General features: G+C 36.4%; 1 protein-coding gene across 2 annotated transcripts; it reads left to right on the plus strand.

Moving 5' to 3' along the window:
- The first annotated feature begins 1,582 nt into the window (after nucleotides 1-1,582).
- TDRD15 (tudor domain containing 15) lies at nucleotides 1,583-118,717 on the plus strand. 2 transcript variants are annotated; one of them, XM_082745617.1, is made up of 4 exons: nucleotides 1,583-1,690; nucleotides 12,506-18,710; nucleotides 22,550-22,662; nucleotides 118,649-118,717. In XM_082745617.1, exons 2-3 carry the CDS (start codon nucleotides 12,509-12,511, stop codon nucleotides 22,606-22,608), a joined length of 6,261 nt encoding a protein of 2,086 aa, XP_082601743.1. In that variant the 5' UTR covers nucleotides 1,583-1,690; nucleotides 12,506-12,508; the 3' UTR covers nucleotides 22,609-22,662; nucleotides 118,649-118,717. The 2 variants fall into 2 exon arrangements, with proteins under 2 accessions (XP_082601743.1, XP_082601742.1); XM_082745616.1 differs by lacking the exon at nucleotides 118,649-118,717 and adding an exon at nucleotides 36,735-38,651.
- The last annotated feature ends 25,462 nt before the right edge of the window (nucleotides 118,718-144,179 follow it).

The following is a 144,179-nucleotide window of genomic DNA, read 5'->3' on the forward strand; positions in this document are numbered from 1 at the left end:
CCCCGAACCCCCCCCCCTTCAAATGGCTCAGTAATATCCACATCTTATTTATCCATTCATCAATGGACACTAAGGCTCCTTTCACATCTCAGCTATTTAAATAATGCTGCTATAAACATAAGGGTACATGTATCTCTTCGAATTGGGGTTTTTGTATTCTTTAGGTAAATACCCCAGTAGTGCTTTAACTTTTGAGGAACCTCCATATTGTTTGCCAGAGTGGCTGCACCAGTTTACATTCCCACCAGCAGTGCAAGATCGTTTCTTTTTCTTCACATCCTTGGCAACACCTGTTGTTTCTTGTGTTGTTGATTTTAGCCATTCTGACAGGTTTGAAGTGATAACCTCATTGTAGTTTTGACTTACATTTTCCTGATACGAGGGATGATGAGCTGCTTTTCACGTGTCTGTTGGCCAGATGTATGGCTTTGGAGAAATGATAGACACAAAAAGATTTTAAAATAATATGTTTGTGGGGAGCTGGGGCGGCTCAGTGGGTTAAAGTGTCTGCCTTTGGCTCAGGTCATGATCCCAGGGTCCTAGGATCTAGCCCTGCATTGGGCTCTCTTCTCAGCAGGGAGTCTGCTCCCTAGCTGCTACCCCACCCCCACTGCCTCTCTGTTTACTTGTGATCTCTGCCTGCCAAATAAATAAATAAAATCTTAAAAAAATAAAATAATATGCTTGTATTATTAAGACACATTAGTAAATTAGAAAACCTAGGGAAATGGGTAAATTGATAGAAAAAATAAAATTACAAAATTCATTCAAGGGATTGAAAACTTGACTAGATCTGCATGAAAGAAATTATAAGGAAGTCAAAGATTTTGTCTTCCTCCAAAAACCTGTATCTAGATGACTTTACAGCTCAGTTCCTATTCTTTCAAGGAACTGTTAATTATTGTTTAATAGAAAGTGCTACAGAATATAGAAAAATAGCGACAGTTGTGCAACTCATTTTATGCAGCTAGAATAATTTTCTAAATTAAGGCTTTCTTTTTTCTTTTGAAATAATTTCAAATTCGCAGAAAAGGTACAAGAGGAGTAGAAAGAACACGTCACCGCCAATAATTTGAAAGTATATTGCTGACATCATACCCAACACCCCTAATACTTTAGTGTTTATTTACTACAAGCAAGGACTTTTCCCTGCATAACCCCAATACATTTATTAAGATCAGGAAATTAACATCATAAGTTACTAGTATCTAACCGGAGATCCAATTCAAGTCTCTCCAAAACAGAAAAACAGAAGTAAATGCAATAATATATCTAAGTATGTAATTTAACAGGTGCTCAATAACTGACCATTACTTTTACTAATCTGGAAATTCATTAGGGGTTCCTGGGTTTCTATCTTGGGCGGCCACACGGTGGGTAAAGTCCGTCAGCTTGTACTTGTGGAGCTTGGAGCTCAGATTGGGCTTTGCCCCCCCCCCCCCCCCCCCCCCCCCCGGGGCCCCACGCAGCCTCCGCCCTCGCCCCAGGGCAGGAGGAACTGTGCCCACCTGTGAACCTCCTACTCCCCGCGAAGGCGCGGAGCTCTGCGCATGCACCCTGGGGCATAAAAGGCGGGGGTTGGGGGGTGGGGTGGAGGAGGCGAGGAACCAGGTCTTAAGTTTGCTGCCATCTTGAGCGCTGGTTCTCTTCTAAAAGCTTCGGGAAGAACGGCCTGGCCTAGCGCTTCTCCGTAAGTGTGTCTTTTCTGTCAGCCTGCTCTGGGCTGTATTGTTTTCTGTCCCTCACTCCCCCCACCTTTGTCCCTTGAGCCGTCGTGGCTTCGGTCCCAGAGGAGTGGGCACCAGCCTTCTGCCCCCTGTGGGGGCATGCGCGCAGCCCGGCCGTCCTCTCTGCCCGCTAACGGCGTCGCGGGTGCCAGTAGTCCTGCCCCCGGGAGCGTCGTTCTCCGGGAGCGTCAGGCTCAGGGTCGCCTGTGGGAAGGCTGAGACTATGGCCGGCTGTTGTACGGGTGGAGCTGGAAAGACCCAGACGACGCCAGCGCTCTTCTGAGGAAACTGATTTTTGTGGAGTCTCGTCACTGTTGTGATACTTGAACACACTTTCAGAAGTAACTTTTTGCCTTTCACAATTCTGAAGAAATGCAAACGCTTTGCGGCGTGTCCCCTAACCTGAAAGGCCAGGTTAATCCCTCGTCGGTGCTTCCACGCGGCCCTCCTGGCCGCCGTCAGCCGTGTGCCTACAGCCACACGTTCATGGACGCGTGGGGGGGGGGGGGGTCCTGGTAGTTTTCTCCACGCCTTACCGGGACCCCTTACATGCCCCCCTACGCGACAGGGTTCCTGAGACCTATTCATCAGAACCAAGGAAAGTAGATTCATTGTTTTTGATGTGGTGGTGGTGGTGGTTGTTTTTTGTTTTGCTTGTTTTTGTGATTGAAAAATAAAAGAGGCCTTCTGTAACCTGCCCCACCATCAGCATATGTTTAGGTAGTGTGCTGGGTGTCTTCTATAGCTTTACTGAACTATAATTGAGGAAAAACGAATTGCAGGTAAAGTGTGCCATTCGATGACATTTGAAACCTAACACAGAAATCACCGTAATCAAGATAATAAACCTACCCTGTCACACCCGAAAGTTTGTTGTGGCCCTTCCCAGGCAACACTGATCCACTCTCTGTTCACTGTAGATGAGTGTGCATTTTCTAGAATTTCATATAAATGAAACACAGTATACATTCCCCTAGCTTTCACTCCGTAATTATTTTGGGATTCATCTGTGTTGTGTGTGTCAATATGTTGTCCCTTTTGTTGTGTGTGTGTGTGTGTGTGTGTGTACACAGAATGCATCTTTTTAACAATTTACATTAGCCAACATCTAGCACATCATTAGTTTCATATGTAGAGTACTTTGTCCCTTTTTTCTTGCTGATCACTTTCTATTTATGACCTACAATCATCATGTGGTTCCAACTCCATAAGAGACAAACTGTTGTGACTCAGATTTGAGTATTTTGTAGACTTTTTCTCAGGAGTGAGTGAAGCAAGCTTGATATTTCAAGGAAAAATGTCAGTATTTATTAATGACAAAATTCACACTTTAAAGCCAAAATTAAAAGTTGGAAAACTTGTGCCTATCACTGCAGGCTTTAGAGCTTCCCAATACTTAAGTTGTCTGAGGTTGGTTGTGATATTTGATTTTTGAGATGTTCGGGTAATGCAGCAGGTCGGTTTTAAGGAAGTTCTGCATAATTCTGAACCAATATTTTCAAGCAGATCAATGTAGTACCTTTAAAATCGCTCAGATTTAAAAATTCCATTCAAAGCTCAAGATGAAGGGATTTTAAGGTCCGAATACAAAAAATTCACATATAGGGCTTAGTATTTCCATATTGTAAATAATGTCTAAGAAACCACCTCTCATTGAGTTTTTATAACTATCAAAGAGTATCTTCAGTTCTATGAAAAAGCTCTTAAAATGCTACTCTTCTCTAATTATATGTGTGTGGCCAGATTTTATTCAGATACTTTACCCCAAAAAAGCCTATCGCAACACATTGTAGGGGCAGCTCAGAGAATCCAGCTATTTTCTATTAAGCAGACATTGGGATTTGCAAAAATTGTAAAACCATGTTCCTCTTCTCACTATTTTTTTGGTTTTGAAAAATATCTTTCATGAAAATACTTAATGAATTATGATTTTAAAATATTTAAAAAATGTTTTTCTAATATGGCAAACATTGACAGAAGCTACATAAACAGTCTTTGGTGTCTGTCATGGCTTGGGCTGCTCTGACAAAATGACTTACACTGAATGGCCCATAATCAACAAATTTATTTCACAAAATCCTGCGTGGTGTGCAGTCCAAGATCAACGTGTTAGCAGATCTGGTGAGCGCCTGCTTCCTGTCTTATAGATCATGGATGTCTGTGTTCTCTTGGTATCCATGTATGGCAGAGTAGAAGTTCTCTTGTGATTCCTGTGTGGGTACTAATCACATTGCCGAGGGCTCCATCCTCATGTTCTCATTTAATCCTCAAGAACCTCCTGAATCCCCACCTTCTAATACCACCACATTGGGAGATTGTTTCAATGTATGACTTTGGAGGGGCACAAAAATAGCCCATAACAAGGTCCTCATTAATTTTTTCAGAGCATAAGGGTCCTAAGACCAGATATTTAAGAACCACTGGTTTAATGGAATTTTTTTTTTTTTTTTTTTTTTTTTGGTGTTGGAGCAAGAGAGGTTGGGGAGGGGTCCAGAGACTACTAAATTAGGAGAAGGTTGCAGTTTAAATTGAATGGTCAGGGAATGCTTCAGCTAAACAGAAACCTCTGACAAAAACTTGAAGGCTGTAAGGAAGCAAACTGTACTTGAAGGGCAGTAGGCCCCAAACCCAGATCCAAAACCCAGATGTTCAAGGAATAGAAAGCACTGTAGCTGTGCCATAATGAGGATAGTAGGAATAAGGTAACAGAAAAATGTGTGTGTGGTGGTGGTGGGAGTCCTAGTGGTGATAGTTAGATCCTGTAGGACTTCCTAAACCACTGTAATGGCTTTAGTTTTCACTCTGAGTAATTAGGAGCTACTGATGTTTTTGTAGTGTATGCTGTGTCTATTTTTAAAAAGGTCCTAATGGTTAGAATAGTCATGGAATGGTGGGGTTAAGGATAGAAGCAGGAAGACAAGAGTCTCATGTTATAGAAGACAGAGGAAGGTGGTTTGGGTCGGGATGTATCAGCAGAGATGGAAGAAAGCATCAGAATTTTTATGTGCTGAGGATAAACCCAGTAGGATTTCCTGGTGGATGGTGTGTAGGATACAAAAAAGTGGAGTCAGGTATGATTGAAGATACTTGGCCTGAGCAAATCTTGTATGTGGTAGATCATACTGATTTTAATTTTGTTCTAGTTTCATTTCTTTTCCCTATATATTTTATTTCTTATCAGCGTAACAGAATTCATTGTTTATGCACCACACCCAGTGCTCCATGCAATATGTGCTCTCCATAATACCCACCACCTGGTTCCCCCATCCTCCCACCCCTCCTTCAAAACCCTCAGATTGTTTTCCAGAGTCCATAGTCTTTTCCTGTATTTTTAATACATTAACTTTTTGTAGCTGCTTCCATCTCTTGAAAGCTTTCTTTAGCAAAAATATTTCCTCTTTAAATCATAAACAATGAATTCTGGAATACTGAAAAGAAATTAAAAAAATAAAAATTAAAAAAAAATCTTTTAGATAGTTAAAAAAATTAGTTCTTTTATCTGCCCGGTATTTATTTTTGTTTTCAGCAAAGTAGTATTTCTTAGTCTTCATCTATTGACATTTTGGTCTGGATGAAAGAACAAAAGTTTTTGTTGGGATGGGCAGACTTTTCTGTACACTCTGTGATATTTAGCAACATCTCTGGCCTCTACCTGCTGTGTGCCAGTAGCTACTCTTGCCACCCACTCTGGCCCAGTTATGACAAGCAAATATATTTGTAGACATTGCCAGATGTTCCCGATGGGACAAGAAGGCCCTTGGATAAGCAATGTTAAATGGAAGCTCTGGGTTTAAAATATGCAGATTAAAAAATAAACCATTGTATTTCTGCTGAATTGGTGTTTTTAAAGACCTGAATCTAGAAATCAACTGAATAGAGAAGAAAGGAGAAGGCAAACCAGGGCACCCACAGATGCTTAATTTAATCAGTCTTTTGGAACATGGTAACCTTGCCAGAGTATCTACTAGTCAGCTTTATAAGAACTATGTTAGATTTTGGAAAAAGAATTCATAAATGGATTCTATTCTGTAAGGTGCTTTCCCCATTTTTGTTCATAGGTCCATTTTGGATTTGTATCTTCCGCTTTTAGTGCTTGTCCAGAATTATGTGGCTTAGTTGAAAGAGCAGTATGAAACAGTGGGAGTAAGTACATAGAGAACTGGACTATTCAAGCTCTTTAATCTTTTATCTTCAGTTCTTTGGTCTAAAAAGTAACAGTCTTATTGTGGACATAAGTTAAACTAATGTACTGAAAGCCTCTTTAAAAACAGTAGTGTTGGGGTGCCTGGGTGGCTCAGTGGGTTAAAGCCTCTGCCTTCAGCTCAGGTCATGATCCCAGGGTCCTGGGATGGAGCCCCGCATCGGGCTCTCTGCTCAGCAGGGAGCCTGCTTCCTCTTCCTCTCTCTCTCTGCCTGCCTCTCTGCTTACTTGTGACCTCTGTCTGTCAAATAAATAAAAAATCTTAAAAAATAAAAATAGTAGTATTATAAGAAGCTATTCATATAAGGAAGGACATTTACACTTCTATGAGAGAACTTAAAACTTTAAAATTTAAAGTCACATATATGGATCAACTACATTTCTATTGTATCCCACTGGTCTAGACCTACTAGATGTGAACTCATGGACAGTTGCCAAAAAGGTAAGAGGGACATATGTTCTATGTATATTCTATAGAATCAGGAATTTTAGTGTGGGAAGGGCTTTCCGTATCTATTAGAGTGGCCATAGTTGAATGCTAACCTTAGGAAAGCTGTGATGCTGTGAATTTTTATTTAAATTTAATTCAGAAGATTGAAATTTTGATTTGAATTTAATTTTAAGACTTTTAAAAAATTGAAATAGGATAAATTTAAAAGAAGAGATAAGCACTAATTATTGTCCTCAGATTTATTGATTATTAAGTTGTGGTTTTATCTTTATTTGAATCAGTATTTGATCATATAAAATTATGGAACTATTACATATGTCTGAGCCTAATTTTCTTACTACTACTACTGTACTATCCAACACAGTAATATGAAAAATTGTATGTTGAAGACTGTGTTAATCAGAATAGTCTTATATTCTCTTTTACTCATTTTATAATAAAATTCTATCAACTTATGAAATTATTAGAATACCACCTTGAATCCAATTTATAGAAGTTTTATGTTTTCTATTTTTGTATCTTCTATTAGGTTAAGAAGGATTTTTGCTGCTATTGTTGAGAAAAAAAGTTTAAGAAACTCTAGTTCAACCATCTCATTTTACAAATTTAGAATCTGATTCTAAGAAACCATTCCCCAAATCTCATACAATTGAATCTCCAGTAAAACTCCTTTCCTGATCTTAATCTTGTGTATGCAAAGTGTTTCCATGAATATGATAATATCTAAAGAATAGAATATTGAATAAAAGTTGTTTGATCTAGAATATCTTGATTTTAAATTAGGTCTTTAAATGTCCATTGTATAAAACCACTGTTTAAGAACATGTTTGGATTTTTGTTTTAATTTTTTCTAGTTAACATAGAGTGTAATATTGGTTTCAGCAGTAGAATTTAGTGATTCATCACTTACACATTATACTCCGTGCTCAACACAACCATGCCCATCACTCATTTAACCCATTCCCCTGCCTACCTCCCCTACAGAAACTCTGTTTCTTTTCTTTTCTTTCTTTCTTTTTTTTTTAAATTTCTTTTCATCGTAACAGAATTCATTGTTTTTGCACCATACCCAGTGCTCCATGCAATACATGCCCTCCTTAATACCCATCACCTGGCTTCCCCAACCTCCCAACCCCTGTCCCTTCAAAACCCTCAGGTTGTTTTTGAGTCCATAGTCTCTCATGGTTCACCTCCCCTTCCAATTTTCCTCAACTCCCTTCTCCTTTCCATCTTCCTATGTCCTCCATGGTATTTGTTATGCTCCACAAATAAGTGAAACCATATGTTAATTGATCCTCCCTGCTTGACTTATTTCACTCCGCATAATCTCTTCCAGTCCTGTCCATGTTGCTACAAAAGTTGGGTATTCATCCTTTCTGATGGAGGCATAATACTCCATAGTGTATATGGACCACATCTTCCTTATCCATTCGTCCATTGAAGGGCATCTTGGTTCTTTCCACAGTTTGGCCGTGGCCATTGCTGCTATAAACATTGGGGTACAGATGGCTCTTCTTTTCACTACATCTGTATCTTCAGGGTAATACCCAGTAGTGCAATTGCAGTTTGTTTTCTATAATTAAATTCTCTTATGGTTTGTCTCCCTCTTTGTTTTTCTTATTTTTCCCTCCCTTCTCCTATGTTCCTCTTTTTGTTTCTTAAATTTCACATGAGTGAAATCATATGGTATCTGTCTTTCTGACATTTCACTTAGCATTATGTATGTTTTTTAAAATGGTAAGATTTCATTCTTTTTGATGGCTGAGTAACAGTCCATTGTGTATATATACATACAAAATCACCTCTTTATCCATGTATGAGTTGATGGACATCTGGGGCTCTTTGCACACTTTGGCTATTGTTGATAAGGCTGCTATAAACATTGGGGTGCATGTGTCCCTTTGAATCGGTATTTTTGTATCCTTGAGATAAATACCTAGTAGTCCAATTGCTGGGTCATGGGGTAGCTCTATTTTAACTATTTGAGGAATTTCCATACTGTTTCCTAGAGTGGCTATACCAGTTTGCATTCCCACCAACATCTTAAGAGGGTTCCCTTTTCTCCGCATCCTTGCCAACATCTGTTGTTTCTTGTGTTGTTAATTTTAGCCATTCTGACAGGTGTGAAGTAGTATCTTATTGTGGTTTTGATTTCTATTTCCCTGATGAGTGATGTTGAACATCTTCTCATGTACCTGCTAGCCATCTGTAGGTCTCTGGGAAAAATGTCTATTCATGTCTTTTGCCTGTTTCTTAAATTATCTGTTTTTTGGGGGGTTTTGTTTGATAAATTCTTTATAGATTTTGAATACTAACACTTTATCAAGTATGTCCTTTGCAAATGTCTCCTACCATTCTCTAGGTTGCCTTTTAGTTTTGTTGTTTCCTTACTGTACAGAAGCCCTTTATCTTGAAGTCCCAACAGTTTATTTTTTTTTCTGTTTTCCTTGCCTCAGGCGATGTGTATAGTAAGATGTTGCTATGACTGTTCATGTCAGAGATTGCTGCCTGTGTTCTCCAGGATTTGATCATTTCCTCTCTCACATTTAAGTCTTCCATTTTTGTGTGTAGTGTATTAAGGTGGTCTGGTTTCATTCTTCTATGTGCTGCCATTCAGTTTTCCTGATACCATTTGTTGAAGAGACTGTCTTTTCTATTAGATATTATTTCTTGATTTGTTGAAGATTATTTGAACATGTTTGCTCTTAAATGCCCTAATCTCCACCCCCCACCAATTCTCTCTGAATTGTTACAGTTTGAGCTTCAAAAATACAAGGGTAAGAACTTTATCCATGGCATTGGGAACTTCCTTCATGATCCTATAAAGAATTGAAGAGGCAGGGGAAGGAAGCTGATTGACACCCACAGAATAGGTCATTCTGTCTGCCGATCAAGAATCTTTTCCAGGGCCCGGCTAGGCTCCATCAGTTGGGCATTCGGCTCTTGATTTGGCTCAGGTCATGATATCAGTGTTGTGAGTTTGAGCTCAGCATGGAGATTTGAGATTCTCTCTTCCTCTTCCTCTGCTTCTCCCTTCCTCAAAAAAAAAAAAAAAAAAAAAAAAAAAAAAAAAAAAAAAAATAGAAACAAACAAAAAACCCCCAAAACTTAGTGGGGACCTTTGGTGGTCATCATACAGGACTTACAGACTTATGTGTTGATTCTTAAGGGCTCATTCCCCATTACTCTTTACTCTTCAATTTATTTTTAGTAAATCCCACAGTCTTTCCCCATCAGAATTACTAATCATCATAAAAAAAAAAAAAAGAATTACTAATCATCCTGCAGCACAAGCTATTGTCCATTAATGGAATAGATTCTTAACACCAATAATTTCTTCCAGCAAAGTAGATGTACTGTGCTGTCAACTGTGACTATTGCATTTTGTTTCTCAGGCAAGGCTCTCCTGTACTTCAGCAATATATTTCTAGATGTTACTGGCATTAGGTGAGAGCATATGTAAACCAGGCTCAGACTTTTTTTTTCTCCCTCCTGCTGTGAAATGCCATATGAGGCCATCTGTATTGTTTGAAGGGAGGGTTAGCAGTGTGGAGGAATAGGCTCCTGGTAGTTGGAACATGCCATTCAATTTCTCTGTGTTTTCGTGGGGCTAATATTATATATACCCCTTCATTTAATGAAGAAGTCCTTCTGGCTACATTTGCTTTTTATACCTAGAGTGGTGTGGTGAAAGGCTTAGGTATTTTTCTTTTCGTATTTTACTCAAGGGAATTGTGACCTGACCCTTTGAGTGAATGCAAGGAGGAATGTTCTTGTGTTCTTTATAGCACAGGATGTTTTCTTTACTATTTTTTTTTTTTTAAGATTTTATTTTTATTTATTTATTTGAGAGAATGAGAGAAAGAGCACTAGAGGGGAAAGGTCAGAGGGAGAAGCAGAAGCCCGCGGAGCAGGACAGACCCTGGGTCCCAGAATCATGACCTGAGCTGAAGGCTGTAGTTTAACCACTGAAGTGCCCCAGAGGATCCTTTGAGTACCTGGTCTTCCCTTTATAAGGAATATACACTGGAATATAAGGAATATAAGGTCTGTACACTGACTCAAGTCTGGGAATTGGAAAAGGACTGTCACTTTAACAGTGGCTTAAGGTCTTTCCTGTCCTGAAGTGTTTTGGTTTGTTCAATGACAGTCTTTAGTGTATAGTCTGATGATTTTTTTAGACTCCAGGATCAAATAGATATAGGCTATAATCAGTAGATCAGACCATGATAATTATCATCAAATTAATTATCTAGGAAGAAATAAAAACCATAGTTAGTACCCAGTACCCAGATGTCCCTAAATCTTAACTCTTTGCCTAGCTTTCCTGTGGCTAGTTTCAGCTTTGTTGAAAAGGCTTGAGTTTAAGTCTTAGAAAGGGCTTCTGTTCTGTTTATCTCTGAGAGAACATTTATAATTTCATAAGATTTTATAATCTCATCCTCCATGTTTCTTTCATCTTCTCTTTTTATCTTCTGAGTTTTGGGCTATTCTCTCAATTTCCTTCTCTTTCATTTATCTTCATTTTGTGTTTTTTTTCCTGACGGAATTTTATATTTCTTATGTGTATTTTTTCCTAATCTCTGTTGCTGCATCTTAATGGCCACAGAGTCATATAAAAACGTGGTGTTCTTTTTTGACCTTTTGAAAACACAAGTCAGACTTGGGAGGAACAATTATTTGCTCTTTCATTCAATGTATTTATTCTTTAGGGGAGCATTTCCTTCATTTTTCACATGGTTTTCTCTCTTGTTCTCTTTTTTTTTTTTTTTTTTTAAGGTCCAGTATTTTTCTCATCATAGAACAAAATTTATAGTTGTGTTAATTCCAGGTCAAGTAGGAGTTGAGCTGTGTCCTATCACAACAAATGTTGGTTCTTGCCTGAATTTGGGGAATATTTTATATTTGAATATTGGTTTTACTACTTTTAGAATTCCAACAATCTAGAGAAAATTAGGTGGAGCCATTGTTTGAGTAGAAAGCTTTGCACAGATGCTAAAGATCTCTTCTCCCTCTACACTTTATGTGGCCAGCCATGCCAGTCCACAAAGCCTGGATGTACCTAACCTTAGGGTCTTTCCATGCCTGGCTTTTCTTAATGGTGTCCAGGATTTAGCCTCTTGCCCTCAAAGAAGAATCTAGAGTTGTGTAATGATGCTGATAGGGTCCAAATGTTATTGATTGACAAAGTGGGGAGTGAAAAAATTATGTCTCCTGTGTGTTCACCGTCTGCCCTTGCTCCTAGCATTCACCCCTTTGAGTTCTGGGTTGTTAGAAGTCTGCATGAAGTAAAGTAGTTCCTCTCTCACAGCAGTAGGAGGATGTTTCCAGTAGACTTTATTTGGTCTCCTTCTATTATACCACATATGCCCAATATCCAGTAGAAACTTGGAAATTTCTAAAAACTAGAGATTGCTCTCTACTTTTTTCCAGTGATTATATATACTCTCTATTTTTCCTGTTCTCTTGGTTATTTCAGTTGAATTTTTTGAAAGCAGAAGGCAGTGAAGTTGCATACATTTTTGTCTAGTTCAGTGTAATTTATTTAACCAGTGTGTTCAATTTTAGAAAAACAAGCATGTAACTTTTAAATGTTTTATTTAATTGTTTTTTTAAGAATGAGAGAGGGAGAGAACATGCATGCACAAGAGGTGGGGGCAGAGAGAATCTTAAGCAGGTTCCACTCCTAGCTTGGAGCCTAACGCAGAGCTCTGCCTCATGACCCTTAGATCATGATCTGAGCCAAAAATGAAGTCTTTTTTTTTTTTTTTTTTTTTCAAAGAATTTATTTATTTGACAGGAAGAGACCACAAATAGGCAGAGAGACAGGGATAGAGAGGCAGAAGCAGGTTTCCTGCTGAGCAGAGTCTGATGTGGGGCTTGATCCCAGGACCCTGAGATCATGACCTGAGCTGAAGGCAGAGGCTCAACACACTGAGCCACCCAGGCACCTCCAAAATCAAGTCTTACACTTAACCAGCTGAGCCACCCAGGTATCCCCAGGCATATAAGGATTTTAAGGATAATGTTTAAATACCAAGTAAGACTTAATTCAGATTTATAGAAGGCTTATTTAATTTTGACAGTGGTCTGTCTAAAAGCTAATTCATACTTATTTGCTTTTAGAAAATGGATTCTACACCTTTGTTACCGACGTCTTTAAACATGAATCTGACAATATCACATGTAGAATGTCTTCCCAAGGACATTCTGGTGAAATTTCAAGGCAGAAATCATATCGAATGTGAGTTTGACTACCACATATTACAGAGAGAAATGCAGCATATTCCAAAAGTAAAAAATAATGTGGACATTGATGAATTTTGTTTGGTTGAAGAAAGAGTATCTGGAGAATGGCAGAGAGGAAGAGTCATGGAAAAGAAAAATGAACTCTATACAGTATTCCTCATAGATCATGGAGAAGAACTAAGAGTTGATGGTACACAGGTTGCTTCAGCCTGTGGCAACTTATTTGAGCTACCACCAAGGGTAATAGTTGGTATTTTCGCCAACATACTACCAAATGGGGAAAGATGGCCTCCTAAGGCTTTGAATTATTTCAAGTCATTAGTAGGACTACAAGTGAAAGGTTGTGTACAAGCTGTTTTGCCTCTTCAAACGATTCTTCTTGAAGTGCCAAAAATTATATCCCAGGTTCTTGAATTACAATTAGGCAGACTTATTGATGGGGATTCATTTCGCCTTATTGTGGAAATGTTAAAAGAATTCTCACAGGAAATGCCAGATTTAATAAAACATAAAAGACCTGACTTATCATTAAGTAATAATGATGCTTCACTTGATATTCAACACATTCTGGCCAATTTGCAGCCATCTTTGCCAGTAGGCAGGGTTGAAAGTATAAAGGTGTCCTCTGCATTGAGCCCAAGTAAATTTTATTGTCAACTAATTAAATGGATTCCAGAGTTAGAAAACTTAACAGTGTGTATGACTTTGCATTATGATACTGTCAGTCAAGAAAGTAGTCCCACATGTGATAACTTTGGACTACTTTGTGTTGCCAAAAGGAGAAATGGACAGTGGCATAGAGGAATTCTTCAGCAGCTCTTGCCCAATAATCAAGTGAAAATTTGGTTCATGGATTATGGCAGTAGTGAGGCTATACCCTCAATCCATGTGAAGAAACTTAAACAGGATTTTATTTTAGTACCGTTGTTTTCGTTTCCATGTTCTCTGACCTATTTACACAGTCCAGATAGAGATGCCAGAAAATCTCAACTGACTGTTTTTAAACAAGCTTTGTTAGGACAAATAGTATATGCACACATTGATTGTTTCAATAAGGATGAACATTTGTATTATGTAACACTACAAACTCAGGAGTCTACAATTAATTCTAAGTGTCTGCTGAAGACCGTAGGCACACAAGTACTCTGTCCAGTGTCTGAATCAAAGATCTCTAAGGAGGCTAGTGCTTCTGATGTAAACAGTGTGGTTGACTCTTTTACTGGAAATACAGAACCATCAATAAGCTCTTCAAATAAAAACACTTTGAAAATAAGTTTTCCTATTAAAACTGTAAATATGGAGATAGAGACTGCCTATATAGCTTTTGTAGCCTATGTATTAAACCCATCAAATTTCTGGGTACGCACTAATGAACATCAGAATGAACTTCAAGATCTAATGAAAAATATAAACAAATCTTATGATTCGTGTGAAAATGATGAACTGATTCTAAGAAATCCAGAACCTGGGTTATTTTGTTGTGCTAGATACAGCAGAGACCGACATTTTTATAGAGCTGTCATCACTGAAATTAATGGTTACAAGATTAATGTTTATTTTTTAGATTATGGAAATACTGATTCCATACCATTTTTTGATGTAAAAATTTTGCTTCCAGAGTTTTGTGAGTTGCCTGCCTTAGCTATGTGCTGTTCACTTGCACATATATTTCCTATTGAAGACTTATGGGTGAAGGCAGCAATTGACTATTTTAAAAAAATAGTCTTGAACAAAGCAATTTTGCTTCAAGTTACAGCAAAAAAAGATGACAAGTACATTGTAAATATTCAGAGTATGGAAGCCTCAGAAAATAATGATGTTGTCTCTCTTATGTTACAAGCTGGATATGCAGAATATTGGGAAGTAGAACCAGAATATTGTCCCAAATCTGAAAGTGAATATTCAGTATTAAATTTAGAACCTAAAAGCAAAGTTAAAGTCCTATCTGCCCTTCTTGAAAGAGCCAAACCTAAAAAGTACCATTCAAATAAGCTTAAAGAAAGGACCTTATCTTTGTTAAAATCCCCAGCTGTTAATTTCTCAGATTTAAAAAATCCTTTAACCTTGTCTGTGGGACCGGAGTTGCTACGACCTTATAAAGAATATATGTTTAAACCAGGAACAGTGCTCGAAGTCAAGTGTTCTTCTTATTATGGCCCAGGTGACTTTTCCTGCCAGCTTCAATGTAAGTTAGAGGACCTAAAATTGTTAATGGAACAAATTCAGAATTACTACAGCGTTCATTCTGATCCTTATCAAATTGGGCAGATTGCTTGTGTTGCTAAGTATTCCAAAGATGGGAAGTGGTATAGAGCTGCTATTTTGACTCAAGTATCAAGAAAAGAATTTGACGTGGTATTTGTTGATTATGGTTACCAAGAAAGGGTTTTAGTTAAAGATATTTGTGCCATTAACCCACGTTTCCTTTTTTTAGAAGGCCAAGCCTTCAGATGTAGTCTTAACCATTTAGTTGAACCCATCAGTTGTAAATTCAGTTGGACAAGAGAAGCATGCAGAGACTTTGGGAATTTTATTTCTTCATCTAGAGGATTATTGACTTGTGTCATTTATGCCCTAGTTCTTATATATCCAAACTGTTTATGTAACTTAGTGGATTTACAATCTCCACTTACTAGTGCAAAAGAATTTCTTATTAATCATGGCTCAGCACAGTATAATACATTATCAAGGCCATTTCCATCTTCAGTTAGTCTTTACAGTTACTATTATTCTTCCTTTAACATAAAAATTGGAAGTGAGGAAGAAATATACATTTCTCACATCTATAGTCCTAAAAAGTTTTATTGCCAACTCAGTAGAAATAATAAAGACCTAGAGATGATAGAAACAAAAATCACAGAGATTAGTAACCTCAAAAATTATCCAAAATACGATCCTAGTAAAATGAGACTGTGCCTATCTAAGTATGTAGAAGATGGTCTCTCTTATCGAGCTTTAGCAACGCCAACAGACTCACTAACTGACTTTCTGGTCTATTTTGTAGACTTCGGAAATAAGCAGTTAGTAGAAGAAAGTACATTGAGGGCTATCTCAGATCAGTTTCCAGAGTTGCTGTTTACACCTATGCAAGCTATTAAGTGTTTTTTGTCAGATTTTAGAGATGTAGATATTCCAGTAGAAATCTGTAGCTGGTTTGAAGATAATTTCTTGGGAAAACCATTAAGGGCAATAATATTGACCAGGGAGTCAGATGGCCAGCTTGGTGTAGAATTATATGATGGATGTCAACATATAAATCAGGAAATTAAAATGTTGCTTCATGCTTATGGAAAAAAACTCTGTGACCAAGCACACTCTGTGGAAAAGGGTCCTAAAATAAGTGAGAATAAGCGACTTGCTGTTTCTTTGAAAGGCAAAATAGAAAAAAACTATCACCATAATGTCATAAATAAAACTAAGCTAGTAACATACTCTGAAAGTAAAATAGATCAGTTAACAAATCCGGGAAGTACATATGCCAAGCTTTTGAAACCATCAGTTTGTTATAAAATTGAGCCTGCCTCAAAAAACAAAGTGAGATCTTTGAGTGATGGACTAAAAAATAAAGGTGTAAAAAGTATCTCTGGATTTGATGAAAATGATGTGGGCTGCAAATCAACAAGGGTTATATCGCAGTCTTTTATCCAAGAACTAAACCAAGCAGCTTCTCAAAACCTATCTACTCTTACTAGACCACAGATCAAAGATCTTCCTCAACCCCAGATTTACTTGAATGCGAAAGTTAAAGGATATGTTTCTAATATCAGTAATCCAGCAAGCTTCCATATCCAGCTTGCGGAGAATGAAAATGCAATCCTCAGACTTGCAGATGCTCTAAATGAAAAAAGATTGAATATAGTGAAAGAGAGAAAGTCCACGAAGCCTATGGTGGGAGACCTGGTAGTTGCAGAATACTCTGGTGACCATGCCATTTACAGAGCCGTTATTAAGAAAATTTTGCCAGGAAATTCTTTTGAAGTGGAGTTTATTGACTATGGTAACACTGCGGTAATAAGCACATCCAAAATTTATGAATTTCAGAGGGAATTCTTAACCGTTCCTCAGCTAGGAATCCATTCTTTTCTCAGTGGGGTCAAGTGGCATGAGCCTGATGAAATATGGGACAGTAAAACTGTGGATTATTTCATGTCGAGAGTGAGTAACAAAACCGTTTCTTGTGAATTTCTGAAGCAGCATGAGCAGAAATGGGAGGTCAATATCATCTGTGATGGAACATGTGTCATTAATGAACTAATGAAATGGACAGCCTGTTCAAAACTACAGAAGACTGTACTGCAGCTGCCTACAGCTGTCTCTCAAAAGGTGAGCTCTGGGGAGGAGAACAAAAGGAAAAAAGGAAAGTCAAAGGAGTGCGAAGGTTCTGGGACTCTTCAACCATCTTGCCAACGGCTGGTTAAGATTCCTTTTGAAGAGTTAAGACCTGGACAACTTGAAAAGTCTGAGATACTTTATGTCTCAAAAAGTGGGACATTTTATGTGAAATTATCCAAAAATAAAAAAATATTATCAGATTTAACAGTATTCATCAATAAAGAAGTAAAAAACCCCTCTTTATCGGTGGAAAATATTGAAAAAGGTTTAGAGTGCTTGGCAAAATCTAAAAAAACCTTGAAATGGTATAGATCAGAAGTAGCAAAGAAGTGTGTTGATAAAGTGCTTGTTTTTTTAGTAGATCGTGGTAGGTATGAAATAGTACCTTTAGGGAATATCCGGCTGCTCAGTAAGGAGATTAGAAATATTCCAAGACAAGTTGTGCCTTGTAAGTGGATTTGGTTTGAAAATTTTAGAAACCGGTCATTTGAGTCCATTGTGTCTTTATTTGCTCATTTGGAAATAAGTATTCTTTTCTTGAAATACTTAAACTCTGTGTGGAAAGTCGACATTTTGGTAGATGGCCTGCTACTTCTAGAATACTTAAATACAGTTCATGCTGAAAACAAACTTAAATCTTCAGAAGCTATTTTTAATGTGACTCCTGTGTCGTCCTGTACAATGAGATCATATACTTGGGCCCAACTCCAAAACGGAAAGCGGTATTCAGGTATTGCCACTGCGGTTTGTGATCCATCAGATTTCTGTGTTCAGTTAGAAGATTTCTTTGACACAATGAAATCGCTCTTTGTGCTGCTTTCTGATCTACCAGAAAACTTGCAAACAGTGCCTCAAGAGTGCATAACTCCTGGTGCTAGTTGTTTGTTCAAATACGATTTGGAAGATCAGTGGAATAGAGTAGAAATCTCTGAAGTCTCTAGTCAGTCCCTATTACTTGTGTTGATCGACTATGGATTTTCTGTTTGCATACCTTATTCAGATACAAAAAATCTGAAAGTTGTTCCTGTTGAACTTCTGGATATACCAAGGTTAAGTTATCCTTGTATCTTATATGGTATCTTACCTGCTAAAGAACAACACTGGGATGAAGATGTGAAAAGTTTCTTTCAAAACTTCCTAAGCAAACCAGGCTTAGTTTTTCAGTTTAGGAAGCATAATTTTGAAACAAAACTGAAAGTAGATGTCCTTCATGAGAAAAATAACTTGGCAGATTTGTTAGTTGCATCTGGTCTTGCTGTATATTCTGAAGATTCAGATCCTCTTAATGATGGAGGTACTACTACTGGACCTACTAAAGTCCAATATCAGTTACAGAGTAAGCCTGTTCTCCCACTGTTAGATGAAAATTGTTACAAAAGAGAAAATATAAGTTGTACATGCACTGAGAAACAAAAGCTGAAAGAGAAAACTGTAAAGAGGAAAGAGGTCTGTAAGAACCTCTTAAGGAAAAGCCATATCAGTAAAAGATTATATTCCAAAAACGTAGCTCTGAGGAAGAAGGCTGACTTTGGAAAACATAATCCCCAAAGTACTGCTATGTTTGATACGTGTTCAGCAGCTTCATTTTGGGAACTGCCTAATGGTTTAAAGACCAACACCAACTGCATCGAAAACATTTTTGAAAAAGTACCAACTGAAGAAACACAGGAAAAGAACACAGTGGATTTGAGAATAGCAGTAAAAGCATTGCACGCTAATGAAAAAATAGTATCAGAGGAATACTTAAATGGTAAGTAGCTATTTTAAAAAAGATATCCTTTTTTGTAGATTCCATTTTTGATTCTTTAAAAGCTTATTATATGTCAATTATCCAAATTGAAAATATCATACTGCAAGGAAACTTACTAGAAAATCTGAATAAATGGATAAACTGGGACTGATCACTTAATTATAGAATGGTATGTGACTAGTTCTTTTTTGAATGGTGGTGACCTTTGAGATTGTAATGAAAGTGGAGAGCATTTTTAACCATATATGCATGCACACATACGTGACATTTTTGAAGTTTAAATTTAATTAGCCAGCATATAGTACATCATTAGTCTCCAATGTAGTGTTCAACAACTTATCAATTGCATATAACATGACATTCTACAGATAATTTCAAGGGTTTCACAAAACTAAAGCCCCATAGAGCTCAGGTTAATAAATCTTGCTGTTAGTGAGCTCCTGGGCTCATTCTGAAGATCAAGGCCTCTTATCAGGGGAAATGTATCTTCAGGTTTTTCAAATATGCCTTTAGCATATTGATAATGTAGTTAAACTTATGGAATAAACTGGAACTTATTTCCTCTTAAAATTTTTAGATGTCAAACTGATTCTATAATAAAATTTTAGTATGTTATGGCTAGGGTATTGTCTGATTTTGCTTATGCACATCATATTTCATTTTCTGTGGGGATTAGTTACTGAGGATTTTGTAGCCTCTAAATGTTCCCTGTTTAATGAATCTGTTATTCATGTTATAACTCTATTATAGCATGTTACATTCTTTTAATCAGTGTGGAGAGATTTGTTTTTATTGATATATTTAGAAAGAATATTTGAATTCATATTTAGGTGTTCTATAGTGAATTGATAAATGCTTTAAAGTTGGCTCTCTTTTTTGAGTATTTTGTATTGGATTAGCAGTTATGGTAGAGTGCTTACTATGTTATGTATTAAAATTTTTGTACATATTACCTCATTTAAAGCTTACCAAACTGTGAAGTAAGTTGATTTTTTATGTTTGAATGGAGTCAGATAACTAGTACCCATTTCTTTGCCTGAATTCTAAATCACTTTAGAGAGGGACAAGGAGAGAAACAACTGGCGAGCAAAATATCAATATTGTTTTCTTTTTAATAAATGTGGTAAGTGTGGGTTTGTATCAATGGTAAAATGGGCTTACCAACACTGAATCAATAATTTAGACTTATCTGCACAGGCACAGAGGAGAACTTATCTATATGGAGGAGTCTACCCATGTAAAAACTATGGCTTGAGGCACTTCTCTCCAAAAAGGGAGGGAGAAGGAACAGGCTAAACTAATATAGGAATTGGTCCTTCTAAGTGGACCAATCAGATTGGTCCCACTCCTGGTGTAAGTAAGGGAGGAAACAAACCAGAGGAGAGTTAGGCTAGGAGAGTGCCTCAACTGTGAATACTTCTACATGGAAGGCTACCTCAGGAATGGGAAGAATGACCCCCCTGGATTATCAGCATTTTATGGAGGAGGCTCAGGAAAAATAAATTTTCCTTTGGATATAAAGACAGAATCTCAGCTCCTTATTTACTAGCAACTGTGTCCCCAACTCCAAAAAGTTTTTTGTTAATCATACTGCCTTTTGCAAAAAAGTGATATCATTTGAGGAATTTCAATAAGCTTTTGTCCCTCAGCCCATGCATCTTAGTGCTTACATAATTTCTTTTACTACTTCACATGTGTATGCTTCTACCTCCATGTTTTTCTTATCAAATTTTCTAAGACTCCACTGTGAGCCCCTATCTCCATCCACCTCCTGTATGCCTAGCACACAGTGAATCAGTGAGTGAGTTAAGTGGAAGTAGCTGTTACAAAAGTAGTCCAAACGTCAAATTACAGTTGTCTAAAAAATAGAACCTGAAGTTTCATTTAGGGGAAAATCGTAACTTTGAGACAAATAGAAGAAACATGGTTATGTGGACTAAGAACTTACTAATGCACTTGCTATTCTCCATTTTAAAACAAAATGAGAAAACGTCAGATGGTCTCATCGCCTTGAGTACTGTCCATGCTCCTAACATCTGTTACTACTCGTCCAAAGGCCTCACTGTAGGAGTCACTGCTGTTTACTGTCTGCTCTGAGTCTGGGGCAAAATAATCTTTTTTTTTTCTTCTGGGTTAAAGTTACCAATATTTGATACTACCTTGCCTGTTGAAGAATCTAGAAAAGTGGATCTAATGGTTGTACTTTTTCACTCAAGGCTTTGCACTGACATTAAGAAAGGAAGCTTTAAAAAAAAACTCTGATGCCTGGGCCTCGCTGTTAGAGAGATTTTTTAAATTGGTCATGCTGTGGTCTCACTATCAGGATTTTAAAGCTCCCCAGGTGATTCTAATGTATAGCCAAGGTCAAGAACCCCTATTCCGAAGAAGACTGTGGACAACTTCCTGAATTATTTTTGTGAGAGAAAACACTAATTCTGGACTCTGAAAACTCATAGAATCTATCCTTCCGGTGTTTGGAGTCCAAACTATACACCATGAGTCACAGTAATTCTGTACTAAACTTAGAGTGTCATTGAGTTAGAAATGGCCTTGAAGTATAATCCATTTATTTTGTCCTGGTATTGTTTTAATTATAGAAGTTTCTGCCACTTACATTTAGAAAATGGGCTTAACTTTCCCATAGTTTCAGCCTACTGTAACATATCAATATTAAAATAGTCAACTAATTGTTTTTATTTGCAGACTTTTTTCAAAATAAGTTATTAGTCCATTTCTGGGATGTTCTTGCTGTCGTTGCTTGCTCACTTGCTTTTTTCCTGGATGTCCTTGAATAGATAATTATGGAAATCAGAGAATGTAATAACCCTTTTAAAAAACGCAAAAATGTCTAGTTACTCTCTGGTAATGAGGCAGTGTTTGATGCTGATATGTGCTACTTTCCTACAGTTGTTTATTTAACTGGAGGACACCTTTGAAAGAAGTCTGGAATGGCAGCCCAGTTTTGAGGAGAGAATTGTCTGACCTTTTACATTTGAGATGGTATAGCTAGATATCTAAAGGGGAATGGCTGACAGGCATATAGACTGAATTCTGAAAATACAAGATTTGTAAGTGATACATACTTAAGAATCACTTACATTGGATCTAGCATGGTATTTAAAAGTATGGGCAGTGAGACACCCTCCTTGAGTTTGCATTCGTGGTTCATTCCTTAACTGTGAAACTGGAGGTAGGCTTTTTAACATATCTTTCTTCAGTTAGTTTCTTCATCTGTAATACACAGCTAATAATGAATGCCACTTGCTGCTTGTGAGGGCTATGTAAGTTAAAACATGTAAAGTCTGTTAGTATCTGGTATAAAATACATGCTCACTAATTTTAGAAATAGCCATCTTAATAGAGCTACAATTGTTTTTCAAATCTTTTGTGAAATAGTAACTTGAAAAAGTGCTGATGCTTCTCTGCGTGAAATTGCAATATTTAGGACAGTGTGTATGTATATATGAATATGCATATTTGCAGTATAGTGGCTTGATTAATGGTTAGATCTGTTTGGAAGATAGGATTTCTGATTGAGAGAATTATAGTTCTTAATAAAGATTAGAATAAGCTATATGTATTTTTTCCAAAATGGATATATATTAGTAATAAAATATTTTTATTTATATGTATAATTATGTATATATATGAGTATGTAATTTATATGCCATATTTCATTTGTTCTTTGCCTTTTTAAATTGTGACTTTAGAAATTAGTTAAAAATTCTGTTTATAGTAGGAATTTTCAAAATAGTCTTGACTATTAATGAAATGCTTAATGAAATACTTGGAAAAATCCTTTATGAAATACTAATTATTCTCTTTTGCTTGTTTTTCAGTGCAGGGAGATGAAAGCTCAGATCCTTTATGCATCAGTTTGGCAACAAATAATATGTAGGATACCCAGTAATTACTGTTTTGTTTTAGATGCTCCAAATATATAATAAAAGTGGTAAGCATATGACAATTTCTAATATTTAAAGTATCTGAAAGGCATCTAGATTGTTTAGCTTATTTTCCCAGCAGACAGTGATTAGAATGTTACAGAAATCTTAAGTGACCAGGAATTAGGATGACTTGTTTTCAGAAAGGTTATTTAGGAAATGGGGTTCACTCCTAAAGCATTTTAAATACTTGATAAACCATTCTTTGCTTATATTTTCAGTCATTAGCTATTTCACCATTATTTACATCTTTCAGGTGTCTTTCCTGACTAAAGCCTTTGTTTCTGTCATCACTTTTAGAGTCTTCATTGCAGTCCTGGATAATCTATAGTTAACCCTACACAACCATATTCCCAGGAGAATATAGGTGCTTATAGTAGAATATGGAAGAGAAGTCCAACTTCATCCCATTCTTCCTCTTCTTTAGCTCACGCAATGAGATTTTTCTTTCACTTTATTTGGCAGTTGTATCTATTTTTTTTTTTAAAGATTTTATTTATTTATCAGAGAGAGAGGGGGAGAGAGCGAGCACAGGCAGACAGAATGGCAGGCAGAGGCAGAGGGAGAAGCAGGCTCCCTGCTGAGCAAGGAGCCCGATGTGGGACTCGATCCCAGGACGCTGGGATCATGACCTGAGCCGAAGGCAGCTGCTTAACCAACTGAGCCACCCAGGCGTCCCAGTTGTATCTGTTTTTAATTTGGCTTTATATTTTTGGTGGTTTGTTATAGATTCTTGTGATCTTCAAGAACACTACTGTTTAGTTGGTGGGAGGGTGGGGGTAGGGAGATATCTTGCCAGTGCAGTTACCTATGAATTAGAATTTGTTACAAGTAAATATTTACTGTGCAAATTCAGAGTATTTTGTTGTAAAGATTGAACCATAAAATCATACAATTGCACTTAAAGTCAATGTATGCCAAATCGTTTTGAAGAACTAGGGATTTGGTGATTTAGAGAATATTTGAGAAAACTTAGGAATATTTTAAGCTACTTGGGGACAAATTTATCATTGGTACATATATATTAGTGTATTGATATTGTAATTTTTTTTTTGAGGTTAGGAAGTAATTTCCAGAATAGGAATGGGAGTTTAAATCTGATATCTTGAAGTTTATTCAAGGCAGGGAGACTCTATATTTTTACATTACAAATTAATCTGTGGTATGTGATTTTAGAGCAAGTAATTTATAATCTTTATAATCTAATTTCTTGGAATCCTTTGGTGTTACTTTCCCCTAAACCTCACCAGATCTTAGAGATTATTTTGTACAATTTAAAAAAGGGCTTTTATTGGAAAAATAATTTGCTTCAACTTCTGTAACTATTGTATCACTGGGCTGCTTTTGTTGTTTGGTTTTGATACCATAAAATATGATAAAGGTAGTGATTTGGTTAATTAGATGAATTTGAATGCCAAAATAAGATAAAGTAGTAATGGATGTTTTGGTACCAGTTTTATCAGGAAGAGCCTCATATCCCTTCAGTTTTTCAGATTTAACTTCATGTATGTCTTCAGGTATAGTATTTTACGTTTGTCTATTTCAAAAATTCACAAATTTATTGTAGCATTTAAAATTACGTTTTTTATAATTCGGTAATTCCTACTTGATTTTTTTTTTAACTTCAACAGAAGCCCAATATAGAAAGTAGTTGAAGGTAACATTAAAATTAAGTTTCCTTTAAGATATAAATGATGAATTTAAAGTGGTTTTCTTTTTATACTTGAAGGCACGTTTCCCACCCCATTAGCTAGTTTAATATACTGTAAAATTACAACATGGAGGATGAATTAGTAATTCAGAGTACTTTCAGATAAAAACAAAATAGCGTATTCATCTTAGGATTTATGTTTTCGTAAGATTAAGTTTTACTGTATTTCACAGATAAGTCAATATTAAGGGCATTTTTCCTAGTCTAAAACATGTGTATTAGTTTGTTAGTAGAATCTTGTTTTATGTTAGCAACAGACTGTTGGTTCAAAATTTGGGAAGCAATATCACATTTAAGTTTTTAGCTGAAAATATTTCAAATTGATGATTGTTTAGCTTTACTTTTTAAAATAACTTATTTTGCTTTATTCGTATAAATTAAAAATATTTTGAACTCTCATAAAATGGTTTATGAGAATGGAAAAAGTATTCCTTAGGAATGGATTTTTTAAAAATATTCACATATGCATTATTCAAAACTATATTGATATAGAATAAAAACATTCATAAAAAAAGACAAATTTATTCATTTGTCTTTTCCTGGCATGATCACTTTGGTTCTAAATTCTTCTATATAAGATGCTGAGTTGGTTAAATTTATGTCTGATTTTTAAAAAATTTAAAAATCTGTATTAATATAACTCTCTGACTTGTTTATGAGTATTTAACTCTAATATCACTTAAAGAGTCTTACAGTTGTGTACACCTAAGGGAAATTATTTTTGTTTTGTAATGGGGTATTTTGTGTAAAAAATATTTCAAATTAAAATATTTAAAGTCTGAATGTGTCTGTATGAATGTGTTTTAAAAGGGTACTATAGCATTAACAGAATCCTACCTTGTGCATATTGTGATGAAAAATTGAATTCACTTTAACATTTCCTGTGACCAAAGTCTTTACTCAGACACTTAGTACATTTTTTTCTCTTTAAAAGTACTTCTCAAAAGTTTTTATTTTTTTCATGTTTCATTTTTAAAGGAATGTTGGATATTTAAGTTAGATCTTTTTACTTGGCCTATACCTTTTTGTGTTTTTTTTTTCTTCAAATTTTTATTAAATTCCAGTTAGTTAACTTATAGTGAAGTATTGGTTTCAGGAGTAGTCTTTAGTGACTGATCACTTATGTATAAATGCCAGTGCTCATCACAAGTGTCCTCCTTAATACTCATCACTCATTTAACCCCCACCCCCTCCTCACCTTTTTTCCCCCCATTTCTCATTTTCATGTGTTTTGTTTTGTTCCTCATATGAGTGAAATCATATGGTGTTTGTCTTTCTCAGACTTAATTTGCTTAGCAATACATTCTGGCTTCATCCATGTTTTTGCAAATAACAAGATTTCATTCTTTTTGATGGCTGAGTAAGAGTCCATTACACAGGGGCACCTGGGTCGTTCAGTGGGTTAAAACCTCTGCCTTCGGCTCAGATCATGACCCCAGGGTCCTGGGATCGAGCCCCACATCGGACTCTCTGCTTAGCAGGGAGCCTACTTCCTCCTCTCTTTCTGTCTCTCTCTCTCTCTCTCTGCCTGCCTCTCTGCCTACTTGTGATCTCTGTCAAATAAATAAATAAAATCTTAAAGTCCATTTTACACACACACACACACACACACACACAACCACCTCTTTATCCATCTTTATTCATCAATTAATGGACATTTGGGCTCTCTCCATAGTTTGACTATTGTTAATAATGTTGCTATAAACACTGGGGTGCAGGTACCCCTTCAAATCTGTAATTTTGTTTCCTTTGGGTAAATACCTAGTAGTATAATTGGTGGGTTATAGGGTAGTTCTATTTTTAACTTGTTGAGGAACCTCTATACTGTTTTCCAGAGTGGCTGCAACAGTTTGCATTCCCACCAACTGGGTTAGAGGGTTGCTCTTTCTCTGCATCCTTGTCAACATCTGTTTTCTGTGTTAATTTAACTATCCTGACAGGTGTGAGGTGGTATATCATTGTGGTTTTGATTTGTATTTCCCTAATGATTGATGATGAGCATTGTTTCATGTGTCTGTTAGCCATCTGAAAGTCTTATCTGATCTGTCCCTTGCAAATAAATGTCTTCTCCCATTTTGTTGGTTGCCTTTTAATTTTGCTGTTTCCTTCACTGTACAGAAGTTTTTATCTTAAGTCCCTATAGTTCTTTTGTTTTTGTTTCCTTTGCTTCTGGCGACATGTCTAGTAAGAATTTGCTGCGGCTAATGTCAAAGATTGCTGACTATGTTCTTTTAGGATTTTGATGGTTTCCTCTTGCATTTAGGTCTTTCATCCATTTTGAATTTTTGTGTATAGTGTAAGAAAGTGGTCCAGTTTCATTCTGTGTGCTGCTGTCCAGTTTTCCCAACACCATTTGAAGAGATTGTAATACCTCAGAGCAATGGACAGATCATCTGAGCAGAAAATCCAATAAGGAAAGACTGGTTTTGAATAACACATTGAACTAAATGGACTTAACAGATATACTCAGAACATTTCATCCTAAAGTACCAGAATACAGATTCTTTTTGTGTGCACATGGAACATTTTCCAGAATTGATCACATACTGAGTCACATATCAGATCTCAACAAACTACAAAAAGATGGAGATCGTACCATGCATATTTTCAGACCACAAAGCTATGAAACTTGAAGTCAACCACAAGAAAAAATTTGGAAAGATCACAAATACATGGAGGTCAGAGAACATCCTACTAAAAAAATGAATGGGTTAATTACGAGATCAAAGAAATTAAAAATGAATGGAACAAATGAAAAGGAAACACAGCAGTTCAGAACTTTGGGACTTGCAGCAAAGGCGGTCCTAAGAGGAAAGTATATAGCAATATAGGCCTATCTCAGGAAGCAAGAAAGTCTCAAATATACAACCTAACCTTACATCTAAAGGAGCTAAGAAAGGAACAGTAAATTAAAGCCAGCAGAAGAGAAATAATAAAGGTTAAAACAGAAATAAATGATATAGAAACCAAAAACAGTAAAATCAATGAAACTAGGAGCTGATTCTTTGAAAGAATAAAATTGATAAGCCCCTAGCCAGACTTCTCAAAAAGAGAAAGGACCCAAATAAAATAATGAAAGAGGAGAGATCACAACCAACATCACAAATATAAACAATTAGAATATTATGAAAAATTATATGCCAACAAATTGAGCAATCTGGAAAAATGGATAAATTCCTAGAAACCTATAAACTACCAAAATTGAAAGAGAAAATCTGAAAAGACCCATAGCCAGCAAAGAAATTGAATGAGTAATCAAAAACCTTCCAACAAAAGTCCATGGCTGGACGACTTTCCAGGGGAATTCTACCAAACATTTAAAGAAGAGTTAATGCCTGTTCTTTCCAAACTGTTCTAAGAAATAGAAATGGAATGAAAACTTCCAAAACTCATTATATGAGTTGAGCATTACCTTGATTTTTTTATTTGGCTGGTAGTTTGGATGTAATTTTCAACATTTCAGAGGTTTCCAACAACATTTTTTTTTTTCTACACTTCTATAATTTTTCTTAGGCTATATTAGGATAGCCATAGTAAATTTAAGATTCTAATAACTATTCCCCTTTGGCTAGGATACATTAAATTTTTTAAAAAATTAATTTGACAGAGAGCGAGAAAGGGAACACAAGCAAGGGGAGTGGGAGAGGGAGAAGCAGTCTTTCCGCTGAGCAGGGAACCCAGTGTGGGGCTCAGTCCCTAGACCCCTGGGATCATGATCTGAGCCGAAGGTAGATGCTTAATGACTGAGCCACCCAGGTGCCCCAGGATACATTAAAATCTTAGCATGAACTCAATGTAATAGTTTTAATGTATTTTCTTAGTTTACTCATAATTTTTTATTAATCATGGAATAATCAGTTGACTAAAGTTATTTTATCATAATGCTTTTCCATAACATTTCTGTCTTGATGTTCTTGAACATAGATATCTCTGAATGTCATCTGAGTACTAAATCATCATCTTTATAATCCAGTCACAGTTTCTTATATGGTGGATTCATTCATCAAACATTTTGGAAATCTTTGTATTCAATATAGGAGTTAGAAAAATGAGTCAAATTGTGGTTCTTAAGATATTCACAGTGGTGGGAACAAGGTAATTATAAGTGGTACATGGCATGTAATAAGGGTGTATAATAGGGGCTTTAGGACCACAGAGGACAGTGAGCCTAACTTCCCTGGGATTGAGGAACCAGTTGAAAAAGACTTAAAAAAAAAAAAAAAATGCGACTTCTGAGCCTGATTCTTGATAGATGTGTGGTATAATTTGTCAGGGAATTTAGGCAAACCTACAAGGAAGGAAATTACAGACCACATAGTACAGCCAAGCAAAACTGACTCAGTACAAACCAGTTTTGATTGCCAAGGCCCAAGGGGAGTTGGGGATAGGAAGAGACTGCTTATGGCCATGGAATTTCTCTTTGGGGCTCTGAAAATGTTCTGAAACTAAATGGTGATAGTGGTTTGTGCAACTGCGTTAATATACTACAATCCATTGATCTGTATACTTGAAAAATGAATTTTATGCCAAGTGAATATTTCAGTGAAGATTCTTAAAAATTGCATGTATGGAGCTTATATATATAGCTTATGAATTCAATAAGCTATTCTTGAAGACTAGAGAAGAATGGAGAAGTGTAATGAAATTCTGATATCTAGTTTGTAAGGATCTCAAAATTAAAGGGAATAAAAATCTCAAACCTCAAGGTTCAAAGAATAGATGAAAAGGAGAGCCCTAGGAAGGGGGAAAGTAACATCCTTAGCCAAGATCATTCTGTGCATGTCATTATTAGCTATTGGTGTGTAATTCATTTTTAAACCTTTTTAAAAGTATAGACATAAAAGTATAAAAAACATATCTGTAGCTAGAGGCTTTATTTCTGGTTGAACCACCCATGTAACTGCTACTCAGTTCAAAATGGAACATTACCAAAACTCCAGAAGCTCTTTTCCCATTCTCACAAATACTTATACCCTCCTCCAATGGATCTACTATCTTGACTTTCGTGGTACTATCTTCCTTTCTGGGTCTTTAAAAATAGTTTTACCACCTAATTTTGCCAACAACCAAGAAAAAATGTGTTATTTTTAAATGATTCTTCATGGAACTGATAGTAAGTTTTTAATACTGGTTTCTTTTTGCACAGTTTTAAAATACAGGATTTATCCATTTTTGTGTGTGTATGTAGTTGTGGTTCATTCATTTCTGAATGCTTTATCAAACATCTGTTTATTCATCCCACCCTTGAAAACTGGAAAAATGTCATCAATTGTAAAAAAAAAAATGATCTGAATACTGTGAATTTCAAAAATATATATGTGCATTTCTGTTGGATATGTGCTGGGCTCTATTGCTAGAATTGAGTCATTGGCTGTTCACTAGTGTGGCAGAGAATAGAGGAGCTAGGATACCTACTGGGTGAATAAGTCCTTTTACCTGGTTGCTGAGTGTATTTTTGTGTATATGCGTTTTCCAAATGCATATGATTAGCCTTGGCATGAATCACCAAGATTCACATGGCCATTACTACTGGCTAATCCAAATTCCTCTTCTACAGGCTTTCTTATCTTTGTTTTGCAGATTTGTTCCTTTTGAGCCCCAACCAACCAACCAACTTATATATATGATTTTTGAGTGTTAAAACACTGTTGCATTTCTGGGATGCCCCATTTAGGCATGTTATGTACTCTTTCTAATGTCTTGCTAGACTTGGTGCTAGCATTTTTTTTTTCATTTTTTTTTAAATTAATTTTTTATTTTTTATAAACATTTTTAAAGGAATTTTGTTTGAGGGATACTGGTCTATGGTTTTGTTCCAGATGTCTTCTCTGGACTTGGTATTAGGGTAATAGAATGAGTTGGGAAATTTCTCCTCTGAGAAATCTTTTTTTTTTTTTTTTAAAGATTTTTATTTATTTATTTGATAGAGAGAGATCACATGTAGGCAGAGAGGCAGGCAGAGAGAGAGAGAGGGAAGCAGGCTCCCCGCTAAGTAGAGAGCCCAATGTGGGGCTCGATCCCAGGACCATGAGATCATGACCTGAGCGGAAGGCAGAGGCTTAAACCACTGAGCCACCCAGGTGCCCCTCTGAGAAATCTTATGGAGGTTTGTATTTCTGACTCATCTTCAGAGAAATTTCGGTTTTTCCCATTTTTCCATTTCATTACTTCTGCTATGACTTTTATTTCCTTTTACTCTGTACTTTATTTCCTTCTTCTAGCTTCTTGAGGTGAACTATTTTAGATCTTTCTTTTTTGCAATGGAAGTGCTTAATGTTATAAACTGTTAAGCATTCTTCACTGGCATCCCATATATTTTGAAATGTTCTCATTTAGTTTATTTTAATATCCTTTTAGCTAACTTGGATCTGATAACAATAAATTTTCTCAGCTTTTGTTTTTTTTGTGTGAATATCTTTTGTCATTACTTTAAAACTAACTTCAGACATGTTTTTGTATCCTATGATAAACTTGGAGTGTACAGCTCTGTGTTTGGCAGTTGTAACAAGTTGAGTGACTATCTCCATAAATAATTTTTGCAATATCTTATTATTCAGTATCATTCCTGCAATTCAGTATGCATTCCTTCTGGGTACTTAATGCATTTTGAATTTACTTTTCTGCATGGTGTAAGAAAATGATCCAGTTACATTCTTTTGCATATAGCTCTTCAGTTTCCCAACACCATTTGTTGAAAAGACCATCTTTATCCCACTGCATATTCTTGCTGCCTTTATTATAGATTAATTGGCTATTTAAGCATAGGTCTATTTATGGGATCTCTATACTGCTTCATTGTTTTGTGTGTCTATTTTTGTGTCAGTACCATATTGTTCTGATTACTATAGTTTCATAGTATATGTTGAAATCTGGGATTATGATATCTCCAGCTTTGTAGTTCTTTCCAAAGCTTTCTTTGGCTATTTGGGTTCTTTTGTAGTCCCATACAAATTTTAGGATCATTTTTTCCAATAGATATTTTGATAGGGATTACTGTAAATCTGTAGATTGCTTTAGGTAGTATGGACATTTTAACCATTTTGGCTCTTCGAATCCATAACCATGGAACATATGTCCATTTATTCGTGTCCTCCTCAATTACTTTCATCAGCATTTTATGGTTCTTATAGGTATTTCACCTCCTTGGTTTATTTCTAGGTATTATTTTTGGTGCAGTTATAAATGGGGTTATTTCCCTGTTCTCCTTTATTATTAGTGTATAGAAATTCAATAGATTTCGGTATTAGTTTTGTATCCTGTGACATGACTTAATTCACTTATTCTAGTTTTTTTTCCTAGAGTCTTTAGGTTTTTAAAATACATATTATCATATAATCTGCAAATAGTAAAAGTTTTACTTCTTTGTTACCGGCTTGGATGCCTTCTATTTCTCTTGTCTGATTGTTGTAATGAGGACTTTTAGTATTGTGTTGAAATAAAAGTGGTGACAGTGGACATCCTTGTCTTTTTCCAGATCTTAGAGGAAAAGTTCCCGTGTTTTCACCATTGAATATGATGCTAGCTGTGCATTTTTCAAATGAGGCCTTTATTATGTTGAGGTGTGTTCTTTTTTTTAAATTAGCCAACATATAGTACATCATTAGTTCCAGATGTACTGTTCAATTCTTAATCAGTTGCATATAACACCCAGTGCTTATCACATCACCCAATTATCCCATCCCCCCACCTGTCTTCCCTCCAGCAACCCTGTTTCCTTCTACTTTGTTGACGATTTTTATCAGAGTGGAAGATGTACATTATCAAATGCTTTTTTTTGAACCTTTTGAAATGTTTGTTTTCTTGTTAATATATTTTATCATGTTGATTGATTTATATATATTGGACTGCCCTTGCACCCCTGGAATAAATACCAGTTGATTGTGGTGAGTAATTTTTTTTAAATGTATTTTTGGATTTGGTTTGTTAATATTTTGTTGAGGATTTTTGTATCTGTTTATCAGAGATGCTGGCCTGTAGTTGTTGTTGTGGTGTGTGTGTGTGTGTGTGTGTTTGTTTTGTAGTGTCTTTGTCTGGTTTTGGTATCAGGGTAATGCTGCCCTAATAGAAATGAATGGATACTATTCTTTAAATCATTTGAATGTTTGGTAGAATTTACTTGTGAAGTCATCTGGTCCTGGATTTTGTTGGGAGATTTTTTTTGACTATTGATTCTATTTCATTTCTAGTAACTGGTTTGTTCAGATTTACTATTTATTACTAATTCAGTTTGGGAAGATTATGCTTCTAAGAGTCCATTTCTTCTCAGTTGGTATAATATTATTTTGTATTTCTTTGGTGTAGATAGTTATTTCTCCATTTCTGATTTTGAGTCCTTCGTTTTCCCTTCAGTCTGGCTAAAGAATTATCAATTTTGTTTATATTCTCAAAGGACCAGTTCTTGGTTCTTTATCCATTTTTATTCTTGCCATCCTAGTGGATGTGAAAAGTTATCTTTTGGTTTTAATTTGCATTTAATTAATGATATTGAGAATGTCTTCATGTGCTTATTAGCCATTTGTATATCTTTGAATAAGTTTTCAAAAATTTTCACCATTAAAATTTTTTTTATCTCTATTGTGGAGTAGTAATGTGTATTCTGGATACAAGGCCTTATCCTGTATAGGTTTACAAGTATTTTATGTCATTTTTGAGAGTTGTCTGCTTGGCTTTGATGTCCATTTGAAGGACAGATATTTTTAATATTGATGGAGTCCAGTGATATCCATATTTTTGTTTCTTTTACATTTTCTTTTGGTGTCTTACATAAGAAATTACTACCTACTTCAAGATGATGAATGCTTATAAAAGTTTTTTCCAAAGTTTTAGAATCCTAGTTCTTATTTAGGTATTTGATCTATTTTAAGTTAATTTTCATATGGAATGAGGTGGGACCTAACTTCATTTTTATTTATTTATTTTTTTTCAGGTGGATTTCCAGTTTTTACATCACCATTTATCTAAAAAGACTCATTGTCCACTGAGTTGTTGTGGAAACTTTGTCAAAATCACTTGACCCAAATGATTTATTTGTGGACTCTTAATTATCTTCCATTGATGAATAGGATTAGCCTTTTGCCTGTACTTCACCATTTTGATTACTATAGCTTTGGAATATTTTTGAAATCAATGTGAAAATTCTCATTTTTTTTTTCCAAAATGGTTTTGGGTCTGTTACATTTCCATAAGAATGTGGCGGGGGTCACCTTTTAAATTTCTGCAAAAAAGCCTGCTAGATTTTATGGCAGTTGGTTGAATCTGTAGATTAATTTGGTAAGAGTTGCTATTTTAACAACACTGAATTTTCCAATCCATGAACGGGAATGATCTGTTTGTTGATCTTTAATTTCCCTCCTCCATGTTTGTAATTTTTAATGTACAGGTCTTGAAGAACTTATTCTATTTATAAATATTTTCATTCTTTGTTGCTATTATGAAAGATATTTATTTCATTCTCTAATTGATTTTTCCATCTATTGGAATTAGAATACAGTTGATTTTTTGAAGTTTGACCTTGTGTTTTGTAACCTTTCTGTACTTATCCATTCATTATAATTTGTATATGTGTTTCTTTGGATTTGCTGCATGCAGAATATACTATGCAAAAAAATTTAAGTCTTCCCTTTATTAGGATCCTGGTTTTTTTTTTTTTCCTTGCCAAATTGCAGTATTTAGAATCTCCAATATAACGGAAAGAAATGGTGGGAGCAAGTATCCATGTCTTGTTGCCTGTATTAGGGGAAAGGCCTGTCTTATACCTAAGTATGATGTTTGTGGTTGTGTGTTAACATTTAAACAGGTTGGAATTTTTTTCTAGTCTAAATTTGAGAGTTCATCATTAATGGATGCCTACTTTAATTCTCTTGGTTATGTATCACTTTTACCGGTTTCTTTCCCTATTTTTTTATTACATAGAAGACAATGTAGATATATGTTATAGTTATTTTGGGTTATAGTTCCTTTTTAAGATTATAAATTTTTGTTCTGGTAGGTGTTTAAGTTACAGATGGATCACTTGGCTTTTACTCATCTAGTATAAGGGAAGATGTATTTTTAATTTTGTTTTCATGCTTTAATCTTGATCTTTCTGTAGATCACTTTTCTGGAGTCTCAGCTAAGAGTCCAGCTTGTTTTCCAGGGTGCTTATATTCTGGTTTGGCCTAAACTGCAAATTCTCTCAAGCACCCTGTTATGTCTGGAAACTCCTCCCAGGTTTCAACCTCTTACCACAGCTACACTAACTATAAAGAGTCTTGCCCTATAAATTTGCAACTTAGAAGTTGGCTAAGGATGAGTGGAATTAATATGCAAGCTTTTGGTGTTCATTCTCTGTGGATCTAACTGTGACACCTAAATCCCAGCTGCCTTGGATCTTGATTTCTGCATCCTTAATCCAGTAAAACTACTGTTCTGTGCTTGGTCTCCCTTCCTGTGCTGTGGTTCAGGAATCTGGATGAATATAGGGATTTTTCCATGTATATCTCCTTTCTTAAGGATTACAGCCTTTCATGAGTGCTGTCCAGTGCTTTCAAAAGTTCTATATATTCACTAGGTTTTATGTCCTGTTGCTTGTTAATAGGACAACTTTAATATCCATCTCATAGCCAAGACAAGAATTCCCTAGTGTTTCATTAACTTACACCATTGAGTAAGGAAGAACTTGGAAGTCATACAATCACTTGGATTTGGGGCATATTCTCTGACCTCTTTGTTTTAATTTCTACTCTTCCTCCATTATAAGCTGGATCAAGCACTGCAGCCACTATATATAACTCTTCTTTACTTATTTGTTCAGTTGATGAGGAACCCAAGTGGCTTTTTCCCCATGTTACCTTTTTTTTTTTTTTAAAGATTTTATTTATTTATTTGACAGAGATCACAAGTAGGCAGAGAGACAGGTAGAGAGAGAGGGGTAAGTAGGCTCCCCGCTGAGCAGAGAGCCCGACTCAATCTGGGGATCTCATGACCCTGAGATCATGACCTGAGCTGAAGGCAGAGGCTTAACCCACTGAGCCACCCAGGAGACCATGAGAAGATAGCAAAAACGCATGTGTTGGGGCACCTGGGTGGCTCAGTGAGTTAAGCCTCTTCCTTTGGCTCAGGTCATGATCTCGGGGTCCTGGGAAAGAGCCCCACATTGGGCTCTCTGCTCCGCAGGGAGCCTCCTCCCCTGGCCCCTGCCTGCCTCTCTGCATACTTGTGATCTCTTTCTGTCAAATAAATAAAATCTTTAAAAAAAAATGCATGTGTTGAAAGCATTATTTCTCCCTCCTGTCATTATGCATATTGCCAGTAGCACTTTGGTATTCGTTTATTTCTTGATAAACTGGGATAGAGGATTTTAGTTTTCATAAATGGCTACAACACCATCAGTATTTTATCCTGTTCCTTTTTTAAGGTGTGCTGCTTGACTTGTATGATTAGGTTGTACAAGGTTGTGTACCTCTAACTTGTTCATTAAAATAGTCCTGTTTAATTTTGAGTTGCCATGCAAGTAGTCCAGTGACCTTGAAGGTTGCCATGCTCTAGGAAACTCAAGCTACATGGAAAAGTTCCGTTTGGGGTCTTTTCTTGATAGTTCCGGTGTATTACCACTTGCATATCCCTATTTAAGGTCCAGACATTATGGAACAGATTTAAGCCAACCTGCTGTGTTTTGTTTCAATTTCTGCCTCATAGAATCTGTGATGTAATATTATTTTATCCCTGGGTTTTAGGAAGAAGTTGTTGTATAGAAATAATAACTGGACTTGTTAATTTTAGCTCTTCTGACTGGTGTAAAGTGGTATATCACTGTGGTTTTGATTTGTATTTCCCTGATGATGAGTGACATTTAGCACTTTTTCATGTGTCTATTGGCCATTTGATGTCTTCTTTGTAGAAATGTCTGTTCATGTCTTCTACCCATTTATTGATCTGTACCCCTGAAGCAAATAATACATTATATGTTAATAAAAAAAGAAATAATAACTGAAACAAAATTTGGTACCAGATATGAGATGCTGTTATAACTTTTGGACTGAATCATGGGCAGAAACTGGAAGGTCCTTGAGAGGAAACCTGACAGGCCTCAAGGAGGCTGTCAGTGAAGGCCTTAAGCTAAGGAAAATGTTGAAAGCTGGAAGAAAGAAGACTGGAGATCTTTGTTATATATAATAAAAGAATATCTAGCAAAATTGCTACTGCCACAATATGCAAAAAATGAAATTGTACCTAATGAATTGAGGATTTAGTCTGCAGGGATTTCCAAGCAATTACTGTATGCCTCCTGATTCTTTGTTTTGAATGAGAGTGCCTATAGAAGTTACTCTATGCTTGTCCCACAGTGGTGTGTTGGATGTGTGTGGGCTAACATGGCATTTTGTTTTGTAGGTCTTCAGATCAAGAGGAACTGTACTTGAACGACTACTGGGGAGCCTAATCTACACTTGGACCTGACTTAGATGATGAGGTCTGAGACTGTTTGGTACCATCATGGATTGAGACTTTGGAGATCTTTCGGGGAAGGGTATAGTGAATCCTGCATATGGGAATGATGTGAATTGGGGCCAAAGGGCATACTGTGTTATACTTTATTACCCAGAGATTACTACAGTAATATTTAAGTTTTTATCTGCTGTGACTTTGCTATTCCCCCTCAAGAAAAGGAGTATAATTACCATTCCTTTGGGAGTGGGTAGGTTTGAGTGCTTTGACCAAAGTGTAGAGTAGAAATCATTCCATGTGATCTTACAAGGCTAGTTCACAAGCAGTGATATAGCTTTCATCTTATTTTCTGTAACACTTGTACCTGGTGCCTTGGACCGTCATGCAAGAAATCCAGGTACTGCATCCAGGAAGCCCAGGCCACATGGGGAGGCCATGTATAAGGACTCCCGTCAATAGTTCCAGACTCTAGCCATTTGAGTTTTCCTTGCTGAAGCCATGGGTGTTGATTGTACAGAAACAAGCCAACTCCACATATTCATCATATGCAAATTCCTAAGCTACAGGACCCATAAACTTAATAAAGTAGTTCTATACTAAGCCTTGAGGTAGTAAGTGGAATGGCTGGATAACTTCTAAACGACTTTAAAGAATCATTAGAACTTTTGGTGTATAGTAAGAGTAAAAAGGCCTGCTACTGAGTAAAGTACGAGTTTCAGTGAAAAAGTGTGACATGTTTTATCTGCCTAATGGCTTGCTTATTTATTTATTTGGTTTTGGGACACTAAGTTTTGTGGCCATATGCACTCTTGAGAGTTGTTGACATGCCACTATAAAAACCAATACATTAGTTTGTACTAGTTTATTTGTAAACATTCCATTTACTTTACATTTTGTTCTACTTGATTAAAACTCAAATGTTTTCTTCAGTTTGCTTCCATATTTTACACATAGTAGATGTAAGATAAATACATACTAATTGAATATTTTGTCAGCTCTCAGAGGGCATTATTCTTGAGTTTTTTTTTTTAATGACTTCTAGATGATTTAGGAAATAGGTAATTATATATATGTGTTAAATTAAGGGTTAAAGTCTGTCTTAGGGAACTTCATTCATGGTCTGCATATATAATTTGAATATTTTTATGAGGTAAAGATTATAGACAAGCTTTTCTAGCAATTAAGAAAATGTTCCTATAATTTTTGGAGGGTTTTACTGCCATCTACTGGCAGTCATTTCTATAGTTTAAATTCCTTCAAGCTTTATTTCTACTCGTTTTCCTGGCACCGTCTTCTCTTAATTTTTTAAGACTTTTTTTTTAAGGAAGAAGATATTTCAGGTGCCTAAAGAGAGGCTATCATTTTTTTTTTTTTTTGAAGAAACCTGATGTTCTACATATGCCTCCTATATAATTTAACAGAAGTGAATAAACATGACCATGTTATTCATTCTTAACTGCAGTTTTTCCTGCACTCTTTCCATCACTTGCTTGGGTTCCCCTTCCTTTTACCATTCATAGAATTTTTTAACCTCTGCCCTGAGGTACATCATAATAGTCTACATTTTCTTCATGTGCATAGAATTCAGTGAATGAATGGATATAATTATGTGAACATAAATACAATGATATGCTTTTGTTATGTTTTAGAAAAAAGATCACATATTTTTTCTGCATTTTGCTTTTCTCACTTAGCATATCAGAAATCTAAGAAGTAACGTAGTTCTATTCTAAATGTATGCATGATTTTAAAAAGAAGTTGTATTTTAATTTTGTTTTTAACAATTTCTCTTGATAGACATTTATTTTTGCATTTTTTGCCACCTTGAATATGATTGCAATAAATATCTGCATGTATATCCCTCTCTAGGTGTAATTTTGTTTCTCTGAGATAGCTTTTTAGTAGCGAAATTACTGGGAGAAAGAATATATTTTTAATTTGAATAGATGTTACCCTGTTGCTTTTAAAAACAGCTGAAATGTCAGTGTATGAGAATACCTTTTTCTTACACTACCGTTAATACATTTTATAGAATTTTAAACATTTTTACCTGTATGAGAGATTAAAATGATTATTTTAATTTCTTAATTAGCGAATTTGAACAATTTTACATGTTTGTTGACACTGAATTTATTCTATGAAACTTCTAATTTTATGTTTGCACTTTTTATATTGTAAGAAGATAACTCCTTTTGTTTATCATCCCAATGAACAAATCTTTTTGTACAAAAGATAACAAAGTTTTTAACTCTTTATACAACTGAACAGGTCTATCTTTGTTTTAAACAGAGTTTCCTGCATGTAATGAAGAAAGTCTCACTCACCCATATGGGTTGTACCTTCCAGGTCCCTTTCCTCCCCACCCCTCCCTTTTTTTTTAGATTTTGCAGAATTTTTATTGTCTGAATTTTAAGTTTAAATTTTAACCCATCTGGAATTTAATTACGCTTTTCAGAACTGAAAGATCCCATATACCCAGTGAAGTACTGTATCAAATAATTATCAAAATAGATCCATGTAATCAGCAGCCAGTCACTCAGAATAATTCTAGTCTCAATTACTAAAACTGCGTTATCCTAGATATTACTGTCCTGATATCTATGGTAATTGCCTTCCTGCTTTTCTTCCTATTATTGTCTTCTAAACTGGATCTCTAAACATTATAGTTTAGTTTGTTGCTCATTGGCCTTAATATAAATTCATATAATATGTATTTTTATATCCAATATCTTCTATTTAACATTTTGTTGGTGAGTTTTATCTACATAGTGGTGTGTAGCAGTTCATTTTCCTTGTTGTATGGTATTTCATTGAATGAATGTGATTATTCTACTGTTGACAGATATTTGGATTTTTTTCAATGAATGGCAATAGAGAATATAGCTATGAATATTCTTGTGCATTGCTTTTGAGGCTTTTGTGCATACATTTCAGTTGGATGTACATTTCAGAGAGAAATTGCCTCATAAGTCATGTAGATTTCCAACTTCAGTAGGTCAGTAATTACTGCCCAGAAGTTTTCCAAAATGATTACACTAGTTTACACTTCCGCCAGTAAGAATTCTAACATTCTACATCTTCACCAATACTTATCATTGTCTTTTTTAATTTTACTCTTTTTTATGGGTAGATACTGGTATCTCACTGTAGTTTTATTTATTTAGGTTAGTCTCTATGTAGTACATCATTAGCTTTTGATATAGTGTTCCATGATTCATTGTCTGCATATAAGACCCAGTGCTCCATGCAATCTGTGCCCTCATTAATACCGATTAACAGGCTCACCCATCCCCCATACCTCTCCCTTCTAAAACCCTCAATATGTTTCCTGGAGTCCATAGTCTCTCATGCTTTGTTTCCCACTCTGATTTCTCCCCCTTCATTTTCTCCTTCCTTCTCCTAATATCCTCCATGCTGTTCCTTTTGTTCCACAAATAAGTGAAACCATATGATAATTGACTTTCTCTTTTTGACTTATATCACTTAGCATAATCTCCAGTCCCATCCATGTTGGTGCAAAACTTGGTTATTCATCCTTTCTGTATTGTACATATGGACCACATCTTTATCCATTCATCTGTTGAAGGCTCTTTCCACAGTTTGGCTATTGTGGACATTGCTACTATGAACATTGGGCTGCATATGGCCCTTCTTTTCACTACGTCTGTATCTTTGGGGTAAATACCCAGTAGTGCAGTTGCTGGGTCATAAAGTAGCTCTATTTTTAACTTTTTGAGGAACCTCCACATTGTTTTCCAAAGTGGCTACACCAACTTGCATTCCATTCTTACACCAACAGTGTAAGAAGGTTCCTCTTTGTCTGCAACTCCTCCAACTTTGTTGTTTCTTGCCTCATCGATTTTTGCCATTCTAATTGGTATAATGTAAGGTGGTATCTCAATGTGGTTTTTTTTTTTTTTTTTAAGATTTTATTTATTTATTTGAGAGAGAGACAGTGAGAGAGAGCATGAGCAAGGAGAAGGTCAGAGAGTGAAGCAGACTCCCCATGGAGCTGGGAGCCTGATGTGGGACTCGATCCCGGGACTCCGGGATCATGACCTGAGCCGAAGGCAGTCGTCCAACCAACTGAGCCACCCAGGCATCCCTCAATGTGGTTTTGATTTGAATCTCCCTGATGGCTAGTGATGAACATTTTTTTCATGTGTCTGTTAGCCATTTGTATGTCTTTAGAGAGGTGTCTGCTCATGTCTTTTGCCCACTCTTTGACTTATTTGTTCTTTTGAGTGTTGAATTTGAGAAGTTCTTTATAGATCTTTATAGCCCTTTGTCTGTAGTGTCATTTGTGAATATCTTCTCATATTTTGTGGATTGCCTCTTCGTTTTGTTGACTGTTTCCTTTGCTGTGCGAAGCTTTTTATTTCGAAGAAGTCCCAAAAGTTCATTTTCACTTTTGTTTCCCTTGCCTTTGGAGGGAAGTGTCTTGACAGAAGTTGCTGTGGCTGATGTTGAAGAGGTTACTGCCTATGTTCTCCTCTAGGATTTTGATGGATTCCTGTCTTACATTGAGGTCTTTCATCCATTTACCTTTGTGTATGATGTAAGAGAATGGTTGAGTTTCATTCTTTTGTATATAGCTGTCCAATTTTCCCAGTACCGTTTATTGAAGAGACTGTCTCAACTTTAGTAATCAGTCCCTTCACTGGAGTTTTAATTTGCCTTTCTGATTACTAAAGTTGAATTACTTTCATATGGTCACTAGTCACTAAGTTAAAAATTGCTTTTGGCCACTTTCCTCTTAGGTAGATATTTTTTTACTGATTTGTAGGAATTCTTTACATATTTTGAATCAGGCTCTTTGTTTTCCACTTAGTGCTCTTTAAAAAATTTTTTTATGACAGTATATTATTTTTGGTTAACAGAAACTCTTAATTCTACATTTATCTTCCTTTATGTTTAGTGCTTTTTGTCATGTTGAAGAAATTAAACATACTCAAATTCTGTTTCCTAGAGAATTTTATTAAGTTCAATTTACAAGTCACTTAAAAATTTTTACATAAGTGATAAGAAATGGATCAGTATTCACTTTTTACATATAGATATTCATTTGACCACATAGCACTTACTGAAAAAGGCTCTATATGCTCTGCTGAACTGATAAATCAAGAGTTTATTATCCTGGGTAGGCTTCTGGACTCTTGTGTTCTTTCATGGACAATAAAGTCAATACCTTGCTGTCTTAATTACTGTAGCTTTACACTAAGTCTTGATACCTGGCCGGTATTCACTAGCTTCTTAAAGATTCCTTAGCATTTCTTTACTTTTACATTTCCATAAACCCTTTAATGCTATCCTTTTAACTTTCTGCAAAAATACACTCTTGGGATTTTCATTGTGATTTCATTCAATCTGTAGATCATTTAGAGAACATTTACAGCTTCATAATATTGAATCTTCAAGGTGCCTGGGTGGCTCAGTGGGTTAAGCCTTTGCCTTCAGCTCAGGTCATGATCTCAGGGTCCTGGGATCGAGCCCTGCATCAGGCTCTCTGCTTAGCAGGGAGCCTGCTTCCCCCTCTCTCTCTGCCTGCCTCTCTGCCTACTTGTGATTTCTCTCTCTCTCTCTCTGTTAAATGAGTAAATAAAATCTTAAAAATATTGAATCTTCAAGTCTCTGAATATGGTGTGTTCTTACATTTAAATTCTTCAAAATCCTTTAAAATTCTTCTAAAATACTTTGTAACTTTCATAATAAGAATCTTCTACATCTTTAAATAGGCGTGTTTCTCGGTATTTGATATTTTGGATATTGGTATAATTTTTAAGATTTTTATTTCCTTTAACTTATGTCTGTTGATCTTGTATCTAGTGATCTTGCTAAATTTATTTCTGATGAAGTTTTTGAAGAGTTTTTTCTTTTTCATCCTTATATCTAAAATTTTTTCTTTACTGTGTTTGATGACTATGCAGTGTGGAATGGAAGTACTTGTTGTGAGCATCCTGATGTCATTCCCAATTTTAGAAAAAGGCTTTTAATATTTCACCATTAAGTATGATGTGTGCGAAGTGCTTTTTATATTCTTTAATAGATCAAGGACGTTTTTATTTCTAGTTTAAAATTTTTAGTATGACTGGTATTGAATTTTATCTGGTTGCTTCTAGTGATATGATCTCAAAACTTTTTCTCATTTTGTTTCCTTTAAAAATATTTGATCAACCTTACATTGATGGATTAAATTCTCCTTGCTCATGTTGAGTTCATATTTGCTTTTCTGTTTCAGATTTTTGCTTTCATAATCATTGATTTATCTGTGCTTTTTTTCTTTAGAGGTTTTGATGTAAAGGTTATGCTGTTATCTTTAATTGAATGGAAAATATTTATTTGTATTCTCTGGAAGACTTTATGTAAGACTTGTGTTACGCTTTCTTTCCATGTTTTGAAAAATTCACTGGTGAAACTGTTTGGATCTATTGATTTCTTTCTAGGAAAATTTTAAAACCAAGATCTCATTCTTTTTTTTTTTTTTTTTTTTTAAAGATTTATTTATTTATTTGACAGAGAGAGATTACAAGTAGGCAGAGAGGCAGGCAGAGAGAGAGAGAGGAGGAAGCAGGCTCCCTGCTGAGCAGAGAGCCCGATGCGGGACTTGATCCCAGGATCCTGAGATCATGACCTGAGCTGAAGGCAAAGGCTTAACCTTACACTGAGCCACCCAGGCGCCCCCCAAGATCTCATTCTTAAAGGATCAAACTTTCTATCTTTTTTTATTGTATCAGATTTGATATATTTTGTCCATATTTGTGAATTTCCAAATTTATTAACATTAATTCATAATTTATTAATCTTTAAATGTTTGCAAGATCTGTAGTGATATCTTTTAAAATATTTTCCTATATTGACTATCTTTCTGATTGGGATTGAGTGGGAGGAAGACTACTGGGGTAAACTTTCATTCTTGTGTATCGGGGTCCATACTGTTAACATGACTTATCGCTGATGATGAAAACTTATTCATTTGACTGAGGTAGTATTAATTAGTTTTCTTCTGGGTAAAGGTATTCTTCCTCTCTCTGGCATATATATACTCTTCAGGAAAGAGTCAGTTTGTGCATCCTATATTTAATGGGTGGTAAGTTATGCCCTACCTCTTGGAGGAGGGAGTTTCTACATAAATTAGTTGAGATATTTGTTCTCCCACATTTGAATATTTGCTCATTTCTTTTTATTAGTATGGATCCATGGATATTTATTTCATACTTTTGGTTATTTCCTGATACCATGTGTTTTCTTACTCGAATGGCCTCAGCTTTGGCCATTGAGCACTCTTTCAGTTGCCTCCTGTGTTCCTTTGTCATGGTCCCATTGTTTTGTTCTTAAGAATTCTTTTTCTTCTTTTTGGTGCTATGAGATACTCTAGGCAGTTCTTATATATTCCCTACCCGAGTCCCAGCATCAGCAATTTCTTCAAAGAGCTCTGGTTTCTATTAGTTGAGAATGTTGTATTGGATGCCAAATTTGGGGGTTTGGATGAGTACATTTATCTTTATTTTCTTAATTCTGTTCTTTAATTTCTTTGGGTTTAACTTGCTGTCCTTTTTATAACTTCCTAAGATCTATTTTCAGTACCATTGTTTAAAATGTTTTCTAATATCCATTTCCATTTCTCTTTTGAACAATGGATTAGAAATATATTATTTCATTTCTAAATATTTAGGCATTTTTCAAGTTACTTTTTACTTTTTTCCTACCCTAATTCAATAGTGGTCAGACAACATAATTGAATGATTTATAGTTTAAGTTTAAGACTTATTTTATGAACTACATATAATCATTTTGTTTGTCTTGTATGTAGAGCTGAAAAGACTACTTATGATTGTCAGGTCATTTTTAATTGTGCTATTTGGAAGTTTTACATCCCTACCTACTTTGTTCAGATTTTATGTTGGGCGGATATATTATAGTCTCTCATCTTGAGAGGGGATTTGTCTATTTCCCTCAAGCTACACTTTTTTTTTTTTATTGGAATATAGTTGACCCATAATGTTATGTTTGTTTTAGGTGTATGACATAGTGATTTGACAACTCTATATATTATACTGTGAGGACTACCAGTGTAACTACCACGTGTTACATACAATGCTGTTATGATACCTTTGATTATACTCCTTTCAACTTTGTGACTCATTCCATAACTGGATTTTTGTGCCTCCCACTCTCCTTCACCAATTTGCCCATCCCCCAAACCTCCTTTCCTCTGGCAACTGCCAGTACATTCTATTTATGGATCTATCTCTTTTTTTCTTTGTTTTTGTTTTCTTTTTTAAATTCCACATATCATTGAAATTATATGGTATGTGTGTCTTATTTTGACTTATTTCACTTGGCATGATACCCTCTGGTTTTATCCACAGTATGTCAAATGGCAAGATCTCTCTTTTTATGGATGAGCATCATCAATAATATTTATAAAGTATATATAATATATATACACAAACTACATTTTCTTCATTCATCTATGGATGGACACTTTGGTCACTCCCATATCTTGGCTGTTGTAAATTATGCAATAAACATGTACTGTAGATATCTTTTTGAATTAATGTTTTCATTTTTATGGGAAAAACTCAGTAGTGGAATTACAGGATCATATGCTATTTCTATTTCAGTTTTTTTTTTTTTTTTTTTTGAGGAACTTCTATCTTGTTTTCCATAGGAGCTGCACCAATTTTATTTCCTATCAGTGGTGCACAAAGGTCCCTTTTTCTCCACATCCTCACCAACACTTGTTATTATTTTTTTCATGGACATTCTGATTGGTATAATTTGATAACTCATTGTGGTTTTGATTTGGATTTCCTTAATGATTAATGACATTCAGTGTCTTTTCATATGTCTGTGGCCATCTGTATGTCTTTGGAGAAATATCTTTTCAGGTCCTCCACCCTTTCAAAAATTGGATTATTTGGGTATTTTTGGCATTGAGTTGTATAAATTCTTTATATATTTTGGATATTAACCCCCTATTAAATACACCATTAGCAAATTTCTTCCATTACATAATTTGCCTTTTCATTTTATTGATTTCCTTTACTCTGCAAAAGCTTCTTATTTTGGTGTAGTCCTAATAGTTTTGCTTTTCTCTTGCTTGAGGAGATAAATCCAGAAAAATATTGCTAAGGCTAATATTAAAGAGATTATTGCTTATATTTTCCTTGAGGAGTTTTATGGTTTCAGGCCTCACATCTAGGTCTTATAGTCTATTTTGAGTTTATTTTTCTGTATGACATAAGATAGTGGTCTTTTATTCTTTTGTATGTAGCTCCCCAGTTTTCCCAGTACTAGTGATTGAAGAGATGATCTTTTAGCCATTGTATATTATTGCCTCCTTCATTGTAGATTAAAGATTTTTTATTTATTTATTTGAGAGAGAGACAGTGAGAGAGAGAGCATGAGAGGTGAGAAGGTCAGAGGGAGAAGCAGACTCCCCATGGAGCTGGGAGCCTGATGTGGGACTCCATCCTGGGACTCTGGGACCGTAACCTGAGCCGAAGGCGGTTGCTTAACCAACTGAGCCACCCAGGCGCCCCTCCTTCATTGTAGATTAAATGATCATATAGTCATGGGTTTATTTCTGGGCTCACTATTCTGTTGCATTGATCTATGTGTCTGTTGTGCCAATACCATATTGTTCTGATTATTGTAGCTTTAATAGTATATGTTGGGATACCTCCAGCTTTGTTATTTCTGAAAAAAGCTTTGGTTACTTGGGTTCTTTTGTGGTTTAATGCAAATTTTATGTGAAAAATATTGCTGGTATTTTGCAAGGGATTGCATTGATTCTATAGATTGCTTTAGAGTATTGTAATATTCTTACAATTCATGAACATGATATGTCTTCCTATTTGTGTCTTTGATTTCATTCATTAACGTTTTATAGTTTTTGGAGTACAGGTCCTGCACCTCTTTGGCTAAGTTTATTCTGAAATATATTATTTTTGGATATATATTGCAAATGCATTGTTTGGGGATTTTAAATAGGTTTGTTTTCTTTCTCTTCCTGCTATTTCATTGTAGTATAGAGAAGTGCAGCTGATTTTTGCATATTTTATATCCTGCAACTTTAATAAACTCAGTGTAATAATTTTTTTCAGTGGAGTCTTTAAGGTTTTCAGTATATAGTATGTCATCTTCAAATAGTGATAGTTTTACTTCTTCCTTAAGTTTGGTTGCTTTTTTTTTTTCTGTCAGATCGCTATGGCTAGGATTTCTAGTACTCTATTGAATAAAAGTGGTGAGAGTGGATATTATCTTCAAGAGCTGTCAGTTTATCATTGATGTTAAGTGTGGGTTTGTCATGTATTGCCTTTATTATGCTAATAATAAACCCACTTTGTCAGTCATAAAATGTTGAATTTTGTCAGATGCTTTTTCTGCATCTATTGCAATGGCTATACATAGTGTTCATTTTGTGGATGTGATATATCATTTTGATTTATGAATATTGAACCATTCTTGTATCCCTCCAGTATATCCCACTTGATTGTGGTGAATGAATCATCTTTTCAATGTATTGTTGGATATGGTTTGCTCATATGTTGTTGAGGATTTTTACATTTATGTAAAATGTAAATCCCAATACAGGAATATTGGTCTGTTTTCTTTTTGTAGTCTTTTTTTTTTTGTTATCAGGGTAATGCTGGCCTTGTTGAATGTATTTGGAAGCTTTCCTCTTTTTTTTCTGAATAATTTGAGGGGAATAGGTATTAACTCTTTGATGTTTGATAAAAATTCACCTGTGAATCTTAAGTAATCATACAACATACTCACTTGACTGGAAGAAAGAAAGAATGAATTTAGCACTTTAACAAAACGATGGAAAACATAAAAACCAATCAGATTAGAAGATTAGAAGACTACAGTAACTGAAATGAAATACAGAAGAAATCAACAGTAGATTAAAGGATGCAGAAGAATGAATCAGCAATTTGGAAGACAGGGTAATAATCATAAAGTACCCAAGGTGGACAGCATAAAAAAGAATGAAAAATATAATTGGTTAAGGGATTGCTTGGGCAACATCAAGCAAACAAACATTTGCATTATATGGGTCCCTGAAAGATAAGAGAAAGGGGCAGAAAACCCATTTGAAGAAAGAATAGCTAAAAAAAATTTTCTAACCTGGGGAAGGAAACAGACATCTAGGTTCAGGAGCACAGAGTTCCAAATAAGAGGAACCCAAGAAGGTCTACACCATGACACATTATAATTAAAATACTAACTATTGAAGATAATTTTAAAAGCAACAAGAGAAAAGAAAGCAGTAATATACAAGTGAAAGCCCATAAGGCTAATCCCTGATTTTTTTTTTTTTTAGCACGAAGGCCAGAAGGGAGTGGCATGATGAATTCATAGAACTGAAAGGCTATAGTATATGCTGGCTAACTGAACATAATAAAAAAGAATGGAAATAGAGAAAAAAACAGATAAAAGAACTGAAAGAAAAAAACCTACAACCAAGAATATACTCTATGTGGCAAAGTTACTCAATTGATGGAGAGTTTTCTAGACAAACATAAGTTAATGGAGTTCATCACTACTAAATGGGCCTACAAGAACCTAAAGGGACTTCTTTAAGTGGAAAAGAAAGACCATAAGTATAAGAAAATTATGAAAGGAAAAACTTTTGTGGATAAAAGCATACAGTAAGGGTAGAACAATCACTTATGAAATAACATAAAGGTTAAAAGACAAAAATAGTAAAACCAACTACATCTAAAAAAATTAAGGGGATTCACAAAATAAGATCTAAAATATGACAGCCCAAAGTTACTATTATGTGTATTGAAGATAGGTCATTAAGCACATATACATTTGAACTGTCCTGTCTACCTGGTAGTTTTACCCTTTTGTCATTATAAAAGACTCCTTTTCCCACTAATAGTGTTCCTAGCTTTAATGCTAACTTTGATAATAATATAGCTACCCCAGCTTTTGGCTTTTGTTTAGTGTTTGGAGGATTTTCCGTGTACTTTTCCTCTCCTTTTAGTCTCAAACTTCCTTTGGCCTTCTCCTTACTGTGTGTGTGTCATATGCAGTTTGCAGTTATTTTCTTTCAGTCTGAGTATATAAAAGGGAGTACTTCCTGACATTTATGTAATTAGGGATATTATTTGGTGTATATATACTGTCTTGCCATTTGTTTTTGTTTTTTTTTTTGTCCTACCTGTTCTTTTTTTTCCCTCATTTTCTTTTGAATCTTCAGTTTGTTACATTTTTCTGTTAATTTTAGTTATATTTTGTTTCACAGTTTCTTAAATGGTTACCCAGGGTTTATCACACGAATCCTTGATTTAGTAGAGTCTAAGTTAAATTATTTTTCTACTTCATATACATTGATACTGTTACAGGATTATGGGGTTCTTAGCCCTCATGGAGTTGAAGGGTGAAGTGAAGTGAAAGTTTATTTAGTGAAGGTGAGAGTGGAAAGGAAAGAAGCAGCTCTCTAGAGTGAGAGATGTCCCAAATGGGTTGCCACTGAGGGCTTTTAGTGGCAGTCTTTTATTGAAAACTGACTGGGAAGCTTGTTGCCTTGAGATTCTTGTGCCATCTTGGTTTCAGCTCGAACTATTGATAACATTTTTAATGACTTAATTCCTTGAGGTCTGGTCATTTTCTGTGATATGCTATAGCTGCCAAAGAAAAATACTCCCGACCATCCAAGGCCAGGTGGTCTGTCCCCTTATCTCTGCTTCACTCTGTCTTAGTGCCTCAGCCTGCCAAGATTAGTCTGAGGCTAGTCAGGGCCCCTCTACCTCTCCCTGCCTATATTTAGTATGGTGTTGAAACACCTTAACTCCATTTACTTTTGCCTTTTGTGTTACTGTTTTCATTTTAAAATGTTTGTTTGAAATGTTTTTCTGGCCTTTGGCTCTGCAAGTTTTACTGCTTTGGTTGCTCTGATAGCTTCAGACAAATGTATCTATATTATCTTATTCAGGTTTTCTAGATTTCCTTGGCATGACACTTGGTTGAAATCAATCTGGAATGCCAAATTTATTTTTACCTGTGGTAAAAGAGATAAAATTTTAGTTGTTTTTGCCAGGAAAGTTCATTAAATAACCCATCATTTTCCTATAGAATTCAACTACAATCATCATGGTAAATTCTTATCTGGTATCTGTTTTATGATTTTTATCTTCTGTTCTGCTAATATACTTATTGCTATACAAATATTTCTTTTTCATGGCTTTACAATGTTTTGATTTCAAGTAAGGCAAGTCCCTTGTCCCCCATGTTATTCTTCCTTATACTTCTGTCAAATATTTACTCATCCATGTAAACTTGAAGATAATTTTGTTTATTTTAAGAAAAACCTTTTGGTGATTTAATGAAAATTATGAAATACAGATTATAATTGTGAGAACTGAATATTTTTATGATACTTTTTCCATGAACATGGAAGCTGTTGTAGATTTTCTTAGCATGGTAGTTGGACCAAAACAATCTAGACTGCTACTTTTCATTTTGTTTTGAATTCTGTCTTTAAGTTAGTTATTAACCTAATGTTTGTGTAGGTCCCATAGCTTGTTGAATTGTTTTAACTATTGAAATGCACTTTTCGCTGGATTACAAAGAATATGATGGTTTTTAAAAAGTTTGTGTTATCAGTTTATGAAATTATTTCATTGCCAATTTTCTAGTTATAAAATATCACCAGATTTATAATATATTCTTTATTTCATTTTCTTACAGAATGTGTTAAAATTTCTAAGAAAATGAATAATATTGACTATGAACACCATTCTATTTACCAATTTAAACTGTATTTCGTTCTAACAATGTTTGCTGTTTATAAGTAGTTTTTATTTACATTTCATTTTTTTCAACTTCCATTTTACTTAGCATTTTTATATGAAATGTGCTGACTAGTTTTAAATACGTTTTTAGCATCTATTGTTTCAATCATGCATTTTCCCTCTTTTAATTTGTTGATATCATTTTATTGATTTCCTGAGTTTGAATTCTTTATGTACGTGAAGTTCTGCTTGGTTAGATTAAATAAAACTCAGCTGTGATCTCCTATCATCCCTCCTTTTCTTTATTTTTTATTTTTTTTCAAGATTTTTATTTTTTATTTTTACTTTTAAATATAATTTTATTTTTTCAATGTTCCAAGATTCATTGTTTATGCACCATACCCAGTGCTTTTAAAGTTGTCAAATGAGTGTTTACAACATTTATATATACTTTAAATATTATATAATAAAATATCACTGTCATAAGACCAAGAAATAGAACACTAATATATTGCAGAAGCTTCCTAGAAGCCTTGCTGTCTAAACAAATCATAATTCTAAGTTTTGTGTTTATCATTAATTGTAAAAAAAAAAAAATTACCACCCACACTGACCACTCTAAACAATACATTTAAAAAATTTTGTCCTGTTCACCTTATAAAATGGAGCCCTACTTTGTGAATTTTTCTGACTTGGTCATTATTGGGTTTGGGGGCTTTATCCACTTTAATACATTTGATAGCTCATTCATTTTCATTGATGTATGCTGTCATATCACAGTTTTTCTGTTCTGTTTGTGCATTTGTGGTAGTTCTGGTTTTGATGTTCTACAAATGATGCCATAACACATTTTTATGTATGTGTCTGCACATATGCAAAAGTGTCTAAGGTGTATTCTTAGGTGTATTCTTAGGCTGCCAAGCCATCAGGTATGACTATGTTCAATTTTATTAATTACTGCCAGACTATTTTAGTAGTTTTCAGAATTATACTAGCAGTTTATGAAAGTTGCTTTATATCCTCACCAACACTTAATACTTTGGTATTTAATGTTTACTAATTTCGGTGCAAAATGAATCTTAATTTGTTCTGAAATTTTAAAATTAAAGGCCTTCTACAAAATAATTTTCTTCAACTCTTTCCAGATGTCCTAATTTACCATATTTGGCCCATTTTTGAGTTTGTATATGTATGTATGTATATGTATATAACATACAAGGTGTGTACATAAACATAGATCTAAAATTAACTGTTTAAGACTAAGTTGCGTAAGTTATTCCATAAACACTTGGTATATTTCCTGTAAACAAGGACACTGCATAAAATCAATTATAATCCTACAGTTCAATCCATAGACCCCCCTCCCCGTTCACATTTACCAATTATTCTAGTGGTGTCCTTTATAATTTCTCTTTTCTTGAATTAAATCTAAGTGGTGTGTTCCCCTTGGTAGTCATGTTTCTTAGTCTCCTTCAATCTGGAGCAGTTTCTCAATTTTCTTGACATATATGACTTTGATATTTTTGAAGAATACAGGCCAAGTTTTTGTAGAATGACTATCAGTTTTGGTTTGATGTTTTCTAATGATTAGATTCTGGTATGTGTTTTGGCATTTAGTCCATAAGATTGATACTCTGTACTTCTATCAGGATGCCCACAATATTAGTTTGTCCCCTTACTGATGTTGACTTCTTTTTTAAGATTTATTTTTTTAGAGCATGCATGCATGGGGGGAGGAGCATAGGGAGAGAATCTTTAGACTCCTCACTGAGCATGGAGCCCTGTGCAGGCCACCTTCCCTACCCATGAGATCATGACCTGAGCTGAAACCAGAAGTTGCTGGTTAACCAACTGAGGCAACCAGGTGCCCCAGTTGATGTCAGCTTCAGTTTGTCAGTTTCTGTCATTTTCCTAAGAAGGTGTCGCCCAGATTTATTTGTAGATTTTATGTTTGATTAATGAGTGATCATAACTACTTTGTGAGTTGTATAAATACCTTATCCATCAATAATTTACCTAATTTTGACATTGTTGATAATTCTTTAATCAAATATTACCATGATTGCCAGATGATTTTCTAATTCCATCATTCCACATATTTATTATTAACATTCATTCATGTACTCAAATCAGATTTCTATTTTTTTATAAGCTACAATCCATTACTACCATTATGCATTCAATCCTAAATTGTCACAGAAATGGTCAGTGTGGACTCCTTTGAGCTGATTTCTCTATTTTAATATGTCCCCGTGATTCTTTGAACCCTTCTTTACTTTAGGGTGCCTCAACTTTGGAATCAGCTATTTCTTCAAGGAGCCTTACTATCTTTTAGTGAATAATTATTATAATCTGAGATCTAGATTTTGGTGTTTCATTTGTACTGTCTGTCTTCTACACCCTCTCAGATGGTAGTTATATTTATATTCGTATATATACTTACATACTTACATATGTATATATGTCTATATATACATTTATATCTATTTCTACATATGCTATCTCTATATAATAAAAGTCACAAGTTTTGGGTGCCTGGGTGGCTCAGTGAGTTAAAGCCGCTGACTTTGGCTCTGGTCATGATCCCAGGGTCCTGTGATCGAGTCCCACATTGGGCTCTCTGCTCAGCAGGAAGCCTGCTTCCTCCTCTCTCTCTGCCTGCTTCTCTGCCCATTTGTGATCTTTCTGTCAAATAAATAAAATCTTAAAAAAAAAAAAAAGCCACAAGTTTTCACTGAACTTTAATTCTGTCTTTTCCCGTTTTCACATTTGTAATGAGAAACCTGCCTCCCATACCCTCAATATATTTACATAATTGTTCAGTCCCATTTTAAGTAGCCAGACCCTTGACCAGAAGGTCATGTTTACCACCCCCCGTCATTCTGATATGGTGTCCACAAGACCTAACTCTCCATCTTCTCACCATGACTGTGTTCTCAGTGTTTTAATGGACATTTCTTAGATGACAAATTAGTTACACCTTTGGCTTATTGGACATTTATGCTACTGTTTTGTAAAATCCTTATTCCTTTATTTTTCCCTTTTCTAATTGGGTTATTGTCTTGTTCATATTGACTTTGGTTACTAATACTTCTCATTTATTTATTGATTTATATATTTTATTTATTTATAGGTTTTACTTATTTATAGATTTTACTTATTTATTTGACAGAATGATCACAAATAGGCAGAGAGGCAGGCAGAGAGAAGGGGAAGCAGGCTCCTGCTGAGCCGAAAGCCCCATGTAGGGCTCAATCCCAGGACCCTGAGGTCATGACCTTAGCAGAAGGCAGAGGCTTATCTTCTAGATTCATTGGTGATCTTAAATCTGTAGGTTGGTGTCACTCATAAATCTGGAATATTCTCACCATTCGCTCTTCCAGTATTTTCTCTGCTCCTCCTTTGGGATATTTTAGATAAAAGTTAGATATTTTCATTCTAGACCCTTCTTGTCTTAAACTGCCTTCTGTATTTTTAACTTTGTGTATTTTTTCTGGGTAATCTCTATCAACTACTTTTGTTCATCAGGTTTTTTTGTTTTTTGTTTTGGTTTTCAAATTTGAAACTAAGCCATTCAGGTTTTTCTCCTATTTGAGAAGTATTTGACTGCTGTATTACTACAAAGGCAGTCTAGTGTTTTTTCCTGAAAGCTTTATTATACTGCCTTTTACATTTAGATTGGAAATGAAGTTTTTAGAGGTAGGGGTCAAGATGTGTAGAGAGCCCTGATGCGGGGCTTGATCCTAGGACCCTAGGACACCTTTGACCTGAACCAAAGACAGAGGCTTTAACCCACTGAGCCAACCAGGTGCCCCGCCAGTGTATACTTTTATATGATTATGTGTATATGATTTTTCCTGTACCTTCACATTCTCATCAATACTTGATATCCTCCAAGTTTGATTTTGTTACATTGATGGTATAGTAGTGATATGGTACTTTTTTTTTAGTCCTGTTTTTACTACTTTTGAGCATATTTAAAAATTCTTGTTAGTCCATACACATCTTTTTCTTACTTTACTGCTGGACTTACCCCCCCCCCCCCAACCCCACCTTATTGATTTGGATGAGTTCCTCATAGGTTCTGGATCAGAAATATCCATTAGAACTTCCTGTGATTATGGGAATTTTATTCTGGTATTTCCACTACAGGGACCACTACTGAGCTACTGAGCCACAGTAAACAGTAACTACTGCCTACTGTGATGGAGGGATTGACTTTTAAATTTTAATTAGCCACATGTAGATGGTGGCTCATGCATTGGATTAGTGCAGGCATAGATAACACTTCTTTGTCATTTTGGGACACTACAAATATCTTCTGCTTGATGGTGTCCTCTGTTGTACAAAAATGATTTATGTAACAAATACATTTTCTTTATGGTTTATGCTTTGGAATTTTGATCATACATTTCCCCTTTAGTCCTTTAGTTGGGATTCTGTAGTGTATAACAAGATGAATGGAATTGTAGGTTTATGGAGCATGGGTACACTTAATTTCAGAACACATTACCAAATTGCCCTCCCAGTTTGCATCAGTTTATACCCTTAAGATGTAAGAAGGGTCCTTTTTCCCTGTATCCTTGCTAGTTCCTGTTGGGATTTCTTAAGTTTTGCTTATAAATGTGCTCTGGCTTCCCTCTTTTTTATAGAAAGTTATGGGTATTTGCAGAGATAGCTCAAAGTCATCAAAAATACTTGCAACTTGATCCTTATATTCCACTTTAGATAGATTTTTGTCAGGAAACTGAAGTAGCTTGGACCTTTTGGGCAGACACAAAAGAAACAGAAGTTTTACTTGGGGATTTCGGATCAGTAAGCTTTCATGTAAATATTTCTGTACTCCTTGTATCAGAAATGCAATACAAAAATGGACTGTCTTATTGCTAAATCTTTGTCCTCTAGACTAAACCATTGTGGTAAGTTTCCTTAATCCCAAGATAGATATTATTTTCTCTTTTATAAAACCTCCCTCCTCCCTTATGTTCTGAATATCACCCTCGACCAGAGGAAGAGACTCAATTCCTTAAAAAGGTTATTTTTTAAAAAGTTGACTTTTTATTCAGCAAACATCTATTGATTGAAGCCCTAACCTATCCCATTCCAGATAGTTCTAAGAAAGCAATATAATTTATTGATCTAATTATGCTTATGAAGGATAGAGACTATCCTCTCAATCTAATAAAGTGTCACCTCAAACTTTAATACTTAATATAGGGCTCAACATATAGTGAACATTCATCAGAAATATGCATTGACATAGACATATACCATGCAGCAGGAATTTTACTAATCACAACCTATGTCCTCAGCAAACTTGATCTACTCTATTTCCAAAGGAGAAATCCTCACACAGCATGCTTAGATTTTCAGTGTATGGAGTATAGCCATTTTATCATGCGTTTACTGGTAATGTTTAATCTGTATGTGAAAGTGTACATTATGAGCATGGAAGCAGCCAGCCAGAACAACAAATGTAGCTTGAGTCCAGAAATTTCAGTCTCATGATGTTAAAATACACTTATTGGGAATGTTTTTACTTGACTATATTACATAATTGGGATATTCATATGATTTAATATTTGTAATAGTTTTCCTAAATGTGAAATGAAATTACTAAATGTGATTAGCTTTTTAAAAAAGTGACATTGCGGGGCACCTGGGTGGCTCAGTGGGTTAAGCCGCTGCCTTCGGCTCAGGTCATGATCTCAGGGTCCTGGGATCGAGCCCCACATCGGGCTCTCTGCTCAGCAGGGAGCCTGCTTCCTCCTCTCTCTCTGCCTACTTGTGATCTCTGTCAAATAAATAAATAAAATCTTTTTTAAAAAAAAGTGACATTGCTTTTTTCCCCACTAATTTAGCTTTCTCTGGTCATGTCATCACCATTGTTGTTCTGGCTTTTGTCACTTTATATATGTAGTTCTGCTTATTGTCACTGATCCTTTCCCTACTATCCTGCTCAGTTTCACAGATTGCTTGTTTCCTGTTTTTTTTTTTTAATACTTTATCTTGCCTGTTTACTAGAACTAAAAGCTCTGTGCAGTGACTGAAACTTTTATTTTCTTTGTACATCATGTTGTCTGGGATATTATATTATGATCAGCACATGGGAGGGGCTTTGAAACTAATCAACTAAAATTTACCTACATGTTCTAAATTATTCTGCAATCAACTTCACGTTTCAACTCATTTTGGTAGGTGGTACTGAGTGAGCCGTTTGTATTTTCCCATTGATTAACAACACAAGTTACAAAATGCTCAGGGTTTATATCTCCATTTCTTTCATTTCCCTTGAACTACAGACCCACATACCCTACTGCACTTCTGAAATTTTCAACTGGATACCTAATAGCCAGTTCAGACTTAGTATGTCTAAAATTCTTGTATTTCTTCCCAAACCCCATGGTCCCCAAAGTTCTTCATCTTAGTAATTGACTTTTGTTCACCTACTTATCGTGACGAAAAAGCCTTAGTGTTATGCTTGATTGTTCTTCCACTATCTCCCAAACCTCCCTGTGAGCCCTGCCTCTAAAATCATCCCTCTCTTCACCCTCTGCACTGCTACCGTTAGAGCCCGAGCCACCACTATGTCTAATGTGGATTACTGCAACAGACTTCCAACTAGTCTCCCTGCTGCCAGTTTGGCTATCTCCCCACTTATGCCTGGTCCATTCTTCATTTAGCTGGTGGAATGAGCCTATTAAAATCCAAACATGATTCGTTCCAAAATCTTCAGTGGCTTTCTTCTGCATTTAGAATAAAACTTAAAGCCCTTGAGTGGCCTCTAAGGCCATGCAAGATCTGGCCACTTGTTACCTCTCTTATTTTATCTTCTTCCACTTTTCCCATCACTCACTATTCTCTAGCCTCACTGACTCACTTAATGATCTCGAAACATGTTTCTACCTCAGGCCCTTTGTGCATACTGTTCTGTAACCTAAAATACTTTTCCTTAGGAATGTATAAATTTTTCACTTTTTTCCCGTCTTATTCTAATACTGCCTTACAGAAGCCAATCTTGATCTTTCTCTATAAAGTAATATGTCCTCAATTCTATAACTTCTTATTCTTACTCTATTTTCCCTTATAACATTGATGACAAACTGATGTTATCATGTATATTTATTTGTTCATGTTCATCTCTCCACATGAGAATGGTAAGCTCTTTGAAGAGAAGAAATTTGCTTATCTTGTTCCCTATAGCTCCTATACTTAGGGGAATGTTGACATATAATATGTGCCCAATAAATATTTGCTGAATAAGGAATAAATGCATTTCTGATTACAATAACATTTTGCAACTCTCTGCTCAATTCAGAGCATACCTACATTTGTTTTTCTTGCATGAGAGTTGGCTCAATTTTTATGGTAACTAGACTTTATTTTGTAAGTATGCCTTTAATTTGTGCATTATCAAACTTATAATCTTCTGAATTAATAATTAAATGAGTTTTTCCATTCTTTTTAGGGTAATTTTGTCTTTTATCTTTTGTATTTCCCTGTCAGGAAGATAGACCAAAAAATAATGAGGTCCTTTGGAATTTAAAAATAGAAAATTTTGGCCACCAGGTGGAGACCCAGTACTAACTTTTTATGATAGACTATCTGAGAAACAATCATGAAAATAAAAATTGCTGAAACCAAATGCTTTAATTTTTTCCTTCTACTCTGTATTTTTCTAATTTTTACTCTTTAGAGATATTAGCAATATTGAGGAAGGTTTGGTGTGGTTAGCAAGTTGTAGTAAAAAGGTCCTAGATTATGATTTATTTAAATATTAAAGATCCATACAAAGATCAGGGTACTTGGCTGATTCTTTGGAAAAGGCCAGTTGGGAAACCAGAGTGTTGGAGAAAGTGAAAATGTGAGTAACGCTGAGTGATAAAATTTTAGGTGTCAAGGGATTTGTATTTGTGGGGAAAAAGGGCTGGCTAGGGAAGAGTTTAAAAGAAAAAACAGATGCCTGGGTGGCTCATTCAGTTAAGGGTCTAGTTCTTGATCTTAGTTCAGGTCTTAATCTCCTGGTGATGAGTTCAAGCCCTACTTAAAAAAACAAACAAACAAACAAACAAACAAACAAACAAAAAAACGGGGTGGGGGAAGAGTGGTAAAGCCGGTGTAACTAAAGTGTGCTTTCCAGGACAGCAGAATAGAGAGGCAATGAAGGTCGCAAAAGTAGGCGGCCTCCATACATTTGTCAGCAGCGAGATCTTCTGAGAAATTTTGACCAGGCAGGTTGGGATGTGTTTGTTCTTTCTTAAATGAATGAAGAAGTTGGAGAATTTTATTACTTTCTCTCTCATTTTTGGTACCATTTTTACCTAGAGCCACACAGTTTGGAGACTACATGTACCACATATGAAATACCTAAAGCAATGGAAAGGTTTTCCAGGGTATTTCTTAGTGAATATGATTTCCTCATATTTGAAAGGAAGATCCCAGAATGGAAATTTGAAATAATTTTTCTGTTTTCCTCACTAGATTTTATTTAGCTTGCTTCTAGAGGTGCTGCTTCCCATTCTCTTCACCGCATCAGAAAACGAACAACAACAAAAATCCCAACAAAAACAAAAAACAAAACCAACAAACAACCTTAAATCTTTTTATGATAATGGTAGGAGAAGAAAAATATTTCATGGCCTATGTGCTGTTTGACCTGAACTTTAGAGGAAAAATTTGCTTTGTGTTTGCAGTCACCTCATGGAGAGGTTGATGAACTCTGCTATAGTTTGCCATTTGCAGGGAGGGAGAGAAATCACCTTCTAACTGATCTTCATTCTCTCTTCTGTCCCATTGGCCTTTTACAATCTTGTCAATCTAATGTGCCTAAAACAAAGATGACCTGCCCATATCTGTCAAAGACTGCATTCAGTGCAGGGTCAAGTCCAGACTCTTGAGCATGGCAAGGTCCTCTGCAGCCTGACCCAGCCTGATGCTGGACTCCATGGTTCAGCTTAAGTGTAACTTGAGAAGCCTTCCTTCATTGAACAAAAGTAACATAGCTCCCTCTTTTGTGCTCCTATGTTTTGTTTGTGCTATTATATTATCACTTGTATTTAATTTTATTGATTTAGATCTTCCATAGATTTAGAGTTACTGGATGTCTGGAATCCTGTCTTATTTCTTAGTATCTTCAGCACTAAAATGAGGGCAGTTAGTAAATTAGTGAATTTGTCATTTACTCTATTTTGCTTCTGCAGAAACATGTGGAATCATTTATGTCCTGCCATGGCATATTGAGGACTTCAGATAACTAATCTTATTTTTTGAATTCTTGCCTTTTAATGTTTAAAACAAGAATATCCTGTTGTGCAAAAGGACAAACCAAAGAGGGTGTTATCATTTTAACCTCTTACCTAGTCACTTTTATATTACACCATGGATAATAGTTAATGGAATTTCACTTTTGAAAGCTACACACAACTTAGACATCAGTAAAGTCCTTTCATGACTTTGTAGGATTAACCAAAATGAAGAATTCCTGTATGCACCTTCTCCCCGCAAAATTACTTACACCAACACATAAAATAGTGTACATATTAAATATAGGGTGACTTTCTTAGTGAACCCAATATTGAAGAGTGCTTCAGGATTCATTTATCAAGATTTATTGAGTACATACTGTTCGTCAGGTACTATCCCAGGTTCTGGAGAATACAAAATGGTCAACTCTTTAACACTTACGGAGTTTACTACCTTATGAGGAGGACAGACAGTAAGAAGTAAACAATGAACAGTATGCTTGTGGATAATGGTGATTGTTATTAGGAAAATCCAATAGAGCAATAGTTTATAGACTAGCCAGAAGGTCAGGTTGCATTTCAACTTTTTTTCTCATTTAAAAGGTTATTTGAACAGTGGTGATAGTTTAGATTACAGTGACAGTGGTTAATATCAGAAAAGAGTCTATTTAGAACATCTTTCAGAGGTTGAGCCACCAAGTCTTGGCTGGATTGGTTGTGAGAGGTAAAGAAGAATCCAGGGTGATTTAAAGTTTTTTCATTTGCTGGAGGATCTACAGCCTTTAGAAAACTAATCTGATTTTGATTTTTTTCCCACTCAAAATTATGAAGATGTAGAGACTGTTAACTGGGAGGACATTCCTAGAGAAACAGTGAAAAGGAGCAGAAGACACAAAATACTCTTCAGTCCTAAATATTCTTGTTTACTCTTCAAGACAATTTTCTTTCTCTTACGTAGGCAGTATTGTATTTTTGTGGAATTATGAAATAATGCTGTAAATTTCAGCATCTTAACCCTAATAACTATTGCCATATAAACCTGAAAATGAACTGAGTGACTAATAAGAGGATATAGCTGTGAGTATGCTGGGTATTTTCGTTTTTTCTCTTCAAACTTATTCACTATTCTTGAGCCTGCTCTTTCCCAGAGGCTGACCTTTATAGACTGCATCAAGAGGCTATTTTGCCCTCTGGCTTTTGTTTAGGTGTGATCAATGGGATGCACTGGCAGGAGATTAGAAGGTGGGAAGAAAGTGAGATTGGCGTGCTTACCTTCCTCCCTCGTTATTATCTTGCCAGGAGTTGGTTGTGTTCCTCTCCTGAGGGCCACAGTTACTCTCTCTCCGTTCCAGTATCCACTCTGTCTCCTTTCTGCTTCACACACAGGCAGGCTCTTGTTGCTGGTTCAAGGATACTGCACCATCCCTTGATGATTTCCTTAACCCTTTAAAAACTTTCTTTAAAAAATCTTCTTAGAACCTTTTTACCACTTGCTTCCTTCTAGGATGCTAACTGAAGCCTAGTGTCCTTATTTGAAGGCCACAGAGCCTGACACTGGCTGAAATTAAACAACTAAGACAAATGGGATGTGGAGAAAGGGGAACCCTCTTACACTGTTGGTGGGAATACAAGTTTGTGCAGCCACTTTGGAAAATAGTGTGGAGATTCCTTAAAAATTAAAAGTAGAGCTACCCTAGGACCCTGCAATTACACTACTGTGTATTTACTCCAAAGATACAGATGTAGTCAAAAGAAGGGCCATCTGTACCCCAATGTTCATAGCAACAATGCCACAGTCACCAAACTGGGGGAAAGAACCAAGATGCCTTTCAGCAGATGAATAGATAAGAAAGATGTGGTCTATATATACTATGGAGTATTATGCCTCCATCAGAAAGGATGAATACCCAACTTTTGTAGCAACATGGACAAGACTGGAAGAGATTATGCTGAGTGAAATAAGTCAAGCAGAGAGAGTCAATTATCATATGGTTTCGCTTATTTGTGGAGCATAAGGAATAACATGGAGGACATGGGGAGATGGAGAGGAGAAGGGAGTTGGGGGAAATTGGAGGGGGAGATAAACCATGAGAGACTGGGCTCTGAGAAACAATCTGAGGGTCATGGAGGGGTGGGGGGTGGGAGGTTGGGTGAGCCTGGTAGTGGGTATTATGGAAGGCACACATTGCCTGGAGCACTGGGTATGGTGCATAAACAGTGAATTCTGGAACACTGAAAAGAAATTAAAAAAATAAAAATTTAAAAAGGGTAGTACATATCTAATAGTTATCCAAAATCCTTTTGCCTGATCTGCCGCATGAGAGAATGTCCATTGTTGCTCTTGTCCCCATGTAGCCTTTGATGAAATTGTTGCTGCAGCCCTTATTTCCTATTGATGCTATTTTTGCATCAGGAACAGAACCTTATAATCAATGACAAATGGCCACTCCTGCCATTCATATCAACCCCAAATCTCTTATTGTTCTCTGATTGGTCAAAAATACTTTTATGCCTCTTCTGTTTATGTGCTTTTTTACAATACTCATGTCTAATCCTCAAACTACTTCTTTCAGAGACTGATCATCTAGTGGACATTTTAAATTCTTCCCTGGTGGGGTTTTTACATTTCCATTGTTCTCTGCAAGGCTACTTGATTAGTAATGCTGCAGCAGTCTGATATTCCTTAGTTAGCTGGTCTCTGGGAACTTCCCTCTAGACCATCGGTAAGAGGGAGGTGGCAGTGCAGTGTGCCAGGTGTGTTGCCTCTGGAATCCAGAGAAGCCCTCCACGCAGTGTACTTGTTTCTTGGCAGTAGAGATGAAAAGTGTGGATATTTGCATTTAGGTTTCTAGGATATCCTAACATGCCTTAGATCACTGGAGTCCCAAATCTTCTCTGAAGTATCAGGCCTCTATGTTTTCAAGTTTTTCTCTGATTCATTACTACATATGTCTTATCAAGATAACTAGTATATCTGATGTTTCCTGCTTTTTATGTTCCATCAATCTCATTGTTAGTATGATACACTAACATCATGCTCTGTGCAACAGGAAACCATCAAGGTCTATATAGCTTACATTGTTTTATAGAACCCAAGATTTGCCGTACCCTGAAGCAAAACAGTGAAAGTTACTTCCGTCATCATTAAGTGAGAACAAACTGATTAGAGTACAGTCTATTGGACAGTAGAGAAAGAATTTCAGAGCAGTAGCTGCATACCAGGCAATGAGTTGGTTGATAACTTTAATGAGAGACCACAACTGGAACAGCAAATTCAATTGGAAAAATCACTTGATTATGCTGTCCTCCTTTAAGACCTGTCTTGGAGTTATATGGAGATGTGTTAGAAATCCCTACTTGAGCCACTTTGAGGAATTTGGTGGTGGTGCTAATCTAATTCTCCAGAGCTATCTGGTGTTTCTATTAATGTACTAATTAGATAGAAGATGACACTTGAGGTGTCTACTTGGTCCTTCCTACTATAAAAGACTTCTTCATAAGAGCTAATGCAAGGGTTCTTTTGTTTCCTAGTGTATCTATTCCAACTGTATATTAAAGTCCGGGGAAAGGACCATAGGATAAGTCCATTGTTACACTGATCTGCCTGTAAAACTGACTTATGTCTGAATTTGATTTATCTTTAATTAATTGACCACAGAGGCTTTCTAAACTCATAGGATTCAACATTAACTCAAAGCCACTGTGCAACAGTCCCCAAAGATCTAGATATTTCCCTACCCCCAGTGCCCCCTTGGAGAAAATTAAGAATTATGGAATGTATAACCCCTTCATTCAAGTGACTTGGGATGTGTGGAGTAACTCAAAGTATTCTGTGAAGGGCTGTTACTCTATTTTGATGGCTCATGTTAGTTCACCAGATTTAGAGGTTTTTGAGTTATACAAATCATGTAGAATCTTAGAAGGCTGCTCATTCATCTTAGTTCTCTCATTAATTATCTGATACCAAAGGTCACTACTACTCAACATCCTGACTACCACTCTAACAATAACTGTGTCCTCTTTTGAGAGGTTAAATGCAGCTTCTAAACTTACACCATCCTGAGAGCTGATCATTCCTATTGAAATCCTGACACCTGTGTCATGTGTAAGCATCCTCCAGCAGCCTTTTTCTACAGAGAAGATACTGACACTTCTCATTGATACTGGCATTTCCCTTAATCCATATATTTCTAAATTCCTGAGCTGAGTATCTTCTAGATTATCTTGGGGGATGTAGGAGATCATTCATCATGAATGAACTCCAGCATTACTGCCTCTGCAAGTTTTTGGATTCCTTCCTGTATATTATATCAAGAATTTTCTGATATGTCAACTTCATTTAAAGTAGTCACAGGGATGCCTGAGTGGGTCCAGTCCTTAAACATCTGCCTTCGGCTCAGGTCATGATCCCAGGGTCCTGGGACTGAGCCCTGCATTGGGTTCCCTGCTCTTTGAGAAGCCTGCTTCTCTCTCTCCAATTCCCCCTGCTTTTGTTACCGCTCATTGTCTCTCTCTGTCAAGTAAGTAAGTTAAAAAACAAAAACAAAACCAAAAAAACACACATTGAGAGCAGCAGGGGTCTTTGTTTTTTTGAGAGTAGAGGGAGCTCTACCAGTATAATAGCTGAAAACCATCTATAAATAGAGAATACCCAGAGTACTGGAAAATAGTGTTGGTAGGGTCTGGAGGGTTCCATACTGGACAAAGTTTGAGTATTCCACAGCCCAAACTGATAGTCTCTGCTTCTGCCTGTCACTCTTTCATTAGGGTATGTGAAATTGTAAAGGCATAACTATTTCAGCAAGGCAAATGGAACTGTTTTAATGACGACTATTTAAAAAAAATCACTGGATTTCGATGAAATCTGAGGTTCCTTCTTGGTTTTTATTAAAATGATTATAAAAATCAAACTATTTTAGTTGATCTGCTACTCAATTTTTGACTTTCTATATCATGGACATTTCTTTGAGTCAGTGAATGCAGTGGAAGAGTTTGGCTCGAAGAGAATAGGTAAGCAGTTTGTTTTGACAGAAGGAAGGCTATTCTTCCACACCCTGAAATCTAACCTATTCTTTGGTCCACTTCTGAATTTTTTTCCCGCCATTTCTGCAACCATACTATCTTTTGTTAAGTATTGTAGACTTAGGTGTTTTCTTTTTTAATGACTGGCAGTATAAATCTTATTTTTTATGGAAAATTTTTATGCCTATTCTTACCTATTTCTCCTTCCAGGTTAAATTTAAAATTTCATTAATTTTCAAAAATTGTAATCCCAATATTAATTTTAGAAATTTACATGAAAGTAGTTTTTATTTTTCCTCTTTTGTAGCCATTGGATAGAAAGACTTGAGTTTATATTCCAAACTCATAACATATTATCACTGATACATACCTTATCTTGTTTGACTTCGTGTCCCCCCCTTCATTTTTATTGCTGCATTCCTTTCTCTTGATAGGTAACTATCCTAATATGTTTGAAATATGTCCTCATATATATATATTTTTATATTTCTAGTGACTTTGTGTGTGTGTGTGTGTTTAATTTACAAAAATACTGTGATGTAGAAATCTTTTTTTCTTTCATGGCAATACTGTTGGGACTATCCGTGTCACTATATGTCATTTAATTTGTCATATTTAATGGAAGAACATTTAGTTTTTACTATGGAATACTATATTTTCTTATACATCTACTGCTTTTACTCCTCTGTTTCCCTGATAGTGGGCACTCAGCCTTCATTCTTCTATCTAAAATACACTGCAGTAAATATCCATGTAATTCTCTCTTCATGGAATTTCTGTGAGCAAGGATTTATCTGTGATGCATAGTCAGACATGGACTTGTTCAGTCATAGGGTAGATAGACACTGCCAGATTGTTTTGGGGTAACAGCTATTAGCAGTACATGAGGTTTCTACTTTTAATAGTATTGTCAACACTTGGTATTTGCCTCCTTTGAAATTTCTATAGATTTAGTTGTATAAATTGCTATCTCATTATTAGAATGCGCATTTCTCTGTTTACTAGTGAGTTTAAGCATCTCTTCATTAGCCATTCCAGCTTTCTTTTTCCTTGGAATTATCTATTATTCTTCAACCATCTACAAATGTTCCTATTTTCCCCTTCTTAATCTCGATGTATAAATATTTCCTAAATATTCTGATACTAATCCATTGTTGGTGTTAGTTGTCATCTTCTCCCAGTTAATGTTGTCTATAGTGTTCTCTGTTGAATAAGGTCTAATCTATCATTATTTCTTAGTAGTATGATTTGTGCTTTTTCAATCTTATTTAAAAAGTCTTTGTTGTAAAAACAAAGTCTTTGTTGTATAGAGTTTTATTAACATTTCCTCTATTATAATTTTTAGATTTTACTTTTATTTTGCTCTTCACATTTTGATCTTTGACCCATTTGAAATTCACCTTTGGTTATGCTGTAAGGAACTTTTTCTTTATATTTTATTTCCTTTGATTTTTGTACTTTTTTGTGATGATACCCATTTATACTCCCATTAACCTTTTATCCTGCCCCATGGCCAATTTTTGGCATATTTTTTTTAACATATTCTGGTCCATTCCCTAGATGATATATGATGATTTGTTGTAGTTGAACATTTTTCCTATGTTCATTGAGAAATTAAGTTTTTGAGTATGTGTGATTCATTTTTCCGCATCTTTGTTAAAATTTTATCTACCCAATGAGTCCTATTTTAACTCTCCTGTACTATTTTTAGTTTTTCCATCGTGCTTATCACATTCTGATATATAAATTACTATATTTATTGTTTATTGTCCATCTCTCATGGACATCTCTGTAGAGGTCAGTTCTGTAGGGCAAGGATTGTTGTCTGTTTTGTATATTGATGTACCTAGAACACTGCACAGCAAATAGTAGGTATTTCTTACACGCTGCCCTCCCTGCCCCTACCTCCACTTCTGCCTCCCCCATCTTCATATACTGAAGTCATGAGTATATCAGAATGTGACTGTATTTGAAGAGAGGTTCTTTAGTAATGAAATTAGAGTAAGGTTATTAGGGTGGGCCTGAATCTAGTGTCCTTATAAGAAGGAGGGAATTTGGACACAGATGTAAACAAGGGGAGGTCTGTGTGAAGACATGGGGGAAGATAGCCCTCAACAAGTCAGTGAGAGAGGCCTCAGAAGAAATCAGATCTGCTATAAAACATCTAGCCTTTAGAATTGTGAGAAAATAAATTTCTGTTATGACACCCAGTCTGCAGTATTTTGTTATGGCAGCCCTAGCAAATGAATACAGTGCTTAATATATATTTGTTGAGTTGAATTATGTATTTTTCCCTTGGAATGTTTGCCTTCTGTTTTTTAGGAGCTCTTTTTTTAAGAATTTTATTATTTTTGTCAGAGCGAGCACACAAGGAGGGAGAGCAGCAGGCAGGCAGGCAGAAGGAGAGAAGCAGTCTCCCTGCTCAGCAGACTTGATCCCAGGATCCTGGGATCATTACCTGAGTCAAAGGCAGACACTTAACAGACTGAGCCACCCAGGCATCCCTAAGAGCTCTTAATATTGTAAGAAAATTTATTTTCTCATGTTGAAAATTTGCTTTTCTACTTAATTGCACTTTAGCTTTGTTTACACTTGATTACCTTTTAACTTTGTTTAAGTGAGGTTATAAATTTGTTATACAGAAAATTTTAAGATCAAATCAGTCATTGCTTTATTATATAATAGTCAAATCAATCACTGCTTTATATATTTGGGGCTATTTCTGGGATTTTTATCATGTTCATTTCCAATATCTGTTTGTTCTGGTGCTAGCATTCATACTTTCTATTGTAAATTTATAGTATGTTTTAACATCGGTCTCCATTATTTGTTATAGATGTAATGTTTGAAAATTTCATGAGTATACTAAGATTTAATAATATGATTTTTGCTGCAGGTCTTCATAAAAATGGATTTGTCTTAATTCTTTTAGATTGGTCATTTTCTTTCAATCTACAAAATTCTCTCATATGGCTGCCTTTTTTTGTTTAATTACTGTTCATCCTGTTATTGATGATTGTATTTGTGGTGGGGGGAAGTGTATAGCTGTTCAGTGTTGGAAGTTAAGGAATTTCTTATGTGAGAAAGGAAAGATTAGAATTTAATTTAGATTAGAGGTCTAACTGCTTTTATTTATTTTGTGTGTGTGTGTGTGTGTGTGTGTGTGTGTGTGTGTGTGTGTTTTGAGGATTTGAAGCATGTGTAGGATTTTTTATTATTGTGTTATGTTAGTAACCATACAGTGCATCATCACTTTTTCCTGTAGTGTTCCATGATTTATTTTTTACATATAACATCCAGTGCTCCATGCAATATGTACCCTCCTTAATACCCATCACCAGGCTAACCTCCCCTTCTCCCCTTTCAACTCCTTCCCTTCTAAAACTCTCCATTTGTTTCCCGGAGTCCATAGTCTCTTATGGTTTGTCTCCGACTCTGATATTTATAGAACTTCAGGAATAGCATGGAGGACATTAGGAGAAGGGAAAAATGAAGGGGGACATCTTGGAGTGAGAGACCTAACTGCTTTTAAACGTGTGGAGAAAGAGTAGGCAGCAGCCTCTTGGCAATAATCTCACCCATTATTCTGATGGGTATCTTTTCAGTGTTTTTGTTATATTTTAAGATTTATTTGGAGGTAGGGGAGAGAAGGAGCATGAGGGGGATGCATGAGCTGGAGGGGCAGAGGGATCTTAAGCAGATTCCACGCTGAGTGCAGAGCTAGACTTGAGGTTCAGTCTCATGACCTTGAGTTCATGAGCTGAGCTGAAACCGAGAGTCAGATGCTTAACTGACTGTACCACTTGGGTGCCCTGTTTTTATTTTGTGGCCCAACTGATTAGACACTTGCAGAGACTATTGTGAGGCAAGGGAATGGCCTAGTGGGCAGACCCTGACAATGGGTGTCTCCTTAGATTTTGTGCCCTAGAAGCTTCTCTTGCCTCACTCTGGGCTCTTCTAAAGCTCGGCTGAGTGTGCATATCAAGGTTCACCCTTCTATCTGTAGGGATAGGTGTCTTCCCTTAGAGCTACTGGCAGGATTTGCTCCCCGTTCATTACCTTGTGGTCCACTCTCCTCTACAGTCGCTGCCACCCCAGGGTTTAGAATGGGTAGTGGAGATTCTGCTTGAGGTATCAGGACTACCTACTTTAAAGTTAGGAAGGTCCTTCGCATACAGTAATTTAGAATTTGCTTTTTCCTCATTCTGGTCATATCTTGTGGTATGTTTTAGAAATTTCTGACATGTGGATTTATTCCCTCTCCTACTTCAGGAATGAAATGGGGCATAGTCTCTTTACATTTAGTCATTTCAGTTTCAAAGAAGAGTTAAATGTAATTATTTCATGATCTTGAAGGCTATGGTTAATACTTTGATATATTTTCTTATCTTTTTTCAAATATACATAACTGAAGTCAAAATTCTGTACAACTTCATGTTCTTATTTTTTTTTTTTAAAGATTTTATTTATTTGAGAGAGTGAGAGAGAGAGAGAGTACACCAGCTGAGGGGGGGCAGAGAAGCAGACACCCCACTGAGCAGGTAGCCTCTATCCACTCTATCCCAGGACTCTGGGATCATGACCTGAGCCGAAGGCAGATGCTTAACTGACTGAGCCACTAGGCACGTTAGATACCAAATCTTGGTAAATATATTTTTAGTGGCTGCATAATACTGTTAAAAAGATATATTTAATTTTCTCCACCATTTGAACTTCTGATTGGTCTTACACAGGAGATCTTGGAGGCTTACTGACCATTTAGTTTGCTACAAGTGAGTATCTACTCTAGGCAACACTGTATTTTATGACCCTGGTGACAGAGTGGGGAGATGTGTAAGTGGCAGTTTTGATTATAAATTATAATGAAATGCATAAAAATGCTTTTTGGAATATTGAGAGGGACTAATTTGGCCTTGGTATTTGGGGGTATGGTTTCACTGCTGAGTGCCAGTTGAAAGGCCTTAAGGACTCAGTAGAATTTTCATAGTTAAAAAAAATTCCAGTGAATTTTTATTCAGTGAATAAAAGCATAGAAAGGAGAAAAGATGGAATTCAATGCTAACCTGTTTATCTCTGCTTATTTCAATTTACTAATAAGACTAGATATATCCTGGGGGCACCTGGGTGGCTCAGTGGGTTAAAGCCTCTGCCTTCGGCTCAGGTCATGATCCCAGGGTCCTGGGATCGAGCCCCACATCGGGCTCTCTGCTCATCAGGGAGCCTGCTTCCTCCTCTCTCTCTGCCTGCCTCTAAAACCTACTTGTGATCTCTGCCTGTCAAATAAATAAATAAAATCTTAAAAAAAAAAAAAAAGAATTCTTTAAAAAAAAAAAAAAAGACTAGATATATCCTAAGAAATAATTAATTATATCCCCTTTTGACCCTATTGCTGCTAATAAAATTTAGTCAATTATGTTGTTTATATATTAGGTTTACATATTTCCTCTTCTCTCCTTTCTCTGGTGGCAGCTGTGAAAACTAAAAGGTTTAGGCAACTGGTTGGATAGGTGTTACTTGTTCTTCTGTATTCTGCACTTAAATTCATTTGTCTTCTAAGAAATTTTTTTGGGAAAAGACAATAGCCATCCGCAAGGTTTTATGTGAATTGGATGATTTCTCAAGAAATTGTGTTTTTAGCTAGTGTGAGAACTAAAATATAAAGTGGAAAAAAAATCACTTTTGACTTTCTGTCCTGACTTGTGTACAGTTCCCTTAATATTGAGAAGATTTGAGAACTGCTGAGAGTGAAGAATTCTGAGAACAAAGGACTTATATATATTTTAAGCTTTGAGTGGACATTTTATATATTTTCAATGTTCCCAGCATATATATTAGGGGTGGAAATCACCAACTCTGGAAACAAGGAGGCCTTTTATCAAATTAGTAAAAGGGCAGTGAGATTTGTTAAGGCCGAGATGTAACAGTTAGATAATATGTCAAGTCAGTGGAAAGCACTAATTAACAGCGAGAGATTAAAGTCTCTTGAAATCACTTAAAGCTCTGAAGATTTGTTGAAGTAAATCAGAACAATGCCCCATGTCTCAGCGATATCAACACCTGAGGAATGAACATCATATGCTGCTGCTTTCTGCTTTTTGAGTGTTTCCATGACTGTCCTCAGTACTGAGTGGCTGTAGTTAGCCGACTGAGGTGGATTAAGAGCTTTGCACCTTTAATAGCAAAACCTCCAATTACCCAATGGGGGAAGATACCACAGATGCAGACAATAAAACGGAGATCTGATTCGACTTAATCAAGCCACCAATCTTTCAAAGCTACCTAATAATTCTGATCTGTACCCAAGACAAGACTTTATCGGCAGTCATCTTTTAATATGAAGATTAGTAAATTAGGTAACTGTGACTGTCTTTTCCTTTTCTTACTTTAGAAGAAAGATGCTCTTCAGAGTTAGATATAAGTACATTGCACCTTAGATGAATTCTGGTCACTTTCTAGTAGACCAAGTGATTAAGAGCACTTTTCCTGTACTCAGAAAATATAAGGCTATTGAAAATCACACTCTGAAATTAATGTGCGGGTAATACAAATGTTAGGTGGTCTTTGGTTTGGAGCCTTGTAATTCAGAAGATATTGTGTCAGGAAATTTTAGGATAAAAAGTATAGAATGGCAGTCAACTTGAGAGATACAGGGAGAAATTGGTATTTTTTGAAAGGAAATTTTGGATAAAATGTAAATATACCAAATTTTTATTTTTGGAATATAAGTTTAAAAATTTGTGTGAATTTGTGGACACAAATATTCTACGATAAAACAGGGTTTATAAAATTACCATTTTTTCTATGTATGGAGATGTGAAGTTCTATAGGCCTATAGATGACAGAAATATTTATATAAGCATAATTAATATGATATACAAATATATTAATATAATATATAAAGCAAATTATTAATATAAATATAGAATAAAAATATTTCATATTTCTAACTTGGGGAAATGTTTTACAAACCTGTTAAAAAATGTATGAAACCCAAATATTTTTCATGATCTTTACCTAATAGAGCTTTTTAAAGGCAATGATTCCATTTTTAGTAAAACATACCCAAGAACTTAAACAAAAAATCTTGAAAGCAAAATCTTGGATATGGAGGTATAGTTAGGATTAGATGGTTCCTAATTTTATCCCTAAGATTATTTTCCTTGGCGCACTTCTATTGGGTACTGTCACCATAGTTGTTAAAAAAGGGTCTATCTCCCGGCTGCATCAAGGCTTTTGAGGCCCTAAATACTAAAAATATAGCACAGGCAATGTACACAGAGGGTTTTAGGTCATTACTAAAAATTAAGAGAGTAAAGGTAACCTAATTTTATTTTTCTCATGACCATTTCAGTGCTCTTTATATACACATGTATGTATATGGATATATACATGTACTATATATGTGTACTATATATACATGTACTATATGTGTGTGTGTGTGTGTGTATACACACACACACATACATACCAGTAACATAAAATGTATTTAAAATATTTTTATGCTCTTGTTTTCATGTGCTCAATCACTGGCTGGCTGCCTTATAGTAACTTAGGCATAGGTTTTTTTTTTTTTTTTCCACATTTTTACCTCTAATTTTCTCAGAGACATATGGCCAGCATCACACTGATAGCTTTTAAGCTGAAATCAGCCTACCGTACATCTATATGATATACACACAGACACATAAGCATATGCACACATAGTAGTATAACTTCAATGTATGTATAGTTTATTAGGACCCCCAGTGTTTTAAAAAACAATTTAACTACTCTAACAACAATATACTGGGGATAGTGTGGAGGAAGATACCTCCACACTATCCTCACTGTTACTTTCCTACTTTGGAAACATGAGGATTTTACTTGAAATGTCCACCTTGTTTCCTTGTCTAAATCACCATTAACAAGTGAAATTTGCTACCTGTATAAATAGACTACACTTGTCTCAAATATCATGACTCTATAAAAAGATCTTGTTCTCAGAGCATTTTCCTCAGGGACTCAGACTTGATTCATTCTACAGATATTTTGGTGTGTCTGCTGATGCAAATCATTCCATAAATATTTATGCAAGATCTGTGTTTGGGACACAAATGAATAACATCATTCCTGACCTCAAGACGTTTATTTCTGATAGGGGAGATGAGAAAATTAGTTATCTGTAATAAAAGGTGTGTGAGAGTAAGTTCTGCATTGATGTCCATTTAATATTTAAGGGGTAGGACAGACTAGGATTTAGTATCACAAATGTATTTTAATTTTAGTTCAGACCAACAAAGACATTTTGGTTTTTTTTCATCCTTGTACTCCATGGGCATGGAGGTGAATTTATTTCCAGAAAGAACATTGTCACTTTGTCATTAAGAGACAAGGCAATTAGACAGACTTTAAAATTCTTCTGTGTACTTTGTCTTACAGGAAGTTACCTTGCTCTTCCCACTCAAATAATGAAAGCAAACAAACAAAGGAAAACACCTGCTTATTTCATCTCTAATTGTATTTTCTTTCTTCCTGGACCCCAAGGGCCAGATTTAGTTAACAGCTGTGCACCGTGTATGCCCAGAATGTGTAGAAATTTGTGCTGTGGATCTGCAGAGCACACTTTTTTCTCCCCCCATGGAATGGTCAGATTGAGTTTAGTTTACTTTTTCTGTTTTTGTGTGAGTATGCATGATGGGAAATAATATGCACACATGTACACATTAAAATTATCTTTCAAGGCTTAGTAGAAATACTATCACAGCCATCTCTTAATATTTGGAAGATTCAAAGATGTGTGAAGAATTGCCCTCCTTATGCCTTCCTTTTCATATGGAGGGGAAGAGGTCTAGCTGTTTACATACTGGTTAATCTGCAGACTTTAACTAGGGAATCATATGCTATGGAGTTTTTGTGATAATATCAGGGATATGGAATCTTCATCTTTTCAAGCAGGGCATTGCTGAGGAAGATAGAGCTATGGAGGGATCACAATTTAAATAGTCTTATTTCCTGAGTATTCTAGGTTCTGTATTCTAGGTTCCTGAGTATTCTAGGTTCTGTATTCTAGGTTCCTGAGTATTCTAGGTTCTAGGGTAAATCTAGTATTTAGGTATTCCTCAAAGGGTTTAAAAACATTATCAGCTTTGCTATTATAAATCCTCTTGTTTCATATGGAGATACAGAGCTCTGATTAGTCTACTAAATGTGCAATAAAAGAGAAACATGACCTTCCTGAAGATTCTGTGGTCACCTCATTCTTCTTTGTGATTTTTCCTTGGTGGTGGAGGCTCCCAGGTGTGTTCATGGGCCACAGCACTTCTTTTAGGTTCTGGGTGAGTTCACTTATTTTAAGTGTGCCTTATTTCAAGATAGCCTATATTCTTTTAGAACAATGCTTCCACATCAAGTAAGTTGAAGAACAAATGAAAGCCCAAGAAATTGTCTGTCTGATTTGTCAAAATCCTGATGTTATGATGGTGAAAAAAAAACCGGGTTTGGTGTTGGGAAAACTGGACAGCTATATGTAGAAGAATGAAACTCGACCATTCTCTTACACCATACACAAAGATAAACTCAAAATGGATAAAAGACCTCAACGTGAGATAGGAATCCATCAGAATCCTAGAGGAGAGCATAGGCAGTAATCTCTTCAATATCAGCCACAGCAACTTCTTTCAAGATATGTCTCCAAAGGCAAAGGAAACAAAAGCAAAAATAAACTTTTGGGACTTCATCAAAATCAAAAGCTTCTGCACAGCAAAGGAAACTGTCAAGAAAACAAAGAGGCAACCCATGGAATGGGAGAAAATATTTGCAGGTGACAGTACAGACAAAAGGTTGATATCCAGGATCTATAAAGAACTCCTCAAACTCAACATACACAAAACAGACAATCATATCAAAAAATGGGCAGAAGATATGAACAGACACTTCTCCAATGAAGACATACAAATGACTATCAGACACATGAAAAAATGTTCATCATCACTAGCCATCAGGGAGATTAAAATTAAAACCACATTGAGATATCACCTTACACCAGATGGAATGGCCAAAATTAGCAAGACAGGAGACAACATGTGTTGGAGGGGATGTGGAGAAAGGGGAACCCTCCTACACTGTTGGTGGGAATGCAAGTTGGTGCAGCCACTTTGGAGAACAGTGTGGAGAGACATCAAGAAATTAAAAATAGATAACAGTATTCATTATTTTTGCACCCACCCAGTGCTCCATGCAATCCGTGTCCTCTCTAATACCCACCACCTGGTTCCCCCAACCTCCCATCCCCCGCCACTTCAAACCCCTCAGATTGTTTTTCAGAGTCAATAGTCTCTCATGGTTCACCTTCCCTTTCAATTTCCCCCAACTCCCTTCTCCTCTCTAACTCAATATAGGTATTGTTATACCCTATTACCCTGCCATTGCACTACTGGGTGTTTATCCCAAAGATACAGATGTAGTGAAAAGAAGGGCCATCTGTACCCCAATGTTTATAGCAGCAATGGCCACGGTAGCCAAGTGTGGAAAGAACCAGATGCCCTTCAACGGATGAATGGATAAGGAAGATGTGGTCCATATACACTATGGAGTATTATGCCTCCATCAGAAAGGACGATTACCCAACTTTTGTAGCAACATGCACAGGACTGGAAGAGATTATGCTGAGTGAAATCAGTCAAGCAGAGAGAGTCAATTATCATATGGTTTCACTTATTTGTGGAGCATAACAAATAGCATGGCGGACATGGGGAGTTAGAGAGGAAAAGGGAGTTGGGGGAAATTGAAAGGGGAGGTGAACCATGAGAGACTATGGACTCTGAAAAACAATCTGAGGGGTTTGAAGTGGCGGGGGAATGTGAGGTTGGGGTACCAGGTGGTGGGTATTAGAGAGGGCACGGATTGCATGGAGCACTGGGTGTGGTGCAAAAATAATGAATACTGTTATGCTGAAAATATATTTAAAAAATCTTCAATAAAAAAAAAGCCAGTTTCGGGGCGCCTGGGTGGCTCAGTGGGTTAAGCCACTGCCTTTGGCTCGGGTCATGATCTCAGGGTCCTGGGATCGAGTCCCGCATCGGGCTCTGTGCTCAGCAGGGAGCCTGCTTCCTCCTCTCTCTCTCTGCCTGCCTCTGCCTACTTGTGATCTCTCTCTGTAGAATAAATGAATAAAATCTTAAAAAAAAAAAGCCAGGTTTGATGACAAGAGGCAAAAATAAATGTCTGAATTGGTTAGCATTGTCCTTTTAAAATTATCTTTATAACTTCATAAATGGGTTTAGCTCATCCTTCTGATAATTCAGACCCATGATGCCATATGGATTCATGTTTTATCAAGAAAGGACTTAATGGTTTTGAAATTAGCCAGAAGATAGTGATTTGGTCTACAGTAATATCATAAAAGGTTTTACTCTTAGTTTTGGTTATTTGTTCCTTTGACATTAGGTAGTTTTGGGGGGGCCTTTTTTCAAGATTCATTTTTGAGCTTCTTCATTGTACCTGGTGTTTCATGACTGTCAACACTAGTGGTTGCTGCAGCTTGTGTATCTCCTTCTGGACTCTCAGCAGAAGCAAACCAACCAATGAGCAAAATACCAGTATTACCTTATGTCCTGCTGTTGATCTTCCCAGCCTGGCCAGGCACAGTCCATTAGATATTGCCTGGATCTCATGATAAATGTTGGAAATTATTTTCATAAATGGTCATGAGACTGAAAAAAAAAAACAGGGCACAAATTCTGTAGATATTTTCCTTACATAAGTTATACAAAAATAAAAGTTGTAAATGTGAAGCCTAGTGGCTTCATTATTCAGACATTTCTAAACTTAATATTAAGTAAATGGATTTGAATTTTATGTGAGTGTGGCCTACAGAACAAATTTGGTAATGAAGATTAAGATGAGTAGTATTTTATACGTGAATCATTGGTATACCCCCTTCTGTTTCTTCCCTACCCATAAAATCCCCCCAGGCATGAACTGTTCAGGAAACTATTCTCTTCACTGCCCATGGTAGCCAAAATGTTGGGCTGTCCTCTGGGCTATGCCTCTGCGATTTAGAAGATTTCATATCCTTGATGAAATAGAATTAGTAATGATGTGTCTAGAGGAATCCTATGCCCAGGGATGGTATTACTTGCTCATGTCCCTATTTACACATAGGTGCTATCATGTTGTGGTGTTTTCGCAGAGACCAATGATTGTTAGCACATGTCATTCTTAACCTCTTTTCTGTGACAGCTTTACTACACAGTCAGAGGAAAAAAATGACCCCAATAAATTGGCATTGATTTAGATTACATTTACTATTATTTCCATGTTATCATGTTAATGCCTTCAAATACCAGAACATTTGTTAGCAAAATAGATGTTTACACATCTTACCAGTTTTGCCTTTTGCCTCAACCTTTTTCTAGGTGCTGACATGTCACTATTGTCAGAAGATTAAGAGCAATTCTGCACAACTTAGTATTTGCTGGAGGAGTGTCTTTTGATAAAAAATAATTATGTAGAATTTTTTCTTTTGTCAAATTAAGTGATCAGCCTCTTTACTGGGATACATTTTCATAGTTGTGGGAAAATGAACGTGCTGAGTTCACACCTCAGATTCTCTTGAAAAACAAATAATTATAAAAAGCAAGTTGTACTGAGTACTTCAAAATTTCTTTTTTGGTTCATAGTTTTATGGCTAATATAAAATTTAAAGTTCAGATTTTACCATTCAAACATTTGATTTTCCTGTTTGTTTTTCTTATTGAGTGGGTAGGTTGAGTTGGGGGAGAGTAAAAATATACCCATCTAAGAAGAAATTCTGGATAAAGAATATTGTCAACTCTGAATCTCTCACCCAGCTTAGGGCTTAGAGGTTTCAGTATTTATAGTTTATTTCAGTGGTATATTGTTTAGTAAATACATGATATATCTCTCTCTGCATGAAAAGAAAACATCTTGTAAAGTCTGTGCTGTTTTGTCAGACTATTTGTGGCAGAAGCTCATGATATGTCTAGAGAAGGAAAAAAGTTCTATTAGTCTTTGCTTAATTATGAATATATTTTGACAGTTTGAATGTTGCTAGTTCCCATTAAAGAATTTCATGACTTAAAAAAGATTTATTGTTTAAATAATTGGAAAACAGATTGATATTTTTTGTTTTGACTAATAAAATAAAGAAAAAATAGTCATGACTCAACTTGAGAAACAAAACTCCACCCTAATATATAATTTTCTTCCTCTTAATATAACCATATTTCCAATTTTAGTGATTAACATTCCAGTACTTGTCTGTATAGTTATACTACATTGTATCTGATCCAAAAATACACTATTTAAGTCTTCATTTTTTAGTTTTTATATAAATGACTTTTTTTTTTACTGAATAGTGTATTATAGGAGTTCATCCATTTTGATGCATGCAGCTATACTTAATTCATTTCCCAATATTGATAATTTGTGTTGCTGTCTAGATGATTTTCAACTTTATTGATCTTTTCAAATAATTGACTTTCTGCTTCTTTAATTTTTCTCCATTGTTTTTCTGTTTTTAAATTTATTGATTTTTGCTCTTTATTATTTCCTTTTGTCTGCTTGCTTTTGCTTTTATTTTCTAGTTTTCAGTGTAACGGTTCAGGTAACTGATGTGAAACCCTTTTTTTAAAAAAAAAAATTATTTTTTATAAATATGTAATATATTTTTATCCCCAGGGGTACAGGTCTGTGAATTGCCAGGTTTACACACTTCACAGCACTCACCATAGCACATACCCTCCCCAATGTCCATAACCCCACCCCTCTTCTCCCAACCCCCCTCCCCGCAAGATGGGATTGGGAGGGAGACAAACCATAAGTGACTCATGAAACCCTTTTTTATATGAGTATGTAATGCTATGTGTTATCCTCTAAGCCTTGATTTATGTAAGAGTATTTTCTGATTTTCCTTGTCATTTCCTATTTGATCCCTGGTTATGTGGAAATATATTTTTAATTATCACATATTTGGAATTTTTCTAGATATTGTTCTATTGTTGATTAATAATTTCTTTGTGGCCAGAAAACACACTTGAATGATTAAAAAAATTTTTTTTAACTTACTTATTTGGCAGACAGAGATCACAAGTGGGCAGAGACAGGCAGAGAGAGAAGGGAAGCAGGCTCCCCGCCAAGCAGAGAGCCTGATGCAGGACTCATTCCCAGGACCCTGGAATCATGACCTGAGCCAAACGCAGAGGTTTTAACCCCCTGAGCCACCCAGGCGCCCAGATGATTTATATTTTTAAAATACTTATTATGTTCTGTCTTGGTCAGTGTACCATGTGTACTTAAAGAGAATATGTATTCCATTTTTTAAAAGATTTTGTTGATTTATTTGACAGAGAGAGAGCAAGAGAAGGAACAGAAGCAGGGGTATGGGAGAGGGAGAAATAGGCTTCCCACTGATCAGGGAGCCAATGCAGGGTTTGATCCTAGGACCCTGGGATCATGACCTGAGCCAAAGGCAGACACTTAACGATTGAGCAACCCAGGTGCCCCGTGTATTCTATTATTAATGGGTAGAATGTGCTCTAAAGGACACTAGATTAGGCCTTTGTATTCCTTTTTTCTTTTAATGCTCTTCTATATTCTTTTTTTTAAAATATATTTTTTAATTTTTTATAAACATATATTTTTATCCCCAGGGGTACAGGTCTGTGAATCACCAGGATTACACACTTCACAGCACTCACCAAAGCACATACCCTCCCCAATGTCCATAATCCCACCCCCTTCTCCCAAACCCCCTCCCCCCAGCAACCCTCAGTTTGTTTTGTGAGATTAAGAGTCACTTATGGTTTGTCTCCCTCCCAATCCCATCTTGTTTCATTGATTCTTATCCTACCCACTTAAGCCCCCATGTTGCATCACCACTTCCTCATATCAGGGAGATCATATGATAGTTGTCTTTCTCTGCTTGACTTATTTCGCTAAGCATGATACGCTCTAGTTCCATCCATAGTGTTGCAAATGGCAAGATTTCATTTCTTTTGATGGCTGCATAGTATTCCATTGTGTATATATACCACATCTTCTTGAATCCATTCATCTGTTGATGGACATCTAGGTTCTTTCCATAGTTTGGCTATTGTGGACATTGCTGCTATAAACATTCGGGTGCACGTGCCCCTTTGGATCACTACGTTTGTATCTTTAGGGTAAATACCCAATAGTGCAATTGCTGGGTCATAGGGCAGTTCTATTTTCAACATTTTGAGGAACCTCCATGCTGTTTTCCAGAGTGGCTGCACCAGATTGCATTCCCACCAACAGTGTAGGAGGGTTCCCCTTTCTCCGCATCCTTGCCAGCATCTGTCGTTTCCTGACTTGTGATTTTAGCCATTCTGACTGGTGTGAGGTGATATCGCATTGTGGTTTTGATTTGTATTTCCCTGATGCCGAGTGATATGGAGCACTTTTTCATGTGTCTGTTGGCCATCTGGATGTCTTCTTTGCAGAAATGTCTGTTCATGTCCTCTGCCCATTTCTTGATTGGATTATTTGTTCTTTGGGTGTTGAGTTTGCTAAGTTCTTTATAGATTCTGGACACTAGTCCTTTATCTGATATGTCGTTTGCAAATATCTTCTCCAATTCTGTCAGTTGTCTTTTGATTTTGTTAATTGTTTCCTTTGCTGTGCAAAAGCTTTTGATCTTGATGAAATCCCAATAGTTCATTTTTGCTCTTGCTTCCCTTGCCTTTGGCATTGTTCCTAGGAAGATGTTGCTGCGGCTGAGGTCGAAGAGGTTGCTGCCTGTGTTCTCCTCAAGGATTTTGATGGATTCCTTTCGCACATTGAGGTCCTTCATCCATTTTGAGTCTATTTTTGTGTGTGGTGTAAGGAAATGGTCCAATTTCATTTTTCTGCATGTGGCTGTCCAATTTTCCCAGCACCATTTATTGAAGAGACTGTCTTTTTTCCATTGGACATTCTTTCCTGCTTTGTTGAAGATTAGTTGACTGTAGAGTTGAGGGTCTATTTCTGGGCTCTCTATTCTGTTCCACTGATCTATGTTTCTGTTTTTGTGCCAGTACCATGCTGTCTAGATGATGACAGCTTTGTAATAGAGCTTGAAGTTCAGAATTGTGATGCCACCAATGTTGGCTTTCTTTTTCAATATCCCTTTGGCTATTCGAGGTCTTTTCTGGTTCCATATAAATTTTAGAATGATTTGTTCCAATTCTTTGAAAAAGATGGATGGTACTTTGATAGGAATTGCATTAAATGTGTAGATTGCTTTAGGTAGCATAGACATTTTCACAATATTTATTCTTCCAGGGGCATGGAACATTTTTCCATTTATTTGTGTCTTCCTCAATTTCTTTCATGAGTACTTTATAGTTTTCTGAGTATAGATTCTGTGCCTCTTTGGTTAGGTTTATTCCTAGGTATCTATGGTTTTGGGTGCAATCGTAAATGGGATTGACTCCTTAATTTCTCTTTCTTCTGTCTTGCTGTTGGTGTAGAGAAATGCAACTGATTTCTGTGCATTGATTTTATATCCTGACACTTTACTGAATTCCTGTATAAGTTCTAGCAGTTTTGGAGTGGAGTCTTTTGGGTTTTCCACATATAGTATCGTATCATCTGCGAAGAGTGATAATTTGACTTCTTCTTTGCCGATTTGGATGCCTTTAATTTCCTTTTGTTGTCTGATTGCTGAGGCTAGGACCTCTAGTACTATGTTGAATAGCAGTGGTGATAATGGACATCCCTGCCGTGTTCCTGACCTTAGCGGAAAAGCTTTCAGTTTTTCTCCATTGAGAATGATATTTGCGGTGGGTTTTTCATAGATGGCTTTGATGATATTGAGGTATGTGCCCTCTATCCCTACACTTTGAAGAGTTTTGATCAGGAAGGGATGCTGTACTTTGTCAAATGCTTTTTCAGCATCTATTGAGAGTATCATATGGTTCTTGTTCTTTCTTTTCTTGATGTGTTGTATCACATTGACTGATTTGCGGATGTTGAACCAACCTTGCAGCCCTGGAATAAATCCCACTTGGTCGTGGTGAATAATCCTTTTAATGTACTGTTGAATCCTATTGGCTAGTATTTTGTTGAGTATTTTCGCATCTGTGTTCATCACGGATATTGGTCTATAGCTCTCTTTTTTGATGGGATCCTTGTCTGGTTTTGGGATCAAGGTGATGCTGGCCTCATAAAATGAGTTTGGAAGTTTTCCTTCCATTTCTATTTTTTGGAACAGTTTCAGGAGAATAGGAATTAGTTCTTCTTTAAATGTTTGGTAGAATTCCCCCGGGAAGCCGTCTGGCCCTGGGCTTTTGTTTGTTTGGAGATTTTTAATGACTGTTTCAATCTCCTTACTGGTTATGGGTCTGTTCAGGCTTTCTACTTCTTCCTGGTTCAGTTGTGGTAGTTTATATGTTTCTGGGAATGCATCCATTTCTTCCAGATTGTCAAATTTGTTGGCATAGAGTTGCTCATAGTATGTTCTTATAATAGTTTGTATTTCTTTGGTGTTAGTTGTGATCTCTCCTCTTTCATTCATGATTTTATTTATTTTGGTCCTTTCTCTTTTCTTTTTGATAAGTCTGGCCAGGGGTTTATCAATTTTATTAATTCTTTCAAAGAACCAGCTCCTAGTTTCGTTGATTTGCTCTATTGTTTTTTTGGTTACTATTTCATTGATTTCTGCTCTGATCTTTATGATTTCTCTTCTCCTGCTGGGCTTAGGGTTTTTTTCTTGTTCTTCCTCCAGCTCCTTTGGGTGTAGGGTTAGGTTGTGTACCTGAGACCTTTCTTGTTTCTTGAGAAATGCTTGTACCGCTATATATTTTCCTCTCAGGACTGCCTTTGTGTGTCCCACAGATTTTGAACCGTTGTATTTTCATTATCATTTGTTTCCGTGATTTTTTTCAATTCTTCTTTAATTTCCCGGTTGACCCATTCATTCTTTAGAAGGATGCTGTTTAGTCTCCATGTATTTGGGTTCTTTCCAAACTTCCTTTTGTGGTTGAATTCTAGCTTTAGAGCATTGTGGTCTGAAAATATGCAGGGAATGATCTCAATCTTTTGATACCGGTTGAGTCCTGATTTAGGACCGAGAATGTGATCTATTCTGGAGAATGTTCCATGTGCACTAGAGAAGAATGTGTATTCTGTTGCTTTGGGATGAAATGTTCTGAATATATCTGTGATGTCCATCTGGTCCAGTGTGTCGTTTAAGGCCTTTATTTCCTTGCTGATCTTTTGCTTGGATGATCTGTCCATTTCAGTGAGGGGAGTGTTAAAGTCCCCTACTATTATTGTATTATTGTTGATGTGTTTCTTTGATTTTGTTATTAATTGGTTTATATAGTTGGCTGCTCCCACGTTGGGGACATAGATATTTAAAAATGTTAAATCATCTTGTTGGACAGACCCTTTGAGAATGATATAGTGTCCTTCCTCATCTCTTATTATAGTCTTTGGCTTAAAATCTAATTGATCTGATATAAGGATTGCCACTCCTGCTTTCTTCTGATGTCCATTAGCATGGTAAATTCTTTTCCACCCCCTCACTTTAAATCTGGAGGTGTCTTCGGGCTTAAAATGAGTTTCTTGGAGGCAACATATAGATGGGTTTTGTTTTTTTTATCCATTCTGATACCCTGTGTCTTTTGACAGGGGCATTTAGCCCATTCACATTCAGGGTAACTATTGAGAGATATGAATTTAGTGCCATTGTATTGCCTGTAAGGCGACTGTTACTGTATATGGTCTCTGTTCCTTTCTGATCTACCACTTGTAGGCTCTCTCTTTGCTTAGAGGACCCCTTTCAATATTTCCTGTAGAGCTGGTTTGGTGTTTGCAAATTCTTTCAGTTTTTGTTTGTCCTGGAAGCTTTTAATTTCTCCTTCTATTTTCAATGATAGCCTAGCTGGATATAGTATTCTTGGCTGCATGTTTTTCTCGTTTAGTGCTCTGAAAATACCATGCCAGCTCCTTCTGGCCTGCCAGGTCTCTGTGGATAAGTCAGCTGCCAATCTAATATTTTTACCATTTTATGTTACAGACTTCTTTTCCCGGGCTGCTTTCAGGATTTTCTCTTTGTCACTGAGACTTGTAAATTTTACTATTAGGTGATGGGGTGTGGGCCTATTCTTATTGATTTTGAGGGGTGTTCTCTGAACCTCCTGAATTTTGATGCTCGCTCCCTTTGCCATATTGGGGAAATTGTCCCCAATAATTCTCTCCAGTATATCTTCTGCTCCCCTCTCTCTTTCTTCTTCTTCTGGAATCCCAATTATTCTAATGTTGTTTCGTCTTATGGTGTCACTTATCTCTCAAATTCTCCCCTCGTGGTCCAGTAGCTGTGTGTCCCTCTTTTGCTCAGCTTCTTTATTCTCTGTCATTTCGTCTGCTATATCACTAATTCTTTCTTTTGCCTCATTTATCCTAGCAGTGAGAGCCTCCATTTTTGATTGCACCTCATTAATAGCTTTTTTGATTTCAACTTGGTTAGATTTTAGTTCTTTTATTTCTCCAGAAAGGGCTTTTATATCTCTCGAGAGGGTTTCTCTAATATCTTCCATGCCTTTTTCGAGCCCGGCTAGAACCTTGAGAATTGTCATTCTGAACTCTAGATCTGACATATTACCAATGTCTGTATTGATTAGGTCCCTAGCCTTCAGTACTGCCTCTTGTTCTTTTTTTTTGTGGTGAATTTTTCCGTCTTGTCATTTTGTCCAGATAAGAGTATATGAAGGAGCAAGGAAAATACTAAAAGGGTGGCAACAACCCCATGAAAATATGCTTTAACCAAATTAGAAGAGATCCCAAATCGTGAGGGGGTAGAAAGGGGATAAAAAGAGGTTCAAAAAGGAAGAAAGAAAAAAAAAAGAAAAAAGAAAAGAAAGGAATTAAAAAAAAGAAAACAAATAAGAAAAATATAAAAAAGAAAAAATATATATATTAGATAAACTAGTTAAAAAACGTTAAAAAAGAAAAAGGTAAAAGTTAAAAAAAATTTACCAGAAGGCAAGAAAAAAAGCAAAAAATGAAAAAGAAAAAAATTAAATTAACTGCAAGACTAAAAAATAATCACAGGGAAAAAGCCATGAGTTCCGTGCTTTGCTTTCTTCTCCTCTGGAATTTTGCTGCTCTCCTTGGTATTGAAACTGCACTCCTTGGTAGGTGAACTTGGTCTCGGCTGGATTTCTTGTTGATCTTCTGGGGGAGGGGCCTGTTGTAGTGATTCTCAAGTGTCTTTGTCCCAGGCGGAATTGTACCGTCGTTATCAGGGGCCAGGGTGAGTAATCTGCTCGGGTTTGCTTTCAGGAGCTTTTGTTCCCTGAGCGCTTTCCGTAGAGTTCCGGAGGATAGGAATACAAATGGCGGCCTCCCGGAGGAGCCGAGAGCCCAGGGCCCCACTCCTCTTACTTCCGCTGCCTGACCTCCGGCCGCGCTCCAAGCTCACCGAGCCTGCGAGCTGTGAGCATACTGTCAGCTCTGTCTCTGTAGCTGGCTTTCCTGTTCCAATACCCGCAAGCTCTGCGACACTAAGACACCCCAGATCCTTCTGTGACCCTGCGGGACCTGAGGCCACGCTGACCCCGCGTGGGCTTCGCCCCGGTTTAGCCTCTGGAGCGATGTCCCTCAGCGGAACAGATTTTTAAAAGTAATGATTTTGTGCGCTGTTGCTCCGCCTCTTGCCGGGAGCTGGCCCCTCTCCCCGGGGGTCTATCTTCCCGTCTCTTTGGATTCACTTCGCCGCTGGTCCTACCTTTCAGAAAGTGGTTGTTTTTCTGTTTCCAGAATTGCTGTTCTTCTTCTCTTCGATCTGCCGATGGATTTTCAGGTGTTTGCAATCTTTAGATAAGCTATCCAGCTCATCTCCGGCTAGCTGAAGTAGTCTCAGCCTGCTACTTCTCCCCCATCTTGACTCCTCCCTGCTCTTCTATATTCTTAACTGAAGTTTTATTCCCTATCTTTATTATTAGAACTGTTGAAGTTTCTAGCTATGTTGTGAATGTTTTAATTTTAGTTCTTTTTTTGCTTTATGTGTTTCGAAGCTCTGTTCTTAGGTACATACATAAATAAGGATTGTTACATCCTCTTGATGAATTATCCTCATTAACATAGTATGATCTCTCTCATAAACCTGGTAGTATTCATTTATAGGAGATCTACTTGGTCTTCCAAAAGTGACTCCTTTCTTTTTTTTTTTTTTTTTTAATTTTTATTTTTTATAAACATATATTTTTATCCCCAGGGGTACAGGTCTGTGAATCACCAGGTTTACACACTTCACAGCACTCACCAAAGCACATACCCTCCCCAATGTCCATAATCCCACCCTCTTCTCCCAAACCCCCTCCCCCCAGCAACCCTCAGTTTGTTTTGTGAGAGAGAAGATATTTGCAAACGACATATCAGATAAAGGACTAGTGTCCAGAATCTATAAAGAACTTAGCAAACTCAACACCCAAAGGACTCCTTTCTTTTGATTGGCATTTCCTGGCATATCTTTTACCATCCTTTTATTTTTCATTTCTGGTAGGCAAAATAGTTTGATTTTGATTTTTTTCCCTCCAATCTTTCAATCTATGTATTTTAATTGATTGTTTAAACCATCAATTCTTAATGTATTTTTAATATAGCAGAATTTAAAAACTACCATTTTGCTAATTTTCCACCTATTTTTCTCCCTTTTTTTCTTCTCTGTTCTCTTGGATTAATTCAGTATTTACTAAGAATACAATTACTCCCAGTATTCGCTGTGTTTAATTCTATCTCTTTTTGTTTTGTTTTGTTTTGTTGTTGTTGTTGTTGGATCCTCTAGGATTTGAAATACAAATTTTCACATTCTATTAACTTTTCTGTATTTCTCTTTTACGTAGTATTTTTATTAAAAGAACTGGATTATATCAGATATATTTTTCTTATATATCGATTTAATTATATTGTGTTTCCTTTTCGTTAAGAAACAATTAATTTGATAGATTTTGTAAACCTGAACTCTCATTATAATGTATGTATTCTTTTGCAACTTGCTTCATACATTCATCATTTTGTTTCTGAGGTTTGACTGATACATGAAGATATGATTTATTTATTTCACCTACTCTGTGGTATGCATCATGTGAGTAAACTAGTTTATGTATCTGATTTCTCTACTTCTGAACAATGAGTTCTTATTTTTTCTATTATAAAAAGTGCTGCAATGAATATTTTTGTATGTGTCTCATTACTTGTTTACTAGAAGTGCAAATAGTGGGCAGCTTCATTCTATAAATGTCAACTAAGACAAGTTGGTTGACCATGTTGTTCAGGTATTCCAAATGCTACTGATTTTCTGTCTATAACCCTAAATGTTTATGTTTAATAAGAGAGCTTCATAACAAAACAAAAAACTGACAACTAGAAAGGAGGTATAAATCCCAAATTATAATCGGATATTTTAGTATCCCAATATTAGTTAGGAAATAGAAAACTTGAGAATACAGTCAAGCAATTTGACCTAGCTGATATTTATAGAATCCTTCATACAGTAACAGTAGAATATATGTTCTTCTTGAGTGCATGTGGGATATTTATTAAGACAGACTATATTCTGGACCATAAAACAAACTTCATATAAGAATTAAAGTCACACTAAATTTATTTTCCAACTACAATGAAACTAAATTAGTAATGAATAATACAAAGACATCTGGAAAAATCCTCAAAAAACTTAGCAATATAATTCATAGCTCTAAAAGGAAATTATATGAAATATTTAAAAATATTTTTACTTAAATGAAAACAAACATACAATGTATCAAAATCTGTGGGCTGCAGCTAAAGCAGTTCTTAGAGGGAAATCTGTAACATTAAATATTTCTATTATAAAAGAGTAAAAATCTCAAGTCAGTGTTTTAAGACCTACCTTAAGAAAAAAGAGCAAATATAACCTAAGCAAGGTAGAAGAAAATAAGATAAAAAAATAAATTGGAATCTAGAAAAACAATAAAGTCAATAAAAATAAATACATGTCTTTGGAAAGACCAAATATAAAAGAGTGATGAAGAAAAAAAAAAAAAAGGACTAAAAGGAACACCAGTGTAGATCTTTCAAATACTGAAAAAGACAATAAGGGAATATTATAAACAGTTTTATGCTTATACATTTGACCATATTGATGAATTTGACAGATTCCTTCAAAGACACAAACTACAGAAATGCTTTCAAGAAGAAATAATCTAAATAGTTATCTATTAAAGAAAATTAACTCATAGTTAAAAACATTGTAATAATGAAAACTCAACACCTAATTTCACTGGCGAATTCTTCTGAACACTAAAGCTGAAAAAATGTCAATTCTACATAAATACCTCCTACAGAAAATGAAAATGAAGTGCTTCCTCAGTTTTTCAGAGGCGACCATTACCCTGATGCTAAAACCAGACAAAGACTTTACAGAATAATAACTGTAGACCAGTATCTCTCATGTACATGTTTGAAATTATCATTAAAATGTGTACTGTCATTTTAGCAAGTATCTGCTGCCATTCTCCCAAAATATGTACTGTCATCCTAGTAAGTATTTGAGGATGCAAATTTACACAAGAGAATTTTTAGCATCACGCATGTTAAATTTGTTTTGCTCTATTTAAAGCTTGTCTCAGATTTTGACATTTGGACTTTCAATTAAAGTCAGACCTTTTGTTGAGTTTGAGTTGATTAACCTTTTGCAGTAGATAACTTTCCTTTAAATAGTGCCAAGAGATTCTCTGAGAAAAGACTCCAATGAATACTTATTTATAGCCTAATATTGCAATATTGCAACTAAGCAGTCTCTTGAGTGTGTATAATTTTGTTATGTTAGTCACCGTACATCATTGTTTTTTGATGTAGTGTTCCATGATTCATTGTTTGTGTATAACACCCAGTACTCAGTGCAATATGTGCCCTCCTTAATACCCATCACCAGGCTCACCCATCCCCCCCTTCTAAAATCTGTTTGTTTCCTGGTGTCCATAGTCTCTCATGGTTTGTCTCTCCCTCTTATTACTCATCCTTCATTTTCCCCTTTCTTCTCCTTATGTCCTCCATGCTATTCCTTATGTTCTACAAATAAGTGAAAACATAGGATAATTGACTTTCTCTGCTTGACTTATTTCATTAGCATCATTTCCTCCAGTCCCATCCAGGCTGAAGCAAAAGTTGAGTATTCATCCTTTCTGATGGCTGAGTAATATTGCATAGTACATATGCACCACATCTTCTTTATCCATTTGTCTGCTGAAGGGCATCTCAGCTCTTTCCACAGTTTGGCTATTGTGAACCATGCTGCTATGAACATTGGGGTTGAAATGGCCTTTATTTTCACTACATCTGTATCTTTGGGGTAAATACCCAGTAGTAATTGCTGGATCATGGGGGTAGCTCTAGTTTTAAATTTTTGAGGAATCTCCTCACTATTTTCCGAAGTGGCTGTACCAACTTGCATTCCCACCAAGAGTGTAAGAAGGTTGCCCTTTCTCTACAATGTCTCCAATATTTGTTGCTTCCTGCCTTGTCAATTTTTGCCATTTTAACTGGTGTAAGGTGATATCTCAATGTGGTTTTGATTTGAATTTCCCTGATGGCTAATAATGAACATTTTTTCATGTGTCTGTTAGCCATTTGTATGTCTTCTTTTGAGAAGTATCTGTTCGTGTCTTCTGTTCATTTTTTGACTGCCCATATTTTGACTTATTTGTTTTTTGGGTGTTGAGTTTGGGAAGTTCTTTATAGAACTTAGATATCAGCCCTTTGTCTGTATTTGCAGAGATATTTGCAAATATCTTTTCCCATTCTGTGAGTTGCCTCTTTGTTTTGTTGACCATTTCCTTTGCTGTGCAGAAGTTTTTATCTTGATGAATTCCCAAAAGTTCATTTTTACTTTTGTTTCCCTTACCTTTGGAGTCATGTCTTAAAAGAATTTGCTGTGGCTGATGTTGAAGAGGTTACTGCCTATGTTCTCCTCTAGGATTTTGATGGATTTCTGTCTCACATGGAGGTATTTCATCCACTTAGAGTTTAATTTTGTGTATGGCATAAGAGAATGGTCAAGGGACACCTGGGTGGCTCTGTCATTAAGTGTCTGCCTTTGGCTCAGGTCATGCATGATCCCAGGGTCCTGAGATTGAGTCCTGCATTGGGCTTCCTGCTCAGTGGGAAGCCTGCTCCTCCCTCTCCCACTCCCATTGTTTGTCTTCCCTTTCTCACTGTGTCTCTGTCAAATAAAATAAATAAAATAAAATAAATTACTTAAACCAAATGGTCGTGTTTCATTCTTCTGTATATAGCTGTCCAATTTCCCCAGCACCATTTATTGAATAGACTGTCTTTTTTCCATTGGATATTTTTCATGCTTTGTCAAAGATTATTTGACCATAGAGTTGAGGGTACATATCTGGACTCTGTTTGATTCCTTTGGTCTATGTGTCTGTTTTTGTGCCAGGATCATCCTGTCTTGATGATCACAACTTTGTAAGATAGCTTAAAATCAGGCAACATGATGCATCCAGCTTTGTTTTTCTTTTCCGACATTTCCTTGGTGACTTGGGCTCTTTTCTGATGCCATACAAATTTTAAGATTGTTTGTTCCATCTCTTTGAAAAATAACGGTGGAATTTTGATTGGGGTGGCATTGAAAGTATAGATTGCTCTAGGTAGTAAGGACATTTTAACAATGTTTTTTTCTTCCAATCCATGAGCATGAAATGTTTTTTCCATTTTTTTGTGTGTCTTCTTCAATTTCTTTCATGAGTGTTCTGTAGTTCCTCAAGTATAGATCTTTTACCTCTTTGGTTAGGTTTATTTCAAGATATCTTACGGTTTTGGGTGCTATTGTAAATGAAATCAAATCTCCAATTTCCCTTTCTACAGTTTCATTTTTAGTGTATAAGAAATCAACAGATTTCTGTGCATTGATTTTGTATCCTGCCACATTACTGAATTGCTGTATGAGTTCCAATAATTTGGAGGTGGTCTTTTGGATTTTCCACATAAAGTACCATGTCATCTGTGAAGAGAGTTTGACTTCTTCTTTGCCAATTCGAATTTTTTTTTTTAAATTTCTTTTTGTTGTCTGATTGCTCTTGCTAGGAATTCTAGTACTATGTTGAATGATAGTGGTGAGTATGGGCATCCTCGTCATGTTCCTGATCTCTGTGGGAAGGCTCTCAGTTTTTCCCTACTAAGAATGATATTCACTGTGGGTTTTTCATAGATGGATTTTATGAAGTTGAGGAATGTTATCTCTAGCCCTATACTCTGAAGATTTTTGTCAAATGCATTTTTCTGCATCAATTGAGAGGACCATGTCGTTCTTCTGTTTTCTTTTACTGATTTGTTCTATCACATTGATTGATTTGCAAATGTTGAACCACCCTTGCATCTCATGGATAAATCCCACCTGGACATGGTGAATAATCTTTTTAATGTAGCGTTGGATCCTATTAGCTAGAATCTTGTTGAGAATATTGGCTTCCATATTCATCAGGGATATTGGTCTAAAATTCTCCTTTTTGATGGAGTCTTTGCCTGGTTTGGAGACCAAGGTAATGCTGAATTCCTAGAAAGAGTCTGGAAGTTTCACTTCTGTTTCTATTTTTTGAAACAGCTTCAGGAGAGCAGGTATTATTTCTTCTTTGAATGTTTGGTAGAATTCCCCAGGAATCCATCACATCCTGGACTCTTGTTTTTTGGGAGGTTTTTGATCACTGCCTCAATCTTGTTACTATTTATTAATCTATTCAAGTTGTCAATTTCTTCCTGTTTCAGTCTTGGAAGTTTATACGCTTCCAGGAATGCATCTATTTCTTCTAGGTAGCTCAACTTATTGGCATATAGCTGTTGTTAATACTTTCTGATGATTGTTTCTATTTTCTTGGTATTAGTCATGATCGTTCCACATTCATTCATAATTTTATTAATTTGGTCCTTTCTCTTTTCTTTTGGAAATGAAAAGAGTCTTTTCTGGCCAGTGGTTTATTGATCTTATTAATTCTTTCAAAGAACCAGCTTCTAGTTTCATTGATGTGTTCTAGTGTATCTCTGGTTTCTAACTCATTGATCTCTGCTCTAATCTCAATTATTTCCCTTCTCTTCTGTGGGTAGACTTAATTTGTTGTTGATGCTCCAGTTCTTTAAGGTAGAAAGGAGTTTGTGTATCCAGGATTTTTAAAATTTTATTTTATTTTATATTTTATTTGTTTATTTATTTATTTATAATTTTTAATTTCTTTTTCTTTTTTCTTTTTTTTAAATTTATTTTCAGCATAACAGTATTCATTATTTTTGCACCACACCCAGTGCACCATGCAATCCGTGCCCTCTCTAATACCCACCACCTGGTTCCCCCAACCTCCCACCCCCTGCCACTTCAAACCCCTCAGATTGTTTTTCAGAGTCCATAGTCTCTCATGGTTCACCTCCCCTTTCAATTTCCCCCAACTCCCTTCTCCTCTCTAACTCCCCTGTCCTCCGTGCTATTTGTTAAGCTCCACAAATAAGTGAAACCATATGATACTTGACTCTCTCTGCTTGACTTATTTCACTCAGCATAATCTCTTCCAGTTATTTTGTTTTATTTTATTTTTTGTGTGAGGTTTGGATGGCTATGCATTTCCCCCTTAGGACAGCCTTTGCTGTATCTCGTAGGTTTTGGACCAATGTGTCTTTGTTCTCATTGGTTTCTGTGAATTGTTTAAATTCTTTGATTTCCTAGTTGATCCAAACATTCTTCATCAGGATGGTCTTTTAGCTCCCAAGTGTTTGAATTTCTTCCACACTTTTTTCTTGTGATTGAATTCCAGTTTCAAAGCATTGTGGTCTGAGAATATGCAGGGAATAATAACAGTCTTTTGGTATCGGTTGAGACCTGGTTTGTGATCCAGTATGTGGTCTATTCTGGAGAATGTTCCATGTGCCCTCGAGAAGATTGAGTATTCTATTGTTTTAGGGTGGAGTGTTTGGTATAAATGTATGATTTCTATCTGCTCCAGTGTGTAATTCAAAGCTCCTGTTTCCTTTTTAGTTTTCTTTTTTTTTTTTTAAAGATTTATTTATTTATTTGACAGACAGAGATCACAAGTAGGCAGAGAGGCAGACAGAGAGATAGGAGAAAGCAGGCTCCCTGCTGAGCAGAGAGCCCGATGTGGGGCTCGATCCCAGGACCCCGGGATCATGACCTGAGCCGAAAGCAGAGGCTTTAACCCACTGAGCCACCCAGGTGCCCCCCTTTTTAGTTTTCTGCTTAGATGATCGGTCTATTGGTGAGAGTGGAGTGTTCAGGTCTCCTACTATTATTGTATTTTTTATTAATATGTCTTTATTTTGGTTAAGAGTTGGCTTATGTAGTTGGCGGCTCCCATATTGGGGGCATAGATATTTATAATTGTTAGGTCTTCTTGTTGAGTAGACACTTTAAGGATGATATAGTGTCCTTCTGTATCTCTAACTACAGTCTTTAGCTTAAAATATAATTTGTCTAATATGAGAATTGCTACTCCACTTTTTTTGAGGTCCATTGGCATAAAAGGTAACTCTCCATCCCTTCACTTTCAGTCTGGATGTATCTTTATATTCTAAATAAATCTTTTTTACACAGTAGATGGAAAGGTCTTGTCATTTTATCCAATCTGAAACCCTGTGCCATTTTATGGGGGCATTTAAGCCATTCATGTTGAGTGATTTTGAGAGATGATTTAATTATAATTATGTTGCCTGTGAAGTTTTTTTTCTATGGATTGTCTTTGTTAAATTCTGTTCTGTGTCACTCTTGGGTTCCATCTCCTTTTATAGAACCCCCTTTAATATTTCTTGCAGAGTCGGCTTAGTGGTTACTTATTCTGCCAGTTCTGGAAGGTCTTTATCTCTTCATCCATTCTAAATGACAGCCTTGCTGGATAAAGTATTCTGGGTTGCCTGTTCTTCTCATTTAGTACCCTGAATATGTCTTTCCAGCCCTGTCTGGTTTGCCAGGTCTCTGTGGACAAGTCTGACGTTATTCTGATGTTCCTCTCTCTGTATGTAAGGAATCTCTTCCCCCTGACTTCCCTTAAGATGATTTCCTTGGTTCTAAGATTTGTGAGTTTACTATTACATGCTGGGCATTGGTCTGTTCTCCTTGATCTTGGGAGTAGTCCTTGCTACCTCTAGGACATGAATGTTTGTTTCATTCTTCAGATTAGGGAAGTTCTCAGCTACAATTTGCTCAAATAGATCTTCTAGTCCTCTCTCTCTCTCCCCACTTCCTCTGGGATCCCAATAATTCTGAGATTGGAATCCTTCATATTGTCATTTGTTTATCTGATTCTGTTTTCAAGGATTTTTAACTGTTTGTTCCAGGCCTCCTCCTGTTCCTTCCTCTATCAGTTTGTCTTCTAGATCACTAATTCATTCTTGTGCCTCGTTTACCCTAGCTCTTAGAGTATCTAGATTAGTTTGGATCTCATTGATAACACTTTTAAGTTCTTCCATATCAGCTCTCATTTATGCCCTTAGAGAATATACATTGCCATTAATGGTTTTCTCCATCTTAGCTGTTATCTTCATAACTGTTACCCTGAAGTCTATTTCTGACATCTTGCTTATAGCAATATTCATTAATTCTGTGGCAGAGAATTCATTAATTCTGTGACAGTCTCTGAATCTTTCCTATGTTGGGGGTTCCTCCTCTTCATCATTCTGTTGAGGGGTGGTTGAGGAGATGTACGGAGTCCAAAGTTATTGACCACAACCCAAGCAAGGTGCACCTGTTTTATAGGGACCTTAGTGTTGTTGGTCTCTTATTCTTCCATCCTGTCTTCTGGGGGAGGAGCCTGCAATGCTATTACTCAGGCAACCCTGTTTGGGCAGAGTTGCCCTGCCCCTATGGGGTGGGGAGATGGGCTCAGTGAAAACCGTTTTTGGGGGCTTTTTTTCTCTGGTGGCTTTCCTTTGTGGCTTTCTCTGTCTCCTCCAAGTGTCCGAGCACAACGGACTATATCCAAACCTCTTTCTCAGAAGAGAGAGATTGCAGTGTGTTCTTTAGTGAGCTTTCCAGGCCATACTGTCTCCATTTCTGTCTGTATTGCTAAAAACTGCAGTGTCCTGGTTGTACACCCCACAGCAGCATTCCAGCTCTCACTTCCAGGTTCAGGCACATCTCTGTTCTTTGTTATTCTAAAACTGCCTGTACCCCCAGTTTTTGTACACACCACTGCAGTTCCAGGTTTATGTCTGGGGACTGCCTAAAAGTCTTTTCCTCAGTGCTACCAGTCTGTGAGTCTGTGTCTGGTCGCCAGCATACAAAGCTTTTGTGCTCTGGCAATGCAGGATCCCAGAGGTCCCTCCCTCTTCTGTTTATCTTCCAATATCTGTCCACAGAATTATGGCTCCCCACTTCACACTTCTAGGCCAACTACCGGTGATATTCTGTTTTTAGAGATCTGGATGTATTTGCTATTTAATGAGGCTGATTTCATGGGTGTTCAGAGTGGTCTGATAGATATTCAGCTCAACTCAGGGGACTGGTTGAAATAGGGTCCAATACTCTTCTGCCATCATTGCAACTTCTCCAGTTTTTATATTTTCAGTGAGATCAAAGAATTAACTATAGAGGAAAATTAAGCTTATCCTAAAGGGTTTCCTTTTTTTCTTTTTTTTAAACAAAAGTGGTTAGGGGTCACTTATTTGGCATTACATGTAGAGAATTTGGAATTCTGAGATATTTGAGATGTACAGCATCAACTTTTTATGTTGGAGTTTAGGTATAGACTTTACAGTTATTTTATAATAATGTGCTATGCCAGGTAATACAAATACATTCTGATTTTAGACCTGACAGTAAAGTCAGAAGTATAAGTGATTTTTCAGTTTGGCTCATAGTTTTGATGATCTTTGTCACAACTACAACTAATAAAGTGTCTCTCTGGCCAACTACCCAATTTCCCCAGGACTGGGGGAAGGGGTGGTTTCAATATCTGAGACTAAAACTTGAAAAGACCTGGTTAAAGTGGTTGGTCACCCATATCATTCTAAATTTTGTATTTTTTAAATGTTGTCCCTTGTGGTGATTAGCACATTGTCTTCCATGTAGTAGGTGAAAAATAATATATGAGTCATTGAACACATAGTTTTATCCTCAAAATTTTACAGATATAAAAGAGCATCACTCTCATATTGCTTGTAACATGCCTTTTATTTGCTGGGGGTGGGTGGGCAACTCCAGGAACCACTTGCACATTTTTGGACACCATTGTGATCATGTAATTGTCCTGATATAAATATACTGTATGTCATAGTTTCTGGAATAGGAAAATATAAACATTCATTTAAGCTATTAGTGTCTTTATATTTAAAATATATTGTTATAGGGAGCATATAGTTGGGGATTGCTTTTCTGCCTTTTTTTCCCTAATCTGACATCTTTGATTTTTAATTAGAATTATCAGACTCTTGACATTTAACATAGTTGTTGCTGTCATTAGGTATAAGTATATCATGTTTTTTGTTTTCTATTTGTTCCATCTATTCTTTGTTCTGCTTTTTCTTTCTTTCTGCTTTCTTTTTGGATTGATTCAATTTTATCTTTTTTGTTAGCTTATTAGGTATAACTCTAAGTTTTGGTAATTTAGTGGCTTCTTTATGATCTATAGTTACATATTACACATAGAAATTTACTTTCAAGTGATACTACACTCAGATATGGCATAAGAATCTTAATATTGGATACTTTCATTTCTTTAACATATTGTTTTCATGTATTTTACTTCTACATATTTTATAAACTCCCCGTTGCATTATTATTTTTGTTTAAACTGTCAAATTTTAAATTTAAGGGAATACAAATAATAAAAATAATCTTGCATATTTGTCCATGTAATTGCCATTTCCAGTGTAAATCCACATTTTCATCTGTTCTCATTTTTCTTCTGCTTGAAAAAAATGAGTTCTTTTGCTTATTTCCTTTAGCATTTTTGGTAGTATGAGTCTGCAGGTGATGAATTCTTTCAGCTTTTATAATGACTAAAAAATTCTTCATTTCACTTTCTTACTTGAAAGATATATTTACTGGATATACAAAACTAGGTTGACATTTTTTTTCTTTCGGCACTTAAACATGTGACATTGTTTTCTCATTTGCAGTGTTTCCAATGAGATACTGCTACCACCATATTTGTTTCTACTTAATATATTTCCCCCCTACATCTCTGGATGTATTTAAGATTTTCTTTTTATCACTTGTGTAGGTCAGTTTGATAATTATGTGTTATGGTGTCATTTTCTTCCTTTTTTCTTTTGTGCTTGGAGTTAGTTGGAATTATTGGATCTGTAGGTTTATAGTTTTTTTTTTTTTAATTTGGGAAGTTTCTATCCATTATTTCTTCACATTTTTCCCCTCATTTCTATCCTCTTCCATCTCCTTCCCCCCAACACTGACGTTTATATAAATAGCTTGGGTGGAAATCTACCATTACTCTGACCTTTTAGTTTTGACCTAGGACTCCAACTATATGTTCTGAAATTAAGCATGCTTTTAACTGATAGATCATTTACCAATATTATCAATTTCTAGTGCTCTTGAAATTTCCTTTCTCATTCTGATTTGTGTGTGTGTGTGTGCATTTTTGGTTAAGTAGATGAAGAGCAGATGAATTAAAGTGCTGCTGTCTGATGTAACTTTTTGGTGTTAACTTAGAAGTAAATTTTTGTATTTTTTCCTGGGCTCTAAGTTTCATTTAAATTTAGAGCTATCCAGTTGTCACTTTTGAATCTTAATGATTAATCTCATGTAGAGCTAAACTTACAAGGCCAAAGTAGAGGAAGTTGAAGTAGATCTTTTACTTACTGGATACTACTTGTAAATATGTAAAATACTGTAAAATATGGTTTAATTCTCTGATTCAGAATACCTGATTTAAATCCCATAAGTATTTATGCATTTCAAGTTCTGTGATAAAATTAAACTAAGTTCCGGTAAACATCATCCTATAAGCTACACTATGAACAGAGTATATTACTTAGGAGTGGGAGTCACTGATATGGTTATGATGATTTCTCATTTACACTAACAACTTCAGAGCTGTTAAAATAGTAATTTAGCTACTTAGTAAATGATTAAATGCAAAGTCTAATCTTTTAACCAAGGGTTGGCAAATATTGCCAAGTACTAATGATTCATTTCCTTAATAACATGAGGGAATATGAGGCCATGTTTCAGTTGAGGAGGTTCTGTCAGGACTGGCCTTGGCACTAGTGCAGAACCTCAGTACAGGGAGGTGGGAAGAATGTAATCATGTCTTCAGGTCTAGATTTGGATCCTGGTAGTTATGCCACCATGAGCAACTTCACCTCTTTGAAAACTCATCTTTCCTTCTGTAAAGTGCACTGACTTATATTGTAAGGCTATTGCCATTATAAGTAAATAGTAGCATATATACATAGTGCCTGCCTATATTACTGTCGGGGGTTGAACTGAAATGTGTCTGGACATTGCTTTCTTTTGTGTCCAAGATGAGATTTTTTTCAAGGAAACAGTATTCTGTATGGAGGAAGTGGAAGAAATTAGTATTGTTTTGTTGCAGTTTTTGAAGGGAAGATGTGGCAGCCTTACATTATGTTTGACTTAAAAATTTCTATTTCTCTTCAATGATGAAGAAATTCAAAGGAGAAACTGGGAAATAAATGTCTAACCAATAGCGTTCTCACATTGTATGGAAATCAAGAACAACTTGTTTTGTTGTTAAATGTATCTTAAACTATGGAACTTAAGTCTTTCTCAGATATCATCAGAATGAAAAATGGACTTGATTTTCTTTTGGAATCCAATGGCTACATCTTTTCTTTAACATTTAGAAAGTAAATGGATCCAGATTAAGTAATTTGTGTGCAATATTAATGGAGGATGGTGGAGATAATCTGAAGTCAAGATGTAGGGCAATAGTTTCAAATAGTCTTTTTTTATAGCAAAATAAAAAAGTACAAACACAAAAACTAGGTGATAGTGGCTGCAGTCTGGGTAGGCTTTGCAAGTAGAATGAATCAGAAATAGTGATTTTAATTCTTGTGAGGGTAACAGATAAAGAATCTTTATTTTCAGAGAAGGCCCCTAATCATGCATTCTGTCATGAGTACTTTATTGTTCCCAAAGAATACCCATGGTTGTTCTTGTGCTAAAATTACATAATCTATACAGTGAGAAGACTATTATAATACTAATTTTTTGAGTGTTAAATTTTTTTTAAAGATTTTAACCATTTATTTGTCAGAGAGAGCAGAAGCAGAGGGAGTGGCAGACAGAGGGGGAAGCAAGCTTCCCACTGAACAAGGAACCTGATGTAGGACTGGATCCCAGGTTGCTGAGATCATGATCTGAGCCAATGGCAGACACTTAACTGACTGAGCCACCCAGACATCTTAGAGTGTTAATTCCTTAATGAATATTTATTGAGTACTATTATGAGTTAAAGACTAAAGATATATAAGTATATAGGCAGACAAAGTTCTCTTCCCTGATGGAACTTATATTCTAATAATGGAAAGCAGACAATAAATTAAAATGTTTACTATGTTGGAAGATAATAAGTGATACTGGGGGAGGGGGGATTAAGGCAGGAAAGGGGGATTGTGTGGGAAGGTGTACCTTATTGAGAAGGTCATTTTTCAGCAAATACTTGAAAGAGGTCTGTGAATTAGTTGTGGTGAGTATGTAGAGGAAGAATAGTCCAGGGACCAGGAAGTATAAAGACTTTGTGTAGGCTTCTAAGTGGTCTCTTCTATTTGAAGAATAGCAAAGATGCCAGGGTTCTTGGAGAAGTTAGTGAGGGGAGAGGAGATGTCAGAGATCATGGGGGGTGGGCAGATCATAAAGGCCTTATAATCCATTGTTGCTTGGCATGAAATGGAAAGCCAAGGCAGGGCTTTGAGAGAAGACAGATATGATCTGACATAGTTTTAAAGGTTTACTGTGGCTTCTGTATTGAGAGTAGAAGGTAAGGGAACTAGAGAGGAAACACAAAGACCAATAGTTCATTAAATAGAACTAGGTTAGTGAGTGGCTCACTTGCTTCCTTATATGTGTTGTGTCAGGGAGAAGATTAGTAGTACCCATTAAAACCTCTGAGATTGGAAGGGTTGGCTTCCTTGAGGGAACTGTGATTTTCTCTTGGCAGATAAGGAAATATTCCTAGGTGATGCAGAGAAATCCTTTCTCCTATTAGTGGTGACTTGGTGACAGGAAAGTGAACTTGCTGGCTCTGGCCCACCTGGATGTTTCAGATCTATTTCCGGAATGTAGGTTTTATGAGGTATGCATGGAGCTTCTTCCTTTTATTCCAACTTAAAAATTTCCTAATTGGGTTGAGTTCAGATTTGGTGTCATGGTTCTGTTTTGCTAGGAGAAGCTAATAAAGAAGGGAACTATGTATTCTTAGGTGTGAGACAAATGGAGTATAGTAATTAGGCATGATTGTCCCTCTATGGGACAAAGCCCTAAGCTGCTCAGACAAACACCAAACAAAAACCTGGCCTGTGCATTTAGATGTAGGTATCTGGTGAAATCTTAGAAAATGTGTTCACATTTATTCTCCAGCAGTGATATTCTTCTCACAAAAGTGTTCCATACTGTGATAGCTGTATCATTAGCCTGATAATCTCAAGTTAATTCCCTATTGCTTTTTACATGGTTTGCTCTATACTATTGGTTTAAAGCAGAAGGGCTAAACAGCTTAAAGAGATTGGTCTAAGAAATTGCAGGTTAGGTGGGAAAAGAAAATTAGAACATATGTCTAATAGTCTTCACATTTTTTGGGTTTATTTATAGAGAGGAAAAGAGGGTGACTTCACACTTCTTAATTTAGAATGAATCTGCCCTAAAGCAGGAAGTATTTTTTTTTTCTATGCACACATTGGAAGTCGCTAATTTTATATATTTATTTATTCATTTATTCATTTGTTTATTTATTTTTAAAAATATTTTATTTGAGAGAGGGAGAGCAAGCATGAATGGGGGTCAGGGAGAGAGAGAAGCAGGATCTCTGCTGAGCAGGGAGCCTGATACCAAACTTGATCTCAGGACCTTGAGATCATGACTTGAGCTAAAGGCAAACACTTAACTGACTGAGCCACCCAGTTTCCCCAGAAGTTGCTAATTTTAAAAGGTAATAATTTTTATAACTTTAGATGAAACAAAATACATGAATGAAATTGAGAAGGTTATAAATATATATTTAAAATATCTCTAGCATAATTGAAACAAGACTGATGCTGGCTTCTATTTCATGTTAACTAAAATTTAAAAAATTGCATTGCTTTATTTTTTTTATTTTTATTTTTTTTAAGAGTTTATTTATTTATTTGACAGAGAGAAATCACAAGTAGATGGAGAGGCAGGCAGAGAGAGAGACAGGGAAGCAGGCTCCCTGCTGAGCAGAGAGCCTGATGCGGGACTCAATCCCAGGACCCTGAGATCATGACCTGAGCCGAAGGCAGCGGCTTAACCCACTGAGCCACCCAGGCGCCCCAAATTGCATTGCTTTATAATGAAAAATTAACAGGTTTAGATGAGAAACAATGGCATAGCTCCCATAATGTTTTGGGGGAGGATACCCCCTTAAACATACCAAATATTTAAAGAACTTCTAATTTATAAAGTTCTTTCTTCGCCTCTACCAGCTATATGGTAACTAGAAGTGAAAAGGACAAGGGGGAAATACTCATTTGTTAGTTATGAAGTGTTTTCATTATATTAGCAAACTCTACAAAGTTGGTAGGACTCAGAGAACTTAGAGACACTCCTAACTTTAAAAAAATATATTTTTTATTTATTTGACACAGAGTGAGTGAGAGAGAGAGAGAGAGAGAGAGAGAGAGAGAGAGACAGAAAGCAAGTACAAGCAGGGGAATGGAAGGCAGGGAAGAAGCAAGCTCCCTGCTAAGCAAGAAGCCTGATGTGGGGCTTGGTCCCAGGACCCTGGGATCATGGCCTGAGCCGAAGGCAGCGGCTTAACTGATTGAGCCACCCAGGCACCCCAGAGACACTCCTAACTTACTAGGGATATTGCAGAGTTGTACTTTCTGAAGATGTTCAAAGTATGCAGGCAAGTGCCTGGAGCACACAGGTAGAAGCCTGGGGACTGTTAGATCTCGGGCCCATCTTCCCATTGTGCGTATAGGGTTCCTGAGAACTGTAATAGGAAATCAAGAGTCTATTGTGGCTGCTTTCTGCATGACTTGAAAAACTGATGCTGTTGACCCCTGGCAACCATCTCTCTGCCCAGGTTCTTGCCCATCTGCTGAGATCACCTGATCAGGGACTACCACTCTTCTTAAGTCTCTGTGGCTTCCTTATACTTACATATTTACTGTTTACTTAGTATACTGTTTTCTTTTATTTATTTATTTATTTATTTATTTATTTATTTATTTATTTATTTGTCAGAGAGAGAGAGAGAGCGTGAACACAGGCAGACAGAGTGGCAGGCAGAGGCAGAGGGAGAAGCAGGCTCCCCGCCGAGCAAGGAGCCCAATGTGGGACTCGATCCCAGGACGCTGGGATCATGACCTGAGCCGAAGGCAGCCGCCCAACCAACTGAGCCACCCAGGCATCCCAGTATACTGTTTTCTTGCTTCTTGAATATTATAGTATTCTTCTTTTTAAGATATAGCATCTTTTTGTGTACATTATGTGGTGAATTTTGTCCATTCCTTCTTTTTTTTCTTTTATTTTACATAACCCCACCACCCTAACCCCCACCCTCCAGCAACTCTCAGTTTGTTTTGTGAGATTGAGTCTCTTTGTCCATTCATTCTTAATTAAGACATCTTTCCCCTAGATCTAGACTTTACTAAATCCCTAGATTTCTCCTGTTCTCATTACCTACTTATTTTTAAAGCTATTTTATTTTATTTGTTTCTTTTTCAAAATTGAAAAGTTAATTCATGCAATAGTAAAAAATTAGAGTAGAATGGGAAGATATACAAAGAAAGTGTCAATGAAAGAACATGGGATTTGAAGTAAGACCTATCTTGTTAATGCTCAAGAACAGCATTTACTAGTTGGGCTAGCCAGAGAAAATTACTTAAACTTTCTGAATCCTAGTTTATCAATATGGAAATGCAGATCAAGATGCTCACTTCATAGCATATTGTGAAAATTCATTTTAAAGTAATATAAGAGAGTATAGTATAAATGGTACATTGCTATATAGATGTACATTATTATTAATTGTCACTAATGGAAAAGATTTTAGTACTTTGTCCCATCACAGTTCGTAGTGGAGGCTACAGAGATGGTTCCAACTACATAAATACCATTTATGAATGCCAAAATTATTTATTAAAAATATTTTAATTATCATTTTTAAAAAATATTTTATTTATTTATTTGACAGAGAGATATCACAAGCAGATGGAGAGGCAGGCAGAGAGAGAGAGAGAGAGAGAGAGAGAGAGAAGCAGGCTCTTCGCTGAGCAGAGAGCCCAATACGGGACTCGATCCCAGGACCCTGAGATCATGACCTGAGCCGAAGGCAGCGGCTTAACCCACTGAGCCACCCAGGTGCCCCTATCATTTCATTAATTATGACTTCAATTAAATGTCTTTTTAAGTGTCAGTGATTACCTATTTTTTCTATGAAATGTGTTTATGTACTTACCCACTTTTTTTTTTAGTTATAATTGACACGTAATATTATTAGCTTCAGGAGTACAACATAGTGAATTGACATTTGTATACATTGTGAACAGATCACCACAATATAGTCTAGTTACCATCTGTCACCATACAAGTTTAATACAGTATTATTGATTGTATTCTCCATGCTATACATTATAGCCCCATGATTTATTTGTGTTCAAATGGGTATTGTACTTTTTGATTCCCTTCACTTATTTCACTTGAAACCCCGAAAGTCTCCTCTAACAATCACCAGTATTTTCTCTGTATTTTGTTTTTTATTTATTTTTTTAAATTCCACATATAAATACATATAAAATACATGTATTTTGTTTTTTAAATTCCACATATAAGACAGTATTTGTCTTTGTCTTACTTATTTCACTTATAATACCCTCAAGGTCCATTCACATTGTCATAAAAGGCAAGATTTCTTTCCTTTTTTATGGCACACACACAGACACAATATATTCTTTATCCATTCTTCTGTGGATGGCCACTTAGGTTGTTTCTATACCTTTGTTATTGTAAATAATGCTTCAGTGAACATAGAGGTGCATATATCTTTTCAAATTAGTGTTTTCATTTTCTTTGAATAAATACCCAGTAATGGAATTGCTAGGTCATATGGTAGTTCTATTTTTAATTTTTTGAGGGACCTCCATACTGTTTTCCATAGTGGCGTATATTCCTACCTACAGTGCATGAGAGTTCCTTTTTCTTCTCATCCTCACCATTTGTTACTTCTTATCTTTTGATAAGTCACTCTGACATATATAAGGTGATATCTCATTGTGCTTTTGATCTGCATTTCCCTGATGGATGGTGATGTTGAATGTCTTTTCATGTGCATGATTGCCATCTTTATGTCTTCTCTGAAAAAATGTCTATTCAGATCCTCTGCCTACTTTTTAATTAGTTTTTTTTGTTAATGATTTGTATGAGTTCTTTATATATTTTGAATGTTAACCTCTTATCAGACATATGATTTGCAAATATCTCCTTTTCAGTAGGTTGACTTTTTATTGTTTTCTTCTTTTTCTATTTCTTCGTGTATAAAATTGTTTGAGATTTCTTTTGTTTCTTGAAGTAGGCCTGTGTATTGTTATGAACCTTCTATTTTAGAGTCACTTTTGCTTCATCTCATAGATTTTGGTATATCATATTTCAGTTTTCATTTGTTTCTGGGTTTTTTTAAAATCTCTTTTTTCATTTCTTATATGACCTAGTAGTTGTTCAATAACATGTTGCTTACTCTCCAAGTATTTGGGGGTGCCTGGGTGGCTCAGTTGGTTAAGCATCTGCCTTTGGATCAGGACATGATCCCAGGGTCCTGGGATGGAATCCCATATTCGGCTGTCTATTCAGCATGGAGTCCGCTTCTCTCTCTTCCTCCTGTCTGTGCTTGCTTGCTCTCTCTTTCTGTCAAATAAATAAAACATTAAAAAAAAAAACAAGTACTTTTAGTTTTTCTAGTTTTCTTCTTGTAATTGATTTCTAGTTTTATACCATTGTAGTTGGAAAAGATGGCTTGATATGATTTCAGTATTCTTGAATTTATTGACCTTTCTTTTGTGGCTTAACTTGTGATCTGTCCTGGAGAATGTTTTATGAACACTTGAGAAGAATATATTTTTCTGATTTTGGATGGAAGGTTATGTATATATCTATTAAGTCTCTCTGGTCTATTATGTCACTAAGGTTAATATTTCTTATTGATTTTCTGTCAACTTATCCTTTTGGGTTTGTTAATATCTTTTGCTTTATATACTTTTAATTTATTTAATTTATATTATTTTATTATATATTTATTTATATTTTAAAATATATTTTAGTGCTCTTTAGTGTGTGTGTATATATGTTTGTGTGCATATATGTATGCACACATATATATGTATGTATATATGTTTATGTGTGCATAAATATCATCATGTAATTTATCAAAACAGTCCTATTTCCATAGCCCTGTTGTTCCTGCTGTGCACATATGGAAACAAACTCACAGAAGCTTAGTGACGTGTATAAGGTACTGGATTCACAAGTGGCAGAACTAAGACTGTCCCCTAGGCTGGTGCTACTTCTAAGATACCACAGTGGATTTTGGGTTTCATGATTCTTTTTCAGAGCAGAAAAGGACTCTGCCTCTGGTGTAGGACCCAGCAAGTTGGCTGGATAGCAGCTGTGTGGATTTTTCTGTGAGGAGGGCCATAGGTGATGGAGAGCATGGGAGAGGGGGCTGGAAATAGTTATTGGTGGTACAGAGGGAGGATGAACATGATCAAAGAGATTCAATTGCTGTATCCATACAACTGCTATTATTAATGTTAATGAATTAACAAATAGCTAGAGTACATAATACATGCCAGCATTATGTTTAGGATTTAGAGTGTATTATTATATGTATGCTGTATAATGTATTTTTATCTTCATTTTATAGTTGAGAAAGCCAAAGCTTAGAATATTAAGTAATAGGGGTGCTTGGCTGACTCAATTGAAAGAGCTTTCAACTTGATCTTGGGGTTGTGAGTTTGAGCCCTATGTTGAGATTACGTAAAAAAAAAAAAAAAAAAAAACCCTCAAAAATTGTGAGTAATATGATTAGGGTCATGGTTGAACTTAAATTGGAACTCTTGGCTACCCAATTCTAGAGAATCTATGGAGAAGAGAATAAGTGAAATGGGATTAAAAAATGTTTACATTCTTTTTTTTAAAAAGATTTTATTTTTGAGAGAGTGTGAGAGTGCAAGTGGGAGGGGAGGGCAGAGGGAAAGAGCCAAGCAGACTCCCCATTGAGCATGGAGCCCAAACTAAGGGTCAATCCCAAGACCATGGGATCATGACATGAGCCAAAGGCAGAAGCTTAACTGACTGAGACATCCAGATGCCCCAAATATTTACATTCTTTTGTTGCTTCCTTTCCAGGAAAGTAAACTACTCTATTTTTACTAATTTACTTATGACATATGATGATGTGAAGGTACTTTTCTTGGTATTTATCACCTTTTTCCTGACCAGACATGGTATTCCTAGTGCTGTCAGGTTTTTGTTTTTGCTTTTGTTTCTATTTCTGTTTTAAATTCTTTTCTTTTTTTGCTACTCTCCCCTCTTCAGAGTCAGCAGAAGGTTCTTCACACAGTGAGCATCACTATCAATTGCCTTTGGGCTTATATACTCAGAACCACAACAGTTGGTGATCTAATACTGGAATGTATTTTAGAAGGACTTTTTCCCTTATTCTCAGCCTCCTATCCTTATTATTTTTTTTTAATAGATGATGGCCATGTTTGAATGGAATCAGATTAGACAGGAGAGAAGCCAAGTCTGCAATTAGGCAGTTTAGTGACCATTCCTGTGTAAGAATTGTAAGGCCCTAGAGGGTAGGCACTCCAATAAAATAATTCATTCAGATTCAATAGGCATTTGCTAATAAGCATTACTATGTACTAAACACAGTGCTAAGCTCTTTATATCTGTAATCCTTGCAATAATTCTGTGAGGTGGAAGTATTATTTTCATTTTGCAGATGAAGACAGTCTGAGTTCACTTGAATGTCCCAAGATCATGTCTCTTGTCACTGACAGGCACCGTATTTTAATTCAGATCTTTCTGATCCCAAGTATATCTCCTTTTTTGAAACTGGTGGGTGAATCCTTAGGTGTGCAGAATACTTATTAATTGTAGGTGCATTGATTTTGCTTTTCTGAAACTCAGTTACCTCTGATGCATAACCACTGATGGCACATTCTTCTTACGTATCTGTTCTGCTACCTAGCTGGCTGTCCATTCATGCTGAGCAATATTTCTTCTCTTTTGAATATCTATTTTATATTGCTATATTGTTCACTACACACCCCTTGTTTCCTCTTACCCTCTAGCCAATCCTTTTTAGTTTTATTTGCAAGCACTTTTTCCTTATGGGATCCCTTCAAAGTGGATGCTTCTCGAGGTTTTGTTCTCTTCTCAGTGTATATACTCCCTCAATCTCCAATGGCAATAGCATTCATTTTAGTTACTGCCTATAAGTGACAAGGTTTAGAACTATACCCCTAGACCCCATCTCCCTCCAGGGTTTCAGTTCTGTATATTTAGTGACTTATTATGGATCTTCATCAAGATATCCCAGGCATATCAAATATAACATATCCTTGCCTACTGCTATACTTGCATTATTTTAAAATCCTTTTCCTTTTGTCTGTACTGTCATTTGCAAATATCTTCTCCCATTCCGTGGGTTGCCTCTTTGTTTTGTTGACTGTTTCCTTTGCTGTGCAGAAGCTTTTGATCTTGATGAAGTCCCCAAAATTCATCTTCGCTTTTGTTTCCTTTGCCTTTGGAGACATATCTTAAAGAAGTTTCTGTGGCCGATATCAAAGAAGTTACTGCCTATGTTCTCCTCTAGGATTCTGATGGATTCCTGTCTCACATTGAGGTCTTTTATCCATTTTGAGTTTATCTTTGTGTTCGGTGTAAGAGAATGATTGAGTTTCATTCTTCTACATATAGCTGTCCAGTTTTCCCAGCACCATTTATTGAAGAGACTGTCTTAGAGTTGAGGGTCCATATCTGGGGGGTCCATATGTGAGGGTCCATATCTACTCTGTTCCACTGGTCTTTGTGTCTGTTTTTATGCCAGTACCATGCTGTCTTGGTGATCACAGCTTTGTAGTAAAGCTTGAAATCAGGTAACGTGATGCCCCCAGTTGTATTTTTGTTTTTCAACATTTCCTTAGCGATTCAGGTCTCTTCTGATTCCATACAAATTTTTGGATTATTTGCTCCAGCTCTTTGAAAAATACTGGTGGAATTTTGATCGGAATAGCATTAAAAGTATAGATTGCTCTAGGCAGTATAGCCATTTTAACAATGTTTATTTTTCTGATCCAAGAGCATGGAGTGGTCTTTTATATTTCTGTGTCTTCAGTTTCTTTCATGAGTGTTCTGTAGTTCCTCGAGTACAGTTCCTTTACCTCTTTGGTTAGGTTTATTCCCAGGTATCTTATGGTTCTTGGTGCTATAGTAAATGGAATTGATTCTCTAATTTCCCTTTCTGTATTTTCATTGTTATTGTATAAGAAAGCCACTGATTTCTGTACAGAGACTTTGTATCCTGCCACGTTGCTGAATTGCTGTATGAGTTCTAGTAGTTTGGGGGTGGAGTCTTTTGGGTTTTCCATATAAAGAATCATGTCATCTGCGAAGAGAGAGAGTTTGACTTCTTCATTGCCAATTTGGATACCTTTTATTTCTCTTTGTTGTCTGATTGCTGTTGCTAGGACTTCTAATACTATGTTGAACAAGAGTGGTGAGAGTGGGCATCCTTGTCCTGTTCCTGATCTCAACAGGAAGGCTGCAAGCTTTTTCCCATTGAGGATGATGCTATAGTGGGTCTTTCATATGCTGTGGGTCTTTCATAGATAGATTTTATGAAGTTGAGGAATGTTCCCTCTATCCCTATACTTTGAAGCGTTGATATCCAGGATCTATAAAGAACTCCTCAAACTCAACACACACAAAACAGACAATCATATCAAAAAATGGGCAGAAGATATGAACAGACACTTCTCCAATGAAGACATACAAATGACTATCAGACACATGAAAAAATGTTCATCATCAGTAGCCATCAGGGAGATTCAAATTAGAACCACATTGAGATACCAACTTACACCAGTTAGAATGGCCAAAATTAGCAAGACAGTAAACAATGTGTGTTGGAGAGGATGTGGAGAAAGGGGAACCCTCTTACACTGTTGGTGGGAATGCAAGTTGGTGCAGCCACTTTGGAAAACAGTGTGGAGATTCCTCAAGAAATTAAAAATAGAGCTTCCCTATGACCCTGAAATTGCACTACTGGGTATTTATACCAAACATACAGATGTAGTGAAAAGAAGGGCCGTCTGTACCCCAATGTTTATAGCAGCAATGGCCACGGTTGCCAAACTGTGGACAGAACTAAGATGCCCTTCAACAGACGAATGGATGAGATGTGGTCCATATACACTATGGAGATTATGCCTCCATCAGAAAGGATGAATACCCAACTTTTGTATCAACATGGACAGGACTGGAAGAGATTATGCTGAGTGAAATAAGTCAAGCAGAGAGAGTCAATTATCATATGGTTTCACTTATTTGTGGAGCATAACAAATAGCATGGAGGACAAGGGGAGATGGAGAGGAGAAGGGAGTTGGGGGAAATTGGAAGGGGAGGTGAACCATGAGAGACTATGGACTCTGAAAAACAATTTGAGGGTTTTGAAGGGGCGGGGTTGGGAGGTTGGGGAGCCAGGTGGTGGGTATTAGAGAGGGCACAGATTGCATGGAGCACTGGGTGTGGTGCAAAAACAATGAATATTGTTACACTGAAAAGAAATAATTAAAAAAATGGAAGGACAAAAGAATGGAAGGGAATTTACTAAATATGATAAAGGACATTTACTAAAGAACTATAGTTAACATTACATTTAGTGGAGACACATTGAATGCATTCCCACGAAAAAATAAATAAATAAATAAAAATAATAAGATAAAATAAAATCCTTTTCCCCTCCCTTTCTACATGCAGCATATCACCACGTCCTATTGATTCTACTCCTAAATATTTTTCTAAATCAATTCCTTTATGACCCTCTCTACTGCCAATCCTTAAGGAAGGCTGCCACCATCTCTTGGTTAATTTTTTTATGTCTCCAGATTGTCTCTTCTTTTAGTCCACCCTCATACTACAGACCGTCCTTCAAAAAAATTGACGCCATCCTCTGCTTTAAAATTCTGCAGGAACTTTGTATTGCTTTCAAGGCAAAATCCAAACTTCCTAATACAACCTATAAGGTTTCCTGTTTCATTCTATTGCCTTTATTTCTTCTCTCATCCTCCAAAACAGCTACTGTTTTTAAACCTCATGATCAGTCTTTGTTAGGGTCCCTTATCTGTGTCCTTCTTTCCTTTTTAATAGCATTTATTACACCGAATGGTAATTGTTTATGTGACTGCATTCCCCCACCACACTGGAGATTCTGGAGCCCAGATGCTATTGTCTTTATCACCTCATCACCAACTAAGCACAGTGGTTTGCACAGCAACTGGTCAACAGACAGGGACAGAGGCTCCTTTTGATAGCCCTGAGCCTACTACCTTGTAAAATCAGGCATATAGATATTTGCTTCTATTTGGAAGCTTTAATGGAAAGATCTGAAGATTAAGTCATGTAGAAAACAAGAAAAGCTCTTAACTTAGCAGTAATTGTCTCCTGTTTCTTATATTCCCTTAGTGAAATATAGGTGGTGTGATAAAAACAATTATTATGTCATACAAAGTGAAGCATCTGTCTCATCTTTGCCATACTTCAGTCCTGAAATTTCTTGCAGATCAGTGTGCTTTTGTATTAAAGAGAATTCAAAAGATCAAGAATGAGTGACTTCTTTAAACTGAAGAGACTGATTTTCAAAGAAACGATGTTATAAATTTAATAAGAAGTAAAACACCAGATTACCTGTCAATTTACCTTAACTGATTAAAATATGCCCAGGGCATGACTTCTCAATATAAGGGTCAAATGTCATAGAAAGAGTTTACAGAGTGCTCATGGGAATCTGACCGGAAATTTAAATCACCTTTTCAAGTAGAAAAATGCACACTGCTCCCGGGGCAAGGGGATTAGAGCCACCGTCTGTGTACAAGTAAGGTGAGGATCTATTTATGGAGAGTGGGAGACTGTAGTGCAAAGGTTAATGATGTTCTTTGTCCCTAAGGAGAAATCTCATAAATGAATGGTGCCTCAGTTTTTCTTTATCTATCTCAGGTTTATTGCAGGCATAAGTGAAAGGGCATTTGGGAAGAAGGCACAGAATGTTAATTAATCTCGAATGCAGATTAAGAAAACTTTGTTTTCTTGTAATCCAATTTTGAACATAGCTGGATTGGAGAGCAGTTAATAAGACCTGCTGCAGCATTCCTTTTTAATTTTTTAAAAATATTTTATGTATGTATGTATGCATATATGTATGTACTGAGTGTGAATGGGAAGAGGAGCAAGGGAGAGGGAGGGAGAGAGAGCATCTCAAGCCAACTTCATGCTGAGCATGGAGCTCCATGCAGGGCTCCAGCTCAAGACCCTGAGATCAAGACCTGAGCTGAAACCAAAGGTCAGATGTTCAACCAACTGAGCCACACAGGTGCCCTTCCTGCAGCATTCTTATAATATTTATAAAATAAGTGTATTTGAGTTCAGTTTCCACCTAAATGCAAAGACTCTCCCCTTGGCCTAGTGATGTACATTAAGAGTACAAGATGGGGCACCTGGGTGGCTCAGTAGGTTAAAGCCTCTGCCTTCAGCTCAGGTCATGATCCCAGGGTTCTGAGATTGAGCCCCGCATCGGGCTCTCTGCTCAGCAGGGAGCCTGCTTCCCCCCTCTCTCTGCCTACTTGTGATCTCTGTCTGTCAAATAAATAAAATCTTAAAAAAAAAGTACAAGAGAGTGTGATTCAGTGCAACAGTTAAATCCTTGAGCTTTGGGGATAATGAAGTAGCATGAGAAATACAGGAAGTGGGCGGGAGGAATTGAGCCACTTACAGTGGAAGACTTTGCTTGTATAGTAAATGGAATTCTATCTTGTAAAATATTGGGTAGAGGAAGATGAAGAGTGGAGAATTGAGTAGTAAATGAGTGGAGTTAAGGAAAGTACCTCAGCCACAGAGAAAAGGTGTGAGTAGCCTTCCGGTTCTAATTTCTCTCCTTATCTTCCTTTTTGACATAGTTGCATGTGGAAGGTATACATGATAAGGTAAAGCCTTTGCTATCTCCCAGCTTCTTGCAATCAGCGCTTCAAACCTCTTTTTTTTCATGTGAACCTGGAAAGCCCTGCATAGGATATGTCAGTTTTGTGAGGCTTGTTTGACAGATGAAGGGAAGAGCTCAAGGAGGCTAGCTACCATGACTTGTCCAAGGCCACTTAGTGATTTTTGTCTCAGTGGGGACTTTAGCCAAAATCTCCTACCCTCCTGTTTATTGATGCAGCATGTTTGTGAAATAGGCAACCCTTTTAGAATAGATGTTTGTAGAAGTCAGTACTAACTTTCAGAAACACAGGATCCCAGCCAAGGTGATAGATAGCTTTTGGTCAGGTGGAAAACAGAGAGTGTGATCTAAACAATTTGTTTGCCTTTATCTTCCAATGTTTTGAGAGAGTTTTTTTTCCTATCCAAGGAGGCTATTTTCCATCATAAATGATGCTGCTCACAATAAGACTAAAAGCTTCATTAAGCTTAAAAAAAAAATAGAAGAAAACAGAACAGTTAACATTTCGTAGAAGCAGTTGTGCAGAATACATTAAAGTTAATGAGTATTAGGCTACTTAAATTATTTACAAGACTTGAAAATTTTAAATATTTGTCTGGAGATAGAAGCTGGTTCGGGTCCATGCTCTATTCAGTCTCCTGGATTGTAGGATGGTTGGCTATTTTATCTGGGCTTAGAGGGAGACACCTAAGTGGTTTAAGCTTAGGTAAAATGAATGGACTCTAGCACACTACCAGGTGTTCATGTGAGTGTTCCACACCCTGTATACCTTTTCTCCTGGAAGTCACCAATTCTGGACTGTTCAAAACTCATTCTGAACATTGAAAGCTTCACATCTCATGAAGAAGATATTTTCCTCTTCTAACAGAATTCACTAGAGAAGGCAATGCTGAATTAAAAAAAAAAATGATTCTTTAATGGTGGGATCTTATCTTCCTTTTTGACATAGTTGCATGTGGAAGGTATACATGATAAGGTAAAGCCTTTGCTATCTCTCAGCTTCTTGCAATCAGAGCTTCAAACCCCTTTTTTCATATGAACCTGGAAAGCCCTGTATAGGATATGTCAGTTTTGTGAGGCTTGTTTGACAAATGAAGGGAAGAGCTCAAGGAGGCTAGCTACCATGACTTGTCCAAGGCCACTTAGTGATTTTTGTCTCAGTGGGGACTTTAGCCCCCACTTTAGTCCCTAGATTTATAATCTATTCTCCTGCCAAGGTATGAAGGTTCATCTAGTTCTCCTCTTCTATTCTGTCTGATTTGCTATGGAAGGGTTATTACCCTGTCACTCCTGTCTGGGTCAGGCAGATGTGGCCAAGATCACACTTTAAAATCCTTCTGAAATAGGTGTAGAAGAAAAGGGCTTATCTGGGACTCAGAAGACTGTCCATTTGTGTTAATAACCCATACTGTAGCTTTGTTAAAATTTACGTTTTACTTAAATTCACTTTAGGTAACATATAGTGTATTATTAGTTTCATTGGTAGAATTTAGTGATTCATCAGTTGTATGTAACACCCATGCTCATTACATCAAGTTCCCTTTTTAATGCTCATCACCCAATTATACCATTCCCCCTCCCACCTCCCCTCCAGCAGCCCTCAGTTTATTCCCTATAGTTAAAAGTCTCACGAATTGCCTCCTCTGTTTTCATATTATTTTATTTTTCCTTCACCTCCTCTATGTGCACCTGTTTTTTCCTTAAATTCCACATAGGACTGAAATCATATGGTGTTTGTCTTTCTATGACTGACTCATTTTGCCTAACCTGCTTAGCATAATATCCTCTAGTTCCATCCATGTTGTTGCAAATGGGAAGATTTCATTCTTTTTCATGGCTGAGTAATATTCCTTTACACATACATATACACACACCATACACACACAATGTATATATGTGTGTATATGTATATGTGTGTATATGTACACACACACGTGTGTGTGTATGTATGTATGTATATATACATATACATATATATACACATATATATATGTGTGTATATATATATGGTAGGGTAGTTCTATTTTTGTTTTGAGTTTGAGGAAACTCCATAGTGTTTTCCAGAATGGCCGTACCAGTTTTCATTTGCAGAATGCAGTTTGCATTCCCACCAAGTGTGAGAGGGTTCCCCTTTCCCTGCATCCTCACCAACATCTGTTGTTCCCTGACTTGTTTATTTTAGCCATTCTGACTTGTGTGAGGTGGTATCCCATTGTGGTTTTGATTTGTATTTTCCCAAGGCCAAATGATGTTGAACAGTTTTTCATGTGTCTGTTAGCCACTTGTCTTCTTTGGAGAAATGTCTGTTCATGTCTTCTGCCCATTTCTTGACTGGATTTTTTGTTATTTAGATGTTGAGTTTATTAAGTTCTTTATAGACTTTGGATACTAGCCTTTTATGTGATAAGACATTTGCAAATATCTTCTCCCATTCTGTTGGTTGCCTTTTAGTTTTATTGATTGTTTCCTTTGCCATGCAAAAGCTTTTTATTTGATGAAATTCCAGTGGTTCATTTTTTCTTTTATTTCCCCTGCCTCTGGAGATGTGTCTTGGGAAGAAGTTGCTGGGGCCAAGGCCAAAGAGGTTGCTGCCTGAGTTTTCTTCTAGGATTTTGATGGATTCCTCCCTCATATTTAGGTCTTTCATCCTTTTAAATTTATATTTTTGTATGGTGTAAGAAAGTGGCCCATTTTCATTCTTCTGCATGTGGCTATTTAATTATCCCAACAACATTTGTTGAAAAAGACTGTTTTTTTTCCATTGAATATTCTTTTCTGATTTGGCAAGGATTAGTTGGCTATACAGTTGAAGGTCCATTTCTCGGTTCTGTATTCTGTTCCACTGATCTGTGTGTCTGTTTTTGTGCCAGTACCATACTATCTTGATGATTACAGCTTTGTAACACAGCTTGCAGTCTGGACTTGTGATACCTCCAGCTTTGGTTTTCTTTTTCAACATTCCTTTGGCTATTTGGCAGCTTTTTTGGTTCCATATAAATTTTAGGATTGTTTGTTCCAGCTCTGTGGAAAATGCTGGTGGTGTTTTGATAGGGATTGCATTGAATATGTAGATTGCTTAACCTATTCTGTAGCTTTAAGGTAGTCAATTTTTCTTTCTGGATGCGATTTCTACAACTGCAAAATGAGTTTTGGCTCATGGTTGAAAAGGATTGTTAAGTTACATTAGCTATAAGGTTCATTCTATCTATCTCTGTTGTATAAACACAGGACTTCAGTAAGATACACTTTAAACATGCAAAAATGCATGTTTGAGTATAATAAACACACATTGGCTAACATTAAAAATTGTCATTTTTGCCTCTGATTTCAAATAAAACATTTTTCATGAAGTTGAAGGTTATCAGGTACCAAAACTAATCCCATTCTGCCTTTTCTTTTCCTACTTTTCCTGTAGTAATTACTATTGAATTTTGTGTTTAATATGACTGTACATGGTTTCAGAGTTTTCAACATAAGTATATGTCCATAAAAATATATAGGATTGTTTTTAATATTATAAAACTTTATACAAATGACATAATATTGACATGCCAGACTGCAACTTGCTTTTTTGTTCCTTACTGTATTTTTACATGTACTTTGATATTTTGTGAATTCCATTCATGTACTTTAACTGTTGTATTACTCCATTATATAAATATACCATAATGTATATAGTCATTGTCTTACTAATGCACATTTGCATTATTTTTAACTTTTTACCACTCTACAAGTAATATTACAATAAACATTGTTCTGTAAACTTGTCTCCTAGTGAATATAAGTATTTCTGTAATAGATATACTTAGGAATGGAAATTGCATCATAGGTCATGTATATCATCAACTTTACCAGATACTGCCTAGCACTCAAAGTAGATAGTCACTGAAATTCTGACGAATAGTAATGAGAGTTTTAATTGCTTAATTTCATTGCCAACATTGACTCATATTAGAAGTTTTGTCAATCTGATGTCTTTGAAGTGGTTTCTCTATTTTATATTTCTCACATTACTAAGGTTGAACAGATTTTCCTATTTTTATTGGCATTGGTTTCCCATTCTGAAGGAATTCCATTTGTATTTTTTACTACATCGCATTTGAATTTTAACATTTGTATGGGCTCTTTGTATGTTGTGGATATATACTTTACAGTATCTTGTGTTGAAATCTTTACCAATCATCCATGCCTCATTAAAACGCTTCAAAGTATAGGGGTAGGGGGAACACTCCTCAACTTCGTAAAATCTATCTATGAAAAACCCACAGCAAATATCATCCTTAATGGCAAAAAACTCACAGCCTTCCCTTTGAGATCAGGAACATGACAAGGATGCCCACTCTCACCACTCTTGTTCAACATAGTATTAGAAGTCCTAGCAACAGCAATCAGATAACAAAGAGAAATAAAAGGTTTCCAAATTGGCAATGAAGAAGTCAAACTCTCTCTCGTCGCAGATGACATGATAATTTATATGGAAAACCCAAAACACTCTACCCTCAAACTACTAGAACTCATACAGCAATTCAATAATGTGGCCGGATACAAAGTCAATGTCCAGAAATCAGTCGCTTTCTTTTTTTTTTTTTTTTTTTTAAGATTTTATTTATTTGACAGAGAGAAATCACAGGTAGATGGAGAGGCAGGCAGAGAGAGAGAGAGAGGGAAGCAGGCTCCCTGACGAGCAGAGAGCCCGATGCGGGACTTGATCCCAGGACCCCGAGATCATGACCCGAGCCGAAGGCAGCAGCTTAACCCACTGAGCCACCCAGGCGCCCCAATCAGTCGCTTTCTTATACACTAACAGTGAAAATACAGAAAGAGAAATTAGAGAATTGATTCCATTTACTATAGCACCAAGAACCATAAGAACCTGGGAATAAACCTAACCAAGAGGTAAAGGATCTGTACTTTAGGAACTACAAAACACTCATAAAAGAAATTGAAGACACAGAAATATAAAAGACCATTATATGCTCATGGATCAGAAAAATAAACATTGTTAAAATGTCTATAACTACCTAGAGCAATCTATACTTCCAATGCCATTCCGATCAAAATTCCACCGACATTTTTCGAAGAGCTGGAGCAAACAATCCAAAAATTTGTATGGAATCAGAAGAGACCCCGAATTGCTGAGGAAATGTTGAAAAGGAAAAACAAAACTGTGGGCATCACATTGCCTGACTTCAAGCTTTACTACAAAGTTTGATCACCAAGACAGTATATGGTACTGGCACAAAAACTGACACATAGACCAGTGGAACAGAGTAGAGAGCCCAGATATGGACTTTCAACTCTATGGTCAAATAATCTTCGACAAAGCAGGAAAAAATATACAGTGGGAAAAAGTCTCTTCATTAAATGTTGCTGGGAAAACTGGACAGCTATATGTAGAAGAATGAAACTCAACCATTCTCTTACACCATACAAAAAGATAAACTTGAAATTGTTAAAAGACCTCAGTGTGAGGCAGGAATCCATCAGAATCCTAGAGGAGAATATAGGCAGTAACCTCTTCGATATCAGCCACAGCAACTTCTTTCAAGACATGTCTCCAAAGGCAAAGGAAACAAAAGCGAAGATGAATTTTTGGGACTTCATCAAGATCAAAAGCTTCTGCACAGCAAAGGAAATAGTTGACAAAACAAAGAGGCAACCTACAGAATGCGAGAAGATACTCGCAAATGACAGTACAGAAGAAAGGCTGATATCTAGGATCTATAAAGAACTTCTCAAACTCAACACACACAAAGCAGATAATCATGTCAAAAAAATGGGTAGAAGACATGAACAGACACTTCTCCAATGAAGACATACAAATGGCTATCAGACACATGAAAAAATGTTCATTATCACTAGCCATCAGAGAGATTCAAATCAAAACCACATTGAGATATCCCCTTACACCAGATAGAATGGCCAAAATGAACAAGACAGTAAGCAATGTGTGTTGGAGAGGATGTGGATAAAGGGGAACCCTCTTACACTGTTGGTGGGAATGTAAGTTGGTGTAGCTACTTTGGAAAACAGTGTGGAGATTCCTCAAGAAATTAAAAATAGAGCTTCCCTATGACCCTGCAATTTCACTACTGGGTAATCTGTAACTTCTTAAAAAATTCTGTAGTTTTAATTTTTTTTAAGTTTTTATTTAAATTCGAGTTCACATGCAGTGAATATTAGTTTCAGGCATTTGTATTTTCCAAAGAAACAGCCACAATGTATGTCTTGTTTAACGTGCTCTTCTAGAACTTTGTTACTCCCTCAATTGAGGGATGGAATCAATGTCACTTGCACTTAAAACTGGGAGGGACTTCATGACTGCCCTGACATGAGATTTGGCAGAACTGATATTATTTGACTTCAAAAGACAAGTTTCAAAAATGTAATTCATTTCTGCCAGGTTATCTTGGGATGCTTTCTCTTGGAGTCCAGGCATCCTATTGTAAAGAAATACAAGCAGACCTTAGAGAGGCTCAGAAGGTGAAGAACCAAGATCCCTGCCTGGCCCCCAGCCCTGATTAACCTCCCAGTTGACAACTAATACCAACTTGCCAGCCATGTGAGTAAGCCATCTTGAAAGTGGGTCCTTTACATTTTCTGCCCCTTTATTCAGGCATAATTGACAGCAAAAATTGTGTACATTTAAGGTGTACAGTGTGATGTTCAAAGTATGTATACATTTTGAAGTGATTACCACAATCAAGCTAATTAACTTCTCTATCACTGTCAGAGATGTTTGCATTCCCATGTTCAATGTAACATTATTCACAATAGTCAAGTTATATGAAAAACCCAAGTGCTCATTGGTGGATGAATGGATAAAGAAAATACAATATATGTGATGTATGTGTAATATACACAAATGGAAAATATATGTACACACACATGCATACATACAAAGTGGAATATTCAGTTTTAAGGAAGGAAATCTTGCCATTTCTGACAACATGGGTGGACCAGAAGTCATTATGTTAAATGGAATAAGCCAGACACAGAAAGAGAAATACTGCATAATCTCACTCATTTGTGATCTAAAAAAGTCAGACTCAGTGTGCCTGGGTGCCTCAGTCAGTTAAGTGTCGGACTCTTGATTTTGACTCAGGTCATGACAATGAGCCCTGTGTTGGGCTTTGCACTGGGTGTGGAGACTGCTGAAGAGTCTCTCTCTCCCTCTTCCTCTGCCCATCCCCATCCCACTCCTGTTCTCTCTCTCTCTCTGATCCTACCCCCGAATAAAACAAAAATAAAGTCAAACTCATAAAACCAGAGAGTAGAATAGTGGCTTTCAAGAACTCGCAGCTAGGGATAAGGGAGATATTGGTCGAAATGGTGCAGAATTTTAGTTTGCAGAGTGAATAAATTCTACAGATCTAATGTACAGCATGGTGACTATAGGTAATAATACTGGATTATAAACTTGAAATTTGTTAAGAGGCTTAATTGCGTTCTCACCATACACACATGCAAAATCAAAAGTGGGTCCTTTACTTTTGGTCATGGGACACCAGATGTAGAGAAGAGGGAAGACATCCCCCACCAAGGCTTACATAAATTATGGGTTTGTGAGTGTAATGAACCATTAAGTTTTGGGGATAATGTGTTAAGCAGTAAAAAATACATGACATAATCAAGTGTATCATTCTTTTCCTTCACTGTTTGTGCATGTGCATTCTTGTTATTTCCTACATCAAAACCATAAAGGTATGGATCTATTTTTTAATCTATAAGCTTTAAAGTTCTGCTGTTATCTTTGGTTTATCTACCTATGTTAGTATAAATTGGACCCCCACTTGATATAATAATATATATAGTGAAGTGGGGCTCTAATTTTGTTTAATTATATGAAGAGTATTTCTAACACAATTTACTGGCATCTATCTATATATTTTAATGCTACCTTTATCCTATATATATTCCCATATACTTGTGAGTCTATTTCTGAGTTCCTCATATTTTTCTCCAGTTGGTTTGCTTATTTCTTTTTTTTTTTAAAGATTTTATTTATGGTTTGCTTATTTCTATGCTACTGTCACATTGTCTTATTTGATGTAGCTTTAGAGTCAGTATACACATCTGTCAGAACATATTTTCCTATTTGATCTTTTTATTTATAATTGTCATGACAATTTTTGGCCTTTTTTCTTTAGTATTAATTTTAATATTACTTTGTCAAGTCCTATAAAATACTTTTTTGATATTATTTGTAGGTTATTTTATAAATTAAATTGTTATAAATTACATAATTAAGAAATTAAAATGACAAATGGATAGACATATAGGTTTATAGAATAGAATACAGAATTCAGATGTATTCACAAATATGTAAAATTGCATGTTTTAATTATTGGTATAAAGGAGCATATGTGTCATTTTTGGAATGATTCATGTGCAATAAAATATACCAATTTTAAGGGTGCAGGAACACACACATTAATTAGGACGTTACCTTCATCTCAGAAAGTTTCCTCATGCCTCCTTCTAAACAATTCTTTCCCACCCAAAGCGGGGAAAACTGTTCTTGTATCTGTCACCATAGAGTAGATCATTTTCTCCTAATCTTCATGTAAAGGAAATAATTAAATATGTATTTATTTGAATCCAGTTTTTTTGGTTACTATAGCGTCTGTGAGACTTGTCCATGTTGCTGCAGATGACAGTGCATTTTTTCATTTAATTACTGAGAAGTAATGCATGCCATAAATATACCATAGTTCACCCATTCTCTTGTTGATGGGCATTTGGATTTTTTCCAATTTTTGACTATTATAAGTTACTAAGAATATTCTTGTACAATTTTTTTAAGAGTGAGAAAGAGTGAGGGGGAGAGGGAGAGAAAGAATCTTAAGCAGGCTTTACACTCAGCATGGAGTCCAACACAGAACTTGATCTTATGATCCTGAGATCATGTTCTGAGCCAAAATCAAGAGTTGGATGCTTAACCAACTGAGCCATCCACCTGCCTCTCTTGTACAATTCTTTATGTGGACATGTTTTCATTTATCTTGAGTAAATACTTGGAGTGAAATTGCTGGATCACAGGGTTGGTGTTAATTTCAATTTTAAGAAACTGCTAAACTGTTTTTCAGGATGGTTTTAGTATTTAAATTCCCAACAGCAATGCATTAGAGTTTTAGTTGCTCCATATCCTCACTATCACTTGTGTTATTAATCTTAATTTTTACTACTCTAGTGATATGTGGTGGTATCTAATTATGGTTTTAATTTTAATTTTTTTTTTTACTAGTTATGTCAATGTCTTTTCATGTGATTTTTCACTGTTCAGAGATCTTGTTATATTAAGTGTCTCTTCCACTGTTTATCCATTTTTAAACTTTGGGTTGTTTTTCTTCTTCCCAAATTGTAGGATCCTTAAAAATATATTCTGGACATCATTTATGACAATGATTTTACATTTTTTGATGGTGTCTTTCAAAGAACAAATACTACACAGTTGATGAAACCAATTTATCATTTTTTTCGTTTATGAACTTTGGCATGCTATGTAGGGAAGCTTTTTTTTTTTTAATAGGTTTTATTTTTTAGAGCAATTTTAAGTTCACAGCAAAATTGAAAGTCAGGTATAGAGAGTTCCTATGTAACCTATGCCCCCATATATATATAGGCTCCCCTATTATTAATATCCCCCACCAGAGAGGTACAGTTGTTAAAATTGTTGAACCTACATGGACACATCATAATCTTACAAAGTCCATGGTTTACATTGGGGTTCACTCATGGTGGTGTATATTCTTTGGGTTTGGACAAATGTATCATGACATGTATCCATCATTGTCATGTCATACAGAGTAGTCTCCCTGCATCTAAGGAATCATTGCCTCCTGCAACATTTTGAATATTTTTTTTCTATTCAGTTAAAGTACTAGTCTTTATATTTAGGTTTGTGATCCATTTCAACTTTTTTGGGAATGTACTGAAGCAAGAGTCAAGGTTCATATTTGTCCCAAGTGAATACGCAGGTTTTCCAGCACAATTGAAAAGATTCTCCTTTCAGATTGGATTACCTTGACGCCTTTGGCAAGAAAACCAGTTGAGTATATGTGTGAATATATGCCTGGGCTCTCTGTGCTAGTTTGAAGATTCTTATGTCACTATCATACGTTCTTGATTCTTGTAACTTTATGATGAGTCTTGATGAAAGATAGTGTCAGTCTTCCAGCTTTGTTCTTTTTAAAAATTGTTTTGGCTAGTCTAGGTACTTTGTATTTTCATGTAGATTTAAAATCAGCTTGGCAATAATTTCTCTGACCTAAAATCTGAAACCAAATATTTCATACGTTTGTCTAGTTTTTTTTTTTTGTCATTTGTTTGTTTGATTATAGTGAGAGTAAAACCTTTGTGCCATTTCCAAAATGACATTTTTAAGGGTTAAATTTATTTGTCAACTCGGATAGGCTGTGTTGCCCAGCTGTTTGGTGTCACATTCATTTAGATATTGCTCTGAAGGTATTTTGAAGATGTGACTAACAGCTAGAGTCTGTTGACTTTAGTAAAGGAGATTGCCCTCAATAACATAGGTGGGCCTTATTCAGTTAGTTGAATGCTTTAAAAGCAAAAACTGCAATTTCCTGAAGGAGAAATTCTGCCTCAGGATTAAATCGTACACCTGAAACTAGCATTACACTGTATGTTAGCTAACTGAGATTGAAATAAAAACTTAAAAAAAAAAAAAGGAAATTTCATGTAGAAATAATGTCTGAATTCTACTCCACGAGTCTGTCTTATAGATTTCAGTTTAGAACCTTAACTGATACAGAAGGGCAAAGGACGTCTTTTTTTTTTTTTGTAGTCAATCACATCTCATAGTGAATTTTTACATTGACTTACTATTATGTGTGGCATCAATATGAGAGGAAAGGTAATGATAATTTTTTATAAAGGAGAAAAGTAAGAAAATTTCATGGAAACTCCCCAGAAAGGACAGTTCCTTAGGGTAGGAAGCTGAGGTTGGAATGACTGGGCACATGCATCCTGTCAGCAGTGTACCTTCTTCTAAGCATTTCACACAACTAATTGTGCCTCATTTTTATGTACCAATACCACCTCTGAGAGAGTCCCTGGTGCTTTGCACATATATGTCCTCAAAGAACTCACAGTTTAGTGACACAGTCACATAAACAGCACGACATGGCCATATCAAGGTTACTGTGAAGACATGTTTGGAGGCATGGACTGTCCTTTAATCAAGCATATGAAGTGTATTACCAGTGATGGGAGATATTCAAGACAGTAGGGAGCTAAGAAAATAGCAGGAAGCCTCAACTTATACCCTGCCCATGACTGACAGGACCAGGCCTTGTATATGCCACAGATCTCTCTGGAGGGCAAGCCATATGTCGGGGAGCCTTCTACATCCTTGCTTCCCCAGTGTAGAGTTTCCTTGGCTGTGCAGTGTTGCAGAGGGAAAATGTCCCATGGGATTTATTTCCTTGGAGAAATACCCCTTGCTTATGTATAGATACACACAAAAGCCCATACTTACAGACATATGCAGAACTGATCTGCCACAGCTAGGAAATTCTACTGAGAAAAATCTCATGATTAGGATCTCACCATCTGCATCTTACCCTGGAAGCCATTCTCCATGGGTGAATAACTGGGCTTTGGAGTATATATCCCTGTGTTTCAGGGATGCAGTGAATACTGCAATACTTTCAATACTCTGAAAGCTGTGTTGGTGCATGAATTATTATTCACAGGAAGTGGAAACTCAAGACAGGTGTTGTGTTCCTAAGATCTTTGAATCAATTTCAAATTTATCATCGTTGATGTTAAGATGATACCTATCCTCAACAAGAATTTTACAAGAAGAAGTAGGTTTTCACTGGTCCTCTTGTGACACAGTTTCTGAATTTCTCATTTTTTGAATTAGTGAGAAGTGGCAATGAGGAGCCTAAAGGATATCTATTACTTCCATGTCCAGATTTGTGAAGGGTGTGAGAAAGTAAATAGCCCATCATGTAAGTGGACTGTAGGGGAATGACGTGCCTTTCTGGGGCAAAATAGAGCAAGAAAACATAGCATTTGAAGATACATGTATGCCTGTGAAACTATTACCATTACTTAGGTATGCAGGCAACCTCACGACATTGTAAGCATTAAATACCTACAGCTTTTTGCATCAGTCCTTTCTCAACAAAGTGGTTTAAAAACAAAAACAAACCAACAAAAAACAAGACGTAGGTAACAGTTACTGAAAGGATTGAGGATATCAGGGATTTTGTTGATGATAGACCATGATTTCCAGAGGGCTTGGTGAAAGGAAGTTGAGGATGAGTGAAAGATGGGGTCAGATTAGGGGACTTGAAGAGCCATAAGGAGGGGATGACATGAAAAATTTTGTCATTTACCCAGATTCTCAGGCCAAGTCTTGTTAACATCCTCTCTAGCAGCAAAGAGGGAAATCCTACCTCTTTTTACTTCCACTGCTACTAACTACTCTAAGACTTGCCTCCCCGCCCCCCACCCCGGCTGGACTTATAACTGGCCTCTCTTCTGCTTTCGCTTCCCTCTTTGTTTTTCTCCACACAACAACCAAAGTCATGTGTTAGGAAGCATATTCAGATGGTATCATTCTCTTGCTCAGATGCCTCTGGGGGTATTTCCATCATGTTTGGAACAAATGCAAACCCTTACTAAGACTTATATAGACTTCTATACTCTAGCTCATAGCACTTACCCTTTCTCGCCTTATTTCTTACTGTTCTATTCATGTCATACTACAGGTAGCCACACCAGACACTGTGCATGCTCCTGCCTTAGGGGCTTTGCTTTTCCTATTCCCTTTGCTTGGAATGCTTTCCTCTAGATATTCATGTGGCTTATTCCCTCATTTCTTTAAATTTATTCAAATGCCATCTTACCTGAGTGGCCATCCATGACCACCTTGCCTAAAAAACACCTTCTTAGCATTCTCTGTCTCTTTGTCCTGCTTTTCCTTCATAGTACTTAACATAATACTATGTTTATGTTTGCTGACTACCCTGATTCTCCCCCCACTGCATGGATGTTCTATGCAGAGATTGACCACTGCTAAATGAATTCTCTTGCAATAAATATTTCTTGAATAAAAGAATGAATGATTGAATGAAATGAATTTACACTTTGTAATGTTTCTTAAAATTTATATTTTAATTCCATTTGCTGCTTCTTTCATGTCAGGGAGCTCTCTGTGTAGTCACTTCTTTGCTTGAGAGACTATTTTTTCTTTTCTTTCTTTCTTTTTTTTTTTTAAACTGTGATTCAAGCCCATCTATGATTTGACATCACTCTATACCTATATCACCCAACCAGAAGCTACTGTTCCCATATTTGTCTGTTTTTTTTTTTTTTCCACTAGATATTTGTGTATCTGTATCCCTACTCTTCCCTTCTGAGAGCTGTGTAGAGCTTGAAACCTGTCCCATAAAACTTGTCACTTGGTCATGTACTTTCCTTTATATTTTACAGATAAAACTTAGGGAGATTACTGGATAATTCAGGAAAATTTTAAGGTGAAGAATGTCACATGTCTCTTAACTCTAGTGCCCAAGATTTGTCTCTCAAGTAGGATTTTTAACTAAATAGGGAATAGATTTTTTCATATGATAGGTTTTTCTAGAGTCAAAATCATTTGCTTTCTATCTATATTTTAGAGACTTTCTCCATTTTGCTCAATATCCGGGTACCTATTATTAAGGGGAGGAATAAAAGGACTGCATGGTGTGTCTAACTTTGGGCCTTAGAGAACTGCCAAGAACCCTAATGTTTTTTCCCTTAGTTATTGGAAAAATTTACCATAAGCCTCATTTTTCTAGAAAAACTGAATTAGGTAATCATATCTTACTCTAATTTTTCTCTCCTTTAAATCCGCAAGAATTCTATATTCTTAGCTATCATTCCTTATTATGATAATCAGTATCTGAAAGTATAGATCCCACCATGACCCCATTCTGGTGGGGAAGATTTCTATCCATTATGGGGGTAACAAATATTTTAATTAACAAAAGACCTATTTTCAGTCAGGTGTCATATTTTAACAAAGCTGTCATCCAGTAACATGAAACAAATGTCAATGCAGAATTAATTTGTTTTATAATTAATGTTAAATCTTTGATGTCAAATGGGTATAATAATTTAATGGTAATAATTAGATTTTATTGTAATTAGCTTGAAATGAAGAATACATTCAGAGTCATGCAGAGTAATGCTGGAGTTGATTTTTTATGTATGTATTCTCTATAGCAGAAGACTACCATAAAGATGTCAGTTCTGACCAAAATAGTCTATAAATTTAATGCTGATTCAAAACAAATTGGAAGCTTAAAAATATTGACAAATTGATTCTTGCTTTCATCTGGAAGAAAAAGTGACTAATCAATGGCCAGGAAATTTGGGAGGAAAAACTGGGGGATATTCTCTTATTAGATATCAAAGTATGCTATGATGTGTATGTAATGGGATTAATATATGGCAAAAGAATAGGTAGATAAATCAAACAGAAGAGAATATTCATAAACAGAGTCTAGTTTATGTTAGTGTTTTATGTATGAAGGAATCCGCACTTTTAATCAGTGAGAAAATCTTGATTATTTAGTCAATGATCTTGAAACAATTGCATTGAATTAGCAATAAATTTAAGTAAGTCCAGCTAGATTAAAGATAAGAGTGGAATTTTAGAAAAATCTCATGTATTATTAGAAGAAAATTTTCTGCTAATCTTTTAGTGGAAAGATTGGCAGCATGGTCAGAAGCTACAAAGGAAAACAACACAAATTTGACTTCATCGAGTCTAGAATTTCTGTATGGCAAATTATGACATTCATCCATTATTTCAGTTAACAAAATTTATTATGTAGCTACTACATGCAAGGCACAAATGTGAGCAATATATCTATAGTTAATACAAATACAACAAGATAACATTTTGAATATATAAAGAATTTTTATATATCAATTGAAAAAAGATGAACAGCCTGAGAGAAAATGGGAGAAATACATGTAATTTATCAAAATTCCCAAAACCAATAAACAAATGAAAGAAGAAGCTCTATAATCAAAGATGTAATTTAAAATAACAGTGAGATACAGCTTTTCACTTACTGTATTAATAAAGATTTAAAAGCTTTATAGTAAGTAAGGGTATAAGCAAATAGGCATCTTGACTTCTCTTGTGGAAGTATAAATCATACAATTTTTGGAGGGCAATTTGGCAATATTTAATAATGCTTAAACTGTGCATAACTTTTTGTCAGCAATTCTGTTTCTAGAAATGAATCCTAAAGAAATAACTGCACAAGTGTGCAGGGACTCTTAAGCAAAAATTTTTCATTTGTAGTAATACTTATACTAAAAGTGAAAAAGTCACCTAAACATCAATCCACAGGGTTTAATAAATTGGTTAAATAAATTTCATTATGTCCATACAAGGAAATTCTGTAAAACTGTCTAAAAATAAGGTAATTATTTATATAACTACATGGAAACATGCCCACCATATGTTATATTGAGAATCCGTTTTATAGTATTTAAAGAATGACTCTATTTTTAAAGTGTATATGCATAGGTATAAAAATCTATGTGTGCAATATAATAGATAGACGTAGCATAAAAATGTTAATGATAATTATCTAGGAGATATGGGATTTGAGATACTAAGATTCAGAAAGATGACTAGGATAATCTTATGGATCTTGATATCTTAAAACATGGTCAGTTTGATATAGGAAGAAGAACTTTTAGCTGGAGAATACTGATCAGTTAACCAACAATAGCACTTATATGGTACTTAAGAAATGTATTTGACATGAAAAAATGTTCATCATCATTAACCATCAGGGAGATTCAAATCAAAACCACATTGAGATACCACCTTATACCAGTTAGAATGGCCAAAATAAACAAGACAGGAAACAAGTGTTGGAGAGGATATGGGGATATGGGGTAAGGGGAACCTTCTTACACTGTTGGTGGGAATGCAAGTTGGTGCAGCCACTTTGGAAAACAGTGTGGAGATTCCTTAAGAAATTAAAAATAGAGCTACCCTATGACCCTGCAATTGCACTACTGGGTATTTACCCCAAAGATACAGATGTAGTGAAAAGAAGGGCCGTCTGTACCCCAATGTTAATAGCAGCAATGGCCACAGTCACAAAACTGTGGAAAGAGCCAAGATGCCCTTCAACTGATAAATGGATATATGTATATACAATGGAATATTAAGCCTCCATCAGAAAGGATGAATATCTAACTTTTGTATCAACATGGCTGGGACTGGAGAGGAGATTATGCTGAGTGAAATAAGTCAAGCAGAAAGAATTAATTATCATATGGTTTCACTTACTTGTGGAGCATAAGGAATAATGCAGAGGACATTGGGAGAGGGAGAGGAGAGGAGAAATGATTTGGGGGAAATTGGAGGGGGAGACGAACCATGAGAGACTGTGGACTCTGAAAAACAAACTGAGGGTTTTGGAGGGGAGCGGTGTGGGGGATTGGGTGAGCCTGATGATGGGTATTAAGGAGGGCACGTACTGCATGGAGCACTGAGTGTGATGCATAAACAATGAATCTTGGAACAGTGAAAAAATAAAGTCAAAGAAATGTGTTTGAGGGCATCCTAAAAATTCATAATAAAAAGATTTACAACATTGGCTTCTGAATTTAGCTCATTGCCTATTTTTGGCCATCCCACCCCCAAAGTACTTTCTTCTTTCACAGAATGGACCAGAGTTAGGTGACATTTCCCAAAATGAACTATAGCCTAGTGGCTCTATTAGATATGTTTGTTCAGGTCAGTCCTGAAATCCCCACTGTTGATATCACTTCATTCTTTGGCTTCCTATTTATTTATTTATTTATTTATTAATTATTGTATTATATTAGTCACCATACAGTACATCATAATTTTTGGAGTAGTGTTCCATGATTCTTTGTTTGCACAGAATATCCAGTCCCCCATTCTTTAAAAAATGAAGAGTTCCCTTAAAAACACTGGACAGTGGCAGGCCAGTCATTTTGGCCTGTAGCAAAGAGGACAATATATCTAAATATAATTTTCCTAAGGGATGGGTTAGTTTCACTCCTGGGTAGAGTTGACAGAGTTTTGGTTCTTGAACTGAGGCTACCAACCCCACTTATTATAATTCCTCTGGGCTCAGAAACTCTCTTGTCTTTCTTCTCTTATTGGATTACATCAAGTTCACCTGACTTCCTGTGACAAGCAGATCCTATCATGCTAGTTTGTTATGGTCTAAGATACAGGCCTGGCATTATTTTTTGGAACTCACAGGGTAAGAGTAAAAATGTGTCAACCCAGAGATATGATTATACATGGGCTCTGTTATTTTGGTGTTATCCCCATATCCTGTGGAAATGAGAGGTTAAGTCATTCCACAGATAACTCAGTGTGCTATACAGAATGTGAAGAGCAAACAGGGGACTATACAGGCTCAGAGAAAGGAGAGTTACTTCCCATTAGAGAGGCATAGGATGCTTAAAGGAACAGGGAGCATAGGGAATGTGTAAGATTTTAATGAACAGAAGTGATAAGGAAAATGTAAAAAAATGTCCTGGATCTCTTCTTCTTATAGAGGTCAGGTGACCTCTAGGATGCAAGGTCTGCATGCATGGGGTACTTGAAGGTACCTGAAAATGTATGATCTGTAAATTCTTATTTAAGCAGAGAAACATGAAAGGGGGATAAACAGAGCCAGAGAAGTATATATCACTGGGGTCTGAAAGATAAGTAGGTATATAATGCCAAGAATAATAAGAAAAGAGAGTGCTGTAGGACTTTCAAGGACCTTCAACAGAAATCAGAAACAACAGGTTCCCTGCCTGAGAAGTCTGAGATTCTGACTGAATCTTGTCACTCACGCATAAAATATTTTTTCTCAAACCATGACCTCTTTCTAGAATATCTTTCACTGTCTCTGTTTGTATCCTGTCCATTCTTCAGGGTTCAAAGTGTGTCTTTCATGGTGTCTTAATTAATAACCCACAGTAGTGGTGTGTTCATTCTATGAGCTTCTGTGGCTTATAATACCTCTTTCATGTACAGCATCAATTGCACACTTCCTTGTTGCTTCTTTATGATTATATATGCTCCATGTACCCTAAAGAATGTAAGATCTGTGTTCCTATCACTTATCTAGCACCATGCTAGAAACATATTAACTATGAAATTTGTGAGTAAATGATGAATTTCAGATAGATTTTTGTTTAGATTAGTGGATGTATTACTGTCTCCTAAAGGGTGTTTTGGAAATTTGTGGGGAACACTTTTGGTTATAATGCTTAGGGGGAATCACTGACATTTAGCGGACATGAACTAGGTATGCTAGATATCCTGTAATATAAGGTATACTCCCATATAAAGAATGATCCCATGTCTCATATGATTTTTGAATGACCCACCAAATATTCAGGTAGGTGAAAAACATTTTAATAATTATTTGAGTCTAGAAGCAAACAACAAGAAAACGTATGTGTGTGTGTGTGTGTGTGTGTATACAAAGTTTATACTTGTACCATTTTACTGTACACTGAATTTTGCAGGAATGCAAGCATTATGTAAATTGAGAGATAATTATATATTTTTGTTTTGTTTTTTGCTTAGACTTTTACCAAGTGTTGGTTCACTATTTTGGAAAATCCTATCATTGAAAGCATTGTAGCTTATAGTAACTGAATCACCAGTACAATACCTTTGTGTAGATTTGTATTTGTAGGGGTTTCATTCATGGGGTAACCATCAGACTGTTTTATGTGTTCTTCAGTAGGCATGCCCAATAATTCACTTATTAAAATATGTGTTATTTTATTTTATTTTTTTTTAAAGATTTTATTTATTTTTTGTCAGAGAGAGAGCGAGCGAGAGCGAGCACATGCAGGCAGAGTGGAAGGCAGAGTCAGAGGGATAAGCAGGCTCCCTGCGGAGCAAGGAGCCCGATGTGGGTCATGATCCCAGCGTCCTGGGATCCCAGGACGCTGGGATCATGACCTGAGCCGAAGGCAGCTGCTTAACCAACTGAGCCACCCAGGCGTCCCTGTGTTATTTTATTATACATTCATTTTTATTTCTCTTTTAGATTACAGATGTTTTATTTTAAAATTGTGCACAGGAAAGGTATGTCGTCTTTGAATTTTATCTCAGTATAGTAAAAGGGGTGTTAGGTCTGATAAGGTTGAAAACTGCTCTTATAGATTATAAGGTTTTCTATTTATTAACCATGGAAAGTTCAGGTGCCTTGCTGTAGTTCCAGAAGAGTTGTCTAAACCCTATTCACACAATGAAAATAAACCCTATTCACACAATGGCTTCAGTTATAAGCTGACACTTCAAAATAGCTTGATGGATATCTAGGGGGTTGTTTACAATATAATAACTGGAAGTCACATGATAAATTAAAATTTTTCTAAGTGTTAAGATGATCAAATCTTCTAATCTGAGCACAATCCACACTTTAAGCCTTACCCACTCTCATTTTCAGGGCATCCCTCATGATTGTAACAGAACTGGAAAATTTATCATCTATTAAGACAGTGGTTCTTAGATTTTGTTATTAACTGGTTTATATAATTGACTACTCCCAAGTTAGGGACATAGATATTTAAAATTGTTAGATCTTCTTGTTGGAGAATCCCTTTAAGTATGATATAGTATCCTTCCTCATCTCTATATAAGACTATATTATAGTCTTTGGCTTAAAATCTAAATTGTCTGATATAAGGATTGCCACCCCACCTTTCCTTTGATGTCTGTTAGCATGGTAAATTGTTTTTTCCACCCCATCACTTTAAATCTGAAGATGTCTTTGGATCTAAAATGAGTTTCTTCAGGGCAGCATATCAATGGGCCTTTTTAAAAAAAAATCATTCTGATACTCTGTGTCTTTTGATTGGGGAATTTAGCCCATTTATATTCAGGGTAACTATTGACAGATATGAATTTAGTGCCATTGTATTGCCTGTAGGGTGACTGTTACTGTATATTGTCTCTGCTCCTTTCTGGTCATGTTGCTTTTAGGCTCTCTCTTTGCTTAGAAGACCCTTTTCAGTATTTCCTGTAGGGCTGGTTTGGTGTTTGCAAATTCTTTTCGTTTTTGTTTGTCTTGGAAGCTTTTATCTTTCCTTCTATTTTCAGTGACAGCCTAGCTGGATATCGTATTCTTGGCTGCATATTTTCTAATTTAGTGCTTGAATATATCGTGCCAGTCCTTTCTGGCCTGCCAGGTCTCTGTGACTAAGTCTGCTGCCAATCTAATATTTCTACCATTTCATGTTACATACCTCTTGTTCTGAGCTGCTTTCAGGATTTTCTCTTTGTCACTAAGACTTGTAACTTTTACTATTAAATGATGGGGTGTGGACCTATTTTATTGATTATGAGGGGATTCTCTGAGCCTCCTGGATTTTGATGCTTGTTCCCTTTGCCATATTAGGGAAATTCTCTACTATAATTTGCTCCAATATACCTTTTGTCCCTCTTTACCTTTCTTCTTCTTTTGGGATCCCAGTTATCCTAATATTGTTTCATCTTATGGTATCACTTATATCTCAAATTCTCCCCTCATGCTCCAGTAGTTGTTTGTCTCTCTTTTGGTCAGCTTCTTTGTTCTCTGTCATTTGGTTTTCTATTTCACTAATTTTCTCTTCTGTTTCATTTATTCTAGCAGTAAGGGCCTCCATTTTTGATTGAACCTCATTAATAGCTTTTTTTATTTCAACTTGATTAGATTTTAGTTTATTTTTCCAGAAGGGAATTTTATTTCTCCAGACAGTGTTTCTCTAATATTTTCCATGCCTTTCTCAAGCCCAGATAGTACCTTAAGATTTGTCATTCTAAAATCTAGTTCTGACATGTTACCAATGTCCATATTGATTAGGTCCCTAGCAGTCAATACTGCCTCTTGTTCTTCTTTTTCTGGTGAGTTTTTCCACCTTGTCATTTTATCCAGACAAGAATAGATGAATGAGGGAATGAAATACTAAAAGGGTAATGGTGACCCCAGAAAAATATACACTAACCAAATCAGAAAAGACCTGAAACCAGGGGGAGAAGAATAAAGGGGAGGAGGGAGGAAAAAAATATATATATTACACTGATGAATAGAACAGAGCCCCACATTTGATTTTGGGTATATTTTGGTCTGTTAGAAGAAACTACCTCCCAAGATTTTAAAGAAAGAAAGAAAGACATATATATACAAAAATGAGGGTAAACACAATGAAGGGATGGAATATGACTGTAGATGAAAATTTAAAAAGACTCCAAAAAAGGAATTGTTAAGATAAGAACTTGGTTGAAAAAAAAAAAGGAGGAAAGAATATGATCAAGCTAGAGCAAAGCTGTGTGCTAGATTTAGGATATATTTGGATCTATTAGAAGAAATTGTATCCCAAAATTTTAAAGAAAAAAACCTATATGTATACAAAAACTAATTAAATATGATGAGGGGATAAAATATGACTATAACAATGAAAATTAGAAAATATTTTTTTTTTTAAGATTTTATTTATTTATTTGACAGAGAGAAATCACAAGTAGATGGAGAGGCAGGCAGAGAGAGAGAGGGAAACAGGCTCTCTGCTGAGCAGAGAGCCCGATGCGGGACTCGATCCCAGGACTCTGAGATCATGACCTGAGCCGAAGGCAGCGGCTTAACCCACTGAGCCACCCAGGCGCCCCTAGAAAAGATTTTTAAAAAGATATTGATAGGATAAAATAGTCAAGAAACGTTAAAATAGGAAAGAAGAAAAATTTTAAAAATAGAATAAGAAAAAAATTAAAAAAATTAACTTTGAAAGACTAAAGGATCATGGGAAAAAAGCCATGAATTCTATGTGTTGCTTTTCCCTTGCTCTGGAGTTGTGCACTTCTTGTTGATCAGTGAACTTGGTCTTGGCTGGATGTACTCGCTGGTCTTCTGGGGGACTGTTATAGTGATTCTCAAATGTTTTTGCTCGAGGCAGAATTGCACCGCCCTTGTGGGAGGCCAGGCTAAGTAATCTAGTTGGGTTAGTTTTCCATAGCTTTTGTTCCCTGAACGCTTTCCATACAGCTTTGGAGGAAGGAATGAGGATGGCAGCCTCCCAACCTCTGGCTGATAGGAGCCAAGAGCTTGGGGTTCCATTCCTCAGTGCACCCTCAGAGAAAAGCAGTCAATCCCTCCCATCTTCCTGGTCTCTGGCCGCACTCTGTGCTCACTCAGTCTGTGACTGAGCATTTCTGACTGATGCACAGTCCCATCTGGTATCCAAACCCAGCAGATTCCTGCTGCGAGCTCCTTATGCAGCTCCTCCCAAAAGAGGAAGGAGGGGGTCTGTCCATATAGGCCACATGTGGGGACCCTTCTCAAAGAGCAGTGGTTCATGCCTTGGATCATGGTTTAAAGTAATCCCAAGCAGAGAGCCTACTTCTCGGCTCTGTCTCTGTAACCAGCTTTCCTGCTCCAATACCTGGGAGCTCTGCCATCCTCAGACACCCCTGGTCATTTTGTGTCTCTGTGGGTCCTGAGACCACACTCCCCCATGAGGGCTCCACCCCCCCACCCCCCACTCTCCCCATCACCCCTCTGGAGTGACATCCCTCTGTGAAGCAGACTTCTAAAAGTTCCAATTTTGGGCCCACTGCTCTATCACTTGCTAGGAGCCGGCACCTTCCCCTGCAGTCAATATTCCCGTATGTTGCTTCAGATTCACTTCTCTGCATGTCCTGCCTTCCAGAAAGTGGTCAGTTTTCTGTTCTTAGAATTGCTGCTCTTCTTTTCATCTATCTCCTGTTGAGTTTGTAGCTGTTCAGAATGGTTTGATAACTATCTAGCTGAACTTCTGGGGCCTGATGATATATTGGTCTCCTACTGCTCTGCCACTTGGTCCTCCCTTTCTGATTGGTTCTTTTTTATGTTTCTGTCTCTTGGTTGAGGGTCTAATTAGGATCCTTGACTCTTTTCTTGAGTCCAGTGAGTATCATCACTACTATTACTTTAAATTCTCTGTCAGGCATAGTGCTTCCATTTTGTTTAGTTCTCTTATTGTGAATTTGTTCTGTTCTTCATTTGGGGCATAGCCATCTCTTTCCTCATTTTGTCTACCTCTCTGTGTTTGTTTTTATGTATTAGGAAAGTGAACTCTGTCTCCTATTCTTGAAGGTAGTGGCCTTATGAGGAAGAGTCTGTAATGTCCTACAGTGCGATGCCCCCTGTTCACCAGAACTGGGCCCTTTAGGGGTTTATCCCATATGTGTTATATGTGCCCTGCCGTTGTCCTGAGCCACCTTTGTCTTCAGTCCAGTCATCTACCAATAATTCTTGCCTATTATGGGGAGGATTTGGTCCCTGTCCTTTTACTGAGGCTGCTTTGGGCTTGATTTGGGTCAGACCTGGAATTTGCCAGAGCTGTGGTGCACTCAACTGCATGGAACTTTCCCTTTGCTTTCCTTTGAGAAGCTTTTGTTGGTGAGCAGGTCCTGCAGTCAGATCAGATGTCTGTCCCCAGCCCACTGCTGGTGCCAAGGTAGAAGGTAGAACTTTTTGTGTGGTTATCTTCCCTTCTCCCTGGGGCAGGAGTCATTTTGGAGTGGTGCTGACCCATATCCAGGCTGCTTGTATACTTCCATGCTTGTGATGCTACTTTAAATGGATTCCTGTTGAGGTCAGGTTTGAGAGGTAGGTTTACGGGAGGACATAGAGGCAGGGTACTAGTGTTTGCAACGTTTGATCAGTTCTGCTGTGGGAGGGGACCTATAGCCATTGTTTGCAGCTGAGCGGGTTCTTGCAGCTATCAGTGTATATAGGCTGGAGGGAAATGGCACTCACCAGTTCTTTTGTTCTTGGAGAAATTGTTCAAAGACTCCTGCCCCTTCAGCATATTCTCTGGGGTCAGTAAACATGTTCCTCCTGTATAGTGTAGGAGTTTTTCAAATTGGTGCCATGGTGTGTCTCAGCGGGGCTGTTTGTTATGCTGTATTTTTAAAGGTGGGGACTCAGTTTCCTATTGCCCTCTGCCTCTCCCAGAACTGTGCTTGACAGTTTATAAATTTCCATGTGTTAAGCCACATTGATTGTAAGAATTTAAGAAGTTAAACCTTTCTGTTTTTGAAAACCAAATGTTATGGGGAATTCATCTTCCCAGCAATGGTTCTGTGTGTCTGGGCTGCCTAGTGTGGGGTTTGATTCTCTTCCCTCTCCATGCCCACAGAATCCATCTCACTTGGGGACAGGGCCCTCAGGCTATTCCCGACCCAATCTCCACACTTCCTTCCCTCTTTGATTTGGTCTCTTCTCAACATTTAGCTGTGGAGAGAATATTCTGCCAGTCTTCCCATAATTATCTAGGTTATTTACATTGATGTAGGTGTTATCTAGATTTATGTGTGGGATGAGGTAAATCTAGGATCCTGTCCCATCACAGCTTCTCTAATTCAGTATTTTTGAGGTGGAGCTTGAGATCTTACAATTTTAACAGGTTCTCAGGTGATGCTGCTGCTCTGTTCAGGAGCCCACATGCTGAGAACTGCTTAAGAGATGCTAGAAATTAATATATATTTGTCCCTGCCTTGGTCCAGTGTGGGCTTAAAGTAGGTAATGTGTACATTCTTCAAGGAAGAGAAGAAAGAAGAAAATCATGGAACTGGCAATGAGTCAAATACAAAAGTTCAAATTCAAGGATCTGATATATTTTCCGGGGTGGGGGATGGTATAGTGGCAAGTGTTTCAAATTTCTCTACTGCCAGAAATGTTGCATATTTTAAAAATAGAATCACCTATGGCATCTTGAAAAGAACCACTAACTATTCAGAACTGTTGTTTGGGACAGAATTTCCATGGTTAGCCTGAGGAGTGGGCAGTCTGATGCATTATCATAAACATATTTTTAAAAAGATAAATACATAGGCATGTGCTATACACACATGTGCACACACATGGGATAGATTGAGTAACAGATCTACCATGTGCTTCATTTCTGGCAGTTGTGTCATAACCATTTAATTTTAGGTAAATTACTCTAATTAAATAAAAGCCTTACTCAAGTTTTGCTTGTTCTATCAAGGTAGTTCATTTTTCACCTGCAGATACTAAACCGGGAAACAAACTGGATGGTAAGTGGACGAAATTGCCATCTTAAACTTTCTTCCCAAAGAACAGGGCAAAATTCAATTTTATTTATTGTCCTTTATAAAAATCAGGTCTAATAGTCACAATGAATCCTTCACACATGACCAAGTTATTTTTTGTTTCTGATTGTCTTCTACAGCGTTTATCTTAATGTTCTTCCATGTGTATAATTTCCCAGAAAATTTAGTACTTAATATTCTGATGGTTTTCAATACATGTTTGTCTCCCCACTGAGACAGTAAGTGATTCAAGGGCAAAGTCTATGCCTTACACCATTTCTTTATCTTCCAGTGCTGAGCCCACATGAGGTGCTTAATAGCTATAGCAGTAGTTCTTTATGTGGGGTAGAGGTGAGAGAACATATCAGAATCACATGGGGAACTTTAAAAAAATACATGTATCAGAAAGACCCATATAATTCTTAAGGTGCAAGATTTTAATTTTTTATTCATATTATTGGTATTTCTAGAGATAATTTCAACCTGCTTTTTTCAAGATCTAGTACCTTCAATGTGGGAACTTGGCTTATGATTAAGTCAGCATCACAAAACCAATAGGTAAGTGATGGGTCGTTTTGTAGCAAATAATAGGAATACTAGTTCAGTTATTTGGAGGGAAAAAAAACTGAATCCTTTCTTTGAATTACATAAAAATTTATTCTTTCATTTACTTAGCTGAATATCCTACATATTCCAACCACTTTTCTAGATTTTGAGGAAACAGGAACAAGCAAAACATACAGTGGGCTGCTGGTCTAGAGAAACTTTTGTCGTAGTGGTCTATGGAAACTTTCATTTTATGGACCATTAACATACATGTTTAAAAATACATATACATACACATTTATATACAGACACACAATGGATTTTAGCTTTTCCTAAAAAGTGCAGAAGGCAAGATAAAGAAATGGGGGAGAGGCAGGGGATATAAGGAATAGGGAAAACCTTTTTGATAAGGTGATAACTGGCCAGAAATTTTAACAAGGGGAGAATAGGGCATTCTGAGTGGAGGGAACAAGTGACTGCAAAAGTCTTCAGGAAGAAAGGAGCTTGTTTGGGTCTTTGATGTACAACATAGAGGCCAGTGAAATGGAGCTAAATGGGTGGGTAAGTTGGAAGGTATTAGGAGGGTGGTGGGGGTGGGGGGAGTCTGTGTCTTTGTCCTGAGAGTAGAAATTGAAGAGTGAACTGGAGAAAGGTGAAGGGCTAAAAAAAATCCAGCATAGGCTCAGAAACATAGGCTTTTCCAAATACATGAGTGACACATCCATCACTCCTTCCATAGGAAGACTGGACTCTATTCAGAAGATGTTAATTCCCATGCCTCAGATGTTAAGCTGAGTGACATATCTAACAGTATTGGGCAGGATGTGATAAATGCCACCAAACACAAGGAGATCTTGGTGTCTGTCTTTGGGGGTGCTGTTACAAAATAACACAGACTGGGTAGTTTATAAACAACAGAAATTTATTTCTCATCGTTCTAGAGACTAACAATCTTATAACAGGGTGCCAGTATTGTCTGGTGACAACTCTCTTTCGGGTTGTTTTCTTTTAGGTGTCTCATTGAATCCTCACATGGGGAAAGGGATGGGGAACTCTGTAGGATTTTCTAAGTGCACTAATTCCATTCATGAGGGCTCCACTCTCCTAACCTAATCACCCCCCAAAGGCCCCATGACTAATACCACTGTCTTTGGGAGTTCTGGTTTCAGCATATGAATTCTGGAGGGAAACATTCAGATCATAGCTGTGTCCAAAACAGAGAAGCAAGGAACATGTTTTTACATTGGGCACTATGTGAGCTAGAAGTGCCTTAGGGAAACCCCTCTGGATGTGGTAGAAGTGGCCTCATTTGTGGATCAGAGTACTGCCCAGGACTTTCCCTTTGCACAGAAGTATGGATCATATACTTGGGGCAAGTTCCATCCAGAGGAGTGTGGAAGGATGGGTTTCATTTCCCTCAATACCTTTTGTTCTTTATTCTATCTGGGATGGATTCCTTTCATTATTATCAAAAATGAGAATTATTCTTGGATTGGCATCATATATAAACAAGATTTTAGACACCTGGAAGATGTAAGTCTACTTAGATGCTATAGATCTGCTCCTACCCTTCTAAGAATTGGCTCATTTGATTGTATGGGCTGGCAAAAGAAATTTGTAGAGCAGTTTGGCAGGCTAGAAATTCAGGTAAGAGTTGATGTTCCAAGTCTTGAGTTGGAGTTCCATAGGGTAGCAGGCTGGAAACTCAGGCAGGGTACTATGTTCCATTCTTTTGTTTATTTAAAATATTCTCTATCTACATATCTTTAGCATTTATGGTTATTTTTTCCCAGGTTTAATGAGGTATATTTGATGAATAAATTGTATATATTGAAAGTATAGAATTTGATGGAGTGTGTGTGTGTGTGTGTGTGTGTATTTATTTATTTCTCTTTAAACTCAGTGGTTACCAAACCCCCTATCCCAGTGATGAGAATGCTTAAGATCTATTCTCCCAGTGAATTTCAGGTATACAGTGCAGTCTGTGTTAAGGAGAATTCCTTCTTCTTTGAGGAATCTCAAGCTGCTCTTAAGACCTTTGCTGTCTAAAGATTTATTTATTTATTTAACAGAGAGATAGCACAAGTAGACAGAGTGGCAGACAGAGGGAGAGGGAGAAACAGGCTCTCCACTGAGCAGGGAGCCCAGTGTGGGACCCTGGGATCATGATCTGAGCCAAAGGCAGTCACTTAACTGACTGAGTCACCCAGGTGCCCCAGTCTTTGCTGTTTAGATGAGACCCACCAACATTATGGAGGTTAATCTGATAATTTACTCACTTCAAGTCTACTGACTTACTTATCAATTTATTTACTTGTTATTTATTTACTTACTGTTTATTTATTCACTGATTTGCTGATTTTCTTACTCAAAGTCTATATCTAAAAAATAGCTTTACACCAACAACTAGACTGGTGTTTCACCAACAACTGGGCACTATAGGGTAGGCTAAGTTGACACATTAAGTTAACCATCACAGGGCACTAAACTGTCTTATATATTAACCAGTGTTCCTTGGATGGAGAGACTGGTCTTTGCATATGCAGTATAAGAAAGTAGTTCAGACTATGATCTCTGGAATCAGACTCTTGAATATGAGTTGTAATCTGTACCATGTATCAGTTCTCTAAACCTTGACTAATTTACTTTATCTACTTTTACTTTAACTTCCCCATCTGTAAAATATGAATACAATATTATTCATTGTTTAAGGATATTACAATGATTAAATTACTTAATATAGAGAAGAACAGTGTTATATAGAAGTGTTCAATAAATACTAGTTTTAGTTATAGACATGAGTATCTTTATTAAATGGCTTTGGAGATAGGGACTGGGGTCCCAGAAAATAGGCAAAGATAAGTCAGTAGGAGGAACTCTGGTGTGGGCAAGGGCAGACCTCAGCAAGAGGGTGAGGGCTAAGGAGGGAAAAGTAAAGATGTGGAATGGGTTACAGCTAGTAGATTTTAGGAGTTCTTAAGTTTTATTTTTCAGTACCATAATTTCTCATGACATCCTCAAGTGTTAAAAAGTTGACTAAGTCCTGCATTCTGTGTCAGTCATGGTTTGTGTTGGGGACTAGAAACAGCCATGTGTTTACATTCTCAAAGAAGTGGTATGATAGGGAAATGAAATATGGATCTGATGATTTTATTTTAATATTAAAGGAAAGAATGACTCAAGAATTGCACTGCTCAAGGACATTTCAATAATACACACATGTGTCATTACTTTCCCTCTGACACCTTAGTCATCAACCATGCTTATTACTTACTGTCTTCCATGTTGGCCTGTCCTTTTCTATTTCTTGGCTTTTGTGTATATAACAATATTGCCTTTAGATATTTTGGAGGGGATATTTTTTACTTTCCTTAGAATATAGAGAGGAATATAATTAAAGAGGGAGAGTTGCAAAAAATAAGATGATTGGGATACTGTCTTGTAGCTTTGGTGAGGCTGAAGTTGGTAAAGAGAGATGGTTATGAAAAATGGCTAAATGACCTCGGGCATGTAATGATGAGGGCCTGGAGCAAAGCAGGTAAAACTTTGATTGCTTCCCTTAATTGCCCACCCTATCCTGAACCATGGATTCCAGGCTTAGCCTTATGACTCGAAAAGGCCAATTTGAGATTGGTCGGACTTGAGCACCTCGCGAACAGCTATCACAAGCCAAGTCACTGGTGCCCTGCAAAGAAATTAGCATTTATCACATTTCAGTAAAAATGATGTGGCCCAGTTAAATTAGATTTCCTTTCATTTACAATAGACTTAAAATCCTATTTAGCTATAATCCAGCTATCATAAAATTGGTTACAAGGATCCTAATTTTCTGAGATATTGAAGCCTCCACATTCTATCAGAGCATCTTGATTTTATCCATTTTCATCCATCGTTAAATTTCTTATGGCTGAGAATGCCAGAGGCAGCCTACCTTTCCAATCCGCTGCTGCATTCAGCAGTAACTGGATTGAGATCAGAAACATTTATTTTATTCAATGCCTTATCTGCTCTTTTCTACTATTTTAAGCACTACTGAGGGTCAGACTGAAAATCCTTCTCTGATTCTAACTGTAATCAAGCAGGAAATGGTTTTATTTTATTTAAAACTAATACCAAGCCTAAGAAGACAATATCATTTCATACAGTGGGATTGAATGGCCCATTCTGCCATTGCTGAAAATTTAGTTTGCATATTTTACCACAAAACCCATGCTTGCATTGGTGTTTCACACTTAACATTCTTTCAGTCTTCTACTTGCATTGATGTGTCTCTTATTTGGGAACCGGTTCAGGTTTGCCATCTTTAGGGACTTAGAGTTGCAGGTGATTGTACTCCTTCATGTGAATGCATGCTGTTTGAAGTTCCATGCCACCTACACAGTCTGTTCATCTGTAGTATGATGTCCTTACATCCATGTGAATCTTGACTCCCCACCCAAATAGGGCACTTTGGGAATACCAAGACTATGGCTCAAACAGCTTCACTTAGTTGGAAGAGAATACATGCTGATGGATTAATTCCAACAAAAGGAAGCCTTATGTGTGCAAGGGTCTGTATTTTCTGGGTTCCTGACATTAGGGTCCTTAAAATGTTGGTTAGATAGTGCTTTGAGGAGCTTCTTGCTCCCTCTTTCCCTCCAGTTTTCTCTAGGCCTTAATGCTTTCCATGTCAGTGGGCTCAACAGCTCAAGGTATGAGGTACAATGTGGTCTGAGAGGTAGGGATGGGATGGAGTGGGAGAGCTGTGTCTCATTTTCCATGCTGAGCTCATTGATTTCCCAGACACTGCAGTTTCTACTCCTGTAGAGCAGGGATTGACTTTGTCATGAATTGACATCATTCTTTCTCCCTGCCCTGCCTGCATAGTGGATACCTATGGCTTTCCCTTGGAGCCATCTACAAAGAGATGAGAAAGATAGGATTGGAACATAGTAGGAAATTTGGATTGCTTTGATTTAGAGCAGGAGTAGCATTTGTGATCCTGATCTTGTGCTTAGTATTCTCAGGTGAGTCAGGGAGCTGGTGCACACCAAAGCATATCACCACCAGTGCATATCACTGAGACAAAGGGTGACTGAGCACAGTCTTTGAGTCCTGCTCTGTTGGAGATGCTAGGGTTTGGGGTGCAGAGACTTGTCCAGTATGGTACCTGCATTTGAGTTGCTGGACCCTCTATCTGTGAGCCTAGTACTAGGCTACATGTCTTCTGAGTTCTAAAACTCAAAGCAGAGGAAATCTCAGAGGCATGTAGTGGCGTTGGAATAGAGACACACAGGAGGAGAATAGAGACAAGGATAGGAGGATAAGAGAAAATGAAACTTTGTTATTCAAAAACCTGATGAGCTTTCCATAAGCCAGATGTATAAAACTGAAAGTGTTTTCTGGGAGGGAAAAGAAGCAAGGGGCAATAACACTATGGTGTGACTTGAGCTGTGTTTGGAGAGCATGGAAGGTGTGTGAGCCCCAGCCAGAGGCATTGACAAGTCAAGGCTTCTTGCAACTGAAGAAGCAGAAGGCATGGAAAAGACAGACAAAATGCCTTTCTTTTTCAAACTTATTAAGAAGAATCAAGCAGAAAGAAGTGTTTGTTGTTCGCAAAGTTTAGGTCAAATGTTTTTATCGCCTTTATTTTATTATTATTTTTTTCAAATAGCCCATTATGACAACATGAAGAAGGAATCTTCTGGGGCTTGCTCTGGCCTCAGTCATGCTTTATCTCAGAAAATACACTAGAGGAGGGGTTAGATGGGAGCCTAGGTTGCCCCCAGTACCTTCCTCAATTACATGGGGGCTGGGAATCTCTGATTATAGCCCTTTGCCAAGGAGACTTCCCTCATGCTGGACCCATTATGGTTCCCTCCCTTCCTTTCACACGTTTTTGTCCTACTACATGGCATGCAGGATATGGAATGCTCCAGGTAGAGGGAACTATCCTCTAGAGATAGCCCTGACCTAGCTTGGGATCTGGCTTACCTCTTTTTTTTTTTTTTTTTTTTTTTTTTAAGATTTTATTTGACAGAGAGAGAAAGTGAAAGGGACAGTGAGAGAGGGAACACAAGCTTCAGCAGTGGGAGAGGTAGAAGCAGGCTCCACATTGAGCAGGGAGGCTGGCATGGTCCTCAATCCAGGACCCTGGGATCATGACCTGACCTGAAGGCAGACGCTTAACAGCTGAGCTACCCAGGTGCTCTCTGGCTCACTTTTTGTTCTCCTTGCCTACTTAGGAGCTCGTGGGTCTTTCTCAGGAAGGCTTGTCCTCTCACCTTCCATC

Source organism: Mustela nivalis (genome assembly GCF_964662115.1).
Source record: "Mustela nivalis genome assembly, chromosome: 8".
NCBI classification, from domain to species: domain Eukaryota; kingdom Metazoa; phylum Chordata; class Mammalia; order Carnivora; family Mustelidae; genus Mustela; species Mustela nivalis.

Excerpts from the sequence above, each read along its gene's own strand:
- TDRD15 (XM_082745617.1), top strand. The coding sequence starts at position 12,509 with ATGGATTCTACACCTTTGTTACCGACGTCTTTAAACATGAATCTGACA. Across the intron at positions 18,711-22,549 it reads ATCAGAGGAATACTTAAATG|TGCAGGGAGATGAAAGCTCA; the intron begins GTAAGTAGCTAT and ends CTTGTTTTTCAG.